Below are 144179 nucleotides of genomic sequence, written 5' to 3'. Positions count from 1 at the left end.
TGGTCACCAGGTTGCAATGGGGTTGCTAGAGCATGCTGGTTGAAGGTTCTCTCCTGTCTTCCTCTAGCTTGTTGGAGACTTTTCTCTACGCACTCTTGTACTTGGCGATACTGCTGCTGACGTAGGGTATCCCAATTGGATTCTTGAACTTCCGCATCTGGCTTCAGAATTCCCATATCTAAATCAATTGGCAGTTTACCGGGCCTTGCACGCATGAGGTAAGCGGGGGTGCAGTTTGTAGAACTCACCGGGACATGATTGTACAAGTCCACCAAGTCTGGCAGTTTCTCTGGCCATTGATTTCTTTCTGACTCTGGTAAGGTCTTCAACAGGTCAATCACAATATGGTTCATCTTCTCACATAAGCCATTTGTTTGGGGATGGTATGCTGTTGTGCGGATCTTTTTACAGCCATACATGTTGCAGAATTCTTGGAAGATCTGTGATTCGAAAGCTGGACCTTGATCTGCAAGGACTTGTTCTGGGTAACCATGGGGTCTGCAAAAGTACATCTGGAATGCTTTAGCTGCTGTTCTAGCTGTAAGGTCTTTCACGGGTACCACCACTAAGAAGCGTGAGTAATGGTCCACGATGGTTAAGGCATAGACATAGCCGGACCGGCTTGGTGACAACTTGACGTGGTCTAATGCGACTAGCTCGAGTGGTTGCTTGGTTACTATGGACTGGAGTGGAGCTTTCTGGTTCTGTTGATCCTTTCTTCTGAGGTTGCACGGTCCGCATTTTCTACACCAATCTTCAATTGATTTTCTCATGCCAACCCAGTAGAATCTTTCTCTTAAGAGCACTTCCAACTTTTTCCAACCAAAATGACCAGCACCGTCGTGGTAAGCTTCCAGAACCATCTTGACGTCTCTCTTGGGCACGATGATCTGCCAGACCAACTCATGTGTTTTTGGATTGGTGTGCCTTCTACAGAGCTTCCCTTGGTACAGGAACAATTTACCTCTCTCTTTCCAGAGATGTTGTGTCTCAGCTGGGGCATTCTGATTAGGGTATGCACCTTGTTGTGTAAGCAGTTCTTTCACTAGCTTCACAGCTGGATCGCTGTCTTGTGTATCAGCCCATCCGTGGTGTGCTAATGGGTTGAGAGTTGCCTGCTGTTGTTTTTGGTAGACACTCGGTTGATACTGTCCCACCTTAGGACGGTGAAAGGCCGGCAGCTCAATTTCTTCCAGTCCCTCCGGTTCCTCTTCCACGTTCCCCGAGTGTGGCATCCGGGATAAGGCATCTGCATTCCCATTCTTGTGGCCTGCCCTGTACTTGATGACAAAGTTGTAGTTTGACAGTCGGGCTATCCATCGCTGTTCCAGTGCACCTAATTTTGCAGAGTCCAGGTGGGTCAACGGATTGTTGTCAGTAAAGATGGTAAATTCTGCAGCTGCCAGGTAGTGTTTGAAACGCTCTGTTACAGCCCAAACTACTGCCAGTAGTTCTAACTTAAAGGAGCTGTAATTCTCTGGGTTTCTTTCTGTAGGCCGGAGCTTCCTGCTTGCAAAGGCAATAACTTTCTCCTTGCCTTCCTGCTTTTGAGACAATACTGCTCCCAGTCCTACGTTGCTGGCATCCGTGTACAAAATGAAGGGTTGATGGTAATCTGGATATGCCAGGATCTCTTCTCCTGTCAGTGCCCACTTCAACTTCTTAAAGGACTCTTCTCTCTCATCACTCCACTGGAAAGGAGGATTTCGGGCTGCAGACTTCTTTGACTGTCCTACCAGGATGTCCTGAAGGGGAGCTGCTAGCTTCGTGAACCCTTTTATAAATCTTCTATAGTAGCCCACCAGTCCCAGGAATTGCCTCACCTCTTTCACGCTGGTGGGTCTCGGCCAATCTCTGATCACGGTAACTTTTTCAGGATCTGGTGCTACCCCTTCTGAGCTCACGACATGTCCCAGGTACTGTACCCTTGGCTTTAGAAGGTGACACTTGGATGGCTTGATTTTCATGCCGTATCCGGATAAGGCTTCAAACACTTCTGCCAGGTCTTGTAGATGCTGTTCATAGGTCTTGGAGTAGACTATGACGTCATCCAGGTACAGGAGGACAGTTTCAAAGTTCTTATGTCCTAGGCAGCACTCCATCAGTCGCTGGAAGGTTCCAGGTGCGTTGCAGAGTCCAAACGGCATACAATTGAACTCACAGAGGCCCATCGGCGTGGTGAATGCTGTCTTCTCCTTATCAGCCTCTGCCACAGGAACTTGCCAATACCCACTAGTCAGATCTAGGGTGGAAAAGTAAGTAGCGGATTTTAATGCAGCCAATGACTCTTCTATCCTAGGTAATGGGTATGCATCCTTGTGTGTAATGCGGTTGATCCGTCTGTAGTCTACGCACATCCTCATGGTCCCATCTTTTTTCTTAACTAGCACTAGTGGGGCTGCCCAGGGGCTACAACTGTCTCTTATTACCCCTGCTTCTTTCATTTCTTTGAGCATGTCTTTGGCGCATTGGTAGTGAGCCGGTGGTACTGGTCTATACCTCTCCTTTATGGGTGGATGGTGACCTGTGGGTATAGTGTGCTCTACCCCTTTGATCTGCCCAAAGTCTAATGGGTGTTTGCTGAATATTTGTTCATATTCTTTCACTACCCTGTATACTCCATGCTTTTGATGGGAGGGTGTAGAATCGGTACCTACATGTAGCTTTTGGCACCAATCCTCCAGCTTTCCCTCTGAGCCATTGTCCTCCGCCTGATTTGACGGCTTCAAGGGCTCAACGGTGGTGATGGCGTTGTTATCAACCGTATATAGCTTAGCCATGGTAGCATACTTTGGTAGGGTGACCTCATCTTCCCCACAATTTAGAAGGCGTATTGGCACTCTCCCCCTGTGTACCTCAACTATTCCTCTGGCTGTCAGTACAGTGGGCCTACTGTCTGAGTACACGGGTTCTACCAGGGCCTGATAGTCTCGCCCTCTGATGCCTATTGCGGCTCTACACCAGACCAGCATTTCTGTTTTGGGAGGAATTACAATAGGTATTGGGTCACTTACCCTTGCACTGCCAATTTCACCTCCTGACATTTCTACCTGCTGCTTCAGCATCAAGGCTTTAATTTCCTTCTGCAGGAGTCTCTGTTGCCCAGGTTTGGCAGTCTCGACGATCTGCTGCAAGACAGTAATTACCTCTGCAAAACAATTTTCAATTACATTCATTCCTAGCAGCATAGTTGGTTCACGTTCTCGTCGGTCAACATCAACAATGATAATACCCTGATTCTGCAATTCTACTCTCCCAATCTTAATGGTCATTTCTCTGAAACCAACCTGTGGTACTAATTCACCATTGCTAGCCCATATATTCAATGCAACATTAGATGGACCACTGCTAATGTCTGAATCAGCCCAGTACCTCTTATAAAGGACATGCGGAATTGATGTTATTTGGGAACCAGTGTCCAGCAAGGCGTTGAGCGGAATGCCATCCAGCACGATGGGGATGACTGGACGTCCTCCCACATACTTGTCGTGCCAGGGTGAAGGACCTTGAGAGTTCATTCCTGAGGAGCGGCCCGCCTCCCCAGGGGATCCCCATTTAAAGCACATTCACGGGCAAAGTGACCTGGCTCCTTGCAACGGCGGCAAATGGGCTGTCCATCCGGCTGGTAGCGGTCGCTGGGTCGTCCTCTCGTCGCTTGGTATCTCCTAGGCCTCATCCATGGGACATCCTCCTTGCTGGTCGCCAGCTCAATCTTGGGTGCAGACTTGGATCCACGCAGCTCCTGGACGATTCTAGCCATGGAAGCAACAGTGTCTGTCAGGGCATCAAGCCTTTGATGGAGAGCCTCATTAGTGATCGGCTCCAGGTGGTTAGCAGCAGCCGCTGACATGGCCGATGTCACTGGCACTACTGGCTGCTGGGGTGCCACTGTAAGGTGTTGAACAGAGTCTATATCCTGCGGCTCCTCCACCTGCTGGAGGCGGATGGCTCTATCCTTTAGCTGGGCAAATGTTAGTCCTGGATCCTGGATCACCATCATGCTCAGTTGTCCCCGGTGGGAAGGGGATGAGAGTCCATCCAGGAATTGGTCTATCAGCAGCTTATCTGCTCCGGGGGCTAAGGCAGGTTCTGCTAATTTAAGTGCTCTGAGCGCCTCCTGCAAGTTTAAGGCAAAGTCTCTTGCGCTCTCTCTAGGTTTTTGCTTGCATCCAAAGAACCTCATTTTAGCCCGGCTGCCAGCAGTGGATTCAAAAGCCGCTTTTAGTCCAGCTATTATATGCTCTACAGTGTCCTTTGCATCGTCCGGCCAGGATGTAGCCTCCCGCTGGGCATTGCCAGTTAACTGTCCCATAAGCATACCAACACGCTGGACTTCTGTCAGGGGGTACATGCTGTAGTAGATTTTTAGCCTTCCGATAAAGTCATTAAGTGTGTTGGGCTCACCTGAGTACTGCGGCAGCCACACTGCACCCGGGGTGTACGGCATCAGGAACGGCATGATAGGTGCCGCTGCACCGCCGGGTACAACAGCGTCTCCCTGCTGCGACATCTCTGCGCCCCCTTAGTTAATTTCACCAGTCTTCTTGACAGCAAGCCTGGGACACTATTCTGCGTTTTCGTTCGGGTCGCAGCACCGAGCGCACCTCCTCCGCAAGCGGTAGGCGGAGTCTTAGTTTAGGCGCAATGTTTTCCCGCGCATAGCAGGTAATGGCGTGATTAAAGATGGCGCCTGGAAAATTTTACCAATGATGTTTTTGGATTTTTCCAGGTATCTTTACAAAGTTTAAAGTCCGTTCCTTGTTGCAACAATTCACAGTGCAAGTCTTTTATGCGATGCAATAAGTCTTTACAGGCACACGTCACCCGGGTTGCAGCCGGGTCCAGTCCGCATCCTGTTCGTGACGCCAAAGTTGTGTCGCCAGGGGTTAAGGGGATACCCAGAACCGGGCCAAGGGGTCGCTTCTGGAAAGGGGATCACGGTGTCGTGACCCGGTCTGTGCTCCCTGGTTCCACAATAAAAAGGGGGGTTATGTTCGTGACGCCACCCGTGGAATGTGATCAGAGATGACCACCGCTGCTGCAGAACCTCCGGGGTGATGGAAGGCAGCTTGAGATGGGACGGCTCCCCACGGGTAGAGCCTTTTCCCCGGGGCAGTGTGTTAGTAGTCTATGGGGGGAGTGCAGGACACGAGCACAATAAACAGGCAGACTCACAGTTTTGCAGTTTCTTTGTCCTTTACTGATGATGGTATTCAGCAGAGTACTGTCCACGGAGTCTGTGAGGGGTTCAGGGTTTCTCCCACCCAGCCGGGCCGTTTTGGCTTCCTTGTCTGCACTGTGTGTCTGTGGCCTGCTGCTGTGAACTATGCAGCCGGCTCTGCTGTGCTCTGCTCCTAGGTACCGACCTGACAGGCAACTCGAGTCCTTCCTAGTATGTTCCTGAACTCTCCTATGTTGCTTGTGTCTGTGGTACAGGTGAAAGATCTGGAATCTTCACTTCTCTGGTGGTAACTATGCAGTATGTAACCTGCAGTCTCGGATCCAGCATCCGTTCTTGTGCTCCACTGGGATGAGCTCAGCAATGCTCTGCCTCCCAGGAATGTTCTCTGTGTAATCTGTCTCCTTTCCTCAGACCCTCAGCTAGGCCTGGAATTGGTCAGTGGATCCTGAGGTGAGCTAAAGCCAGCTTCCAACCTGCAGATCCTGTCTCCTCAGTGCTCTGCACTGAACTTCCAAACTGAAACTACTCCTGACCATTTCCTCCCCCCCACCAGAATATACAGGGAAGCAGCTTGGTCTCCCCCTTCTGGCCAGGAGGTCTTGGTGTTGTGTGTGGGGAGTTAACCCTTTGTGTGGCAACCCTGGGGTGCCACATGAGCACATAGCGAGCGTGCCCACTGCACAAGGCCATGTAGGCCGTGATGGTGTTTTAAAAATTGCTGGCGAATTCGGTTCAATACGTGAGCCCTAAAAGGCACGTGTGTCACATTGCCCTGAGGATGGCCCGCAGCCAGGTTTGCATCATTGCCGCACACGGCTGTTAAGTCACCAACGGAGTCCGCTCCGTCAATTTGTACTCCGGTCGCCAGGTGACAACGTGTTCCTTTCATGAATAGTGCTGATGATGGGAGAGTAGTCGATGCCAGCGGCGCAGGTGGACGCAGGTTATGCTCACCCACTGGGCTGCATTACCTTGACAGATGCAGAATCTCTGGCTGAATGTAGCTGGTGGGTATCTCACAGATGAAATACCATCATTCAGCTACAACCAATGGGAAGACACCACACCCTTTTTTATGCCCATCCTGTCTGCAGACCACTGCCAGACATAGCTATGAACCTCTGGTTAATTTTACCCCCAGTTCAGTTTTATGATTTTGTGTGCTTGTTACCTGACTACTTTTCCTGCTTGCTGTTTATGTACCTTGTTGGCCGATACGCATTTCACCTCTGCTTGTTTTCTGATTCTTTCCTGGCCGTCCCATTCTGTTCCTGTTCCTCAATTAATGTTTTGACCCTGCCTGACTACTATTCTCTGTAATAGTGGTGTGACTCACATTTCCCATACATTTCAAAGTAAAACTTTGACCGCCTGATGGCATTGAGCTCTGCTGCCAGCATAGTAAGGAGGTGTGTGGTAGTCCTTGTGCGCAGTTGCAAGGAAGGGTGGCCTGACCACACAGGGTTTGCGCCAAGGTAGAGGACCCACACGAGGTTGAAGAGGCAGAAGCAGTGTATTAACTTCTACATACAGAACAAGGATTGAAACAACTCGTGGGGACGGCAAGACTTGTACAGCAGACCCTTCTCCATCTCTCACCATAGTTTGCCAGTGCCCAGTCAGTGACATGTAATGACCCTGTCTATGCTTACTGGTCCAAGTATCTGTGTTGAAATGCACCCTGTCGCACACAGATTTTCTCAAGGAAGTGGTGATGTTGTGTGCGACATGCTGGTGTAGCGCGGGCATGCTTTTCTTGGAGAAGCAGTGGTGATTGGGCATCTGCTACTGGGGCACAGCGACAGACATAAGGTCTGTAAAATCCTGTGTGTCCACTACGCGTAAAGGCAGCATTTCGGTAGCCAACAGCTTACAGAGGGATAGAGTCAACCACTTAGCTTTGTCATGGGTCGCAGTAAGTGGCCTTTTATTTGACCACATCTGAGGGACAGAGATCTGGCTGCTGTCTGTAGACGGTGTTGAGTAGGGTGTCCCTGGAAAAATGCAGGTTTGTGAGAAAAGTGCAGGCGGAGACATGATGTTGCCTTCATCTTGCCTTCAGATCTGTTCATCTTGTATCATTTTTAAAAAACACAGCAAGCAAGGGTTACTCCAAGCGGAGTCTACCTTTTTTCCCCAAATTGGGCACACAGACACCCCATCAGTGGCAGGACTTGTGCCCTAGTTGCAAACAGGATGTTTTGATTTGCATCAAGCACATTCCAAATCCACAAGCATTTACTCTCCCCAGGATGACACAGGGGTAGTAAATTCCTTCTGGATCCATGACTTGTTCATTTTGATGAACGTCAGTCTGTCCACATTGTCACTGGACAGACGCGTGCGCTTATCTGTCAGCACACACCCAGCAGCACTGAAGACACGTTCAGAGACAACGCTGGCAGCTGGACACGACAAAATCTTCAAGGCGTAACTGGAGAGCTCTTGACATTTTTCTAGATTTGAAGCACAAAAGGAGCAAGGCTCCATTTGCAAAGTCATTGCATCGATGTTCATTTGGAGATACTCCTGTATCATCCTCTCCATCCGTTGACTATGTGACACACTTGATGTCTCTGGTGGCCTTGCAAAGGAGGGTCTAAAAAAATTATGAAAAGATTCCATAAAATTGCTGTTACCAGCACCAGATACGGTCCTACTGGTACGGGTAGACTGTTGAAGATGACGAGGCCGTCCCATGTTTGTCAAGTTACAACTGGGAGAATCACTCCCTTCACCTGCACGGTTGTTTGGTGGAAAAGCCGAGCTAAGATCGAGTAACAGCTTCTGCTGATACTCCTGCATACTTGCGTCCCTTTCTATGGCTGGAATTATGTCACAAAATTTGGACTTGTCCCGGGGATCTAATAGTGTGGCAAGCCAGTAGTCATCATCACTTCTAATTTTGACAATACGAGGGTCATGTTGGAGGTAGTGCAACAAGAAGGCACTCATGTGTCTTGCGCAGCCATGCGGACCAAGTCCACGCTGTGTTTGTGGCATAGAGGTGCTAACCGTTCTTTCTTCCTCTGTCATCTCCCCCCAACCTCTTTCAACTTAAATTTGACCAAGGTCCCCCTCATCAGCTGAGTCTTCCATGTCCATGGACAGTTCGTCCTCCATATCTTCATGTCCTCCTGCACCTTCCTCAACATCTCGCCTGCTACCATGCGCCCTTGTTGATCCCTGTCCCCCATGGTCCCATGCCTGCCGCGTTGGTGATGATGAACGTCTGGACCTTGGTGATGTTGTTGTGTCTTGCGCATATGAATCCTCCTGTAGTTCCTCCCCTTCCTGTTGTCCCACCCCCTGACTCCGAATAGTGTTTAGCGTGTGCTCCAGCATGTAAATGACTGTAATCGTCATGCTGATAATGGCATTGTCAGCGCTAAACATATTCGTCGCCATGTCGAAACTGTGCAGAAGGGTGCATAGGTCCGTGATCTGAGATCACTCCATCAGGGTGATCTGCCCCACCTCTGCATCTCGTTGGCCCAGGCTATACGTCATGACGTATTGCACCAGGGCTCTGCGGTGCTGCCACAGTCGCTGTAACATGTGGAGAGTTGAATTCCAGCGTGTCGCCACATCGCATTTCAGGCGATGAACCGGCAGGCCGAAAGACTTCTGGAGCGATGCAAGTCGCTCAGCTGCGGCGCTTGAACGGCGGAAGTGAGCACTGCAGACAGTTTCCGTGCCCTGGTCAGAAGGCCATCTAGGCCGGGATAGTGTGTTAAAAATTGCTGGACAACAAGGTTCAACACGTGAGCCATACAAGGCACGTGTGTCACCTTGCCCAGGCGAAGGGCCGCACCCAGGTTTGCAGCATTGTCGCACACGGCCTTACCAGGCTGCAGGTTGAGTGGAGACAACCATTTATTAAACTCGGACCGCAGAGCTGACCACAACTCCTCAGCTGTGTGACTCTTATTCCCAAGACATGTCAAGCTAAAGACCGCCTGATGCCGTTGCGCTCTGCTGCCAGCATAGTAATGAGGGGTGCGTGATTCCTTCTGCGCAGTGAGAACGCTGGTGGCCTGACCAGGCAGGCTTGGGGCGGAGGTGGAGGACCCAGATGAGGTGGAGGATGCAGAAGCAGTGGCGGAACTTGGACAGACAGAGGATTGACACACAAGTCGTGGGGACGGCAAGACTTGTGCAGCAGACCCTTCACCATCTATCACCATAGTTACCCAGTGCCCAGTCAGCGACATGTAACGTCCCTGTCCATGCTTACTGGTCCAAGTATCGGTGCTGAAATTCACCCGTTCACACACAGAGTTTCTCAAGGAAGCGGTGATATTGTGTGCGACATGCTGGTGTAGCGCGGGCACACCTTTCTTAGAGAAGTAGTGGCGACTAGGCATCTGGTACTGGGGCACAGCGACAGATAAAAGGTCTCTAAAATCCTGTGTGTCCACTAGGCGGAAAGGCAGCATTTCTGTAGCCAACAGCTTACAGAGGGATAGAGTCAACCTCTTCGCTTTGTCATGGGTCGAAGGAAGTGGCCTTTTATTTGACCACATCTGAGGGACAGAGATCTGGCTGCTGTGTGTAGACGGTGTTGAGTAGGGTGTCCCTGGAAAAATGCAGCTTTGGGAGGAAAGTGCAGGCGGAGACATGATGTTGCCTTCATCCAAAGTTGGTGCTATCGATGTCTGAGAGAGCTGTACACACTCACTTGTTTCCCCTTCCAAACCAACTGACGACCTACCAAGCAAACTGCCTGTTGCGGTTACAGTGGTGGAAGTTGTGGGTGGAAAAACAGGTGTGACAGCTGTCCCCACAGTCCTAGAAGATGACGAGCGCGCGGATGCCCTGGAAGGGGCAGGCGGTGGATGGTTGGCTCCACTAGGCCGCATTGCAGCACGGTGAGCTTCCCACCAGGCCATATGATATTTATTCATGTGACGATTCATGGAAGAAGTTGTCAAACTGCTGAGGTTTTGACCTCTACTAAGATAACCATGGCAAATGTTACAGATCACATAATTTGGCCGATCTTTTTTTATGTCAAAAAAGGACCAGGCTAGGCAAGGCTTAGAGGCCATGCGACCTGTTGATCCACCCCGAATAATGCTCAGAGGCAGAGTGGTGGCTGAGGATGCAGTTGTAGACGTGCTACCAGTGCTCCGACTGTGTCCAGGAAGGCGCCAGGTTACTTCGACGTCGGTTGCATCCTCCTCCACCGCCTCTATTGACCTCCTCGAGTGTCTGACTGTGGGTTGACAGTAGGTGGGATCTAGAACTTCATCATCAATTGTTGTGTTTGCACTCCCCTCCCCCTCAGACCGAGTTTCTTCTTGCCCTGACCGAATATTTAAGTTGTCATCCCAATCGGGTATCTGCGTCTCATCTTCATCAGTATGTTCCTCATTGCCTATAACCACAGTTGTTGGAAAGGCAGCATTTTGGTAGCCAACAGTTTGCATTTTATGAAAGTCAACCTCCAAGCCATGTCATGCCCTTCTAAAAGCATGTATAACACAGCGAGGGGACTCCAACCACAGTCTCCCTCGTTGCCACTCACTGGGCCACACACACCCCACTTGACTGGCATCGGTTGAGCCCCCTTTTGAAAAAGAAAAAGATGCTTTGCATGAAGCACTCTCAAAAATACGCGTGCCTTTCCCGTCCCCTGGCTGACCCCGGGGAAGAAAAGTCCTCTGAGAGCCATGACTTGTTCATCTTGGTTCTTTTAGAAACACAGCGAGGGGACTCCAACCACAGTCTCCCTCGTTGCCACTCACTGGGCCACACACACCCCACTTGACTGGCATCGGTTGAGCCCCCTTTTGAAAAAGAAAAAGATGCTTTGCATGAAGCACTCTCAAAAATACGCGTGCCTTTCCCGTCCCCTGGCTGACCCCGGGGAAGAAAAGTCCTCTGAGAGCCATGACTTGTTCATCTTGGTTCTTTTAGAAACACAGCGAGGGGACTCCAACCACAGTCTCCCTCGTTGCCACTCACTGGGCCACACACACCCCACTTGACTGGCATCGGTTGAGCCCCCTTTTGAAAAAGAAAAAGATGCTTTGCATGAAGCACTCTCAAAAATACGCGTGCCTTTCCCGTCCCCTGGCTGACCCCGGGGAAGAAAAGTCCTCTGAGAGCCATGTCCACATTGTCAGTGGACAGACACGTGTGCTTATCTGCCAGCAGACCCACAGCAGCACTGAAGACAGGTTCAGAGAGAACGCTGGCTGCAGGACATGACAAGATCCCCAAGACGTACGTGGCGAGCTCAGGCAATTTATCAAGATTGGAAGCCAAGAATGAGCAGGGCTCAAGTTGCACAATAATGGCATGTTTCCTTGCATATACTCATATATCTGTGTGTCCTCCTCTTTTTCCTTGTCCAGCTCTTTTGTTTTCGCATGAGTATATGTCCTTGTCACTTTCCCATGTGTTGTGAGTTGTTTGTGACCTTTTGGACACCTTTGAGGGTGTTTTCTAGGTGTTTTTCTGTGTTTGTGATTGCCTGCCATTGTTTCCTATGCAGTTCGAGTTCGGTTCGTCGAACGTTCGACGAACCGAACTCGAACGGGAGGTCCGTTCGGCGAACCAACCTCGAGCCGAACCGCGACCGGTTCGCTCATCTCTAGTCTGCAGTCATAGAGTGACACATAGACAGACTGCAGACTTGTCATTCTAGACCGGACAACCCCTTTTAAGCTAAACTGTGTGATTTTTGTAGGGGAATCGTCCCTTATATAAATGTTCATTTATGTAAATGGAAAAACATTTCACATTTTGCTTGTGTGTCGGGTGATCTGACAGCCAGTTTAGATAGCTTATTTAATCGGTTTCTGATTATTGGCAACGTTGTAAATGCACCACAGAGTAACTAAACTTTTGGGAGAATTTTTTGTTTTAATTAATAATGTTTTAATAATTTTGAGCAGATTAGTGAGGAATCTGGTCCGGAGACCCCCAACCACAGCTGAAAAGCTCTTTTAGAAGAGCGCACACAGCACAGAGCGGATGCAGTAGAAAGTCATAGTCCTGTCTCCTGAGCTGTGCACTTCTAAGGGGTCTTTTGAGCAATTTACGGGGGTCTCCAGACCCAGACCTACATCAATGTGCTCAGAATTAATGGACCTAAAACATAGAAGATATCTCCAAAAAATTAAGGTATTTTTTAAATGTTTAATAGTACTACTACCTGCACTTCATCAGTACTATGGTTCCTGTATGGTCCACAGTCTGATGATGGATGGTAACAGCTCCTGTATCTCCTTACCATTGTTTAAGACATACTAGGAGCTGCAGTTTCATGCCAGACGATTTTATGTTGGGCTGGCTTTAGTACTGGTGATGTAGTAGTGATTTGAGCTTGGTTCTGGTGATGCAGTCACATACCAATGGTGGTTCTGGTGATGTAGCAGTGTGCAGATGGTGGTTCTGGTGAGGTAGCAGTGTGCAGATGGTGGTTCTGGTGATGTAGCCGTGTGCAGATGGTGGTTCTGGTGATGTAGCCGTGTGCAGATGGTGGTTCTGGGGATGTAGCCGTGTGCAGATGGTGGTTCTGGGGATGTAGCCGTGTGCAGATGGTGGTTCTGGGGATGTAGCCGTGTGCAGATGGTGGTTCTGGGGATGTAGCCGTGTGCAGATGGTGGTTCTGGGTATGTAGTCGTGTGCAGATGGTGGTTCTGGTGATGTAGCAGTGTGCAGATGGTGGTTCTGGTGATGTAGCCGTGTGCAGATGGTGGTCCTGGTGATGTTGCAGTGTGCAGATGGTGGTTCTGGAGATGTTGCATTGTGCAGATGGTGGTTCTGGTGATGTAGTAGTGATTTGAGGTTGGTTCTGGTGATGTATTCATGTAGATGTAGCAATATTTAATTTATTAGATTTGATAGATCATTATTGCGTCACAGCTGTCTCCCTGAGCGCTTACTTTGTTGAGGGCTCTTGTGTTCTCTATGAGACAGACACTACTACACATCTCTGGCGGTGGCTCACCTCTTAGAGAAAAAAGGACTATCTAAAGGGTATGTGAACAATTAGGGTGTGTGCACACCATGGCCTTTATACATCTGTGAATCTTTTGAGTTTTTCAGGCGGAGGACAGGTTAGGAAAAACTGGCATCTTTTTTAAATTGAAATTGTATTAAGTGCTAGTCAGCAACTTCTTGGTGGCAGCAGCAGGAAAAATGGTTCAGTTACCTGTTTTAACCACTTAATGTCTTTGAAAACCTGAAGCTGTTAAAAGAAGCTAAATATAACTGAAGGAGTTTTACGTTGTCAGTAAGGGGTGCGACCACTTAAAGTGCCTAGGGCAGCACGAAGGCCAAATACAGCCCTTTTTACAGTACAACTTGCTGTTAGGATGGGGTTATTTTGTTCTCATCTTTTGTGGCCATAAACTGTAGATAGCTTACATTCCAACACCCTCTTCCTAGACATGAATGCTCAATAGGTGATCTTAAAAGTGTTGTCCACCCCAGTGACATTTTTGGTAAGAGTTGCAGATTCTGGTTCCAGTGTTTGTCATGTGACTGCAAGTATGTGATCTGCATACTTGTGATTACGTTCCCATTACAGTCTCTGCTGCATTTTGTAATGGTCTATTGAGAGATGAGACTGAAACTCCAATGGGTATATGACTGTAAGTATGCAAATCACATACTTGCTTCTCACTTGATGACATCTGAAACTGAAAATCGGTGCCGAATTCTAATGGTTTCTGCATTATACACCATTTGGATTTGGCAAATTACAGTGCTTCCTAAAGATTTCACCAGGGTTGGGCAACACCAACATTATAAAGAGGGGAATAAGCTGCTATGGCTAATTCTCTGTTTTGAAGGGATTCTCTAAGAATGAGATAAAATGGAGACCCTGATATAATTTAAACTGCAGCCTATCCTATTTATGTGTCATTACAGACTGTAGACTGAAGACCTACAGCTCACACGTCCTGAGTTTCAACTGACAAATGCTGTATCACAAATACCTCAGTTCATTGGTAGGAGCAAGGCTCTGACGTGTGAAGAAATATGTTTTAACCCACGTTGTGCTGGATGAGGAGATCTCCAGCTTCATCCTCCTTCCTCAGTGCAACAGCTCTATAGCAGTGCACGGAGACTGCACACAACTGGAAAATAATTAAACATTGAGGCAGATGAACCATGAGATACTCCGCCACCTTGCCATCATGCTCAGCAAGAAATTGATATATGTGAGTTGAAACATAGGTTTTGGGAAGTGTATACAGTATATTTAGTCTACAGACCGTGCTGACACGTGACTAGGACAGTACGCAGTTTAAATTTTATTAAGGATGCCATTTTATCTCATACACGATGAATCCCTTTAAGATATGAGGATCAGACATGTTGAAATCCAGCAAACTGCATAGATAAGCATTATGGGAAAATTAGGACTAATGGAACATGGTTTCCTGTCTTAGTGTCTTTGTTGTTGTATTTCTGACTGGCTCTACATTAGTAAAAGCAAAATGTTACATTTTCACCTGGATCTTTCCCAGCAATGGCTGCTTGTGTCACGAGATGCTACTATATTCATTCTACAGCCAGCACTGGTGTTGGTCAAGTTGTGGCCAATACTAACCAAAGATACTGGTGCGGATGAGAGCTGTGGTGTTGCTAACAGGCAGATTGGCTGTTGGTGCTGTCCTTCTGAGTCCAATGAGGCAACACCACACCTTACTTAACACCTTAAGGCTAAGACCGCACTTTGGGTTCACCTACTTGCAGTTATAAACGCACGTTTTGGGCTTAATTGATTTGACCAAAGTTGCCTTTTTCAGAACTTTAGCGCTGAAAATGCATGCGTATTTACCGCGTTTAAGATGCGTTTTCAGCGCTTTTTACATGCTTTTCCCCTTGCATTTTGACATATGCGTTTTGAACATCAAGACACTGCTAAATAAAGATTAAACAGTCAAACAGAATGAAAAGAGAGAAAAAAATAAGAAACAGATATAATTTATAAATTAACAATGAAATTTGTTAAATTTCTTGAAAATATTGCGTATTAATAAAATTTATTGCAAAAATAGGAATAAAAACAAAATTTTCACTAATTTAATGGTCGGACTATGTGTGTGTGTAAAGGGACATATTATTCCATTATTTTAATGTGTGAAAAGCATGCGTTTTTTAAGTTAAAAACGCAGTGTTTCTGCACCTAAAAAGCATGTAAAATGCTGGAATTTTGATGTTTGCTGCTTTTTGACACTTCTCATTGACTTCAATGTTAGCAAAACGCTGCAGAAATGGCAAAAACGACTGACATGCTGCTTCTTTGAATGCATGGTTTTTGCCACAAAATATGCAAATTAAACGCAGCATTTAGAAACGCAAAGTGCGGTCTGAAAATCAACATTTACCATTGACTTTGCTGTAAAATCAAAACGCATGCCTTTTGGCATGAAAAAGGTGCAGTTCAAAACGGACCTAAAAAGCAGCTGAAACGCAGGTGGAAACGCAAAGTGTGGTCTTATCATAAAGGGTGATTTTTTCAATTTTACTCTTTAGTTTTTTTTCTCATCGTCTTCCAAGCTATAAAGTTTTTATATTTTTCAGCCAACATTGTTGGGCTTTATTTTTTGCATGACGAGTTGTAGTTTTGAAAGACTCCATTAAATTTACTAAGAAATGTGCTACAAAAAGGGGAAATAAATACAATTGCGGTAAAACTGCAAAATAAAAAATGATATTCCATTATTGTTTTTTAGGTTTTGTTTTTACCAAGTGACATGATTGTCCAGCAAACTTTTTTTATCGATTGGCAAGAAAAAATCAGGAAGTTCACAATTCATAAATTTGCTTGCATTGCTTTTCTACAAGAAGAGTAATGTGTTAATTATTTAGTCGATTGATCTGTGCAAGGCTTTGTCTTTTTGCCCTGAGCTGACATTTTTATTGGTGCCATTTTGAATATGTGTTGATCCCTTTTTTTGGCAGAGTTGCAGTAGTTGAAAAACCACAAGTCTAATGTTTCAATTCAATTCAGAGCCACTGGTTGGCGGGAAAAGCAGTGAATAGAGATGAGCCAGCCTCTAGAGGCTCGAGTTCGGTTCGGTTCGTCGAACGGAGGCAGCGTTCGAGTTCGGTTCGGCGAGCCGTTCGACGAACCTCTCGAGCCCCATTGAAACCAATGGCAGGCAAACACAAACACATTATTAATGTACACATAGAGTTAATAAACATTGCCATAACACTTACCTGTCCCCACGATGCGTCCTGCACTCTTTCTCCCGCCGCTTTTCCTTCCGATAATCGCTGCGTCCTCCCGGTAATCAGCACTGATGATAGGACCTATCGTGACGTCAAAATTGCATGTGACCAGTCACGTGTCTATTATCTCATTAGCTACAGACCGGTCACATGGCTAGATGTGTGCTAGGTCCTGTCATTGCATCTCTCTGGTATGCGGTGCACGTTTGTGTACCTCCGTGTACCGGCAACATGCTCTGGCACACGGTCGACTCCCCGTTCTGCTTCCCCGTTCCGTTATTGACCGGCTGCCACAGCCGGTCAATAACGGAGATCACCATTGCTATAGCAACACGCCTGTCAGCGGTGACGTCACCGCTTACAGCCAGCAGCTTCTGGTCACTCACGGAGTGAAAAGACTGCACAGGGAACAGCAGCGTCTTCCTCCCATGCAGCGCTGCTGATGTAGCAGAGCTGCTGATGTAGCAGAGCTGCATGGGTTGAAGGAGAAAGATGACAGAAGACCATGGATCGTGGAGGGATAAGAGGGAGTAATAAACATGGAGTCTCTAAGTGTGTCTGTGTATTTATTTCTATTAAAGTATTATTTCTCTGTGTGGTGTCTTTTTTTTAACCCTTTATTGGAGATTCTTAATGGCCGGGTCAAACTTGCCTGACATTAAGAATCTCTGGCTTAATACTAGCTAGTAAAACAAAGCTAGTATTAACTCATTATTACCCAGCAAGCCACCGTTACCAGGGCAGCTGGAAGAGTTGGATACAGCGCCAGATGATGGCACTTCTATGAAAGCGCCATTTTCTGGGGCGGCTGTGGATTGCAATTCGCAGCAGAGGGACCCAGAAAGCTCGGGCTAACCTGTGCTGTGGATTCCAATCCCCAGCTGCCTAGTTGTACCTGGCTGGACACATAAATATGGCGAAGCCCATGTCATTTGTTTTTTAATTATTTCCTGAAATTCGTGAAATAATTTAAAAAAACGGGCTTCCCTATATTTTTGGTTCCCAGCCGGGTACAAATAGACAGCTGGGGGTTGGGGGCAGCCCATAGGTGCCTGCTGTACCTGGCTAGCATACAAAAATATGGTGAAGCCCACATAATTTTTTTGGTGGGCAAAAAACTCCTGCATACAGTCCTGGATGGAGTATGCTGAGCCTTGTAGTTCTGCAGCTGCTGTCTGCTCTCCTGCATACACTAGTGAATGGAGCATGCTGAGCCTTGTTGTTCTGCAGCTGTCTGCTCTCCTCCATACAGACAGACAGCAGCTTCTACACTTCTGTGTAGACTCCTGTCCGACAGCATCAGCTGATAGTTTAGCCGGCCGGTAAAAAGCCGGCCTCACCGCTCGACTTATAGTGTCAGCTGATTCCGTCAGGTGACCGCATCAGCTGATCATTGCCAGGCCTGAGAGAGAGAGAGAAAGAAGAGAGAGAAGAGAGAGAAAAGAGAGAGAGAAAAGAGAGAGAAAAGAGAAGAGAGGGAGAGAGAGAGAGAAGGGAGAGAGAGAAGAGAGAGAAAAGAGAGAGGAGAGAGAGAGAAGAGAGAGGAGAGATATAGAGAAAAGAGAGAGAGGAGAGAGAAGAGAGAGAGAAAAGAGAGAGAGGAAGGAGAGAAAGAGAGGAGAGAGAGAGAGAAGGAGAGAGAGCGAGAGAAAGAGAAAAAGAGAGACTGAGAAAAAGAAAGAGAAAGAGAGAGGAGAGAGAGGAGAGAGAGAGAGAGAAAGACAAAGAGAAAGAGACAAAGAGAGACAAAGAGAGAGAGAGAGAAAGAGAGAGAGAAAAAGAGAGAGAGGGAGAAAGAGAGAGAGAAGAGAGAGAGGAGAGAAAAGAGAGAGAGGATAGAGTAGAGAGAGAGGAGAGATATAGAGAAAAGAGAGAGAGGAGAGAGAAGAGAGAGAGAAAAGAGAGAGAGGAAGGAGAGAGAGGAGAGAGAGAGAAGGAGAGAGCGAGAGAAAGAGAAAAAGAGAGACTGAGAAAAAGAGAGAGAGAGGAGAGAGAGAGAAAGAGAGACAAAGAGAAAGAGACAAAGAGAAAGAGAGACAAAGAGAGAGAGAGAGAAAGAGAGAGAGAAAGAGAGAGAGAGAAAAAGAGAGAAAGGGAGGGAGAAAGAGAGAAGAGAGAGAGGAGAGAGCAATGCAGCCCCATTCATTAAAATGAAAAAAAAAAAGTTCTTTACCGGGACTAGAACTCGCGACCTAATGCTTCTTAGGCGAGCACTCTATCCACTCAGCTACTGACTCTATTGATAAAGATAGGCAGATTTGGAAATCTTGAAGTCTGCAGTGCTGAATTCACGGCTGACCGTGCGATTCACTTCATTGCTACGTGGAGCTGATCAGAGCACTCGTGTTCTGTAGCGGAGCTGACAGTGTCGTGTGGCTTACGTCGGACCTGGAGGGGTATTTGTGGATTTTAATAGATGGTGAAACAGGGTTGTTTTTTGTCTTTTATTCCAAATAAAGGATTTTTCGGTGTGTGTATTTACTTTGACTTTCAGTTTAATCATGGAAGGCATCTCGGGGAGATGCCTGGCATGATTAACGCTTTATTACCTCGATTGCCACCGCACCAGGGCAATTCGGGATGAGCCGGGTAGAGTCCCCCGGGACTGTCACATCTAATGGATGCGGCTATTCCGGGCGGCTGCTGGGTGATATTGTTAGGGTGGTGGGCTCCCGATAACGTGGTTCTCTCCATCCTGACAATACCAGCCTCCAGCCGTGCAGCTTTATCCTGGCTGGTATCAAATATGGGGGAACCGCATTTTTTTTTTTTATTATTATTATTTATTTATATATTTTACTGCACGATATAGACCCGCCCGCCGGCGGATGTGATTGGTTGCAGTGACACAGCTGTCACTAAGCTTGGGGACGTGTCTGACTGCAACCAATAATAGGCGCCGGTGGGCGGGGAAAGCACGGAATAACTAATTGACTAATGAAGCGGCAGCCATTTTCTAAAGAGGAAAAACCGCCGCAGATTTGTGACAGATGTGGAGCGAGATGCCCGTGATCGGTGAGTAGGAAAGGGAGAGGGATTGTGCTGGGGACGCAGGACACATGCAGATAGCAACATGTGCACATAGCCTTACTGTGAAAAGCCACGTTTATGGTGATCGAACCTAACTCACACTGTCGAGTACCCCCCAAAATCACTCGAACATCAAATTGGCGAACCTCAAACCTCGAACATCGCTCAACTCTAGCAGTGAATATGTATGAGGACTGATTAGTGGACCCGGAAGTAGCGTTACAGCCGCGCAAGAGGCTCGGTAAATATATTCTCCTGCTTTAACTCTTTTATTTTGCAGGTAATGTTCGGGTCCCTATAGATTTATATGGGTTCGGCGTCCAGGCAGATATTCAGGTTCAAGTCCGGTCCCGAACTGGCCTTTTTTTTTTTAAGTTCGGCCTGACCCATCGAACACGAACATCTGCAGGTTCGCTTATCTCTACTCATCAGTTTTCCCAGCTAGCTATCTTCTGTGCAAACTCCTGTGGCTTCTACAACCTGCATCTACTTCTACACTTACTCAGGGCTTTGGTGTTTGTTGCTGGGGTCTGCTGATAATACTGGGTGCGGAAAGAAGGTAGGCCACACAAGGGATTGCAGTGTAACTGGTTCTTTTTCCTCACAGCGTTGTTGTTGCTGGCAACCCGATCGAGGCTTGTCCTCCACACTGGTCCCCTTAGTTCCACTGCTACACTCTCCCGTCAGTACCGTTACGTCCGTCTCCTTGCACTTCCACATACTGACTCTCTGACCCCACCTCCCTGGTTGTCCTCTAGTGGACTGGATTGGTTCCACCCCCAAGTGGCCATCCATTGGGTCCAACCCTAGCCTGTCACCAGTTCTGGAGGGGGGAAACAGGGATTGTATGAATGTTTTGGTGTTACCGCCACTGGTCTTCTGGGTTCCTTGGGGTAGGTCCTGCATCTTTAACAGGATGCAGTTCCTTGTAGCTCTTGATGGCTCAAGGGCGCTACATTAGCATAGAGCTTCTCTCCTGATGTCCTGTAGCTAAGTGCATTTTGTTTTTAAACAACTTTGTCTATCCAAGTATAGACCATGATTAGGATTATATATTAAAATACTGAAGTATAGCAGTATCTAGAACAAGCAATAGCAGGTTGAAGTCCCCCATGGGGCCAAATAAAAGTGAACTTTTAGCTGAGTCATCTGTGGATAAGTAGTTCATGCATTTCCACCTATATGCCCTCCTTGTGTCTTCTCTAGTGTTTAGTGGGGTTGACAAAAAGCTCATCCCACCCGTTACCTATGTAGGATCCAGCACTAGGGATACCTAGGGTCAGTTATCCGTCTTGGTGCATAGGTGCGGAACCTATATAGGGTGATGAGGGACCCGAGGGACCAGTGGTAGGTTTGGTCAGGTGTCACCATCTCTCTGTTCCTTAGACCCAGGATTTCCCTTGCCTTTTGCCGTTCGCTTGGTACTTCCCCGTACCTACCGTGAGAGTTATAGAGCAAGGGGGAGCGGAGGAGATTTATATATAGATTTGTAGGAAAAGATTCAGTAACATTTGTATTTTATTAATTTGAATCTCTACTCTTTCTGGTATTTGTGGTTCAGTGGGCAGTCCTATAAATGAATGTTCATAAAGAGATAGCGGTCAATATGTGTGCATACAGAGATAGCTGTCAATCACTTCTAGGATCGTTCACTGGACTGTTCTGAATTTAAACCACATTTAAACCAACCAAAAAGCAGGGGTTTAAATGATGAAAACACAGGTTATCTTATGTCTTTTACTACAAAACTGTATATAAATCTGCTCAGTTCTCCCTGCTCTAAAACATGGTGTTTGCAAATTGGCTGCAATTTTATGGTGACAAGTTCCCTTTAGAGAATGTCCCCACGATCAGGACTCACTGTACCCTGGACGCAGCGGGTCCTGACCTGCGGGGCCACGAGTCTGCTCCGCAAGAGAATGCAGTTGCATGTACCGCGATCAGGGTTCAGTGCGCTGCGGTCTTTCGCTTGTGTTCTCCCTACAGAGGATGCATGCGAATCCGCAGCAAACCATTGACATGCTGCAGCTTATAAAGCCGCACCGCAGGTCAGTGTTTGTTGAAGAAAAAACAAGCACAGTGGGCACGGGATTTCTAGAAATCTCATCCACTATGCTTGTACTGTACAATACAGCGTTTTGGACACAGCAAAAACACGCTACATCCTAAACGCTGCAAACATTGATCGTGGGCATGCACCCTTAAAGTACAACTACAGCATTTTTTTCACAGCCGGAGTGGTATCACTAATGCATGTTACTTGTGTAGTGTCCCTGAACCCATCAGGGTGCTACAAGGTTCTGCATCCCCACCAGGATGCAGGGCCTACCCCCTTAGGGACCCAGAACCCCATTGCCGGTAACACCAAAAACCCAGGTAATCCCAGTTTTCCCCAACAATCCCCCATACAATGGTACCCAGCTAGGGTGGGACCATGGATGGCCACCTAGAGGTGGAGCCACTCCAGTCCACTAGTTAATCAGGTGGGAGGCGTAGACTGTGGAGAGTAGTCAGTTGAGTAGTGACTGTAGAGGTGTGAAGGTGTAAGTGAAGTGATACCCTGACTCAGGTTACTCAGAGTACTCCGGGAACTACACATCGACGGGGCACAGGACCCTAGGACAGGAAAGAGCTTCAAGCCGACCTGTTAACACCTGCACAGCAAAGGGGACCATCAAGGACCTTGCTGACCCTAAAGAATCCGAAGACTCAGTAGCAAAGGGAGAACCGGGGACAGAACCAGAGACTCCAACCCCGTAGGGTTCATGCTACCGTCAGGCGGACAGAAGTGGACAAAACTCAGAACGGGGCCCCCCAGTGTTCCATACCATGGGGACCCACTTACCAGAGACAGGTGCAGGGGAAGAAAGTACCAGAGAAACCAGACTGGCACTGGGACGAAGGGAACCTGGAGGCGAAACCAGACAGCCTCGGGCCCCCAGTTACCAACTCAAAACATGTGAGTAAACTAGTTGCATTGAATACCTGCGTGGACTCCCTTCTTCTGACGCCCACTGCATAATACAGCCGCTGGGGCAAATCCCTACTTGCGGAGGGACCACCATACTAGCTGCCAATACCACTGGCCTCAGTAGAGGCATTCTGCAGCAGCGGCTCCCTACACTTAGCCGCAACATCGCAAGTGGCGTCACATATAGGACTTTATTCAACAATCAATCCCCTGTAAATATCCCCATTACAAAAAGGGCCCAGGGCATGTAAACGGGTAACGGCCACCACCGTGACATTCCCAAGAGAGACACTGCCCGGAACCGAGTACCCCATATCCTTGGGTGCTACACTTGCCCCTTGTAAAGTACTTACCAACCACCATCTTCTTCTGTTCTCAGCACCGCTCTGGTTACTTTCTACTAGGTGTGACCTGCTCCAGTGTTTGCTGGGTGAGCTGGAGGTCACTTCTCTTTGTAAGTTTATGAGAGTTTGAATGAGGCTCCCATAGACTTACATTGAAAGCTTGTGACTGTTAGATTTGACTTCTGTCTAGTGAGAAGCTACAGTTACAAGATAGTGGAATGAAACTGGAGTGGCGAAGGGAAGATCAGATTCTGGTCACTGGTATTTTACTCTGGGGCAGGGAACAGTCATTAGTGATTACACTTCATCTGTGAAATAAAAATAACGCCAGAGTGGTGCTTTAAAGGGGTATTTTCATCCATGACATCTCTGGCATATTGAAGCATATTCCTAAACATCTGATATGGGTTTCCAGGAATCAGAACTAATTGCAAGCATATGGCTTTTAACTTTGAACTTTATGGGTATTGCTTTAATAGTCTAACATTTTACATTACCTTCCACTTTCTGGAGAGTCCATTATCCCAAATTGCTGCTGTGTAAGGCCTCACTCAGATGTCAAATGTGGAAAAAATGAATGGATTTTTATTGGTGTTTTAAATCCGAATTTCAAGCCTGTTTGGTCAGCCCTAGAGTTGAGCGAGTACCTAACTATTCGCACTCGCTATACTCATAATGAGTACTGTCTAATACTCGCATATTTCTTCTGAATAGCGTGTGCAATGCAAGTCAGTGGTGAAAAGCTCACAATGTAACAAGTAACCTGAATGCCGCAGTATTCGTGCGAATAGCTAATAGTGCGGAATTCATTGCACACGCTATTCGGGATGAATACGCGAGTATTAGACAGTACTCATTATCAGTATAGCGAGTACAATTAGTTATGTACTCGCTCAACTCTAGTCAGTGTGTCAGTTATTACCATCTGAGTTTCATCAGTGATTCTTTCCTATGCAATATTAAAACTGGACAGTACGAAGATTGCACATTGCATTTGTTTGATGTCTATGGACAAATAGACTTGTATGGGAGATTTTGATCTGTGACTTGGTTCATAAATGGACGGCTCCAGAATTTCTTTTTCTTTTCATGTAGTCAACAAAAAAAAGACATGTGAAAGTACCATAGACTATAATGGGAACATGTTCTATCTGTAAAAAACACTTAGGGCGGCGTTACACGCTACAATATATCTGGCGATATGTCGTCGGGGTCACGGATTCCTTAACGCACATCCGGCATCATTAGAGATATCGTAGCGTGTGACAGCTACGAACGACTGTTAACGAGCAAAAATACTCACCTTATCGTTGCTCGTTGACACGTCGCTCAGTTTCATAAAGTCGTTCCTCCTTCTGTGCGCCGGTTGTTCATCGTTCCTGAGGCAGCTCACATCGTTCCGTATGACACCCCGGGAACGACGAACACAGCTTACCTGCATCCCGCCGGCAATGCGTAAGGAAGGAGGTGGGTGGGGTGTTCCGGCCGCTCATCTCCGCCCCTCCGCTTCTTTTGGGCGGCCGATGTGTGATGTCGCTGTGAAGCCGAACGTCCCTCCCCCTTCAGGAAGAGGATGTTCGCCGCCCACAGCGAGGTCGTTCGGGAGGTAAGTACGTGTGACAGGGGTAAATGACTCTGTGCGCCACGGGCAACAAATTGCCCGTGATGCACAAACGACGGGGGCGGGTGCGATAGCTCATGCGATCTAACGATAAATCGTACCGTGTAACGCAGCCCTTACAGTGCTCCATAGCTCGAGGGAAAAGCATTTTAAACAACTTAGCTTGATGGTCATACAGCTTGCATTACTAGGAAGAACGGTTTAGAGAGTCGTGATGACACGCGTAAGGTTTTTATCTCTTCTCTTTGTCATATCTCAGCCTATTTAAATATTCTAGAAATGTGTTTATCGCAAACTAAATGTCAGCAGATAAAACTTGCTGTGGAGAGCTGGTGTCACATTTTTCGACTTGTGTATAGTCTATTTCAGGAGCACTGTAGCTGTTTTTACTACTCAAGCTATACAGTGTGTCTACCCATATCCTGTCCACCGTCATTAACTTGAGAACGGCGGCAGCTATAGGAAAAGAAGTGGTGTCTAGGTATAGTAAAGTAGCCATGCGCTATGCAATGAAACCACCTATAACACCACCTGGTGGAAAGCAACAGAGTTAGCATTTTTATCTCGAAAACGGAACGAGATAGAGAAAAAAAGTGAATTAAAAATTGTAGGGCATCATCAATTCCATACGAATCGACACCTTGTATGCAGTCACAATTTCCCTCAGTGGACCATGAAGCCGGTCCACCCTTCAGCAGAACCCCAGTTGAAAACCATCAGCACTCCATAACAATGTTGCAGCCAATGGGTGCCCACAACGAAACCTCTGGAAAGATCACTTGGTTTAACCTTTCACATCAAGGCCATTGTTCATGTTTGCACTTTTGTTTTTTCCTCCCCGTCTTTAAGAGCCATAACTGTTATATTTCTATCAATAGCCGTTTGAGGGCTTGCTTTTTGCAAGACGAGTTGTACTTTTGGAATGATATCATTAATTTTACCATATACTGGAAAACGAGGAAAAAAATTCCAAGTATGGTAAAATTGCAAAAGAAGTGCAATTCCACAATTGTCTTTGTGTCTTTATGGTAAAGCCTGCTTTACACGGAACGACCGATCGTGCGATTTCACGATCGATTGTACCCGCCCCTGTCATTTGTGCGTCACGGGCAAATCCCTGCCCGTGTCGCACAAAGTCGTGAAACCCCCGTCACGCCTACTTACCTGCTGAGCGATCTCGCTGTGGGCGGCGAACATCCACTTCCTGAATGGGGAGGGACGTTCGGCGTCACAGCGACGTCACACAGCCGCCGGCCAATAGAAGCGGAGGGGTGGAGATGAGCGGGATGTAAACATCCTGCCCACCTCTTTCCTTCCGCATAGCCGGCGGGAGCCGTGGGACACAGGTAAGCAAAGTTCATCGCTCCCGTGGTGTCACACGGAGCGACGTGTGCTGCCACGGGAACGATGAACAACCAGCACAAGTAAAAATAAACGATATTATGAAACTGAGCGACGAGTACATGACTCACGATTTGTGAGCGATACTGCGTCGCTCAGAGGTTTCACACGAGACGACGTTGTGTATGATGCCGGATGTGTGTCACAAAAACCGTGACCCCGACGATGCATCGCACGATCCGTCGTCTCGTGTAAAGCACCCTTTAAGCTAACCTTGCAGTATAATTCCCCAATTCATTATGACTATGGAAATATAAAATATGCATAGTTTAAGGTTTTTTTAAATTTAAGTGGTGAAAAAAATTTCAAAAGCTTGTAAGAGAAAAAAAAAAGAAATTCGTTTTTGGAACCATTTTACCAGATAAGTTGTTGTGCTGCCCCTGCTGCGGCCGAACCGCTCGGGTCCGGGATGGTTGCTCGTGGCTCGAGGGTCTCCAGACCCGGGGGCCGGGGACCACACTCAAAGGAAGAAGGGGCTATTTACAGGGGAGATATAGTTCGAGACGCCACCCGTGGTGTGCGGTAACGGAGAGTACCGCCGCTGCCGATGGGAGTACCGGGCTTGATGGAATGGGGGTAGCTAGATGACGTTTTACCTCCACGGGTAGTGAAGGCCCTGTGACTCTGGATGGTGGGGTGCAGGGGAGCGTAGGGTTAGATGGTAGCAGGGGATGACCGTGTACTCACTCAGGTCGGTAATCGTGGTGCTGGATGATGTTTTGTAAAGTCATTACACACACATGCTGCAGGTGAACCAAAAGTCCCAGTGCACCGCAGCCGCTTGGGAAGAGGAGCATGTCCAGGTATCTGCTCCCAATACTCCTCAGCCCCTCACACTCTGGGGGGCACTACTTCACTTCTCCTGGGGGCTCCAACCCCTGATTCCCTCTCCCTCTGGAGAGTTTCTACTTCAATTCCTCTCCCTTTGCTCCCCTGGAGCCGACTGACTTGTCACCTCCCACCAGTCTGCTTAACCCTTCGGTTGGTGGCCCTTTTCTCTCTAGACCTACCAACTGGCTTGTACTAGTGTGAGTGTGGATTGGGAGTTTTAATGCGGTTGGTAGCAATTAGAGATGAGCGAACCAGCCGCGGTTCGGCTCGAGTTCGGTTCGCCGAACGGAGGTCTCGTTCGAGTTCAGTTCGGCGAACGTTCGACGAACCGAACTCGAACCACATAGGAAACAATGGCAGGTAATCACAAACACATAAAAACACCTAGGAAACACCCTCAAAGGTGTCCAAAAGGTGACAAACAACTCACAACACAACACAAACACATGGGAAAGTGACAAGGACATATACTCATGCGAAAACAAAAGAGCTGGACAAGGAAAAAGAGGAGGAGACACAGATATAGGCATGGCACGCCCTTCTAAAATCATGTAAAACACCACAAGGTGACTCCAAGCGGAGTTCTCCCTTTTTTCCAAAAATTGGGCCACACACACACCCACCCCTTCAGTGGCAGCACTTGTGCCCCAGTTGTACACTTCACAGCTAGATTTGCATCAAGCACATTCAAAAATACGCCATACTTAACCGTCCCCAGGATGACACTGGGGTAGGTAGCAAAGTCTTTCCTGATCCCAGCGCTGTGCATCTTGGATCATTTTTAAAAACAATGTAAGCAAGGGTTACTCCAAGCGGAGTCTCCCTTTTTTCCAAAAATTAGGCCACACACACACCCACCCCTTCAGTGGCAGCACTTGTGCCCCAGTTGTACACTTCACAGCTAGATTTGCATCAAGCACATTCAAAAATACGCCATACTTAACCGTCCCCAGGATAACACCGGGGTAGGTAGCAAAGTCTTTCTTGATCCCAGCGCTGTGCATCTTGGATCATTTTTAAAAACAATGTAAGCAAGGGTTACTCCAAGCGGAGTCTCCCTTTTTTCCACAAATTGGGCCACACAGACACCCCATCAGTGGCAGCACTTGTGCCCCAGTTGTACACTTCACAGCTAGATTTGCATCAAGCACATTCAAAAATACGCCATTCTTATCCGTCCCCAGGATGACACTGGGGTAGGTAGCAAAGTCTTTCCTGATCCCAGCGCTGTGCATCTTGGATCATTTTTAAAAACAATGTAAGCAAGGGTTACTCCAAGCGGAGTCTCCCTTTTTTTAAAAAAATTTGGCCACACACACACACCCACCCCTTCAGTGGCAGCACTTGTGACCCAGTTGTACACTTCACAGCTAGATTTGCATCAAGCACATTAAAAAATACGCCATACTTAACCATCCCCAGGATGACACCGGGGTAGTTAGCTAAGTCTTTGCTGAACCATGAGTTGTTCATCTTGGCTCCTTTTAAAAAACACAGCAAGCAAGGGTTACTCCAAGCGGAGTCTCCTTTTTTTCCAAAAATTGGGCCCCACACACACCCACCCCATCAGTGGCAGCACTTGTGCCCCAGTTGTACACTTCACAGGTAGATTTGCATCAAGCACATTCAAAAATACGCCATACTTAACCGTCCCCAGGAGGACACCAGGGTAGGTAGCTAAGTCTTTCCTGATCCCAGCTCTGTTCATCTTGATTCCTTTTAAAAAACACAGCAAGCAAGGGTTACTCCAAGCGGAGTCTCCCTTTTTTCCAAAAATTGGGCCACACACACACCCACCCCTTCAGTGGCAGCACTTGTGCCCCAGTTGTACACTTCACAGCTAGATTTGCATCAAGCACATTCAAAAATACGCCACACTTAACCGTCCCCAGGATGACACCGGGGTAGGTAGCAAAGTCTTTCCTGATCCCAGCGCTGTGCATCTTGGATCATTTTTAAAAACAATGTAAGCAAGGGTTACTCCAAGCGGAGTCTCCCTTTTTTCCAAAAATTGGGCCCCACACACACCCACCCCTTCAGTGGCAGCACTTGTGCCCCAGTTGTACACTTCACAGGTAGATTTGCATCAAGCACATTCAAAAATACGCCATACTTAACCGTCCCCAGGATGACCCTGGGGTAGGTAGCAAAGTCTTTGCTGAACCATGACTTGTTCATCTTGGCTCCTTTTAAAAAACACAGCAAGCAAGGGTTACTCCAAGTGGAGTCTCCCTTTTTTTCGAAAAATTGGGCCACACAGACACCCCATCAGTGGCAGCACTTGTGCCCTAGTTACAAACAGGATGTTTTGATTTGCATCAAGCACATTCCAAATCCACAAGCATTTACTCTCCCCAGGATGACACAGGGGTAGTAAATTCCTTGTGGATCCATGACTTGTTCATTTTGATGAACGTTAGTCTGTCCACATTGTCACTGGACAGACGCGTGCGCTTATCTGTCAGCACACACCCAGCAGCACTGAAGACACGTTCAGAGACAACGCTGGCAGCTGGACACGACAAAATCTCCAAGGCGTAAGTTAAGAGCTCTGGCCATTTTTCAAGATTTGAAGCCCAAAATGAGCAAGGCTCCATTTGCAAAGTCATGGCATCGATGTTCATTTGGAGATACTCCTGTATCATCCTCTCCAGCCGTTGACTATGTGTCAGACTTGTTGTCTCTGGTGGCCTTGCAAAGGACGGTCTAAAAAAAATTATGAAAAGATTCAATAAAATTGCTGTTACCAGCACCAGATACGGTGCTACTGGTACGGGTAGACTGTTGAAGATGACGAGACCGTCCCATGTTTGTCAAGTTACAACTGGGAGATTCACTCCCTGCACCTGCACGGTTGTTTGGTGGAAAAGCCGAGCTAAGATCGAGTAACAGCTTCTGCTGATACTCCTGCATACGTGCGTCCCTTTCTATGGCTGGAATTATGTCACAAAATTTGGACTTGTACCGGGGATCTAATAGTGTGGCAAGCCAGTAGTCATCATCTATTCTAATTTTGACAATACGAGGGTCATGTTGGAGGTAGTACAGCAAGAAGGCGCTCATGTGTCTTGCGCAGCCATGCGGACCAAGTCCACGCTGTGTTTGTGGCATAGAGGTGCTAACCGTTCTTTCTTCCTCTGACATCTCCCCCCAACCTCTTTCAACTGAAATTTGACCAAGGTCTCCCTCATCCGCTGAGTCTTCCATGTCCATGGACAGTTCGTTCTCCATTTCTTCATGTTCTCCTGCACCTTCCTAAACATTTCGCCTGCTACCATGCGCCCTTGTTGATCCCTGTCCCCCATAGTCCCATGCCTGCCGCGTTTGTGATGATGAACGTCTGGACCTTGGTGATGTTGTTGTGTCTTGCGCATATGAATCCTCCTGTAGTTCCTCCCCTTCCTGTTGTCCCACCCCCTGACTCCGAATAGTGTTTAGCGTGTGCTCCAGCATGTAAATGACTGGAATTGTCATGCTGATAATGGCATTGTCAGCGCTAAACATATTCGTCGCCATGTCGAAACTGTGCAGAAGGGTGCATAGGTCCTTGATCTGAGATCACTCCATCAGGGTGATTTGCCCCACCTCTGCATCTCGTTGGCCCAGGCTATACGTCATGACGTATTGCACCAGGGCTCGGCGGTGCTGCCACAGTCGCTGTAACATGTGGAGAGTCGAATTCCAGTGTGTCGGCACATCGCATTTCAGGCGATGAACCGGCAGGCCGAAAGACTTCTGGAGTGATGCAAGTCGCTCAGCTGCGGTGGTTGAACGGCGGAAGTGAGCAGACAGTTTTTGTGCCCTGTTCAGAAGGCCATCTAGGCCGGGATAGTGTGTTAAAAATTTCTGGACAACAAGGTTCAACACGTGAGCCATACAAGGCACGTGTGTCACCTTGCCCAGGCGAAGGGCCGCACCCAGGTTTGCAGCATTGTCGCACACGGCCTTACCAGGCTGCAGGTTGAGTGGAGACAACCATTTACCAAACTCAGTCTCCAGAGCTGCCCACAACTCAGCCGCTGTGTGACTCTTATTTCCAAGACATTTCAAGCTAAAGACCGCCTGATGCCGTTGCGCTCTGCTGCCAGCATAGTAATGAGGGGTGCGTGATTCGTTCTGCGCAGTTAGAACGTTGGAGGCCTGACCAGGCAGGCTTGGGGCGGAGGTGGAGGACCCAGACGAGGTGAAGGAGGCAGAAGCAGTGGAGGAACTTGGACAGACAGAGGATTGACACACAAGTCGTGGGGATGGCAAGACTTGTGCAGCAGACCCTTCACCATCTATAACCATAGTTACCCAGTGCCCAGTCAGCGACATGTAACGTCCCTGTCCATGCATTTCGGTAGCCAAGAGCTTACAGAGGGATAAAGTCAACCTCTTAGCTTTGTCATAGGTTGCAGGAAATGGCCTTTTATTTGTCCACATCTGAGGGACAGAGATCTGGCTGCTGTGTGTCGACGGTGTTGAGTAGGCTGTCCCTGGAAAAATGCAGCTTTGTGAGGAAAGTGCAGGCGTAGACATGATGTTGCCTTCATCCAACGTTGGTGCTATCGATGTCTGAGAGAGCTGTACACACATACTTGTTTCCCCTTCCAAACCAACTGACGACCTACCAAGCAAACCGCCTGTTGCGGTTACAGTGGTGGAAGTTGTGCGTGGAAAACCAGGTGTGACAGCTGTCCCCACAGTCCTAGATTATGAAGAGCGCGCGGATGCACTGGAAGGGGCAGGCGTTGGATGGTTCGCTTCGCTAGGCCGCATTGCAGCACGGTGAGCTTCCCACCGGGACATATGATATTTATTCATGTGACGATTCATGGAAGAAGTTGTCAAACTGCTGAGGTTTTGCCCTCTACTAACAGAATCACGACAAATTTTACAGATCACATAATTTGGCCGATCTTTTGCTATGTCAAAAAAGGACCAGGCTAGGCAAGGCTTAGAGGGCATGCGACCTGCTGAGCCCCCCCGACTAGTGCTCAGAGGCAGAGTGGTGGCTGAGGATGCAGTTGTAGACGTGCTACCAGTGCTCCGACTCTGTCCAGGAGGGCGCAAGGTAACTTCGTCGTCGGTTGCATCCTCCTCCACCGCTTCTGTTGACCTCCCCTTTCCACCAGCATCTGTCATTTTGCCACTCATTTTGATTGCGACAAGATTGTGCACTTAAAATGTGGTAGTAAAAATTGAGAGGTGGTGTAGATTTCAGCGGTGGTCTAGCTTTATTAACAGCAGAATAAACAACAATAATTATCCCTGACAATGCAACTATGGCCCTTAAACTGGCAGCATAGTTTGCTAGTACAATAGATTAGTAACAATGAGTTTGAGTGTGCAATGCAGGCAGACGTGCTGCAAATATCTTTGCACTAGTGGGACAATACAGAAGTCCAACAGCCACGTTTAGGATGCCACTAAGTTTCCTCAGTGTTTGCTAGTATAATGGCTTAGTAACAATGAGTTTGAGTGTGCAATGCAGGCAGACGTGCTGCAAATATCTTTGCACTAGTGGGACAATACAGAAGTCCAACAGCCACTTTTAGGATGCCAGTAAGTTTCCTCAGTGTTTGCTAGTATAATGGCTTAGTAACAATGAGTTTGAGTGTGCAATGCAGGCAGACGTGCTGCAAATATCTTTGCACTAGTGGGACAATACAGAAGTACAACAGCCACGTTTAGGATGCCACTAAGTTTCCTCAGTGTTTGCTAGTATAATGGCTTAGTAACAATGAGTTTGAGTGTGCAAAGGGCAGGAGGGTACAGTGGCAGGGTTGTGGGTCTGGGTAGAGGAAAGGAAGCCTGCCTTTCTATCCCTCCTAATGGGGAAATGCAGCGAGGAAATCACTGACCTTAGCTACACAGACGCTGTCATCTTGTGTAGCTGTTAAAATCTGTTTTCACGGCCCTGACTGTCACCTATGGCTCTGACCCTGCCGGTATTAGCCCTTACAAGGGCTGAAAGAAACTTCTATCCCTATTCTGTATAGCGCTGTGTATAGAGCGTACACAGCAGTATCGGAGACAGGAGCTACGCCAGCGGTGACTGACACCAAGACGCAGAAGGCAGATAAGGGCGTGCTGGAGGAAAATGTCCGTTTTTATAATGCAGGGACATGTGACATGGACATCCTATCACACATGCCGTTGCTTCTCTGGCTAAAAGTCCATTTAGCTGTGTGTGTGTCTGGGATTGGCTGACATGCGCTTAGGGAAGGAAGACAAGGAAAAAAAAAAAATGGCGGTTGCCATTATCCATACAGCAGTGATCTGAATGCGCTGTTCCTGCACACTATACGCTGAAATTTCATAATAGTGTGAGTCACAGAGTGACTTACACTATTACAGCGGAAAGCCAGCTAGTAATTAGCTTGTCTTTTTGCTGCTAGAACCGTTCTCGAACGTATCTAGAACTATTGAGCTTTAGCAAAAAGCTCGAGTTCTAGTTCAATCTAGAACAGCCCCCAAAATCACTCGAGCCGCGAACTGGAGAACCTCGAACCGCGAACCGCGCTCAACTCTAGTAGCAATACCACTGGGTGGAAGCTGGAACCAAGGAGGGTGTGTTCTGCACTATAAGGACAGGAGTGCAGTTCCCTGTGACACCCTGACTAGTGCAGGGGCATCACATTGTTTTTTTTCAGTATCTGAGATACTGTGTGGTGGCTTATTTTTTGCTCCCCAAATAGTTATAGTCAGACCCGGACTGTAAAAGTCCAACCTCTGTGGGTTCAAAGGTACCTGAGTACTGGGCCCAGGGGTGGAATTCTCAGGGAAGGAATTCCAGGTGTTTATCCAGATCCGGCACTCAGGTAATACAAAAAAATAAAGGAAAAATAAAGGAAAAAATAATAACACAAGCAGGCTATACTTACCAAGTCTCTGGTGCGGCTGTAACTGCTCCCACAGCCTCTCATTCACTTCCAGCGCCGCTCATTACCTTCACTGCATATTCACTACTTCCCCCGCCCATTGACGTCTGTGATTGGATATAGTCAGATGTTCCCCCACGCTGAATGACAGTATGTCTGATGCTTACATTCACAGACCCTGTCTGCGGATCACTAACGTACAGTAAAATAAATTTTAAAAAAATTGGCGTAGGGTCCCCTATATTATGATGCCAGTGTAGCGCCCCTGAACCTCTCAGGGCACTACTTGGTACTGCATCCTCACCAGGATGCAGGGCCTACCCCCAGGGACTTGGAACACCAGTGCCAGTGACATCTGCACACACCAAAATCTCAGTTTCCACTCAACACCAGGGATAATTGGCTAGTCAGACACCAAAGGGATTGCCACCTAGAGGGCCGAGCCAGTCCAGGGGGTTAGACAGCCTGGTGGGAGGCGACTGAGAGCAGTCTAGAGTAGAGAGTGAAGCAGAGAGACGTGCCTAGAGCTGGGCCGTGTAACGGTGACTCGGGGGCACAGGAGAGTGGTCGCCAGGGTAGGTACACCCAAGTACCACTGGGACCAGGACACTGACGGGGCACAGGACCCTAGGTCAGGTGTCAGCTTCACGCGGTCTGGTAATTACCTGCACAGTGAGGGGACCCTTATAGACCTCACTGACCCACAGATACAGGGGCACCAGCAGTAAAGAGAGGATCAGAGTTCGGGACACAGACCGGCCCTACAGGGTCCACACTGCCCGCCATACGGACAAGGAGACTGCCAAAAGGACAGTCGGGCCCCAAATCAGCTCCAAGCTACGGTGACCCAACCACACTGAGGGTGCTGGGGACAGAACAACCGAGTCATCAAACTGGCCCCGGAAATACAGGGACCTGAACCAGCCGTCCAAGGGCCCAACTGTGAGTAAAGAACTGTTAAACTTCAACCCCCGGTGTTGCCTCCCTTCTTCGACGAAAGTCTCCACCATACATCTCCCTGGGCTCAGCCTTACCTGCAGAGGGCCTACCACCACAGCTGCCATTACCACCAGCCCTAGGAATAATAATAATTTCCTCAGCAGCGGTGATCCATCTTAACCGCAAGCCGCAAGTGGCGTCACACCAATGACTATAATCTCCCCTGTAAATATTCTCCATTAAAAAGTGTCCCCAGGGTCACGGAACCGGGCAACGGCCAGCATTCACCCGTGACACAGCATCCCCGAAAATATACGGCCCAGGACTGTGTACCCCATATCCCTGGGTGACACACCAGCACAGATAAAGCCTACGGCTACAGGCTGCAGCCAGCTGTACGCTTATCTTGGCTGTGTATCAAAATAAGAGCAACCACATGCAGCTTTTTTTTTTTAATCATTATTATTCTAAAAAATTATTAGTGATGAGCGGACTTGGAATGTAAAAGTCTGGACCCACATGAATTCAAAGATACCCAAGTGCCGGGCCGGAATTCTCAGTGAATTCCGTGTATTAATCTAGATCCGGCACTTGGGTAATGCAAAAAAGTAAAGGAAAAATAAAGAAAAAAATAATAATGCAATCGAGCTATACTTAACGAGTCTCCGGCATGGCTATAACTTCTGTCGCGGCCACTCATTTATTTCCGAGGCTGCTTATTACCTTCACTGCATATGCACTGCTTTCCCTACCCACTGGCGTTTGTGATTGGTTGCAGTCAGACGCGCCCTCACGCTAAGTGATACCATGTCTGACACTTCCAGTCAAAGGCCCTGTCTCCGGGTAACTATCGTACAGTAAAAATAAATAAATAAAAAAATTGGCGTATGGTCCCCTTACATTATGATACCCAGCAAACACAGATAAAGCCTATGGCTATAGGCTGCGATCTCCAGCCTTGCGCTTATCTTGGCTGTGTATCAAAATAAGAGGAACCGTATTTGACTTTTTAAAAAAAAAATTAAAAAGATAATTTAAAAAAAAAACAGAGTTCAATTTTGATATCCAGCCATGATAAAGCCCGACAACTGGGGGCTGGTATTCTCAGGCTAGGGAGATCCAGGGTTAATTGGCCCCCCAGCCTAAAAATAGCAACCTGCAGCCACCCAGAAGTGTCACATCCATTAGATGCGACAATCCCATCACTTTACCAGGCTCTTCCCAATTGCCCTGGTGCGGTGGCAATCGGGGTAATAAGGGGTTAATCGCAGCTCACAACTGCCATTAAGCCCTAGATAAGTAATGGGAGGCGTCTATGAGACCCCCTATTACTAATCTGTAAGTGAAAGTAAATAAACACGAACACCGAAAATTCCTGTATTTGAAATAAAAGACAAAAAACACCCTGTTTCACCACTCTAATAACCCCCAAAACACCCAGGTCTAACATGATCCACATGAGGCCCCACGATAATTCCAGCTCTGCTACATTACTGAAGGCACAATGCATGATCATGGTACATGACCACCCGCTGCGGACTGAGCAGCAATCAGCAGTGTTGTCACTCAGGTACGTTGCAGCCACAGCTGGAGGTTCCCATGGTGCACCACCTGTGATAGCAGGTCATTTGACCTCAGGCAGGTGACTTCGTTAAACTCAGTGACTTTACCTAAGGTGGGGTCACCGAGTTAATTGAGGTCCCCTGCTGGTAAAATGAGGTCACTTGTGGGGGGGTCTGCTGTTTAAGTGCCTTAGGGGCCCTGCAAAGGCGACATGGTGCCCGTAATCTATGTCAGCCAAATTTGCTTTCCAAAATTCAAATTGTGCACCTCCCAGCTGTTTTTCAAAACAGAGGTTTATTACTGTATGTGGGAAAGTGCACAAAAGAAACTAGGTAAATTTTTGGGTCCTTTTTGTCATGCAATTTTTTGTAAGAGTGAATAAATTGGGGCTAAAGCAACATCTAATATATAAAGCTCAGTGTAAGTGTGTGTGTATGTGTGTGTGTATGTGTGTGTGTATGTCCGCGTGTATGTCCGCTAAAGGAATCCGCACCGTCGCATGTACAATCACGAAATTTTGCACAGACACTCCATGTGACTCAGGGAACGTCATAGACTATGTTTGGGCTGGAAAATTTAACCCCGTCCTTTCCAGTTACTCTACAAAAATCCTGCCTCCATTAATCTGAATGAAGCTGGGAGCTCCAGGCTATAAATAGCAACTGTCAGTGGTTGGTATAGGAACAAAATAAACTGTTAGTATACGAAGCTTATGTGTGAGGTAAAAAGATGTCGGTGGTGAGACGGATAGAGAAAGACAGAGACAGACGGGGAAAGAGACAGACGCCCAAATAGACAGACGCCCAAAGAGACAGACCTGGAAAGAGACAGAGCGGGAAATAGACAGAACAGGAAAGAGACAGCCGGGCAAAGAGACAGACCTGGAGAGAGACAGACCTGGAGAGAGACAGACCTGGAGAGAGACAGCCCTGGAGAGAGACAGCCCTGGAAAGAAACAGACCTGGAAAGAGACAGACCTGGAGAGAGACAGACCTGGAGAGAGACAGACCTGGAAAGAGACAGACCTGGAGAGAGACAGACCTGGAGAGAGACAGCCCTGGAAAGAGACAGCCCTGGAAAGAGACAGCCCTGGAAAGAGACAGACGGGGAAAGAGACAGACGGGGAAAGAGACAGACAGGGAAAGAGACAGCCCTGGAAAGAGACAGATGGGCAAAGAGACAGACGGTCAAAGAGACAGACCTGGAAAGAGACAGAGCGGGAAAGAGACAGATCTGGAAAGAGACAGAGCTGGAAAGAGACAGAGCGGGAAAGAGACAGAGCAGGAAAGAGACAGCTGGGCAAAGAGACAGCCGGGCAAAGAGACAGCTGGGCAAAGAGACAGACCTGGAGAGAGACAGACCTGGAGAGAGACAGACCTGGAGAGAGACAGACCTGGAGAGAGACAGACCTGGAGAGAGACAGCCCTGGAAAGAGACAGACCTGGAAAGAGACAGACAGGGAAAGAGACAGCCCTGGAAAGAAACAGACGGGCAAAGAGACAGACCTGGAAAGAGACAGACCTGGAAAGAGACAGACGGGGAAAGAGACAGACGGGGAAAGAGACAGCCCTGGAAAGAGACAGCCCTGGAAAGAGACAGACGGGGAAAGAGACAGACGGGGAAAGAGACAGACAGGGAAAGAGACAGCCCTGGAAAGAGACAGATGGGCAAAGAGACAGACGGTCAAAGAGACAGACCTGGAAAGAGACAGAGCGGGAAAGAGACAGATCTGGAAAGAGACAGAGCTGGAAAGAGACAGAGCGGGAAAGAGACAGAGCAGGAAAGAGACAGCCGGGCAAAGAGACAGCCGGGCAAAGAGACAGCTGGGCAAAGAGACAGACCTGGAGAGAGACAGACCTGGAGAGAGACAGACCTGGAGAGAGACAGACCTGGAGAGAGACAGACCTGGAGAGAGACAGCCCTGGAAAGAGACAGACCTGGAAAGAGACAGACAGGGAAAGAGACAGCCCTGGAAAGAAACAGACGGGCAAAGAGACAGACCTGGAAAGAGACAGACCTGGAAAGAGACAGACGGTGAAAGAAACAGACGGGGAAAGAGACAGCCCTGGAAAGAGACAGACCTGGAAAGAGACAGACGGGGAAAGAGACAGCCCTGAAAAGAGACAGACGGGCAAAGAGACAGACCTGGAAAGAGACAGACCTGGAAAGAGACAGACGGGGAAAGAGACAGACGGGGAAAGAGACAGCCCTGGAAAGAGACAGCCCTGGAAAGAGACAGCCGGGCAAAGAGACAGACCTGGAAAGAGACAGACCTGGAGAGAGACAGACCTGGAGAGAGACAGCCCTGGAAAGAGACAGACCTGGAAAGAGACAGACGGGGAAAGAGACAGACGGGCAAAGAGACAGACCTGGAAAGAGACAGACCTGGAAAGAGACAGACCTGGAAAGAGACAGACGGGGAAAGAGACAGACGGGGAAAGAAACAGCCCTGGAAAGAGACAGATGGGCAAAGAGACAGCCCTGGAAAGAGACAGACCTGGAAAGAGACAGACTGGGAAAGAGACAGACCGGGAAAGAGAGCGGGAAAGAGACAGAGCGGGAAAGAGACAGAGTGGGAAAGAGACAGCCCTCGAAAGACAGCCCTGGAAAGAGACAGACGGGCAAAAAGACAGACGAGCAAAGAGACAGCCCGGTAAAGAGACAGCCCAGCAAAGAGACAGCCCTGGAAAAAGACAGACCGGGAAAGAGACAGACCGGGTATGAGACAGACCGGGAAAGAGACAGACCTGGAAAAAGACAGACCGGGAAAGAGACAGACGGGCAAAGAGACAGCCCGGCAAAGAGATAGCCCAGCAAAGAGACAGCTCGGTAAAGAGACAACCCGGCAAAGAGACAGCCCTGGAAAGAGACAGCCCTGGAAAGAGACAGCCCTGGAAAGAGACAGCCCTGGAAAGAGACAGACTGGGAAAGAGACAGACTGGGAAAGAGACAGACCTGGAAAGAGACAGACCGGGAAAGAGACAGACCGGGAAAGAGACAGACTGGGAAAGAGACAGACTGGGAAAGAGACAGCCCTGGAAAGAGACAGCCCTGGAAAGAGACAGACCGGGAAAGAGAGCGGGAAAGAGACAGAGCGGGAAAGAGACAGACCTGGAAAGAGACAGACCGGGAAAGAGACAGACCGGGAAAGAGACAGACTGGGAAAGAGACAGACTGGGAAAGAGACAGCCCTGGAAAGAGACAGCCCTGGAAAGAGACAGACCGGGAAAGAGAGCGGGAAAGAGACAGAGCGGGAAAGAGACAGAGTGGGAAAGAGACAGCCCTCGAAAGACAGCCCTGGAAAGAGACAGACGGGCAAAAAGACAGACGAGCAAAGAGACAGCCCGGTAAAGAGACAGCCCAGCAAAGAGACAGCCCTGGAAAAAGACAGACCGGGAAAGAGACAGACCGGGTATGAGACAGACCGGGAAAGAGACAGACCTGGAAAAAGACAGACCGGGAAAGAGACAGACGGGCAAAGAGACAGCCCGGCAAAGAGATAGCCCAGCAAAGAGACAGCTCGGTAAAGAGACAACCCGGCAAAGAGACAGCCCTGGAAAGAGACAGCCCTGGAAAGAGACAGCCCTGGAAAGAGACAGCCCTGGAAAGAGACAGACTGGGAAAGAGACAGACTGGGAAAGAGACAGACTGGGAAAGAGACAGACTGGGAAAGAGACAGACCGGGAAAGAGACAGACCTGGAAAGAGACAGACCTGGAAAGAGACAGACCGGGAAAGAGACAGACCTGGAAAGAGACAGACCGGGAAAGAGACAGACCGGGAAAGAGACAGACGGGCAAAGAGACAGCCCAGCAAAGAGACAGCCCGGTAAAGAGACAACCCGGCAAAGAGACAGCCCTGGAAAGAGACAGCCCTGGAAAGAGACAGACCTGGAAAGAGACAGACCAGGAATGAGACAGACCAGGAAAGAGACAGACCAGGAAAGAGACAGACCTAGAAAGAGATAGATGGGCAAAGAGACAGACCTGCAAAGAGACAGAGCAGGAAAGAGACAGAGCAGGAAAGAGACAGACGGAGAAAGAGACAGCTCTGGAAAGAGACAGCCCTGGAAAGAGACAGACCGGGAAAGAGAGCGGGAAAGAGACAGAGCGGGAAAGAGACAGAGTGGGAAAGAGACAGCCCTCGAAAGACAGCCCTGGAAAGAGACAGACGGGCAAAAAGACAGACGAGCAAAGAGACAGCCCGGTAAAGAGACAGCCCGGCAAAGAGACAGCCCTGGAAAAAGACAGACCGGGAAAGAGACAGACCGGGAAAGAGACAGACCTGGAAAGAGACAGACCGGGAAAGAGACAGACCTGGAAAGAGACAGACCGGGAAAGAGACAGACCGGGAAAGAGACAGACTGGGAAAGAGACAGACTGGGAAAGAGACAGACCTGGAAAGAGACAGACCAGGAAAGAGACAGACCGGGAAAGAGACAGACCGGGAAAGAGACAGACCGGGAAAGAGACAGACCTGGAAAGAGACAGACCGGGAAAGAGACAGACCTGGAAAGAGACAGACCGGGAAAGAGACAGACCGGGAAAGAGACAGACTGGGAAAGAGACAGACTGGGAAAGAGACAGCCCTGGAAAGAGACAGCCCTGGAAAGAGACAGACCGGGAAAGAGAGCGGGAAAGAGACAGAGCGGGAAAGAGACAGAGTGGGAAAGAGACAGCCCTCGAAAGACAGCCCTGGAAAGAGACAGACGGGCAAAAAGACAGACGAGCAAAGAGACAGCCCGGTAAAGAGACAGCCCAGCAAAGAGACAGCCCTGGAAAAAGACAGACCGGGAAAGAGACAGACCGGGTATGAGACAGACCGGGAAAGAGACAGACCTGGAAAAAGACAGACCGGGAAAGAGACAGACGGGCAAAGAGACAGCCCGGCAAAGAGATAGCCCAGCAAAGAGACAGCTCGGTAAAGAGACAACCCGGCAAAGAGACAGCCCTGGAAAGAGACAGCCCTGGAAAGAGACAGCCCTGGAAAGAGACAGCCCTGGAAAGAGACAGCCCTGGAAAGAGACAGCCCTGGAAAGAGACAGACTGGGAAAGAGACAGACTGGGAAAGAGACAGACTGGGAAAGAGACAGACTGGGAAAGAGACAGACCTGGAAAGAGACAGACTGGGAAAGAGACAGACCTGGAAAGAGACAGACCGGGAAAGAGACAGACCGGGAAAGAGACAGACCAGGAAAGAGACAGACCTAGAAAGAGACAGACGGGCAAAGAGACAGCCCGGCAAAGAGATAGCCCAGCAAAGAGACAGCCCGGTAAAGAGACAACCCGGCAAAGAGACAGCCCTGGAAAGAGACAGCCCTGGAAAGAGACAGCCCTGGAAAGAGACAGACCTGGAAAGAGACAGACCTGGAAAGAGACAGACTTGGAAAGAGACAGACTGGGAAAGAGACAGACTGGGAAAGAGACAGACCTGGAAAGAGACAGACCTGGAAAGACAGACCGGGAAAGAGACAGACCTAGAAACAGACAGCCGGGCAAAGAGACAGCCGGACAAAGAGACAGACGGGCAAAGAGACAGATGGGCAAAGAGACAAAGAGAGAGAGAGACAGACAGATACAGAGATTGAGACGGATAGACTGATGCAGACAGAGAGATAGAAACAGACAGACAAGGAAAGAGACAGACAGCGAGACAGACAGACAGCGACACACAGACAGAGACTGGGAGAGAGACAGAGAGACAGTTACTATCCCGGGCAACGCCCGGGTACTACAGCTAGTTGTTGGATAAAATGCAATTTTTTTTTCATTCCTTGCTTTCATTCCTGCGAAGCACCTGAAAAGGTTAATAAACTTCTTGGATGTGGTTTTGAGTACTTTGAGGGGTGCAGTTTTTAGAATAGTGTTGCTTTTGGGTATTTTATGTCACCTAGTCCTCCGAAAGTTATTTGAAATGTGATGTGGTCCCTAAAAAAATGGTTTTGTATATTTTGTTGGAAAAATGAGAAATTGCTGATAAACTTTGAACCCTTCTAACTTCCTAAAAATTATGGTGATGTAAAGTAGACATGTGGGAAATGTTATTTAATAGCTATTTTGTGTGACATAACTCTCTTGTTTAAGGCCATAAAAATTCAAAGTTTGAAAATTGCAACAATTTCAACATTTTCGCCCTTTTTTTTTTTTTTTTCACAAATAAACAAAAAAATCGTCCTAAATTTGCCACTATCATGAAGTACAATATGTCACAAAAAAAACCATTCTCAGAATCACCGGGATCTGTAGAAGCGTTCCAGAGTTACTAACTAATAAAGTCACACTTGTCAGAATTTTAAAATTTGGCCTGAGCAATAAGGTCAAAATTACAGTAGCTCTGTCATTAAGGGATTAAGTATGGCCTAAAATCATATATTTCAGTTAGATTAATCCCATTTCAAATTCTCTGTTTAAATGTATTGATATTAAAAGTCATTCTTAGATTTGATACCAGTTTTGAAGTTTTATTGACAAAGGCTTAATTATTTCATTCCATTGTCACATTAATTAGCTAACATTATCATGCTGACATCCTACACCAGGGGTGGGGAACCTCCGGCCGCGGGCCGTATGCGGCCTGCCATGACCTTCTCTGCGGCCCCTGGGCAGATTCCCAAGGGCGGCAGTGTTCGAGCCACCACCGCGGTCTTGTAGGCCGCTGGTTATTTAAATCCCCACATGCACTTTTCCGCTGGCCAGTGCCAGTATGCTCAGGACTTACTTTGTGGGCGGGTTAGGCGCTCTGCGCTTCCGTCCCACAGCAGCTTCACATCTTTCAGCGGTGTGTGCCTGCCCTCTGCTCTCCGAAGCCGTGTGCCTGCCCTCCGATGCTGTGTGTCCAGTGCCTGCTCTATTGTGCTGTGAGTCTGGCGCTGCTGTGTGTCCAGCACCCTCTCTCTGCTGCTGTGTGTCCCATCCAGTGCTTTATGGGCCTCCCCAGTTCTGTGTACCACCCCCTCCCCGATTTGCATGCAACCCTCAGTGCTGTGTGTAACGGGGTGCCAGGGGTGCCTCCGGCCTTGTAGTCGTGGCCCTTGCTGACAGGCTTACCCCTGGTTCCACCGTCACTTTGGGGACAGGAGATGTCGTGGTGGGGCAGAGTGTGGTGGTGCAGGTGTTGTCCGGCGCACAAACACTCTTCAGGCATGGATCGATGCAAATAACAAACATGTTTTATTCTTCGCAAGTCTCCACACGTGGCAGTAACAAAACACAGTGCTGTGGCGCTTCCTTTGGCTGAGGGAAAGCCTGCCCTAGCGTCCCCTCAAGTGGGTGACTTGCCTGACTACTCCTCTTCGCCCGGCTCCCACTTCTGGCTACCCACAGCCCGGACCCACACCGGACTGCTTCACCCTACGAGGTTCTGCCCGCTCCTGTTCTCTCCGGCTTCCCTGAGCTTCAGCTGCCACACTCTGCCCCTGGCTGTTCCTTCTCCTTTCCTGTCCCAGAGACAACTGCCTGTGTCACACACTTTCTTCCCTCCTAAACTGCCGGCTCCTCCTTCCCAATGTGGTGACAGCCGTCCCACCCGGCCACTAGGGGGTACCCTAACTCAACATACATACATACAATATAAGACATTTTTATTAATAACATTTCCGGGTTAACTAGGCTTCTTTGTGAGGGGTCTGCCCACCCCTTACACACCTCCCCTCTTTAAGCCTGAGCCTCCCGGCAAGGCTCCAATCTAAAATTACAACTTTTAAAACCACACAAAACATGTTCAATCAACTGCGAACCTGTCCAGCGCCCGGAGGCTTAGCAGCGCTCCCGGTCTTTGGTGTGCCCGGAGGCTTAGCAGCTCTCCCGGTCTTTGGTGTGCCCGGAGGCTTAGTAGCACTCCCGGTCTTTGGTGGTCAACGCAGGAACACGGAACTTCTCTTTTTCAATGACGCGGAGGAGCCCCTGGCTCAGTCCAGCAAGCAGGCTCTCTCCGGAATCAGCAACTTGAACGTAAAACTTTCTCCGGCTTAAACACGCCGGCATCAAACAAAACAGGCCTGCCATCTTCCGGTCTTGATGCTTATTCCGGGTGGTAGGCCCGTTGCCACTCAGCTCTCTGAGCTTGGATATATTCCGACAGGGACTGCCCGGGTAATCGGCGCAGCCTCCGGAAAGGCTCATGACTGATGAGCTGCTCCGCTGTTTCAGCCTCCGGCTTGGGCTCCTCAGCCTCCGACGGAGGTGAGGGGGTCGCTGCGCGGGACGGTGGCGGGCTGCCCATAACAATCATCGGATGGGTAGTAATGTTCTGGTTAATCGCCAGCACCGGCGAGGTTCCCTTCTCCGGGTCGGTACTCTGCACGGGCATGACTGCCGGAGCTACAGCTACGGTATGTCGGGGTCGGGAGGCTTCAGCCAGCACCGGTCTTCGTTGCGCTTGTCGCCGGGCCTGGTGTTCTTCCCATTTTACCTCCTGCTGCCATTGGGCAGCCTCCTGTTCGGTGGGCGTACGATGCACCCCCACCGCAAACAAGCCCCGGCAGCCCACTTCCCTCAGGAATCGTACCTTTTCCCCTGGGTACAGGGTATGTAACCGCTGCGGGAGGCCTTCTGTATCCAGGTTGACGCGATTGTAAAAATAATCGTCACCGGTTTCTCCATCTCGGATAAAGCCATATCCCTCTCTCTGATTGAATTTGACGACCACTCCGGTGGTATACTGGCCCTCAAACTCTTCGCCGCGGGGACCCGCCATGATCTCCCGGGTGACGGTTTCAGCGAGCAGCCGCTCTTGCACTGGGTCCGGCTCAGGTGACGGGGATCTTCTGGTCGGTATGGGAGACGGCAGCACCGGATCCCAGTAGAACCCCCAGTCGTCTCTCTCCAATTTCCGAGCATATATTTCCGCCAGAGCCCGAGTTTGACTAGGTGTTTCAGACCCCACCGCGGCTGGCGGGGGTCCCTCTGGGCAGGGATATGGGGCTCCCAGCATCCGGCTCCCCAACAGTAGTTGGGCGGCGTAGGTCGCCCGGACCTCTGTTGTGGTCGCACCGGTCTCCGCGTCCCACGTCGTGAGCCAAGTCACCCTTGTGGCTCGTCCCGGTCCTCCGGGTACAGCCGGCAAGTAGGCAGGGAATCCCTCCGCGGACACCATCTGCTTCTGACGGCTCTCGTCCAGATTCTCCATTTTTTCTTCAGCGCAAGTCCTCAGTAAGGGCGTCAGGGTCAGTGGCGAGACTAGAGGAAGTGGAGGCGGGCTCACTTTTCCCGCTCTTGAGGATACTCCACCCTTAGTCTCACACCACAGATCGACCCCTCCGCGGCGGCACTTCTTTCTTCTTCCAACACCGCCCACTGTACATGTCTTTGTTCGTGCCCTGGGACCGGCACCTCCCCTCTTTGGGCGGAGTACTCCGAACTTCTTTTTCGGCACCGGCCAGCCCCAGGCTCTTCTTTTGGCGCCAATTTTTCGCGCGCTTTCTGTTTCTTCACAGACGACGGCCACCTTGCCGCCATATTGTGCCCAGTCTAACGCCTCAGGCACTGTTTCTTCTTCCCACCATGGGACTGGAAATCTTCGCTGAAAGTCCGGATCAGGGGCCCTTGGCACCACTTGGTCTCCATCTTCTTGGAGCGGGTCCCCTTGCATATGATCCGGATCCTGCCAACTACGCCACATGTAACGGGGTGCCAGGGGTGCCTCCGGCCTTGTAGTCGTGGCCCTTGCTGACAGGCTTACCCCTGGTTCCACCGTCACTTTGGGGACAGGAGATGTCCTGGTGGGGCAGAGTGTGGTGGTGCAGGTGTTGTCCGGCGCACAAACACTCTTCAGGCATGGTTCGATGCAAATAACAAACATGTTTTATTCTTCGCAAGTCTCCACACGTGGCAGTAACAAAACACAGTGCTGTGGCGCTTCCTTTAGCTGAGGGAAAGCCTGCCCTAGCGTCCCCTCAAGTGGGTGACTTGCCTGACTACTCCTCTTCGCCCGGCTCCCACTTCTGGCTACCCACAGCCCGGACCCACACCGGACTGCTTCACCCTACGAGGTTCTGCCCGCTCCTGTTCTCTCCGGCTTCCCTGAGCTTCAGCTGCCACACTCTGCCCCTGGCTGTTCCTTCTCCTTTCCTGTCCCAGAGACAACTGCCTGTGTCACACACTTTCTTCCCTCCTAAACTGCCGGCTCCTCCTTCCCAATGTGGTGACAGCCGTCCCACCCGGCCACTAGGGGGTACCCTAACTCAACATACATACATACAATATAAGACATTTTTATTAATAACATTTCCGGGTTAACTAGGCTTCTTTGTGAGGGGTCTGCCCACCCCTTACACTGTGTACCCCCCAATGCTGTGTATCACCCAAGGTTTGTGTGCCCCCCCAGTGATGTCAGGTCTCCACAAGTGCTGTGTGCCCCCTAATGATGTCTGTGCCCCCTCAGTGATGGCTGTGCCTCCCCCAATGATGGCTGTGCTCCCCCCAGTGATGGTTGTACTCCCCCCAGTGATGGCTGTACCTCCCCGCAGTGATGGCTGTGCTCCCCCCAGTGATGGCTGTGCCCAACCCCTTGTGATGTTTGTGCCCCAGCCCCCCTTGTGATGTCTGTGCCCCAGCCCCTCTTGTGATAGCTGTGCCCCAGCCCCTCCTGTGATGTCTGTGCCCCAGCCCCTCGTGATGTCTGTGCCCCAGCCCTTCTTATGAAGTCTGTGCCCCAGCCCTTCTTATGAAGTCTGTGCCCCAGCCCCTCTTGTGATGTCTGTGTCCCAGCTCTTCTTGTGATATCTGTGCCCCAGCCTCTCTTGTGATGTCTGTGCCCCAGCCACTCTTCTGTTGTCAGTGCCACAGCCCCTCTTATGATGTCTGTGCCCCAGCGACTCTTGTGTTGTGTATGCCCCCAGCGTCTCTTGTGTTGTGTATGCCCCCAGTGTCTCTTGTGTTGTGTATGCCCCCAGCATCTCTTGTGTTGTGCATGTCCCCAGCGTCTCCTGTGATGTGCATGCCCTCAGCATCTCCTGTGATGTGCAAGCCCCCAGCGTCTCCTGTGATGTGCATGTCCCCAGCGTCTCCTGTGATGTATATGCCCCCAGTGTCTCCTTGGATGTGAATGCCTCTAGTGTCTCCTGTGACTTATATATCACATTGCAGATGCTGGGGGCATTTACATCACAGGAGGGGCTGGGGGCATATACATGTTCAGCAGTCCCAGTGTCTCCTATGTGATGTATATGCCCCCAGCTCTCCAGTGATGTATGTGCCCCCAGTGTCTCCTGTGAGGTTGTATATACAGCAGTCCCAGTGTCTCCTATATGATATATGTGCCTCTAGCATCTCCTGTGATGTATATACAGTATCTCTTATGTGATGTATATGATTTACCAATCTTATTATCACAAAAAGTTGACTGTGCTCCAGACTGAGACAAACTTGAAAAAGCAGCTGTGAGAAGAAACGTGATTAGTATCACCAAACATCATAGCCACAACAAAGACAAGCAGCTCCGGCCGCCACATTAGGGGTGAGCTAATTAATTGTTTAACCAAATATAGCAGGGTCATTTTCACATTGATAATTTTATGCGGCCCCCGAAGGTTAGTAGAAGTTTCCAAATGGCCCCAGCAGAAAAAAGGTTCCCCACCACTATCCTATATCATGGAATAGTAGTGTAGTATCAATAGCATCAGCAATCAAATTGACAACTTAAAAATACAGATTGTAGACTTAAAGGGGTACTTTACACGCTGCAACATCGCTAGCATCGGCTAGCGATGCCGAGCGCGATAGTACCCGCCCCCGTCGCACATGCGATATGTGGTGATTGCTGCCGTAGCGAACATTATCGCTACGGCAGATTCATACGCACATACCTGCTCGGCGACTTTGCTGTGACTGCCGAACAAACCCTCCTTCAAGGGGGAGGTGCGTTCGGCGTCACAGCGACGTCACTAATCGGCCGGCCAATAGAAGCGGAGAGGCAGAGATGAGCAGGACATAACATACCGCCCACCTTCTCCCTTCCGCATTACCATCGGGACGCAGGTAAGGAGAGGTTTGTTGCTCCTGCAGGTTTATACACAGCGATGTGTGCTGCCACAGGAGCGACAAACAACATCGTACCTGCGGTCGACACGACATTATGAAAATGACCGACGCTACACAGATCACCAATTTTCAACGCTTTTGCGATCGGTTATCGGCGCATCTAGGTCAGGCAGGTCAGGGGTCAGAATAAAGGTAACAGGTAGCAGGGAAATGGAGCAGAGTACTTCTCACAGGAGTAGTATAATATCAATAGTGGCGTCCAGGAGACAGCAGCACCAAGATATAGCAGCGAGACCCCCAGAATGAGGCCAGAGCAATTAGGCCCCTCCCGGAGACAGTATACATGCAGCTGCTCAGGGATGGCAGAGCCGTGTATGAATCATTAAAGAGGGGTAATCAACCACTCTGGCTGGCAATTCAGCTGCTCCCTGTCAACAGAGCAATTCTTCTTCTGATATACCATTTCAACTGGGTGTGACTGCCGGTGTCATTCTTATTGACAGCTGGTATCCCCCAGTTAGGCAGCGGGTAGACGGCTGTCAATCAGCATGATGTTGGCAGTCACGGCCCATTAATACAGAAGTGTGAAAAAGAAGCCATAGCTCCATCAATGCAATGTCAGCGGAAGACATTGAATCACCGACCTTAGCTGTCTGTGACCGTTTTGTGCCAGTGGAGAATGACATTGGGCACAACAGGTAGGTAGTTATCAACTACCTGCCTGTCACTGCTCAAGCAAACTATAAAGAAAAATAGTACCGGTTATCACCTTCAATATGCATTATGGAGGAATTTTAACAAGATGAAAGGTAAAAGGTGAGATACTTATAGGTAAATATAAGTCATCTGGAGAAAATAAAAATTACATTATCATTTCATTTACATCTAAGGGAGTGGTGGCTTTTGGAACCGGCATACATCAATATCAATCCAAGCTCATAATACAGCTGACAACATAATAAGTTAATTTAGTATTAGATGGAAGTTAACCTTGTTATAGAGCTCTGGTTTTGTGGTGATGTTCCTTCTGCAGGCAATATGCTTAAGCTTGACATTTATAGTTTCCATATGTTTGTAAGCAGTTACTGTAAACACTCATTCATGTTTTGGGGTCCTACTACCAAACCAGGGAGAATTCTACGAACAGTAGTACAAAGTAGGGGTAACTGAGGCAGACTTTATGTCATCTTCTTTGTGACTATTGGTGAACACATTGATGTCAGTTGATTCAGCCTCTTCAGCCCTTCAGCCCTTCAGCCCCGACCGATTTTACGTTTTTCGTTTGTTTTTTTGTTGCTCTCCTGCTTCTGAGAGCTGTACTTTTTTTTCTTTTTCTTTCAATCTTGCCACATGATTGCTTTTTTTTTTGCGGGACGAGTTGGACTTTTAACTGAAACTATAAGTTTTACCATATAGTGTACTGGAAAACGCAAAAAAAATCCAAGTGGGGAAAAAAATTGCAAAAATAAGTGTGATTGCATGATTGTTTTTGGGATATTTTATTCACCATGTTCATTATATGGTAAAACTGATGTGTTGGTGTGATGCCTCAGGTCCGTACGAGTTTGTAGACACCAAACAGGTATAGGTTTACTTTTATCTAAGGGGTTAAAAAAATCAGAAGTTTGACCAAAAAAAGTGGTGCACTTTTTGCGCTTTTTTCCACGACCCGTAGCGTTCTTATTTTTTGGGATCTATGGCTCAGTGATGGCTTATTTTTTGGATCTCGAGCTAAAATTTTTAATGGTACAATTTTTGCGCAGATTCTACTCTTTGATCGCTTGTTATTGCATTTTACTCAAAATTTACAGTGACCAAAAACGTAATTTTGGTATTTGGAATTTTTTTGCCGCTATGCTGTTTACCGAACAGATTAATTGATTTTATATTTTGATAGACTGGGCATTTCTGAACTCGGCGATACCAAATGTGTGTATGTTTTTTTAACTTTTTAATTTGCAATGGGGTGAAAGTGGGGTGATTTGAACTTTCAGATTTTTTATTTATTTATTTTTTTAATTTTTTAAAACTTTTTTTATTTTAGCAGTTTCTCTAGGGGACTATAAGGATCAGCAGTCTGATCGCTCATTCGTTTCTGTTGACCACAGCTATACAGCTGAGATCTGCAGAAATGCTCACCTGTTACAGGAAATGAGTCATGTAAGCTACAGGAGTCATCACATGACCCTGTGTTACCAAGGCAACCATGGGCTAAAAGTGATCAAATTGGTAGAGACCAGCACCAGCCGGGTTGCAGCTTTACAGAACCAGTGAGTAAAGAACGAGTTAAACCACAGCCCCTGTGTTGTCTGAATTTTTCCTACACCTCTGCATTACCAACTTTCACCATACTACAACCACCATAATTCTCCCCTGGAACTTAGCTCTACTTGCGGAGGGCCATAACATCCAAGTTGCTTAATACCACCAGTCCCAGCAGTGAGAGACATTGCAGCGGCGGCTTTCCCCACATATCCCCATACCGCAAGTGGCGTCATAAAAACATTTTATTCATTCTTATTTCCCTTTCTATTTTTCCCCCTTTTTTAAGCGACCCCCAGGGTTACAGAGCCGGGTACCGGCTACCCCCATGACACGTCCCTGCGACTCAAGGCCTGGGACCAAGTACCCCAAGGCCCTGGGGTGCGTCATTTACCATAGAGGGAGTAAATACCATAGAAGACTTTTCGTTTGCACCAAGACAGGTATGCACCATATAAGTATGATGCATTGAATTAGGCCAGAATTATCATTATGATGTACTTGGTCATCTATCATCACTTCTCTGCCATCATCTAATAATCATGTCTATTTTCCCATGAACTGAATTGATCTCCCTTTTCTCTGCTACTTGTGCTAATATCTGGTATGTTAAATCTGCCACCCTACTTTCTATGCTGCATCTGGTTTCTTTGATGTAGTGACCAAGAGGTTCTTGCTGCACCCTACCCCTTCACAGCTGATTGCACTTGTATAATTATATATTGGGGCACCTAAAAGTCTGCACAAGACAAGTATGCACCATATAAGTATGATGCATTGAATTAGACTAGAATTGGGCTGCAAGTGACCAGAAGGTAACTGGATACATAGACACTGTAAACAATGTTTGTGTTTCTTCTCACTTTCAATCCTATAATACTTCACTTTCTACTGCCCCCTCTGATCCCTAAACCCAGTAATGAACTATTCATCTCTCCCACCATCATCCCCACCCATCTCACCCTCTCCTCAGATATTTTCCTCCATATTACACCCAGTGACACACATGACCACATCATGGCCTCTCCTCCTCCCACCTACTAACACTCTCACTGCTTCTCCTCACTGCTGGAGATATCTCTCCTAATCCTGGTCTTCCTCACCACATCCCTATTGTCACTTCAAATCCTCATCCGCAATCTATAACAAATTTTCGCAACCCTTCTAACCTCATACCCATTCACCCAGCCCCCGCTCCCCCAGTCCCTCTAACAGGAGCCCTATGGAACGCTCGCTCTGTCTACAACAAACTTTCCTACATCCATGATCTTTTCATCACTAATAAACTTTCCTTCCTCGCCATCACAGACCTGGCTCACCCCTCCGACACAGCCTCTCCTGCTGCACTTTCTTATGGTGGTCTCCATCTGTCTCACACCCCCCGCCCCAGTAACAAGCATTGTGGAGGAGTTGGTTTGCTCCTGTCCAACCAATGCTCCTTTACACCTTTACACCAATTCAATTGCCACCCACTGTTACTCTCCCCTCTTTTGAGGTGTACTCTGTCCGCATCTACTCCCCCTCCAACTGGCTGTCATTTACCACCTTCCAGGGCCAGCCACTGCCTTTTTTGATCATTTCACCACCTGGCTACTACACTTTCTTTCCACCAACATCCCCACCATCATCATGGGCGATTTCAACATCCCCATTGACACTTCCCACTCATCTGTCTTTAAACCTCTAATACTCACTTCCTCCTGCAGCCTCACCCAATGGTCTTGTGCAGCTAGTTACAAAGAGGGCCACACGCTGGATCTCATCTTCACTCGCCTCTGTTCCCTATCTAACTCCTCTAACTCACCTCTCCCCTTGTCTGACCACAACCTACTCACATTCTCTTCCCTCTCTTCCCCAAGTATGCAACCACCCCTCCACAAACTTTCACACCCTCGCAGAAATATCAAACACCTTGATTTACATTCACTCTCTGAGTCCCTTCTCCCTCTCGCAGACATTGCTTCTTTACACGATGCATATGCTGCTGCCACTTTATACAACACCACCATCTCTGCAGCTCTCGAATCAGCTTCCCCCCTCACACACACCAAAACCCGCACAATCAACAGGCAACCCTGGCACACAAGTCAAACTAAAGAACTGAGACGGGCTTCCAGAATTGCTGAGCACAGATGGAAGAGGTGTCATTGCACTGAGCACTTCATTGCATATAAAGAGTACCTCACCACTTTCAAGTCCGCACTCACTTCTGCAAAACAAACCTACTTCTCATCCCTCATATCCTCTCTCTCTCACAACCCTAAACAGGTATTCAATACTTTCAATTCTCTCCTCCATCCTCCAGCACCACCTCCCTCTCCTCTCATCTCAACTGAAGACTTTGCTTCTTTCTTCAAGCAGAAGATTGAGAACATCAGAACAAGCTTTGGCCCACAATCACCATAGCCCCTCATCATAGATACTCATCCCTCTTCCTCCAAATCCAGCTTCTCCACCATGACAGAAGATCATCTTTCCACTCTACTCTCAAGATCACATCTAACCACCTGTACACTTGACCCGCTCCCGTTGCACCTCATCCCCAACATCACTGCAGTCCTCATCCTGACCCTAACCAATCTCTTCAACCTATCACTAACAACTGCTGTATTCCCTTCATGCTATGAACATGCTTCGATCACACCCATCCTCAAAAAGCCTTCCCTTGACCCATCTTCTGTGTCTAGCTACCGTCCCATATCACTTCTCCCCTATGCCTCAAAACTACTGGAACAGCATGTCCATCTTGAATTGTCCTCATACCTCTCCTCCTGCTCCCTCTTTGACCGGTTACAATAGGGCTTCCGACCGCATCACTCTACTGTAACTGCCCTAACCAAAGTCACCAATGACTTACTAACCGCCAAAGCCAAGCGACACTACTCTGTCCCCCTCCTCCTGGACCTGTCCATTGCCTTCGACACATTAGACCACTCCTTCCTACTACAGATTCTCTCCTCTCTGGTCATCACAGACTTGGCCCTATCTTGGATCTCTTCATACCTAACTGGCCAAACTTTCAGCGTCTCCCATTCTATGCCCCCTATCTGTCGGTGTCCCCCAAGGTTCAGTTCTTGGACCCCTGCTGTTCTCCATCTACACCTTCGGCGTGGGACTCATAGAGTCCCACGGCTTTCAGTATCATTTCTATGCTGATTATACACAGATCTACCTCTCTGGACCTGACATTACCTCCTTACTAACCAAAATTCCACAGTGTCTGTCTGCTATTTCGTCCTTCTTCTCTGTGCAATTCCTAAAGCTTAATATGGACAAAACAGAATTCATTGTCTTTCCTCCTCCTCACTCAACTCCTCCAACAAACCTATCCATCAAAGTTGATGACTGCTCACTATCCCCAGTCTCACAAGCTCATTGCCATGGAGTAACCCTCGACTCTGCTCTATCCTTCAAGCCACACATCCAAGCCATCTTCGACTCATGCAGACTACAACTCAAAAATATCTCCCGGATCCGTGCTTTCCTTAACCAAGAATCAGCAAAAACATTAGTGCATGCCCTCATCACCTCCCACCTCAACTACTGCAACCTCTTGCTCTGTGGCTTCCCTTCCAACACTCTTGCACCCCTCCAATCTATCATAAACTCTGCGGCCCGCTTAATCCACCTCTCCCCTTGCTATTCCCCAGCCTCGCCACTATGCCAATCCCTTTACTGGCTTCACATTGCCCAAAAATTCCAGTTCAAAACCTTAACCATGACATACAAAGCCACCTACAACCTGTCTCCTCCTTACATCTGTGACCTAGTCTCCCGGTACCTACCTGCACGCAACCTCAGATCCTCACAAGATCTCCTTCTCGCTTATATCCTCTTCCCACAATCGCATACCAGATTTCTCCCGTGCCTCCCCCAAACTCTGGAATGCTCTACCTCAGCATATCAGACTCTCCCCTACCATGGAAATCTTTTTAGAGGAACCTCAAGACCCATTTCTTCCAACAAGCCTACAACCTACAATAATCCTCATTCCAGTATACCACTGCGCAACCAGCTCTGCCCTAACCTATTGTACCCCCACCCATTTCCTGTAGACTGTGAGCCCTCGCGGGCAGGGTCCTCTCTCCTCCTATACTAGTCTGTTTTGTATTGTTAATGATTGTTGTACGTATACCCTCTTTCACTTGTAAAGCGCCATGGATTAAATGGTGCTATAATAATAAATAATATAAATAATAATAATAATAATCCAATGAATCAAAGCTGCTTCTCAATATGGAAAATATTTTTATTGGTCCTAGCATACACCGAAGAAAAATACAAAAACAAGCAACGTTTCGGCTAAGGGTGCTTCACACACAGCGAGATCGCTGCTGAGATCGCTGCTGAGTCACGGTTTTTGTGACGCAGCAGTGACCTCATTAGCGATCTCGCTGTGTGTGACACTGAGCAGCAATCTGGCCCCTGCTGTGAGATCGCTGCTCGTTACACACAGCCCTGGTTCGTTTTTTATTGTTGCTCTCCCGCTGTGACGTACAGATCGCTGTGTGTGACAGCGAGAGAGCGACGAAATTAAGCGAGCAGGGATCAGGAGCCGGCATCTGGCAGCTGTGGTAAGCTGTAACCAGGGTAAACATCGGGTAATCAAGGTGGTTACCCGATATTTACCTTCGTTACCAGCCTCCGCCGCTCTCACGCTGCCTCTGCTGCTGGCTCCTGCTCTCTGCACATGTAGCTGCAGTACCCATCGGGTTAATTCACCCGATGTGTACTGTAGCTAGGAGTGCAGGGAGCCAGCGCTAAGCAGTGTGCGCGACTCCCTGCTCACTGCACATGTAGCTGCAGTACACATCGGGTAATTAACCCGATGTGTACTGTAGCTAGGAGAGCAGGGAGCCAGCGCTAAGCAGTGTGCGCGGCTCCCTGCTCACTGCACATGTAGCGACGTTATGATCTTACAAGGTCGCTGTTACGTCACAGAAAATGGTGACGTAACCGCGACGTCGTTGTCGCTGTCGCTATGTGTGAACCCACCCTAACACAGGACCTTTATCAAGCCATTAAAAGGTGTACAATGGATTGATAAAGGCTCTGCGTTGGCCAAAATGTTGCATGTTTTTGCATTTTTCTTCGGTGTATGGTGGGATTACTAAAGATATTTTCTGTATAGAGATTCTATGGTATTTGCTGCAGATTTGCAGCCAATGGAGGACTGTACCAAGTAGCACGAATAGTGGAGTGGTGCATGGAATAGAGCTGCTTATATGTACGTTTCTTTACCATGGGGGCATTGCTCACAGGATTCTTTGGGGGCTTGTCTTTAGGCTGCTTTGTGTTATTATCCTGGGCGATACGCCCACTTGGCCAGAAAATAAAATTACCACTAATTAAAAAGATCCTTATCTCTGGAACGAAATCGAAGATTAAAAAGATAATTCTGATCAGAAGATTAGCAGGAATACAATAAGCTTATTGTGAGTCTGCTTTCATTTATCTTCTCTTTCTCAAACAGGCTAAGGTCCAATAGTTTTTTCTGCTGACTCTAGCTTCTGGGCCTCAATACTCTACCCATAGGGTGTGTGATTGAAATCAGAATGCAATAGTACGTGGATACTTACTATGTAATAATAGTAAGTGGAACTAGCACTTGATTTCACTATTTTTGATACCTGGATATTGCTCTCACAGAAATGTGGTATCATGATTAGGAATCAGGGGAAGGATCTTAGCGATCCGGCCAATAGTAGACATATTGAATTGTCTCCATTTAGGGCTCATTCACATGACCGTTCCGTTTGTCATGGTCAGTTCCTATTTTTTTGTGGACCCATGGACAGGACCATCTTTTCAATGTCTTTTGTGTAGGATCAGATGGCACACGAAAGCACCTCCGTGTGCATCTGTGGCGCCCTGGACAAGCCAGGTCGTCACAGAACTACACCAACACACCCCACACCCCGGCTAGGCACACCGAAGTCAAACACAAAAATCCTTGTTGCCTTCCTCCAGGGGCTGATGTCCACACCAGGGGGTGGGCCAGGCGGTTGGTCCCGCCCACCGAGGAGTTCACAGTCCTGGAGGCGGGAAAAGCAGATCAGATTAGTTTTGAAGTGGAGGAGTGAGGTAGCAGTAGAGGAGACTGACCGCGTCCGGGTGTGTGGCCCGGACGGAACAGCAAGGTTGGCAGACGGTGGTGACCGTCTGCAGGAGAGGCTGATTGGAGCGAACCGTAAGGACCGTGGACGGGCGGTGGCCCGGCGGTACCGGATCGGAGAGCAAAGAGAAGCCAGCACCATCCGGCAGGGCTTACGGACCCCGACCAGGCTAGGAGTTGCCATAAAACCGGTCAAATCCGTTAGCGAAGGGAACCTCCGGGGTTTCCCAGCAGTCAAGACCCGATTGAAGGCAACAGCTTACACCGTAAAGGGAAACACAGTCACTGCCAAGGCTACAGTTCCCAGGGCCAGAGCCTGCGGGCAAAAGGGGCTCCTTCAGCACCCATCCAAGCTGGGGAGCGGGTTACCGGTGGGAAGCCATTGGAACCGTAAACACAACACAGGTGCAGGGAAAGGCAGTCACCATCAACCTACCGGGAGGAGAACAACCGCAGCCGTCTGTGGGACCCGTCCATCCAGCCGTTTGTTTGACCAGAGACTCCGTGTGAATTACTGGCTGAGTGAGTACCACCGTGCCGTGTGGCACAGCGCTGCCCCCGCGACCCTGCACCTCACCAGGCCCCGTAACCCGCCTGCCATACATCCCTACCCCTTACCGGGGCCCTGGGACAACCAACCCCCCTACCCACGGAGGGGAGAAAACAACATCTAAGCTGCTCCTTGTCACCGCTCCCGGGATCCCCGTCCAGAGCAGTGGTGGTGTCACAACCTCACCACAACCGTGGGTGGCGTCACGGACAGTATCCCTAAACCCAAACCACCCCCTTTCACTCACGGGCAAGGAACGCCGCTCAAGTCCCCGGGATCCGGCCCACCGCTCAAGCCACCGACCGAGCAGCAGCAGCAGCCGGACCCGAGCAGTGAGTCAGCGCAGCGTCCCCTCCTCCGCCCGCGACAACTTGGTGTCACGAACAGGATCTTACCGCTCTGCCGTCTGGTAGAGGTGCGCCTTGTGACAGCCAGAGGTGTCCGGCTGAAAATTTGGAGAAGCCGCCATTTTGGGCGCGAAAAGTCCCCGCTCAAGCGTCTTCCCGAGTAGTGGAGGCGCGAAAGCCGAAAACCCGCCCCTGGAGAGGAGGAGCTGGAAAAAGACTAAGGGGGACGCGGATGGAGAGATGGCGGCGTCCTCGAATTGGAGCACGGGAGTACCCGCCACCGGGGCAGCCAAGCTCTGGGGGAACCGAGGAGGAGTAGCCTTTGAAGACTGCGACCCGGGTGAGCTCCCCGCTGGGAGCGCCGCATGGCTGGAGCGGGAGCTGGGCCGGTTCTGCTTGAAGGTGAGGGCGCAGAGCCTGCAGCAGCTGATGGATTGGAAGGCAGAGATGCGCAGAATGGTTGCCGTAGTGGGGGCCCGTGAGCAAGGGGTCGCTGCAGCCGTGCCGCGTCACGATCAGTCCACCCAAACTCCAGAACCAACCCTGATTCCGTGAGAGCCGGGGGCCAGCACCGCCGCCGAAGGTCCAGAAAGAATGCCGCTGATGGAAGAGGGGGTCCCAAGTATGCTGCCTCCGCCGCCGTTCCTAACGGCCGTTAGTGGTTCTGGACTGAACTGCCTATGGAAGGAGAACCCCATGTACCGACCGGTCCCCGAGTGGGCCGATCCCCTGAGGTGGTAGCTGCCTCAAAGTCAGCGGAGCCCCGCTGCAAGTTGTCCCCGTTGGGACCACCAGTTTAAAAGTTTTTGAATGATAAGTGAATCACCTGAAGGAGTAACCAGATTGGCACATTGATTGAACCGGCCGTTGCCGGCAACTGTTGTCCCCGTAGGGACTGTCTGCAATCCTTGCGTAAGGAATTGCTTACAGACAAGCCCGACAACTTGCAGGGCAACCACAAACTTAGTGGAATGTAAATAAAAATGTTGTTGGCTTGAAACCGTTACCGCCTCCGGAGAGGCTGATTTGGGAGGATGGGCCTGGAGGAAAGTGATGGCCCAGGCCCGCCACTACCGTAACCGGTGGCGATCCTCCGGGGGTTCAGGGGTTCCCCATGGACGTGGGTCCCCTGAAAGAGACAGAACCCACTCGGGCAACTTGATTCTGGACTGGGGTCAAGGGGTGCTGCCCACTTCTTAGGGGCAGCATCAGGGCCAGGTTGTTTGGGTGGGTGAAGAGCGGAAGCCGTTACCGTTTGCAACATTTAAGTGCCGTACCTCCCGTTATGGGAAGATTCATGAAAATGCTTATGTTCCGATGTTTTATATGTTTTACCTGTTTTTACCCTTTTCTACAGAAACAAAAATAAAACCGGTGATGGACGGGCAGCCCGCGGATGGTCTGCATTTTACTAAGGGGGAATGTGGCGCCCTGGACAAGCCAGGTCGTCACAGAACTACACCAACACACCCTACACCCCGGCTAGGCACACCGAAGTCAAACACAAAAATCGTTGTTGCCTTCCTCCAGGGGCTGATGTCCACACCAGGGGGTGGGCCAGGCGGTTGGTCCCGCCCACCGAGGAGTTCACAGTCCTGGAGGCGGGAAAAGCAGATCAGATTAGCTTTGAAGTGGAGGAGTGAGGTAGCAGTAGAGGAGACTGACCGCATCCAGGTGTGTGGCCCGGACGGAACAGCAAGGTTGGCAGACGGTGGTGACCGTCTGCAGGAGAGGCTGATTGGAGCGAACCGTAAGGACCGTGGACGGGCGGTGGCCCGGCGGTACCGGATCGGAGAGCAAAGAGAAGCCAGCACCATCCGGCAGGGCTTACGGACCCCGACCAGGCTAGGAGTTGCCATAAAACCGGTCAAATCCGTTAGTGAAGGGAACCTCCGGGGTTTCCCAGCAGTCAAGACCCGATTGAAGGCAACAGCTTACACCGTAAAGGGAAACACAGTCACTGCCAAGGCTACAGTTCCCAGGGCCAGAGCCTGCGGGCAAAAGGGGCTCCTTCAGCACCCATCCAAGCTGGGGAGCGGGTTACCGGTGGGAAGCCATTGGAACCGTAAACACAACACAGGTGCAGGGAAAGGCAGTCACCATCAACCTACCGGGAGGAGAACAACCGCAGCCGTCTGTGGGACCCGTCCATCCAGCCGTTTGTTTGACCAGAGACTCCGTGTGAATTACTGGCTGAGTGAGTACCACCGTGCCGTGCGGCACAGCGCTGCCCCCGCGACCCTGCACCTCAACAGGCCCCGTAACCCGCCTGCCATACATCCCTACCCCTTACCGGGGCCCTGGGACAACCAACCCCCCTACCCACGGAGGGGAGAAAACAACATCTAAGCTGCTCCTTGTCACCGCTCCCGGGATCCCCGTCCAGAGCAGTGGTGGTGTCACAACCTCACCACAACCGTGGGTGGCGTCACGGACAGTATCCCTAAACCCAAACCACCCCCTTTCACTCACGGGCAAGGAACGCCGCTCAAGTCCCCGGGATCCGGCCCACCGCTCGAGCCACCGACCGAGCAGCAGAAGCAGCAGCCGGACCCGAGCAGTGGGTGAGCGCAGCGTCCCCTCCTCCGCCCGCGACACATCTGATCCTACAAAAAAAAACACATCGGATGCCATATGTCCGTTCCGTTATTATGGAACATGTCCTATTCTGTTCCGTAATAACGGACCGTGACTCAATACAAGTCAATGGGCCCGCAAAATCCCTGGAAGCCGCACAGAAGCACTTCCGTGTGACCTCCGTTGGGTGCTCTTGCAGTCTGTGTCCCGCTCCCTGCCAGCCCCGCAGCTGCCTGCACTGCAATGTGTCAGTGTCTGCCCGCACTGCAGTATCAGCAGCTTCTCACACTGCAGTGCGGGCAACCGCGGAGATGACGAGCGCTGCTGTCAGGAGGGTAGATGAGATCATTACTGCCTTCTATGCCCGCCTCATTCTCACATCACATTTGGAGGGCGGCACGAGACTGTCTCTAGTGGTGACATTACAGGCTCCCGCGATTCTTCGCTGTGAACGCGGCGGGTAATGGAAGGCAGTGACAGCGCTGACATCAGGAGTGCAAGAGATTGTCACAACAGGTAATGATCTCATCTAACCTCCTCATGGCAGCGCTCGTCATCCCCTGCAGTGACCTGGGCTGACCAATATATATTAGCTCAGGTCACTGCACTACTCTCCCAGCCAATGGGGAACATTCTGTTCTTCATTGACTGGGACAGTGACTATTGAATGGATCGTTGTGGGACCCCCTTATTGTGAGGAGAGGAGAAGAGAGAGGAAGTCCCCTTATTATTACGCCGAACCCGGATTTGATTGTTCTTTTCAATAAATTGGTGAAAGAGGGAATGTTTTGGGGAGTGTTTTTTCAAATAAAACTTTTTTTGTTTTCTATTTTTTTTTTTATTATTCACTGGGTTGGTTATGTCGGGTGTCTGATTGACGCTTGACATCACTAACCCCAGGGCCTGATGCCAGGTGACATTACACATCTGGCATCAACACCATATATTACCCCATTTACCACTGCATCAGGGCAACGGGATGAGTTGGGGCGAAGCATCAGGATTGGCACATCCAATGGATGCGCCACTTCTGGGGCGGCTGTGGCCTGCTATTTTAAGGCTGGGGAGTGTCCAATATCATTCTGAGAATACCAGACCACAGCTGTCCGCTTTACCTTGGCTGGGGATCCAATTTGGGGGGGACCCCGTGTTTTTTGTTTTAAATTATTTATTTAATTTAAAATGACAACGCTGGGTGTCCTCTGTTTTGGATTAGCAGCCAAGGTGAAGCTGCCAGCTGTGGTTTGCAGGCTGCAGCCATTTGCTTTACCCTAGCTGACTACAAAAAAATAGGTGGGACTCCACGTCTTTTTTTTTTTTAAATTATTTATTTTTTGGCTAAATACAAGGCTAAGCACCCTTTAGTGCCACATGAAAGTCACTAAAGGGTGCCAGCTTACAATATGCAGGGGGGTAGGACATTATATATGTCTTTCTCATCTATCTATCTATCTATCCCTCTATTCATTCATTCCTCTATTTCTCTGTCTCTATATCTATCTATCTATCCATCTCTATATCTTCTCATCTATTTATCTTTCTTGCTGCTTTCGTTTTTTGCGGTCCGCAAAAAAACGGAAGGCACACGCATGACACATGGATGCCACACGGATGCATCCGTGAAAAAAAGGACTGTTTTTTGCGGACCGGAAAAACTGAACGGTGATGTGAATGTAGCCTTAGATTGTAACCACACTCACTAGGAGAGCTAAAGGGTCATGGAAGCTGGATGGAAAAACCTGAGGGCAGCTCCCTCTACATAAATGGATGCTAGAGAAAAGCCTCTTTGAAGGGATTGGATCCAGAAGAATGTACAGTATGTATGCAATTTGTGCTACAATGTTGTCACTGCTATTGAATTTTCATTGAATCCATTCTTCCCTCTACCTGTGAAATGTTCCCCGTGCCATTAGCTACAACACAACCCCAAAGCATGATTGATCCACCACCATGCTTAAAATGAATCTGTTACCAGGTTACTGCTCCCCCATCTGAGAGCAGCGTAATGTAGAGACAGAGACCCTAATTTCAGCGATATGTCACTTACTGAGCTGTTTGCTGTCATGTTGATAAAATCAATGTTTCCTCTGCTGCAGATCTAGCAGTTATACAGAGCTCATGAATATGCTGAACTACCTGGCAGCAGGGCAAATAGTCCTCTAATGATAATCTACTGCTGATTAATCAGTGATTTTATGAAAAGTATAGAAAGCAGCCCAGTAAGTAACCCACTGCTGGAATCAGGATCTCTGTTCCTACGTTATGCTGCTCTCAGATTAGGTGGCAAAAACCTGGTGACAGATTCCCTTTAATGGTTGGCAAGATGTCCTTTTCCTGAAATTCTGTGCCCTTTTTTTCTCCACATATACCTTTGATCATTGTGGCCAAGGAGTTCTCTCATCATTTCACAGGACTTGTTTCCAAATGCATCAGGCTCTGACTGAGCACTCCGCCCTATAAACCAGGTTTTGTTCATAACCTTTATAGCAGGAGTCTAGCTGCCCATACATGGAGGTTAGTCCAAATAGTGGCATTTCAAGTTAGATTTTTTAGTCTAGCTGCCCAGACACAGATGTTTTAAACCTCGATAGTGGCATTTAAGTTAGGTACCCAGATTATAGAAATTACCTTGCGGTTGGTTTCCGGGCTTACATGTATTGGCCAATACATAAACTAAAAATCTCATTTTTTCATATAGCAGTAATGCAGTACCAGAGTTCCCTTATACATTGTTGGATTTTTAGTGTGCAGCTGTATGCATCTTATTTTTGCTGTTTTTTCAGCTAGCACCTATTCAAACTTTTGCATGCCGCTGTATTGTTTCCGCCACAGATCCTTTCATTGGTTATAGGCTGCAACAATGACATCACGTCAACAGAGCTGTAGCTCAGGCCGTCTACTGCTGAACCCAGTGACTGGCTGCAGCACTGTTCACATGTCACTGCTGCAGCATACAGATAATCAATGAGCAGCGGCACAGATGCAACGCTAAACCCATGGAGTGTGAGTAGCTTCTGAATTATTATAACATGGCCACAACAAATTTGTCAAAAATAGCTAAAAGGGGAAAAACCCTAAACATAGGGTTAATGACACACTGGAAAACCCATAATTGGACTATTAATCCCAAGAAACTATAATCGGAAGAAATGAAGTCCAAAAACTATTGGACTCTAGCCTATATGTGAAAGCCGAGATAAATAAAAGCAGACACATAGTAAGATGTCAGATGTTTTGTCTTGCACTGAAGCCCAAACACATTATATTTTGGAGCATTTAACCAATTTAGCGCCAGGCCACTTAATTTCATTCCTGACAAGGCACATTTTCAGTTTTTGTTTTTTTCCATACATGTGCTTTTAATGGCTCTATAAAATGTTCTTGTTTGAATATTTAAATAATTTTTGCATCTTTTTTGTGATTATTTTTTGTTTAAATTGTATCAGTTTTAGTGATATATAGGACTTAATTTTATGTCATTTTTATATATTTTTTCTTTTGGGAAAAATATAAAGGAAAATATGAAATGTGTATTTTTAATTTTTTTCCACACTGTACCACTAATAGGGTCTTAAAAGACTTTTAAGGGGCATTTCTACATATTAATATATTATTTTAAATGCTGATTTTGCCTGGAGCTGGGGCTCATATCCTTGTCTCTGTAAGGGTTATACATAAAAATCATGGGGCCCCATAGCAGAAGTTCCAAATGCCCACTCACCCCCCCACAATAAAAATAATAAATAAAATAATAATAATAATAATAATAATAATAATAATGGGTCATATAAGATCATATTGCATAACTTTACAAAGTCATATTCCTTTTATTGAAGTCCCTAGATTCCCCTTTCATTGCAAATGATTTGACATACACTAGTGTATAAATTCAACCATTTCCCTCTTTCTGTCCATGGTGCCCTGAGGAAGTCATCACGAAATACGTATTGGGACTTTTCCCCTTGTGCGTCTGCATGTGAGTGCTATAATTGGTGGATTCTCCACTGGGCTATCTGCTTGGGTAATGTGCCTATGATTATTTACTAAGTATTATCCTGTCATTTACTGTGAACCTGTTTATTGTAAAGGCACTTACACTGGCCCTGCTGGGAGTATACCCCTGTCCACCGGACTATGTGTTTGGGTAATGTGCCTATGGTTATTTACTAAAGTGTTATCCTGTCATTTACTGTGAACCTGTTTTTTGTAAAGGCACTTACACTGGCCCTGCTGGGAGTATACCCCTGTCCACCGGACTATGTGTTTGGGTAATGTGCCTATGGTTCTTGACTAAGTTTTATTCTGTCATTTACTGTGAACCTGTTTATTGTAAAGGCACTTACACTGGCCCTGCTGGGAGTATACCCTTGCGTGTACCTTATTTGATCCATGCAGCCCCACATGGGGTTCTTTGTTCGCTCTTATGTGTCATTTAACCTCTTCACTTGTTACAATGTTTTATATCCCATGTAATATTTATATGCCTGACCCAACCAATTAAAGTTTTTCTATGTGCAATCTGCTTCGGTGTTGGTGGTTCCTGGGCCATGGGATATGATGTAATATAAGGCAAATTCAAAGACTTCTTTTTTCTGCTGTTTTAATTCTGGCAAATGCTAGATGGGCCGGTCCCTGTAGTGGGCCAGTGCCTGTAGTGGGCCGCTCTCTGCTGTCACCACCTCTCTGCTCAGCAGTGTGCACTGCCGTATGCACACTAGCTGCAGCAGGACCAGGAGACAGCGCGCCGTGCTGTGCCAGCCCTGCTGTGTGATAGTGTGCCCGGCATGCACACACTGCTGAGGAGCGTGACGGTGGCGATGCCGGTGACCGCAGCTTCCTCCTTCCTATTCAAATGTATTTGCGTCTTTCAGACGTAAATACATTTGAACAGTGAGCCGTGACTGGGCCCCGCCCCCGACGTGCAGCAACGTGATGAGATCAGCACCTTGCTGACGTCATGACAGTGCTGCGAGCGCCACACTGGACGCATCAGGCAGCGGTAAATGCTCCATGGAAGAGCTGAAGATATTAATGGGGATGAGTGGGGAGGGGCTGAGGACACATAACGGGGAACATTTGTGAAGGAACACAGCTTTTTGACAGGCAGAGGGGGAGTACTGTATTCCAAGGGAAGGGGGCAGGCAGGAGTGTGTCGTGATGGTAGTGTAATTTGTGTGTGTAGGGGGTGATGGAGGGTGCATTGTAATATGTCTGGGGAGGGGGTAATGGAGGGTGCACTGTATTGTGTGTGGGGGAGGGGGTAATTGAGGGTGCATTGTATTGTGTGTGTGTGAGGGGGGGGGTAATGGGGGTGCATTGTATTTGTGTGTGTGTGTCTTGCTAAATTCTACTAAAAAGGGGGCTGAAAGCCCGTACTTACGAAGCGCTCGCTGATATCCTAATCAGGCACGAATACTAATATTCTTTATAGCAAGATACTATTTATTTTAATAGCACATGAATAGTTAATGGTACATAGGCATTTAGAACTATAGTCATAGAATCTTATACAATAACAGAAATATGCATCAACATTACCGTTTGTTGTAGCAATCCTTTCACATCGGAGGGAACTCGATTTAATGATAAAGGAAACAACATGGCATCTTGCATCACAGGAGCAGTGCGTACACTTCAATGTCCTGGAAGGTTTCCCCTAACATTAAGCGAGTCCGGTGTAATTTTATAGGAAAACCTTGTAGGTTGTGTTTAAATGGTCACCAGCATGTGACAGCTGAGTCATGTTCATGTAACTTGACCACAAACTGCTGTGGGCATCAGCAGCTTCCTGCACATTTACTTGTACATCCTGCCAGTTGACAACTGACCGACCACAGTTGACCATAGTGTTAGTGAAATATTGCAATGAGCCGTAAATTTCATATGCAAGCTTCCTTACACCTGTCTTTAAGCCAACCACAAGTTTCCGGTAAGTGGAACTGTAAATTTTACTTCCTCATTATCTTATTCTTTGGTCATAGTGAAATTGGTTATCCAAAGGACATCTCTTTGATACTGAATTATTGATAGGTCAAATAATATCTGGGATCACTCCTATCTTTTGATTATGATCCCTATCTAATCACACATTCTTCAGTCATATCACATTGGTATCACAATCGGTCCTTGATCCCAGGGAATATTTTCCATCATCAGTATTCCACTAGAAGAAGATCACTCGGAATATACCATACCATGACCAAGAAATATTGTTTGCCACAAATTTTGTTTTCTTGGTTTGTTTAGATAAACGTTGAATCACAAATATAATCACTTTCACTACTTTTGTACAGTATATTAAAACTAAAAGCAATATTATCTGAAAAGCTCCCTTGAATATCATGTGTTTTGGCATTTGCTCGATATTCAAAGGAATCATTACACAATACATTTCCTGATATGTTACTACAAGTTTCACTAGTCCCATTTATGAACATATTGGCATAAGGCCATAACATATCATGAATTGTCCTTTCCACTAAGCTGGGTTTAAAAGCATCTACAGTATTTATAGCTGTCCCAAAACTTATTTTTATATTCTCTATAGGGATGAATCCCAGGTTGGTCAGTCCAGTCTTATTTCTTGGTACGCAAATTCCTCCCTTAAAAGCCAGATATTGCAAATTGGTGACTGTTGCATTCAAATTGCCTTGCCACCATGGAAGATTGATCCATCCCACTATGGAAATGGGTACTGTAGTATTCTATAGACGAACACTTCGAGTGTCTTTATCAGCAAGATGATCAGAACAACTTTTCTACTTTACGATTTCCTCCATTGATACCGGTGTTGAGGATAAAGAATTGAGTATCCAAAAATACTTAATTCAGCCATTTCATAGACTCAGTTATATAGTTCAGTAGATGTGAACTAACACACACATTTGTGAATGCTTTTGTTTCTTACTAACATGTATATATGTATATTGCATATTCAGTGTATTTTCCTTAGACTCAGTATATACTAGGATATATATATATATATGTATAGCTTGAAGATGGCTGCTATTTCCTGTTCTACACCCAAGACAGATGGACAAAGGAAAATTCCTGGAGTCTGGACCGACCAATCCAAGGAGGATGTGTAGATCTCTCTACGTCATGAAGCCCTGCCCTGCGATATTTGATTGGACTAAAACTTTTGTTTACACCCCCTTACTGCTCAGTTTAGAGTTTCTTTCAAACAATAAAAAAACACACTTGGTCAAGAGCCAGTCATGGAGATAGATGTAACTGACTTGCTGTCCAGTTATTTTTCATTCTCGTGTGCACACATGACATTTTTAATTAGAAACAGCAGCCGGATATCGAGAGATCCTTTGAGTCTCATCATCATCGTCATTCTGACCGTGACAGTTGGCGCGCCAAGTGTGGGGCCACCGAGAAGGGTGAGTCAGAGCTTCCATTTTCCGGACGTCTGGGGGCTACTCCACAAGTATCCAGGTGTCGCTCGATAGGCTTGATCACCCTTCATTTCGCGGTAACCATCATATACATTGTGTGTGCTGTTTTACCTGTGGTTCGAGAGACACCTGGCGAAAGGGGGTGGTCACTAGTCCGGAGAATGGTAGTGCACCGGAGACCTAACGGTGTGACTGTCACTCGCCGGTGAGCTAGGACCCAGCTTCTATAGGGGCTAGGTGTAGGTTTTAAAGTATCCGGCTGTCTGTATGGTTAATTAGGCTTGTGATTTCTCTGTTTGATTCTCGGAGAGTTAATTGTCTGTTATTGTTCACGGAGGGGACAGAGAGCGGGAGTTGTATTACGCGCTGTGCCTGCAGTCTCTTACACAAAGAAAGCAGGGGGGGAAGTTAATCACCCACTGCCTGCAGTTTTTTTCTTCTTCACTGAGAGCGAAGAGGCAGACTGCGGGGGTCTGGTAGAGCTCAGGGACATCCATGACAGTCTTTCTATTGAGAACAAAGAATGCGAGAGGGGGGAGCAGAAGCCCACAGAAGCAGCTACATCCTTACATTCTTACACTCAGAGGAAGCAAAAAGGTGGGGGCCATATGTCCACCAGCTGCTTGAGACAGAGCGGAGATCAAATTGCACAGCTACGTCTCTGCTGTCTTTTATCTGAGAAGCAAGGGGGGGTTCAAGGAGTGACCAGGCAGAGACAAGACAGCGCAGCTCTTTGGAGTGAGGAGAGAGGAGGGGTCAGTGGGCTAATATACAGGAGATGGCGGCAGCCTTTGTATAGTACAGCAAACAGAGTTGTAATGATTTGAAAGAAAAACAAGTGTTATTTCAGTTTGGATTAGAGAGAAATTAACGGGTTCATGCATTTTTCAGTCTTTTCAAATTGTTTGTTTTTGAACAGAAGTATGAGAACTAGCGATTCCCCTGTGTTGCGGATAACACAGCCACTGTTTGTTAGATATTAGATATTAAATATTGAATATTAAATATTAAATGTTGAATGTTGAATGTTGGATAGATAATAGACGAGGCGGGAAGGGTTCTGTTAACTTAAAGTGGATTTAGCGTATTCCCCTGCGGTTCAGGCGCATGTCACTGTCTGCGTGGCAGACAAGGCGGGAAAGGAACTCACTTTAGTTAAGTTAAGGGTGCTGGAGTTAGCGGATTCTCCTGCGTATTAGACGCGAGTCACTGTCAGCGCGTTACAAACGTGGACGAGGCGAGAAAGGACTCCGTTGGAACGGCCGGTCCAATTAAGCACTGTATACTCTGTTCAAAAGATAAATATGTTGTTTTTAGTAGGAGCTGAGAACGCTGTCGCCCTAGTTACAAAAAACGGAAAAAATATAAAAGATTGCAAAAAGTTGTGTAAAATCGTTGGACTACCACTAGATGGCAGGCTGCAATCCATGTATTGAAGTTCAGATTAATCTCCAGTGAGAGTATACTGGAGGACAAAGACCCTATTCACTGTATGTTGCTGTTTGTAGAATCACTAAATGTTTTTCTCTAGCTGTGCCTCATGGTTTTCCTTTAGAAGTCATCATATCTGGTGCTAATCAAATCTCTCCTTTGTATGCTGGAATGCAAATTTACAGGCACTAAAAGTATCCCTGGTTTACTACGTAGTTCCAGCCACTCTGTTACGGTTGCTGCGAGCACTGGAGACTATGTCCAGATTTCTTGCTACTGCACATGTGCGAGCGCTGGAGACTAAGTCCAGATTTCTTGCTACTGCACATGTGCGAGCGCTGGAGACTAAGTCCAGATTTCTTGCTACTGCACATGTGCGAGCGCTGGAGACTAAGTCCAGATTTCTTGGTACTGCACATGTGCGAGCGCCAGAGACTAAGTCCAATCTTGGAGCTATTGCACATGTGCGGGTGACATTATCGCTGACACGAGGTCACATGTCTCTGACACCTTCTATGCCGATTGGTCGCTGGTCATGTGCTTGTGACGTCTTGCTCGGTGATAGGCCAGCATGACGTCACTCCTGTCGTTCTGGCAGCGGATTGGCTCTGGTGTCCTCCATCTTGGATGAGGCACAGAGTCTATATAAGACCCTGACACACGCCGCATGGTGCTCAGTCCTCTTGGTTCATGCATATGAGTAGACGCTCTGTGCGCGTTCCTCTAGGCATTCCTCTGTCTATGCTAGGTGAGCGCTACCGGCAGGGTAGCGTTCTTATACCTTACAGCTTCGGCTGCTGTCCGTATCCTTACCTCTTAGGGGAGCGGACATAGGCAGGTGCCTGAGGCACATGGTCTGGCTGGGCCTTGTGATTCTACTCGTAGGTGGACGTTGCCGCTAGGGTAACGTTCCTTATACTGCGTCTGGCAGTTGTTCGTATCCTCGCACACTAGGGGAGCGAACAGAGGTAGGAGCTTTGTGCGGCTTACGCTGCTGTTCGTCTCTTTTGCACCACTAGAAGAGCGGACCTAGGCAGGTGCCATATCTAGTGGTTCGTGTCCTCGCACACTAGTGGAGCGAACGCAGGTAGGAGCTTTGTGCGGCTTACGCTGCTGTTCGTCTCTTTTGCACCACTAGAAGAGCGGACCTAGGTAGGTGCCATTTCGCACACATTGCCTTTGTCTCTGTGATTATTAACAGAGATCATTCCACACACCCTCCAAGTAAGGGAGGAATTGCTTTACTTACTTATTATATCCTTCTGTGAGTTAACAGAGGTATTGCACTCTGCCATAGTCTGCAGCAAAGTCTTTGCACGGTGGACCCTGACTGTCTGATACTCCTTTCGGTTATTATCAGACAGCCCCCCGTAACACACTCCCAGTACACCCAGGGAGTCACAACATGGATGCTGCACCCGGAAGTCAGGTGCCTGGAACTTCCTGTGGCAGCCGTCTTGCTACACCCACTGATGGCAGTACACCTCATAAGCCACACCCCTCGCAATGGCTCTTTGTTCAAAGCTCTCCACCCATCCCCCGGTGGGAGGTGTTCTGTGGTATAAATGACTAACACATTTGAATAAGTATAAATAGTATATTTGTTTACTCAGCTATCCCATAAACGCAAGTCAAAGATAAGTAAGTAAAACTTTTACAAAATTGATGAGTGGAAAGATATCTGTTTACATAAAATCAATTGGTATTTTAGAAGTCCTGCAGCATTATATCATAAAATAAAATAGAGGAAGGTAAATATATATATCTTTGTACTGTGTTAGTTAATTTAAAACAAAAATTGTAAACGACTTACCCATACTGATGTCAAAATGTATCAAATCCATTTGTAAAAAGGAATTAGGAAAAATGTATAATGCATCCAATGTAGATATGGGAAATGGATGTGTTCACTGCTACGTCTTTGTTATAACAAAGGATGAGGTTTTTTTCTTCTTCCTCTCTCGCTTTTAAGAGATAAGGATGGAATGTGTCTTGATGGAATGTGTCTTTCCCCAATAGTGACGTAAGTTTGGTTTAACCCTTGGAGTTCAGGATTTCCCATTTTTAGTTTGCTGTTTATACCTGAATAGGGAATATTAAATTTCATGGGATGTGCGATATAATTTGTGTTGTTTTGTTTTTAATGGCGATTTATTTGAACAATATATTTTTATTTTGTGACTATCACCTTCTCTGTTTTTATGATTATTTCTAAATAATTTATATATTTTTGCAGGTTAGTCGCGCAGTCACAGCTGTCATTTAATCATGTTTCAGTTATTTCTACTATGAAAGGTTTTTCTTTTCGTTATGGATACAGTGTTGTTTATCGTTAGGTTTTAAAATTTCCCAGTAATGTATATTGTTGTGAGATATACGTTATTTTCAGTGTTTGTTCTTTTTAGGTTTTAGTATGTGGCTAATTTATTACCTGCTGTTTTATCTTTTCTTTTAGGGAATACCAGTATAAAAACGCTGAATTTTGCCATATTGGTAAATAAACAATTAAACAAGGGGGGAATAAGGTATTAATTATATTCTCCAGTTTCTTCGAGGGTGCAGTAGGCATATTAGATAGGTTTTGAAGCTGACCTTTTTCCCACAGGCTATGTTTATTAGATTACTATGAGGTATATCTGTTAACTGAAATAGGAAAGTCTTGTCTTATATGTTTATTTGTTTATTTATTAAGTATTCTCAGTCATGTGAAGTATAGATGACCACTAACTGTATTATGATCAGAGATGAAGTTATAAGAATGATCTAATGTATATTTTTTAGTTTTTGTTTTTATAGATGAAACCAGATGGTGGTCGATTCTGCACTGGATATGCTGCTGTTTACACCACATGAGGTAGTCTAAATTCGACCACTCCCTCCAATCCTATTGATACAGGAGACAGTGATGCATTAATGCCTCTCTTGATGGGTAGAACAGGAGTGGGTAAGAGTCTTTAGAGGTGTATGTAGGTTGTAGATTTTTTTCCTGTTGTCAAATGAATTAGGTATGCCGAAAAGAAAGTCTAGATCTGAGCTGATGGATTTGGATGGAGATCCTCGCACAGGTGCAGCTGACCAAGAAGCAGTGAACGGGCCTAGAGTTGAGAGTCTTTCACCAATACCGACCATGCCTTGGTGACACCGGTCACGTCAGTGACTTCTGTCACTCCTTGTGTTCTTAAATCCCTACAGGAACAAGCGATACAACAAGGAATGGAGTGTGACATGAAGGGAGCCAGCTGACTGAGGAAGGTCTGTGGACAAAGGGTGGTAAGCTTTCTCTGCCATGAGAGCTCTTCTTAATGATGGCCCAGGTAACATCTGTGAGAGACAATTGTCAGTGTGTGCTTTGGTGACGCCAGGGTTCAGTACCCAGGTGGGTTGACTCACCCAGTCTTGTAAGACAAGTGCCTAGAACGAAGTGAGAAAAAAACTGTAAAGAGTCCGTAGAAACACCCTGCACCTACTCTACCCATTCTTAGAGACTGCAAACTGATTATAGATGTATATTATGAGCACGTTGTATGCAAGTCTGTGCGTGTTGTGTAAATTTCTTTCCAGGTTTGGTCAGAGGCATTTCAGGGCAGAATACGACATTATTGTTGAGAAGCACATGAAGGTGGTATGTAAAGAAAAATGTGTTTACAAAAAGTGTATATTTTATAGAAAAGTGGAAACTAGTAAATCGTGTATAAAATGTATATGTTTTGTTTTCTTTTCGTAATAAACAGGTTTTTATGTAAGATGTTTTTGGTTTAGCACAGACATGTATATTTTTATATAATTGACTGAATAGTGTGCTAAACAGGTGTATTCTCCAATTCCAGATCTTAAATCAGAGCTAATAACATATGGTCTCCAGTCAGGAGACTGATTGATCCTAAAGGACAAGCGAGAAAGAGCTATGAGTCAACACTAGAGGAGCTGATCCAACCACAGAAACATCTATGGATCCACACCTCGCATTGTAGAAGGGTTAATCAACCAGAGCTGCACTGAGCGTCCTGCTCATACTTATCCTTTTCAGAAAACCCTGTACAGTCTTAGACCAGCATTGCCAGAACAGTTAGAAGAGAGGACTTAGAGAACCTTGAGACATGGGAAAGTCCAACTACAAAGGGTGAGGACTCGCCTAGGAGTCCTTGGTCTCAAACCGGTGAAGAAAACCCCTTTCCCCTTTCCGCCCATGCCTCAACGTTCAGTTAGGCAGGTTTTTCAACAGATCTTTCTACCTCTCTTCCTAAGGGAACACAGTACCCTTAGAATTTAGAAATGGCAGAAGTAAGTCTTTAGGGGGGACTGTTGAGGATAAAGAATTGAGTATCCAAAAATACTTAATTCAGCCATTTCATAGACTCAGTTATATAGTTCAGTAGATGTGAACTAACACACACATTTGTGAATGCTTTTGTTTCTTACTAACATGTATATATGTATATTGCATATTCAGTGTATTTTCCTTAGACTCAGTATATACTAGGATATATATATATATATATATGTATAGCTTGAAGATGGCTGCTATTTCCTGTTCTACACCCAAGACAGATGGACAAAGGAAAATTCCTGGAGTCTGGACCGACCAATCCAAGGAGCATGTGTAGATCTCTCTACGTCATGAAGCCCTGCCCTGTGATATTTGATTGGACTAAAACTTTTGTTTACACCACCTTACTGCTCGGTTTAGAGTTTCTTTCAAACAATAAAAAAACACACTTGGTCAAGAGCCAGTCATGGAGATAGATGTAACTGACTTGCTGTCCAGTTATTTTTCATTCTCGTGTGCACACATGACATTTTTAATTAGAAACAGCAGCCGGATATCGAGAGATCCTTTGAGTCTCATCATCATCGTCATTCTGACCGTGACACCGGGACATCCAGATAAGGGATACTGGTGGCTGTAAGCGAAGAATGTGTACAGATCCAGCAATCTGTGTGTTGAAAATGTGATGGTGCATCAGAAATTCATTCGCCACAGGTTCCTCCTGATGTAGACTTGTCCATCCAACGACCAGAGAGGCAAACATCAAACACAGGAATTTCTCCATCTCCTCACTATCGAGCTCTTCCCAGTAACCGATACCATGGATTCCGCTTATTTACAACACCATCTGCAAATAAAGATACACTATTATTCTCGTAAATAACATTTTTCTTGTGGGACATATTCCCACTTCTCCACTCCTGGTCTCGTTATCAGGAGAGTAAGATCTTTTCCGACTGATATTACCTCTGTCTCTGAGGGCGGTCCTTGGAGGTTTTGAATCCATATTTTTGCTCCTACATTTGTAATATTAGAGTATCCAAAACCTTTAGTACATCGTATTGTTAATTCTGCCGGGGCAGTTCCTTCTCTTATTTCAGACAAGTTTATTGGAATTATTAACATCTGAGCCACCTTCTGGTGTTTCATCAATATCAAAGGTTCATTTCCCAAATTTAGCATCAGTACCTTGATTTCTCCCTGATAATCTGCATCTATTACCCCTCCCACCACTATGGCTCCTTTTAACACTAAACTAGGAGTGGCTATTTGACCATAATGATCCTTTGGTATCTGGCAACTCAATCCTGTTGAAATTGGTTTTACCTTACCTGGGGGTACCACGACAGTTTCCAATGTACTGAGGTCTAAACCTGCTGAATAAGGTGTCGCTCTTTCTGGTGTGCCCAAACAGCTGTACCTTGCCTTGTCAACTGTTGGACTGATTTGTCTGATGGCTGCTGCTTTATCTGCTTCTGAATTAAACAAACGTTCAAGTGAGTTAGTAGGGACATGAGCATCGAAATGAAATACAGTGGTCTTGGTAGATTGAATAATCCCTTCAATGTCTTGCCACACTTCCCTGACCATCTCAAACACATTTTGCTGTTCCTCTCCCCAGTGGAAGTCATATTTTTTCCTCGTTACTTTGTACAAATGAGCCAACATTTGTCCCAAATGAGGGATATGTTGTCTCCAAAAATCAAACAATCCAATATAAGACTGAGTCTCCTATTTGGATTTAGGGACCAGAAAATTAATAATTTTCTGTCTGGCATTGGGCAAGATCTCTCTGTGCCCCTTGTTCCAAAGAATCCCTAGACATGTTACCACCTGAGACGGTCCTTGAACCTAGGCATCATTGATTTCCCATCCTTTACTCCTCATATGAGCAACCAGTTTTGTCAATTGATCTTTCACACTTTGCTCATCTTGTCCTTGTATCATTCCCTGTAGACTGTGAGCCCTCGCGGGCAGGGTCCTCTCTCCTCCTATACCAGTCTGTCTTGTACTGTTAATGATTGTTGTACGTATACCCTCTTTCACTTGTAAAGCGCCATGGAATAAATGGCGCTATAATAATAAATAATAATAATAATAATAATTATATCATTGATATAATGTGAGATCTGCATTATCTTATGACAAGACATAACCCCAAAGGAGAATTTTCCTTTGGTTAGATTAAGAGTCATCCATTTTAAGATATCAATTCCCAAAATATATTCTGGTATAGGTACTACCAGTACCGTATACTCCTTGATAGGTAAATTACCTATCTTCAAAGCTACCTGTGTCTGAACCCCGGTGATCACTTGACCACCTAGTCCAGCAATTTTTACTCGAGGTCCTTTTATTTTTTCTGGGTTTCCATGAATTAAAGTAGCCTCCGCCCCCGTGTCAATCAAAGCTGGGACTCTTTGAACATTTCCCCCTTTCCAATGTATGCTAAGATTGACGTAGGGACGTTCGTCCCTTTTTATCAATAGTGGGCTTGGCTGGCTACCTATGGTAAATCACTTCCTTCTGAACTTTCATTTACACAGACTTCAGTCTGTGTATTAGCCCTTCCTTCCGTGACCTTTGTGGCCACGGGTGCAGCCAGTTCTTCCCATGGATAAACTGACTGAAAATCTTCCCAAGACACATTCTTTGGGGTTTTTTCCCCTTTTCCCTCTGATTTCTTTACCTTGGGGGTTTTTGAACCCCCTTCCACATTTGTAGTGGTCACTTTCTTTGTGGATAGAACTTTCTGTTTTTACAACTTCCATAATTCTCCTGTCTCCTTTCCATCAATCCTTTCCTTATTGATCCCGGCTTTAAGCAAAGCCTGGAACATGTCTTTGCGAGACACTCGTGGGGCCTCCCCTACTGATTTCTTTTCCCAATCAGGATTGTTTAGCTTACTGTTACCAACATGGCCTCCAGGGGATGATTTATCCCACTGTCCCATATCCTGTAACTCCCTCATCCTCCCTAGAACTACACCGATTGATTCTCCAGTCAGCGCTACAGTTAAGGTTAAAATAACTGTTTTGTATGCTGGAGGAGCATGTTTAACCAGCCTATTTCTTATGCTGGCTTTCAATGGGTACTGGAGATAATCATCATCCATTCCCAAAAGAGGAAGAGCATTCCTCATTGCTTCTTCCTTCAGCCTTTCCATACCATCTTTTAAGGTATACCAAGGTTTATCATTGATAGGAAAGTCTGCTTCTGATGGATATTTGTCCAGAAAAGCATGGGCTAAGATCATGATTAAGTTTTGAGTACCATGCTCATTATGATCAACAAAATAATTTTTTATTGAGCTCTGAATTTCTGGGTCACGAGACATGGTGACAAATTTTGCCACGTCTCCGGCGTCAAAGTGCACTCCACCTCCTCCGAGATCGTGCACCCTAACCAACCAGGGAATTTCTCCTTCTCCTGGTTTTTGTCTAAACTGTGTTAAAATGCTATCAACTTCTCCTTGAGAGTAATCTTCAATGGTTACTCGATTTTTTACATGAGGAATCGTTCTCTCATTTATGATGGCATTACCATCTTCGTCATATTGCAGATTCCCCTGACCATCCCGGACATGTTCCCGGATGATCTCATTCTCTGCCCTCTCTAGGCGCCTCCTCACGGGATTAGCCTGAATCTTCCCTTTATGGTAATCCTCCTCATCAGATGATGAAGATGAATCCCACACATCCCCATCCCAAGTATCGGGATCCCAGTTTATAGAAGCTGGGACGATACTTTTAGGTACTTTGGTTTTATTTACTTTTCCTCTTCTTTTCTTGTACTTATTTTGAGCAATTTGGATTTTATTTACCTTCCCTCTTCTTTTCTTGTACTTATTTTGAGCAATTTTTATGGCAGCTTTTTCTGCCACATTCTGATAATGTTCCAATTTATCCTTCAACAGTCTGGTATTACATTCCATAACTGTTTTCAGGCCACCTAATTCTATCATCTTTTGTTCCATCTGGGAACTTTTCTTCTGCATCTTTAGATTATGCTCATGCATTACACTATATGCACTTGCCAAAATCCAGATGCGCCGTCCTAAAGACACTACATCACCTGCTTTCACAGGGACACTACCGAATACATTCACAACATCAGTAGCTTCACTACCCTTAAGCTTATCCTGCCATTGTTCTGCCAATCCACAAGACACTACATAACCTGTTTTCACAGGGGCACTACTGAGTACATTCACAACATCAGTAGCTTCAATACCCTTAAGCTTGTCCTGCCATTGTTCTGCCAATCCACAAGACACTACATCACCTGTTTTCACAGGGGCACCACTGAGTACATTCACAACATCAGTAGGTACACAACCCTTAAGCTTATTCTGCCATTGTTCTGCCAATCCACAATTGACCAATTCATGTGCTATAAGATTGTAGGGAGCCTCAGTCCAGCTGGGGATCTCCACAACAACCTCCTTAACATTATCCTTACGTTTTCTGAACATTTTGACACTATGCAAAAAGATTAAAAAAAATATCTGGAAATTTGCCAAATATATGTTTTTAATTTCTAAATTACAAAAATTAGTTTAATTACTTCTTATAGAAGTAATCCTGCCGACTACGCCAATTTATGTCTTGCTAAATTCTACTAAAAAGGAGGCTGAAAGCCCGTACTTACGAAGCGCTCACTGATATCCTAATCAGGCACGAATACTAGTGATGAGCGAGTACTAAAAAGCTCGGGTGCTCGAAGCTCGGGCCGAGCCTCCCAAGATACTCGTGTACTCGGGCCGAGCAACGAGCCCAATGTTATCCTATGGGAGACCCGAGTATTTTTGTGAAATGACCCCCCGGCAGCATGGAGAAACCCTAAAAAAGTCAAAAAAGTCTCAGAAGAGTGCTCAAATGACATGGCAACAGCATGGGGAAGACCCCTTGAAGCATTTATCACTCAAAAGTCACAGCTGTGAACAATTTTGTCCGCGTTTCACGCCATTTTTACGGACTCACCAGAAAACCTTCCAAAATGACCCCAAAATGATTTTTCATGGCGGAAATGTTAAGGGCACATACCCAATAGTGAGATAGAGCTGGTGTATGTTACTTTTTGAGATTAATACATGAAAGATTTTACGTGAAAACATTGTGTGGCACTCCGATGTCCCTGAGAAGAGACGTACATGAAGGCCTCTTGAGTCTAATGTGCCCATTTTGAGGAAGTGAGTCTTTGTAGTATTTTCCTTTGCCAGGGCAGTCCAAAATTGTGAGGTTCACCAATGCCCCTGCATACAGACGTGCATGAGGGCCTGTAAACCTGAAGTGCCCATTGTAAGGAAGTGGGTCTATTGTAGTATAGCCCTTAGGCAGGGCAGCCAAAAATTGGGAGGCTCCACGTTGTCCCTGGATAGAGACGTGCATGAGGGCCTCAAAACATTAAGTGTCCATTGTCAGGAAGTGGGTGTATTATATAGTATAGCCCTTAGGCAGGGCAGCCAAAAATTGGGAGGCTCCACATTGTCCCTGGATAGAGACGTGCATGATGGCCTGTAAACCTGAAGTGCCCATTGTAAGGAAGTGGGTCTATTTCAGTATAGCCCTTTGCCAGGGCAGCCAAAAATTGGGAGGCTCCACATTGTCCCTGGATAGAGACGTGCATGATGGCCTGTAAACCAGAAGTGCCCATTGTAAGGAAGTGGGTCTATTTCAGTATAGCCCTTTGCCAGGGCAGCCAAAAATTGGGAGGCTCCACATTGTCCCTGGATAGAGACGTGCATGATGGCCTGTAAACCTGAAGTGCCCATTGTAAGGAAGTGGGTCTATTTCAGTATAGCCCTTTGCCAGGGCAGCCAAAAATTGGGAGGCTCCACATTGTCCCTGGATAGAGACGTGCATGATGGCCTGTAAACCAGAAGTGCCCATTGTAAGGAAGTGGGTCTATTTCAGTATAGCCCTTTGCCAGGGCAGCCAAAAATTGGGAGGCTCCACATTGTCCCTGGATAGAGACGTGCATGATGGCCTGTAAACCTGAAGTGCCCATTGTAAGGAAGTGGGTCTATTTCAGTATAGCCCTTTGCCAGGGCAGCCAAAAATTGGGAGGCTCCACATTGTCCCTGGATAGAGACGTGCATGATGGCCTATAAACCAGAAGTGCCCATTGTAAGGAAGTGGGTCTATTTCAGTATAGCCCTTTGCCAGGGCAGCCAAAAATTGGGAGGCTCCACATTGTCCCTGGATAGAGACGTGCATGATGGCCTGTAAACCTGAAGTGCCCATTGTAAGGAAGTGGGTCTATTTCAGTATAGCCCTTTGCCAGGGCAGCCAAAAATTGGGAGGCTCCACATTGTCCCTGGATAGAGACGTGCATGATGGCCTGTAAACCTGAAGTGCCCATTGTAAGGAAGTGGGTCTATTTCAGTATAGCCCTTTGCCAGGGCAGCCAAAAATTGGGAGGCTCCACATTGTCCCTGGATAGAGACGTGCATGAGGGCCTCAAAACATTAAGTGTCCATTTTAAGGAAGTGGGTGTATTATAGTATAGCCCTTAGGCAGGGCAGCCAAAAATTGGGAGGCTCCACGTTGTCCCTGGGTAGAGACGTGCATGAGGGCCTCAAAACATTAAGTGTCCATTTTAAGGAAGTGGGTGTATTATAGTATAGCCCTTAGGCAGGGCAGCCAAAAATTGGGAGGCTCCACGTTGTCCCTGGGTAGAGACGTGCATGAGGGCCTCAAAACATTAAGTGTCCATTTTAAGGAAGTGGGTGTATTATAGTATAGCCCTTAGGCAGGGCAGCCAAAAATTGGGAGGCTCCACGTTGTCCCTGGGTAGAGACGTGCATGAGGGCCTCAAAACATTAAGTGTCCATTTTAAGGAAGTGGGTGTATTATAGTATAGCCCTTAGGCAGGGCAGCCAAAAATTGGGAGGCTCCACGTTGTCCCTGGGTAGAGACGTGCATGAGGGCCTCAAAACATTAAGTGTCCATTTTAAGGAAGTGGGTGTATTATAGTATAGCCCTTAGGCAGGGCAGCCAAAAATTGGGAGGCTCCACGTTGTCCCTGGGTAGAGACATGCATGAGGGCCTCAAAACATTAAGTGTCCATTTTAAGGAAGTGGGTGTATTATAGTATAGCCCTTAGGCAGGGCAGCCAAAAATTGGGAGGCTCCACGTTGTCCCTGGGTAGAGACGTGCATGAGGGCCTCAAAACATTGTTCCCATTGCAAAGGAGCGGGTCTCCTGTCGTTGTAATGTCCATTCTGCAAAGAATGGGCGAAAAAATTTACCACTGGGGGTATACCTGAAACAAAGGCCTAAGTATTGCAATTTGTAACGGTCATCATCATGGTGGCGCATGAGGAGAAGGAGGAGCAGTCCAGCGATTATCCAAAGTCCAGAAGTGTGTACCCATGGGTGAGTGGAGGTACATGGCAAACTTTAAATTCCGCTCTCATTTGCTGGTGGTGTGGTGAAGTCTGGCCCAATCCAACCCTTGTTCATCTTGATCAGAGTCAGCCTGTCAGCATTTTCAGTTGACAGGCGGGTGCGTTTATCTGTAATGATTCCACCTGCGGCACTAAAAAAACGCTCTGACAAAACGCTAGCAGCAGGGCAGGCCAGGACTTCCAAGGCGTAGAGAGCCAATTCATGCCACGTGTCCAGCTTGGATACCCAATAATTGTAAGGCACAGAGGAATGTCGGAGTACAGTTGTTCGATCTGCAAGGTACTCCTTCAGCATCTGGGCAAACTTAGGATTTCTTGTGGCACTACCCCGCACCTCAGGGGCTGTGGTACGTGAGGGGCTGAGAAAACTGTCCCACATCTTAAAGACTGTTCCCCTACCTCTGGCGGATTGGACTTGTGCCTCTCTCGGCTGTACGCCTCGGTTGTCCACTGATTCCTGACCTATGCCGCTAGCGTTTTGTGAGGGGAATGCTTTGCCTACTTCCGTGAGTATGGCCTTCCGGAACTGCTGCATTTTGGTTGACCTCTCCTCCACGGGAATAAGAGACAAAAAGTTCTCCTTGTAGCGTGGGTCTAACAGTGTTACCAACCAGTAATGATTGTCGGCCAAGATGTTCTTAACGCGAGGGTCACGAGACAGGCAGCTTACCATAAAGTCAGCCATGTGCGCCAGACTCTTAACAGCCAGGACTTCAGTAGCCTGACCAACAAGATGACTGAACATGCTGTCCTCCTCCTCCTCCTCCTCCTCCTCCTCCTCATCTACCCTGTCCTCTGGCCAGCCACGCTGAACCGAGGATATGACTGGTGTGCATGTCATATCCTCAATTTGGCCGGAGAGTTGCTCCATGTCTTCATCCTCCTCCTCGTCATAGTCCTCCACTGCACGTTGTGATGAGACGAGGCTGGGCTGTGTGTTATCACCCACACCCACTACTGTTTCTTGCTGCAACTCATCGCGCTCCGCCTGCAATGCATCATGTTTGTTTTTCAGCAGAGACCGTTTTAGAAGGCAGAGTAGCGGTATGGTGACGCTAATAATGGCGTCATCACCACTCACCATCTTGGTGGAGTCCTCAAAGTTTTGGAGGATGGTACATAGGTCTGACATCCATCTCCACTCCTCAGGTGTTATGTGTGGAGTTTGACCCATTTCCCGACGGCTTAGGTGATGCAGGTACTCAACAACTGCCCTCTTCTGCTCACATATCCTGACCAACATGTGCAGAGTTGAATTCCAACGCGTGGGGACATCACACACCAGTCTGTGAGCCGGAAGATGCAAACGGCGCTGAAAGCCGGCAAGGCCGGCTGAAGCAGTAGGTGACTTTCGAAAATGTGCAGACAGGCGGCGAACTTTTACCAGCAGATCAGACAGCTCTGGGTATGACTTTATAAACCGCTGAACCACGAGGTTGAGCACATGGGCCACGCATGGAACATGTGTCAGCTGGCCTCGCCTCAAAGCCGCCACCAGGTTCCGGCCATTGTCACACACGACCTTTCCTGGCTTTAGGTTCAGAGGTGTGAGCCAGTGATCTGCCTGCTGTTTCAGAGCTGTCCACAGCTCTTCTGCATTGTGGGGTTTGTCACCTATGCAGATTAGCTTCAGCACAGCCTGTTGCCGCTTCGCCGAGGCAGTGCTGCAGTGCTTCCAGCTTGTGACTGGTGTGGAGGGCACAGTGGATGAGGATGCGCAGGAGGAGGAGGAGGCTGAAGAGCATGACACTCCGGAGCTGTAGAGTGTGGGTGAAACACTGACTGAGGTAGGGTCTGCAAACCTTGGTGTGGGAAGGACGTGTTCCGTCCCTCGCTCAGACTGGGTCCCAGCTTCCACAATATTAACCCAGTGTGCCGTCAACGAGATGTAGCGGCCTTGCCCACAAGCACTTGTCCACGTGTCTGTGGTTAGGTGGACCTTGGGTGAAACAGCGTTGTTCAGGGCACGTGTGATGTTTTGTGACACGTGGTTATGCAACGCGGGGACGGCACACCGGGAGAAATAGTGGCGGCTGGGGACCGAGTAACGTGGGACAGCTGCCGCCATCAGGTCACGGAATGCTTCTGTCTCCACCAGCCTAAAAGGCAACATTTCCAGCGCAAGCAGTCGCGAAATGTTAGCATTTAGAACTGTGGCATGTGGGGTGTTGGCAGTGTATTTGCGCCTGCGTTCAAAGGTTTGCTGAATGGATAACTGAACGCTGCGCTGGGACAAGGACGTGCTTGATGATGGTGTTCTTTCTGCGTAGGCAACTGCAGGTGCAGGAGTGGAGGAGGCTTGTTCGCAGGCAGCATGGACAGAGGATTGGCTCGCATGCACAACCAGCGAAGACGTAGCAGTGACATCAGCAAGCACTGCTCCTCGACTCTGTTGTACTTCCCACAAAGTCGGGTGCTTGGCTGACATGTGCCTGATCATGCTGGTGGTGTCAGGCTGCTAGTTTTGGTACCCCTGCTGATGCTGGCACGGCAGGTGTTGCAAATGGCCTTTTTTGAATCATCTGGATCCAACTTAAAAAACTGCCAGACTCGGGAAGACCTAACATTTGTACAGGCACCTTGTGTCGTCGTGTTGTTCCGGGGAACGGTTGCCTGACTTCTGCCTGGGGCCACCACCCTGCTTCTTACTGCCTGTTGTGATGCTACGCCTCCCTCCCCCTGTGCACTGCTGTCCTCGCTCTGCATATCCTCCTGCCAGGTTGGGTCGGTTACTGGATCATCCACCACGTCGTCTTCCTCTTCCGCACCCTGCTCCTCCTCCTGACTTGCTGACAATTGTGTCTCATCATCGTCCACCACTTGTTGAGACACGTTGCCAACTTCGTGAGAACGTGGCTGCTCAAATATTTGGCCATCTGTACAGACGATCTCCTCATGACCCACTTCAATATGAGCTGGCGAGAGGCCAGAATGTGTGAATGGAAACGTGAACAGCTCTTCCGAGTGTCCAAGTGTGGGATCATTAATGTCCGAGGAGGACGTGTACTCAGCCTGGTGGTAGGAAGGAGGATCAGGTTCAGAAATGTGCGGTGCAGTATCACAGCTACTGACACTTGACCGTGTGGAAGACAGAGTGTTTGTGGTGGTGCCAATCTGACTGGAAGCATTATCTGCTATCCAACTAACAACCTGTTGACACTGGTCTTGGTTCAAGAGCGGTGTACTGCTGCGGTCCCCAAGAATTTGGGACAGGACGTGCGAGCGACTAGATGTGGCCCTTTGTTGTGGCGAAATTAGAGCTTGCCCACGACCTCGGCCTCTGCCTGCACCACCATCACGTCCACTTCCTTGTTCCTTGCCAATGCCCTTGCGCATTTTGCAATGCTGTGCACTGCTGACGTGTATATTCACTACTTGTGCGTTATATAAAAGTTTCTGGAAATTGCACACAAGTGCACCTGTACGCTGCCACCAACAGGCACACACGTGCGGTTTTAAAAACCAAGCACGGACGCAATAAGAATCTAACAGGTTTTTTTGGGGAGCGACAATTACAGACAAGTCAGACACTATCTGGACTGTTTTACACTGTGTACACCAGCCCCAGATATGATGAAGGCTGGTATACGGTCACCACTACCCTGCCTGCCTGCCTGCCTGTATACTGGTACAATAGTCCTGACAAGGACTCTTTTGGTCACTAGCCTGTATTCAGACCTGGCTATACCCTGCCTGTATATAGCAACAATAGTCCTGAGAAGGACTCTGCTACTGTACTCCGACCTGGCTATACCCTGCCTGCCTGTATACAACTAGAATAGTCCTGAGAAGGACTTTTGGTCACACTGTTTGCAGCCCTGCAACTGAAAAAGCTATAAAGGGCCGCAAAGCTTTCCCTGAATCAGCGACACTCTCCCTGCACTCACTGTCTGGATAGCTGTGAGCAGAGCACAGCGCGCCGGCCGATATAAAGGCTCGGTCACGCTGTGCAGGCCGGCCAATCACTGCAATTCCACAACTAACAGGGCTGTGGCATTGCAGTGGTCTGCCAGCCAATCCCTGCATGAGGGCTGGCTCTCAAAAGAGCGCCAACATGCAGAAATGAAGACCACGAGTACAGCACGAGTATCGCGAGATTACTCGGTCCCCGCCGAGCAGCCCGAGTACAGCGATACTCGTGCGAGTACCGAGTAGTGACAAGCATGCTCGCTCATCACTAACGAATACTAATATTCTTTATAGCAAGATACTATTTATTTTAATAGCACATGAATAGTTAATGGTACATAGGCATTTAGAACTATAGTCATAGAATCTTATACAATAACAGAAATATGCATCAACATTACCGTTTGTTGTAGCAATCCTTTCACATCGGAGGGAACTCGATTTAATGATAAAGGGAACAACATGGCATCTTGCATCACAGGAGCAGTGCGTACACTTCAATGTCCTGGAAGGTTTCCCCTAACAATAAGCGAGTCCGGTGTAATTTTATATGAAAACTTTGTAGGTTGTGTTTAAATGGTCACCAGCATGTGACAGCTGAGTCATGTTCATGTAACTTGACCACAAACTGCTGTGGGCACCAGCAGCTTCCTGCACATTTACTTGTACATCCTGCCAGTTGACAACTGACCGACCACAGTTGACCATAGTGTTAGTGAAATATTGCAATGAGCCGTAAATTTCATATGCAAGCTTCCTTACACCTGTCTTTAAGCCAACCACAAGTTTCCGGTAAGTGGAACTGTAAATGTTACTTCCTCATTATCTTATTCTTTGGTCATAGTGAAATTGGTTATCCAAAGGACATCTCTTTGATACTGAATTATTGATAGGTCAAATAATATCTGGGATCACTCCTATCTTTTGATTATGATCCCTATCTAATCACACATTCTTCAGTCATATCACATTGGTATCACAGTGTGTGTAGGGGGTGCATTGTATTGTGTGTGTGTGTCGAGGGAGGGGTAATGGAGGGTGCATTGTATTGTGTGGGGGGAGGGGTAATGGAGGGTGCATTGTATCTTGTGTGTGTGTGTGTGTGTGTGTGTGTGATGGGGTGCATTGTATTGTGTGTGTGGGGGTGGGTGATAGGAGTGCATTGTATTGTGTGTGTGTGTAGAGATAATGGGGGTGCATTGTATTGTGTCAGGGGGAGGGGTAATGGAGGGTGCATTGTATTGTGTGTGTGTGTGTGTGTAATTGGGGTGCATTGTATTGTGTGTGTGGGGGGGAGGGGTAATGGAGGGTGCATTATATTGTGTGTGTGTGTGTGTGTGTGTGTGTAGGGGTGATGGGGTGCATTGTATTGTGTGTGGGGGGGATTACAAAAGAGCAGTTTGGGGGAATATATAAATAAATAATACTAATAATAAAGGGGCAATTTGGGGGGACATTATGGAGAGAGGCAGTGTGGGGGTATATTACAAAGAGAGCAGTGTGGAGGGGACATTATGGAGATAAGCTGTGTATGGGGACATTATGGAAAGAGGCAACGTGGGAGTATATTAAAGGAGAGAGGCAGTGTGGGAGGTATTTTGGATAAGGGCAGTGTGGGGGGATATTTTTTGAAGGAAGTCCAGCAATTATTTATTCAGGGGCACAGTATGGGAGATATTTTTGGGGCAGTATAATGATATTTTTATTTTTAAAGGTGCTGTGTGGGGAAGAGCTGCTGAAGAATAAAGAGAGAGGGCTTCAGAGACGAGCAGTGGGCACGAAACCTCATCATGGTGTCTGTACTGCGTGGAGACAAAAAGGATGGGAACGAAGATGTCACCTATAAAGGTACCTGGATGTAAATGATTATTTGTGATACTGCCTGCGTCTTATCAGTATTGTGGTTCCTGTATGGTTCGCAGTCTGATAGCAACAACTCCCAGCATCTCCTTACCATTGTTAAGGACAAGCTGGGAGTTGTAGATTCCGGCATCTTCCGAGCCTTCCCATTGATCTGCATTGTAAAATACAGAACGTTTTCCGAGTGGAAAACACCAGAAGAATGGAACGGTCACTTCTTTTAATCACTTGGTGGTTTTAAAAACCTGAAGTGGGTAATAAATGTTCAAAATCCTGAACCTGTGCACAGCGAGTAGATGCATATGGTCATTCATGACCAGTATTTTTTATAGTAGTTTCCATGGTGGGATCTGCCCCCAAAAATGTCATTGCATAGTGCCTAAGTGGTATGTGTCCAAAATTATCACCAGTGACAACAATAGCTTCCTGATCACCTATCTATAGAATAGGTCATCAATATTAGTTCAGGGGGATCTGATTTTGTATCCCTGCCCATCAGCTATATGACTGCAGCATTATGTGGAGAGCAGCATCCTCTTCATTATCTGCGAGACCCAGCTCTGTAGGAAAATAACGGCTTCACCAGGTACTGCTACTAAGAGCAATAAATAGGCCTGAGTTGTAATACTGGATGCAGCCGTGACTACATGCTATATGGTCATGTTACACAACCTACAAGTGCACAAAGATATTACACATTCACCACGTGAAAAGTGGACCTGTGCACCCCCAAATGCCAGGGCTGAATTTTAGTCCTAGTCCGGCCCTGTCATCTGTGCATGCGCCACCTCCGGGTGCCATTTTCCTTAAGTCCGCTTCTGGGACATTCAATGGGCCAGCTGCAGCACGTGCGCAGATGAGAGTTGAGCTGAGAGCTCCATCTGCGCATGCGCCGACTCTGTGTGCCATTATTTGAAGCCCTTACCACCGACATCTTCAGAATCACCCGTGCCTTACCGCCCGCCGGACAGAGCCTCACTGCCCACCGCACAGAGCCTCACTGCTCACCGCACAGAGCCACATAGAGCAGAACTGCACAGAGCAGAGCCACCCACCACACAGAGCAGCGTCCACAGCCCCAGCACAGAGCAACGCCCTCAGCACAGCGCACAGCATCACCTCTGCCTCCTGTGACCCCTCTTAACCACCCCCCGTAAGCTACATTTGGATTTTAAGACGCACCCCTCGTTTTGCTCCCAAATTTTTGGGAGGAAAAGTGCGTCTTATAATCCAAAAAATATAGTAATTGAAGGATTTATATCCTGGAAAACTCAACTGTTTACAAATGATCTTTAATGAAAATCAATTTAGGCTGAAACGTATTTGCATAATAACAATTTCTACTGTGTAGACATTCCATAGAACTATAAAGTGACTAAATCTTTAGAAAATTGCTTTACATAAATACTTCAACCTTCATATTAGATTTGCTCAAGATTTATTTTTTATGGTTTATGATTAAAACATTGTTGAAAGTGATCATTGCTGTAAAAGAAGAGACGGCTTCTGATGATCTCCAAGATGTAATAGGAGCATATCAGCATTCGCCTTTCGATTTGACTCGAACTTTCAGCCCATTGTCTCTGCGGAGAAAACAAAAAGATTTCACAATATTATCCATTCAGTGCCAGTATCATATTGACTTGTCATTACGCACTCCGCATATCATAAATAATAACATTGTTACCAAGCATTGCCAAGACTGGAAACGCTGCCCACTTGAATGCAATCCATTACTACCTACATACCACTAAGTAATTGCTTGGGTACTTGTCAAGTCAATATTATGTTGTAGTACATTTTGTTTTCATCTTTGTTGCTGAGCTGATTTATGATAGAGTAAATTTGAGGTTCTGCTTTAAACTACGGCGGGCTTTGCACGTTGCGACATCGCAAGCCGATGCTGCGATGTCGCACACGATAGTCCCCGCCCTCGTCGCAGGTACAATATCTTGTGAAAGCTGGCGTAGCGAAAATTATCGCTACGCCGGCTTCACATGCACTCACCTGCCCTGCGACCGTCGCTCTGGCCGGCAACCCGCCTCCTTATTAAGGGGGCGGGTCGTGCGGCGTCACTGCGACGTCACACGGCAGGCGGCCAATCGGAGCGGAGGGGCGGAGATGAGTGGGATGTAAACATCCCGCCCACCTCCTTCCTTCCACATATTCTACGGAAGCCGCGGTGACGCCGGTAGGAGATGTTCCTCGCTCCTGCGGCTTCACACACAGCGATGTGTGATGCCGCAGGAGCGAGGAACAACATCGGACCGTCGCGTCAGCGTAATTATGGATTACGCCGACGCTGCACCGATGATACGATTATGACGCTTTTGCGCTCGTTAATCGTATCATCGAGCCTTTACACACTATGATGTCGCATGCGATGCCGGAAGTACGTCATTTTCAATTTGACCCCACCGACATCACACCTGCGATGTCGTAGTGTGCAAAGCCCGCCTACAAGCAAACAACTTGTGATAAGAAGAGCATCTAAAATAAAAAGTTAGATCATACAGATACACATACAAATATAACACACAGTGCTCAGCAAAAATGAGTACACCCTCTTTGAAAAGTAAGATTTGAATCAGTAACGAAATACAAGAACCTTTACCAAAATTTTGTCAAGACTGAGTTGCATGGAACTTTTTTTTACCCCATAACATGAAAGGTTAATAATATACCTTTCATTACAAAAGCTTCAGTTTAAGTCAAATTAGTTGATGCAAATATGAATACACCCCACAACAAGAACTATTAAATCTAGTATTTTATATGACCTCTATGGTTTTAAATGACAGTACTAAGTCTTCTAGGCATCAAATGAACAAGTTGACAACAAACCGTGTCCCCCCTGAAAATAAGACCTACCCCGAAAATAAGCCCTAGCAGGGTTTTTATGGTCTTTATGGAGTATGCCTATAAGACCTATTCCAAAATGAAGCTCTAGTTATGTACAATACTATAATAGTGCAACCCTTGTGCTTGTGCAACCCTTTCAGGATATGTGGACAGAATAAGTAAATGCGATCTGAAAGAAGCGCTGCTGTGGATAGAAATCTGCAAACTAAAGGTGATAAAGGTATTTCAGGGATGATCTATTTCCTTCATCAGATTAAGCAGAGTGGTGAGCGGGATTATGAGTGGGGGAAGGGGTGAATATTCATTTTCCATTAGCACAAGTTCCAATTACTGACACCAATAAAAAATGTAAGACACCCCCTGAAAATAATCCCTAGCACATCTTTTGGAACCAAAAATAATATAAGACCCTGTCTTATTTTTGGGGAAACATGGCATTACAACATGTATCGTTTTCTATTCTTCAAGAACGACTTCTTTTGGAGCCTGGATGCTGGATGGAGAGTGATGACAACTTGTCTCTTCAGAATTCCCCATAGGTGTTTCATTTGGATTCAGTTCAGGAAACATACTTGGCCACTTGTGATGGCTTATCGCTGCATGATTTTGTTTCACAATTACACAGTAATTGGCCAGTCTCGCAGAGTAGTGGAGCTGCGGTCAAATTGCAGCCACAACTTAGCCTCCGTTGCTATCCTTACTTTACAAATCAGCCCTACCACTCAGATACAATGTAGCAATTGTATATAAAAAAGTGGGAATTACTTATTACTACTGCCTTGTTTTAATAGATACTTGGAGCAGCAAAGCCTTCACTGTAGCTAATATAGTTGGACATACGATATTTAAATATGCCAAACAGACTTGAACCTACGTAGGTCCGTTATGCACTGCCAATGTATATATGAAGATGTGAAACATTAAAAACACATAACCAAACAAAGACATTTTCCAGTAATTCTGGTCGTACATGTAACACTTTGAGGGGCCAAAATGCGCCCAATCAACCAACAAAGGCAAATCATGCAATATACTTGTATTTTCAGCCAAAATTCCAAACATGTTTTTTAGTCTGCCAATGTGCTGTGAATTCTAATTTGCGTATGATTTTCACATAAGAAATGACATGTCAGTCATGTTGGCAGACTTGTATGGCCAGCTTCTCATTGCAATGATTGATTGGGTATTCAAATAAAGTCAAATAGACCAAAAAATGGAGAAATTACAAAAATGTCCACTAATTTTTACTTTTACATTGTTCAAATTGCAGTAAAAAGCAGAAAGGTCCGTGTACCGGCACCCAACATTCAGTGTATACACAGAATTGGGGTAACGCACAAAATGATCGATCCTTTATGGAAAAGTCTAAATATCTTATACAGCAATATAATTTTGTTCTTTGCAGAAATAAAATAATGAGTAGTGATGAGTGAGCTGTACCATACTTGGGTGCTCATAAAGACTAATGATGAATGAGCACTACCATGCTCGGATGCTCAGTACAAGAAACGTATAGTGATGATTGAGTACTACTATGCTGGGGTGCTTGATACTCGTAAGAGTTGTGATGAGTAAGCACTACCATGCTTGGGTGCTCAGTACTCATAGGAGTAGTAATGAGCGAGCACTACTAAGCTCATTACTCATAACATGTTTTGATGAGCGAGCACTACCATGCTAGGGTACTCGGTACTCGTCATGAGTAGAGATGAGCGGTTCCGTCGAGGCTTGGTTAGCCGGCAGCAAATGAGCCTAACTCCAGAGGCTTGAGCTTGACCTAAAGCCTGGATCCAGTCACTGATTGACAGTTTGAGTCTCTGTCCACATACAGCCAGCCATAAGCAGATCACTTCTGGGGGAGAGGGGTGGGCAGGCTTTTTCAAACTTTTTTTTTTGCACATTACATCCGAGCACGCTGTTGTTACCCCAAGTGTGCGCCGTTCAAACACTGCAAGCAGCTTGCGCAGCAATGGGCACCAAGCGTACCTGAGCACGGCATTGCTTGCACGAGTTTTATTCACACGTAAACCATCCGATCCCTGAACCCGAACCTTGATTTTTAAATTTGGGGTTTGGTTCGAAAACCGAACCTCAGGTATGCTTATCTATAGTCAGGAGTAGTAATGAGAGAGCACTACCATGCCCAGGTGCTCGGTACTCATAACAAATTATTGTAAATGCTTTTACTGCATTTTCTTCTATTCTATATAAATTAGCCCAGCATCTACAGCAGTTTGAATAGCATAAACCAGCTGACAAGTCGGCTTTAATACATAAGAATAATTAGCAATAATTAGCAATTACCTGTTTGAGGAGCACAGCATACACTCATTAGCATACGTATTTCCATCTGTTCCACAGACAGGGTTAAACTCTCTGGTGCACCCTGGCATCTGTTCATATAGGTAACACTTTGGCTAGAATCAAATTACAAAGAGTAAATACATTTACTGAAAGGTTTTCTCAGCAGCTACCTATTGATATTTGTAGAGTAATTATGAATGGTAACAGGTATGGGTCGGGAATCTCTAAATTCAGTATACATCTCAATATATTTGGCACACATTATGACCTTAAGCGGGCTTTACACGCTACGAGATCGCTACAGTGATCTCGTTGGGGTCACGGAATTGGTGACGCACATCCGGTCGCTTTAGCGATGCCGTTGCGTGTGACACCTATGAGCGATTTTGCTTCGTCGCAAAAACGTGCAAAATCGTTCATCGGCGACATGGAGGTCCATTCTCAAATATCGTTACTGCAGCAGTAACGAAGTTGTTCCTCGTTCCTGCGGCAGCACACAACGCTCCGTGTGACCCCGCAGGAACGAGGAACCTCACCTTACCTGCCTCCTGGCCACAATGCGAAAGGAAAGAGGTGGGCGGGATGTTCGTCCCGCTCATCTCCGCCCTCCGCTTCTATTGGGCGGCAGTTCAGTGACACTTAGAAAGGAGGCGGTTCGCAGGTCACAGCGATGTCGCAGGGAAGGTAAGTACTGTGACGGGTCCGGGCGATGTTGTGCGACACGGGCAGAGATATGCCCGTGTCGCACAACCAATGGGGGCGGGTACCCACACTAGCGATATCGGTACCGATATCACAGCGTGTAAAGCGGCCTTTAGTCTAAGCTTTCGCAGTCAAAAAATCACAGTATGGATTACTCTGCCCCTTATTCTTAGGGTTCAGGCGAGGGTAAGAATACTCCGCAATTTTTCATCTGTAGAGTGTTCCATATTTATACATTTTACACACCCGTATGTCATCCTTATTGGCTTTTTTGATATCCTTATGACATGTTTTTTATATCCGCATGTAGTGCAATGTAACTATTAAAATCTTATGCCATATCGATGGTGTCAGTATGGCATCCTTTTTTTATGTGCTCATTGAGTTAAGTTTGTTAAGTCTCATCAGAATGATGGAAGAATAATAAATGCTTTATCCTGTGCGGGTGATAAAATGCTCATCTGAACTAGTGACTAACTTATATTAGTAGGTATATGGTATCAATAGGTATCAATTTGGCACATGGAACATGGCCCAATAATACTTGTGTTTAAACTTCACCTTAGGATGCATTTTTTGGATCAAAATTGCAAATAAAATCAAAAGATTTTTACATTTATGAAAATAGGAAATGTATATGGCCTTGTACCGTTTTTTAATTGTTGATGTGTAAAATTAATGACATTACAAAAGTCAAAAACGGATATATGGATGAAAAATGTCCACACCTTTCAGATACCTACAACAATTGCCCTAAGCTGTGGAAGAAATGGGCTTGTAATTTATCAAAGCACAAGTTTGCATTATGCATGCAACTGCATAGGCCAAAAACAGAGACTAGCATAAAGCTCATTGTCACCATCTGCTGGGCAAATTGATGTACTGCACTTTGTGTCCAAAGTGAAAATTTATCGATGGGCCACCAACTAAGGCTACTTTCACACATCCGATTTTTGCTCTGCGGCACAATACGGCGCTCTGCAGAAAAACCGCAACCGTTTTTTTTGCCGCCGGTTGCGTTTTTTTTGCATAGACTTACATTAGTGTCGTATTGTGCCGCATGGGCTTGTGTTCGGTCCGGTTTTAGCCGCATGCGGCAGATTTAGCCGATGCCGTGGCCGGATGGAACGTTGCCTGCAACGTTTTTTGCAAAAAAAACCGCATCGCGCCGCATCCGGCTGCTGCGGCGCATTTTTCAATGCATGCCTATGGACGCCGGATGCGGCGCGATGCGGAAAAAAACGCATCCGGCCGCCGCATGCGGTTTCTTCCACTGCGCATGCTCAGTAGCGTGCCGCAACCGGAAAAAAACGGACCGGCCGCATGTAAAAACTTATGCAAAGGATGCGGTGGTTTTGCCGCATCCGTTGCATAGGTTTCACAGCCCGGATGTGTGAAAGTAGCCTAAATTTGTTCCGTCTTTGACTTAATGCTTAAAAGTAAAAAATATATATGTTTTTGTCAGCTATATAAGAAATTTATTGGACTATTATCTGAGTAATAGTAATACATAGTTATTGTTTCCAATCTTAAATTCAAAGAAAAAGGATACCCAGTGTGGATTATTAAAGGCATATTGAAAAACGTGATGGAGGACTATGGGCTTATGTATGTATAAGGCCAGGTTCACATGCTGTAGATTTATTTTTTTCTTTACAAATTCAGTACTAAACATATCACATAGATGTGAATAGATTATTTTTTTTATATCCCACAATATTCAGTATAGTTGTAGTCAACAATATGCTCTGTGCATGGCCATTTTTCCCGTAATCATGGAAATCTGCATCTGAATCCACATATGGAGTGACAGTGAGGATATCCTGCAGATGTCTGGTGTGTTTGAATGTAGCCTAGTGCGTGTTATGCAGATGTCTTGTGAACAATGGTCAGAAGTCAGCAGGCAGTAGTTTTGTAGGATCAGTTGTATATTGCAGCATATACCATGATATAGTAAACTATAATGTAATAACATAGTAATAAACGTTGACGGAAATAGATTGCATGTGCATTAGACATAATCCAATGAAACAAACACAAAGTGAGAGCGAGGCTCTGGGTGCACCCCATAAGACTGACCGAATATACAAAAAAACATACATACATCCATAAGAGGAGATCTCCCCACATGGTCCACCCAAAAATATATGTAGTGTCGCGGGCGGGGAGGAGGGTGTCAGCACACCGCGCTCACCCCTTCTGCTCGGGTCCGGCAGCTGCTCCTGGTGGCTCGAGCTGTGGGCCGGATCCCGGGGTTTCTCGAGCGACACTCCTCGCCCGTGAGTGAAAGGGGGTGTTTGTTGGGTGTGGGGATTGTGATAGTTCGTGACGCCACCCACGGTTGTGGTGATTGCACCACCGCTGCTCAGTATGGGGGTCCCGGGGATGGTGATGCGGAGCAGCCAGGTGTTGTGTTGCCCCTCCATGGGTAGGGGTTGGTGATCCCGGGGCCCGGTGATGAGATGTAAAGTGTAGGGCCTGGAGGGCGCAGGGACGCGGGGGCAGCGCTGTGCCTTGCGGCACTATGGTACTCACTCAGCCTGACACACGGACACAGTTTGTACGGTAAACCAACGGCTGGTAGGACGGTCCCACAGACGGCTGCACCTGCACTCCCGGTAGGTGACGGTGATGTCCCTCTTCCTTGCACCTGTGTTGACTGATGGTAGCGGTGGATTCCCTCCGGTTACCCGCTCCCCGACTGCAATCTGGGCCGGAGGAGCTCTACACTTTGCCCGCAGGCGCTGGCCCTGAGAAACTGGTGCCGTGGCGGTGGCGGTGTCTCTCCAATATGGGTTGGGCTGTTGCCTTCAATCGGGACTTGGTTGTTGGGGGATCTGCGTCCCCGTCACTGATGGATTTGGCAAATCTGGCGACTCCTAGCCTTGCCGGGGTCCGAGAGGCCCCTGCCCTGGTGCTGACTGTCCTTCGGAACACTGCTCCAGACCACCGGGCACACAGCCAACGGGGTCCTTCCAGGAACTTCCAAACGGTCCCCCTCCAGACAGTCACCGCCGTTGCTGACCTTGCTGTTCTGGCCCTCACAAAGCTGGACCCTTCAGGCTGTCTTTCTCTTCTGTCACTTTACTTGCTTTTCCTCCTTTACTACTTTCACTTTCACTTCCTTAACTCCTCCACTTTAGCTCCTCACTCCTGCTCCTCCCTGAGCTATCTGCTGTTCACTCAAGCTCGTCCCTGAGCTGACTGCCTGGTTACTTCCTGCCTCCAGAGTTGTGAGCTCCTCGGTGGGCGGAGCCAACCGCCTGGCCCACCCCCTGGTGTGCATCATCAACCTCTGGAGGAAGGCAACAAGGATTTGTGGTTAGCTGTGATGTGCCTACCTGGAGTGTGGGGTGTGGTGGTGTTGTGACCTGTGTCCCCTGGCTTGCCCAGGGCGACACATGTAGCACTTACGTCCTAAAAATGGCTAAACAAACCTAATGTTAAAGTGTAACTATTATTTTGAAAAACTTCAGTGCCAAAAGTGGGTGGGAATATGGGCTTCGGGAGCAGTGAATATTCATTTTATTTAATAATCACACAGGTGAGCACACGTGTTCACCTCTGAAGCGACAGCCCTGCTTCTGTCTCCTGTAACCCACTCCTTAATTTATTAAATATTCATCACCATTTATATTATAAATGCTGGCTGACATTACATCTTGTCAGTGCAGAAGAGTCCATCTTCTCTTTCCAGCTTTCAACATGTTGCCCCATAAAATTTAGTTGAATAGTGACTCCTTGGGGTCAATTCTATTGGCAGCCCTGTGCAACTCAGTCTGATTCAAAACCATGATAGATTTAAGACAAAGTGCTAAAACAAAACTATAGCTCCTAAAGTCTATTAAAGGGAATCTGTCACCAGGTGTTTGCTATTTAATCAGAGAGCAGAATAATATAGAGACAGAGACCCTGATTCCCATGATGTGTCACTTACTGGGCTGTGTATTGTGTTTCAATAATAGCAATGTTTTACCAGCAGGAGATTATTACTATAGGACTAATTGCTCTATATAATGCTGTCCAAACCACGGATTAGCAGCTTTCTGCCAATTCATACTGCTCTCAGATTACTTAGAAAATACGTTGTGACAGATTCTCTTTAATACTACCCATCAGCGTTACTAGCATCCTGAACCTCTTGCCTGGAGCTCCGAATGTCCTGCAACCAACATATTAAACTTTGTCAGGGTCAAGGTGACATCAATACAGTTCAAGCCCATGACAGAGCAGCGAGCCACAAGCTCCCTGCTCCATCTCTGTTCGTCTTCTAAGTTGCAGACCAGTGTAGGCGTGCAGCTTAAGAGACGTCAGTTTACCCATCAAGGTGGCGTGAAGATGTCATTGCATTTGTTGTGGGGATATCATACTTTATATAGAGGAGTTGTGGGGAAACTCATTATATATATATATATATATATATATATATATATATATATATATATATATATATATATATACATAAAAAGGGGGCTATGGAGCAAATATATTATATATATATAGGGACTGTGGGAAAATAATAGTGTATAAAGGCAGGGGTGTACATAGAGATCATGGGGCCTCATAGCAGAAAATCTAATTGAGCCCCCCCTTCCCCCCAAGAAAGGAAAAACCAAACAATATTTGTCTAGGTCACATAAGAACATATCTCACAATTTCACAGCCATTACAAAATACTTTGTTGAGGAGAGCCATTAGATCAAATACTTAATTAACCTCTATATGCAGAGGATTGTGAGAAGTGTGTTCAATGAAATCGATTCTCTGTACATAAGCCAGGTTTTCAGATATAACTAAGATGGCCACCTATGACGTCACAAACCCTACCATCAGCATGGATCCACCAGATGACGACAGACCCTCCCATCAGCATCACCATGGATCCATCCAATGACGTCATAGAGCCGCCTATGACGACGCCCACCAATCAGCTCATGGACTAACACCTTGTTCAACCCACTGACCAATGAACACATCCAGACATGCCCCTTTCCAAGGTTATATCAGGGCATGCTTCAGTTGAAATAAAGGAGTCTGGGCCGACTTTTGTCGAGGAAAGATGAATATCCGACAGTGTGTCTGATCTCATTTTTCAAGCATGCACTCGATCCACACTAATTAGAATCAGGCAGTAGGCAACTTGTGGAACTTTGTAAGAGTTCACCTTAACAACTTTTCCTTTTTGAAGCCCTTAGATTTCCCATTGCACCCATAAAGTATGATGCCAACAAAAGTGCCCCACAAACACTGAATGATCCCCCACAGTGAATTCCTCTACAGTACCCTCAAACACACAGTATAATGTCCCAACTCCCTACTGACCCCCCTCAACTACCCCAGCATATTATGGTGACCCCCCAACACAGTATGATCCCCAACTATGACCCTCACACAGCTTTCCATGCAGTATAATGGGCCACATACAGTACAATAGCCCCCACACCTCTTCACACTGTATAATGACCTCCAACAAACAACCCTCAAATATCCCTCCATAAAGTAAAAAAGCTCTCTCATAGCCCTCCAAATATTATCGAGGCCTGCAGATAGCCTTCCAAATAGTATAAGGCCGCCATAGAGTCCTCTTATATTATCATGGCCCCCACATAGAATTTCATATAATATGATTGGCCCCACATAGTCCTTTATATAGTATTATGCACCCCCATAATCCTTCATTTAGTAAAATGGGCCCCACAGTACATTGCCTTTCATATAGTATAATGCACCCCCATTGTACTCTAAATAGTACTACATAGCCCTCCATATATTATAATGCAGATCTCATAGTCTTCTATGAATTATAATGCACCCCCTATAGTCCTCCATAAAAAATGCAGCATCCATAGCCGTCCATATATTATAATGCACCCCATAGTTCTCCATATATTTTAATGCACCATTCATAGTCCTCCATATATTATAATGCACCCCACATAGTCCTAAAAAGAGTATAATGAGCCTCCCAATAGACCTGCATATAGAATAATACACCCACGTAATCCTTCAAATGGTATAATGCACCCCCCATAGTCCTAATTAAAATATAATGCAGCCCCCATAGTGCTCCATATAATAATGTACCTTGATCGTGATCCATATATTATATTTCTCCCCCATAGTCCTTCATATATTATAATGCACCAATCATAATCATCCATATAGTATAATGCACCCCACAGTCCTCCATAAAGCATAATGTACCCCATAATTCTCCAAATATTATATTGCATATCCATAGACCTTCATATATTAAAATGCATCCCACATAGACCTTCATATATTTTAATGCACTCTACATAATCACATAATCATCATTATAGTATAATGCACCCCATAGTCCTCCATATATTATCTTGCACCCCCATAGGCCCTCATATATTATAATGCATCCCATGGTCCTCCATATAGTATAATGTACCTTCATGGTTCTCGAATATTATAATACTCCCCACATAGTCCATATATTATACTGCACCCCCACAGTTCTTCACATGCAACTCCCATAATCCTGCATATATTATGATGTATCGCATAGTCCTCCATACAGAATAATTCAGCTGTATAGTCCTCCAAATGGTATAATGACCTACCCCCCGCCCCAATAGTCTTCCACGAGTATATTCACTAACTAAAAAAAAAACAAAAAAAAAAAACATTAAAAAATACTCACCTCTTCTCTTTCCCCCATTGCTCTGGTCTCCTTAGAGTATGTTCTGCCCACTCTGCACATCTAGGCACTGTGGGCTTGCAGTAGTGACTCCATCGCACCCAGGTGTGCTGAGATGTTAGAGCGCAGACACAGCGGTGGAATGATGGAGGATGTAATGTTAGCATAACGCTCCCTTTTTCATTGTTTTCAACTGTATTGGCATCTGCGATTCCGACACAGTTGAAAGTGCGAAGTGAAAGTTGAAATGCCACCGGGCCCCTTTGACTCACAGGCCTCATAACAGCCTCGTGGTTTGCCGCAATTGATGGTACCACTGTATTTAGGAAATATAAAGGAGCTGCGGGATGAAAGTACTATACATTATATAGGTGGCTGAGTGGAGCCAGCACGATCTGAAAATGGCATGCATCATATAAAAGGTGCAAATTCACAGATTTATTCCAACTGTACTGTAATATAAATGAGATTTTTAGCAAATAATTGATCAATTTTACAGGTATGTGTGCTCCATTATGGTTCTGCTTTTAACTTTATCTAGGAGGCCACATGGCACATGAAATACAGAATATAGAGTAGGACCCCCCTATTGAGATTTGCCGTGACGTTGGCAGGGGTGGCTCAAAGAATTGATCAATTATTTGCTAAAAATCTCATTTATATTACAGTACAGTTGGAATAAATCTGTGAATTTGCACCTTTTATATGATGCATGCCAATTTCAGATCGGGCTGGCTCCTTTTTTCTCCATTATATAGGTGGCTGTGGAGACATCATAGTACATTATATATGGGGAACTCTGGTATTATCATACTACATCGTGCGCAGAATTATTAGGAAAGTGAGCATTTTGATCACATTATACTTTTTATACATGTTGTCCTACTCCAAGCTGTATAGGCTTGAGAGCCAACTACCAATTAAGTAAATCAGGTGATGTGCATCTCTGTAATGAGGAGGGGTGTGGTGCAATCACTTCAACACCCTATATAAGATGTGCTTAATTATTAGGCAACTTCCTTTCCTTTGGCAAAATGGGTCAGAAGAGAGATTTGACAGGCTCTGAAAAGTCCAAAATTGTGAGATGTCTTGCAGAGGGATGCAGCAGTCTTGAAATTGCCAAGCTTTTGAAGCTTTGAAGCGTGATCACTGAACAATCAAGTGTTTCATGGCAAATAGCCAACAGGGTATAAAGAAGCATGTTGGGAAAAAAAGCGCAAAATAACTGCTCATGAAATGAGGAAAATCAAGCGTGAAGCTGCCAAGATGCCATTTGCTACCAGATTGGCCATATTTCAGAGCTGCAACGTTACTGGAGTATCAAAAAGCACAAGGTGTGCCATACTCAGGGACATGGCCAAGGTAAGGAAGGCTGAAAAACGACCACCTTTGAACAAGAAACATAAGATAAAACGTCAAGACTGGGCCAAGAAATATCTTAAGACTGATTTTTCAAAGGTTTTCTGGACTGATGAAATGAGAGTGACGGGCGAGATGGATGGGCCAGAGGCTGGATCAGTAAAGGGCAGAGAGCTCCACTCCGACTCAGACACCAGCAAGGTGGAGGTGGGGTACTGGTATGGGCTGGTATCAAATACAGTTAGGTCCAGAAATATTTGGACAGTGACACAATTTTCGCGAGTTGGGCTCTGCATGCCACCACATTGGATTTGAAATGAAACCTCTACAACAGAATTCAAGTGCAGATTGTAACGTTTAATTTGAAGGTTTGAACAAAAATATCTGATAGAAATTGAAGGAATTGTACACATTTCTTTACAAACACTCCACCTTTTAGGAGGTCAAAAGTAATTGGACAAATAAACCAAACCCCAAAAAAATATTTTTATTTTCAATATTTTGTTGCGAATCCTTTGGAGGCAATCACTGCCTTAAGTCTGGAACCCATGGACATCACCAAACGCTGGGTTTCCTCCTTCTTAATGCTTTGCCAGGCCTTTACAGCCGCAGCCTTCAGGTCTTGCTTGTTTGTGGGTCTTTCCGTCTTAAGTCTGGATTTGAGCAAGTGAAATGCATGCTCAATTGGGTTAAGATCTGGTGATTGACTTGGCCATTGCAGAATGTTCCACTTTTTTGCACTCATGAACTCCTGGGTAGCTTTGGCTGTATGCTTGGGGTCATTGTCCATCTGTACTATGAAGCGCCGTCCGATCAACTTTGCGGCATTTGGCTGAATCTGGGCTGAAAGTATATCCCGGTACACTTCAGAATTCATCCGGCTACTCTTGTCTGCTGTTATGTCATCAATAAACACAAGTGACCCAGTGCCATTGAAAGCCATGCATGCCCATGCCATCATGTTGCCTCCACCATGTTTTACAGAGGATGTGGTGTGCCTTGGATCATGTGCCGTTCCCTTTCTTCTCCAAACTTTTTTCTTCCCATCATTCTGGTACAGGTTGATCTTTGTCTCATCTGTCCATAGAATACTTTTCCAGAACTGAGCTGGCTTCATGAGGTGTTTTTCAGCAAATTTAACTCTGGCCTGTCTATTTTTGGAATTGATGAATGGGTTGCATCTAGATATGAACCCTTTGTATTTATTTTCATGGAGTCTTCTCTTTACTGTTGACTTAGAGACAGATACACCTACTTCACTGAGAGTGTTCTGGACTTCAGTTGATGTTGTGAACGGGTTCTTCTTCACCAAAGAAAGTATGCGTCGATCATCCACCACTGTACGCCCTGGACGCCCAGGCCTTTTTGAGTTCCCAAGCTCACCAGTCAATTCCTTTTTTCTCAGAATGTACCCGACTGTTGATTTTGCTACTCCAAGCATGTCTGCTATCTATCTGATGGATTTTTTCTTTTTTTTCAGCCTCAGGATGTTCTGCTTCACCTCAATTGAGAGTTCCTTAGACCGCATGTTGTCTGGTCACAGCAACAGCTTCCAAATGCAAAACCACACACCTGTAATCAACCCCAGACCTTTTAACTACTTCATTGATTACAGGTTAACAAGGGAGACGCCTTCAGAGTTAATTGCAGCCCTTAGAGTCCCTTGTCCAATTACTTTTGGTCCCTTGAAAAAGAGGAGGCTATGCATTACAGAGCTATGATTCCTAAACCCTTTCTCCGATTTGGATGTGAAAACTCTCATATTGCAGCTGGGAGTGTGCACTTTCAGCCCATATTATATATATAATTGTATTTCTGAACATGTTTTTGTAAACAGCTAAAATAACAAAACTTGTGTCACTGTCCAAATATTTCTGGACCTAACTGTATGAACTTGTCAGACCTTTTTGGGTTGATGATGGAGTGAAGCTCAACTCCCAGACCTACTTCCAGTTTCTGGAAGACAATTTCTTCAAGCAGTGGTACAGGAAGAAGTCGGTATCGTTTAAGAAAAACATGATTTTCATGCAGGACAATGCTCCATCTTCATGCAGGACAATGCTCCATCACATGCATCCAACTACTCCACAGCGTGGCTGGCCAGTAAAGGTCTAAAAGATGAAAAAATAGTGACATGGCCCCCTTGTTTGCCTGATCTGAACCCCATAGAGAACCTATGGTCCCTCATAAAATGTGAGATCTACAGGGAGGGAAAACAGTACACCTCTCGGAACAGTGTCTGGGAGGCTGTGGTGGCTGCTGCATGCAATGTTGATCGTAAGCAGATCAAGCAATGACAGAATCTATGGATGGTAGGCTGTTGAGTGTCATCATAAAGAAAGGTGGCTATATTGGTCACAATTTGTTTGGGGTTTTGTTTTTGCATGTCAGAAATGTTTATTTCTAAATTTTGTGCAGTTATATTGATTTACCTGGTGAAAATAAACAAGTGAGATGGGAATATATTTGGTTTTTATTAAGTTGCCTAATAATTCTGCACAGTAATAGTTACCTGCACAAACAGATATCCTCCTAAAATAGCCAAATCTAAAAAAAAACACTCCAACTTCCAAAAATATTAAGCTTTGATATTTATGAGTCTTTTGAGCTGATTGAGAACATAGTTGTTGATCAATAATAAAAAAAATCTCTAAAATACAACTTGCCTAATAATTCTGCACATGGTGTATATATAGAGGAACTGTGGGAACCTTCATAACATGATACTATATATAAGTGGGCTGTGGGACCATCATACTAAATATATAGAATAATGTGAGGATATCTTGCTATATATAGAGGGGCTGTGGGGACATCATACTATTTATAGTGGGGCCATCATATATCTATGGAGTGGTGGGGCCATCATACTATAAATGGAGCTGTGGGAACCATAATATTATATATATATATATATATATATATATACTGTATATATAGGAGTAGCGGGATTACATAATACAGTATATAGGGAGCTGTGGGCTATAATACCATATATAAGCCGCTGTAGGGCCATTATACTATACTGTATAATGGGGGGGGGTGGGACCATATTAATATATATGCAGGGTCTGTAAGGACTTCATACTATATATAAGTTGCTATGGGACTATTCTACTATATATAGGGAGCTGTGCAGGCCATCATACTATATATAGAGGGGCTCTGGGGTCATAATACTATATATAGGGAACTATGGGGTTATAACAATGTATATAGGGAACTATGGGGATTTAACAATGTATATAAGGAGCTATGGGGCCATCATATACTAAATAGGGGGACTATGGAAACATCATACTGTATATAGGAAGCTGTGGATAACATAATCTATATAGCGGCTATGAGACCATTATAGTGTATATAGGGGGTTTGTGGGGCTATTATACTATATAGGGGACAGTGAGGCCATCATACTTTACATATTGAACGACTGTAGAGACAAAATACTATATATAGCGAGCTTATTATATTTTTTTGGGGGGTGGGAGCAACTGCCTGGTGGGATATTACACCGTGTCACCTTGTGCAATAGCCTGGTATGTTTTCTACATCAGAGATAACCATTTGCAGCACTGGAATTGTGAGGTACTTTCAGTTAGCGCCAATGATGTTCATTTATTGCAATTTATAGAAATACTAGCTGTAGTACCCGGGCGTTGCCCGGGATAGTAACTGTCTCTCTGTCTCTCTCCCAGTCTCTGTCTGTGTGTCGTAGTCTGTCTGTCTCGCTGTCTGTCTCTTTCCTTGTCTGTCTGTTTCTATCTCTCTGTATTTGCATCAGTCTGTCTGTCTCAATCTCTGTGTCTGTCTGTCTCTCTCTCTTTTTGCCCGTCTGTCTCTTTGCCCGTCTGTCTCTTTGCCCGTCTGTCTCTTTGCCTGGCTGTCTGTTTCTAGGTCTGTCTCTTTCCCCGTCTGTCTCTTTCCCCGTCTGTCTCTTTCCCCGTCTGTCTCTTTCCAGGTCTGTCTCTTTTCAGGTCTGTCTCTTTTCAGGTCTGTCTCTTTTCAGGTCTGTCTCTTTCCCCGTCTGTCTCTTTCCCCATCTGTCTCTTTCCAGGGCTGTCTCTTTCCAGGGCTGTCTCTTTCCAGGGCTGTCTCTTTCCCGCTCTGTCTCTTTGCCCATCTGTCTCTTTCCAGGTCTATCTCTTTCCAGTATATTTAAATATCAATTGTCCTTGTTAAACACACACACTTCAAACTAGTCAGAAACAACAACCCAACCAGGATAATGATTAGGTATGAAGTGAAAGCGTATACATATGTTTTTTATAAAAGTAGAAACTATATTAATAATAATTCAAAACAGTAAAAACAGGAAGAACCCACAAAGTAGAGCACATGATCCCAGGATAATATCCACAACAATCATACGTAATATCCGTTACAACTATCTATAGATTTATTAGCCTCAGGATAAATATCACATATATATCCCATATGGTTAACAAAGCCACATGCAAATGCCTATGTGCTATGTGTGACACCGCAGGAACGAGGAACCTCACCTTACCTGCGGTCGCCGGCAATGCAGAAGGAAGGAGGTGGGCGGGATGTCACGTCCCGCTCATCTGCGCCCCTCCGCTTCTATTGGGCGCTCGCTTAGTGACGTCGCTGTAACGCTGAACGAACCGCCCCCTTAGAAAGGAGGCGGTTCGCTTGTCACAGCGACGTTGCTAGGCAGGTAAGTAGTGTGACGGGTCTGAGCGATGTTGTGCGCCACAGGCAGCGATTTGCCTGTGTCACATAACCGATGGGGGCGGGTACGCACGCTAGTGTGGCGCCCTGGACTAGCCAGGTCGTCACAGATAACATACAAACACCCCACCCCCATTAGACAGGGAAACCAGCCAAACACAAAACCCTTGTTGCCTCCCTCCAGAGTCTGATGTCCACACCAGGTGGGGCGGAGCCAAGTGGTTGGCCCCACCCACCGAGGAGTTCACAGGCCTGGAGGTGGGAAAAGTGACAGTGAAGTGTTGGAGTTTGAAGTGAGAGGAGCAAGCACTTGGGTGTCTGGGTTTGTGGCCCAGGCACTGACAGCAAGGTTGGCAGACGGTGGTGGCCGTCTGCAGGAGTGGTGGAGCAACGCAGAACCGTAGGACCGGGGTTGGGCGTTGGCCCGCCGGTACCGACCGGGGAGCAAAGTGAAGCCACCACACACAGGCAGGGCCATCGGGCCCCGACCAGGCTTGGAGCCGCTTACAATAGTCAAATCCGAATGTGACCGGTACCCCAGGAGTTTCCTAACAACAAAAGTCCCGATTGAAGGCAACCGCCCACACCGTGAGGGTATACAGCTACCGCCTAAGGCTAGAGACCCAAGGGCCAGCGCCTGCGGGCAAACGGGCTCCTCCGGTACCCATACACTGGGGAGCGGACTACTGTTGGGGATCCATATTAGTCAACTGAGAACATCAAGGTGCAGGGAAAGACAGCCGCCATCACCTGTCCGGGGAGAGACACAGCAGCCGGCTGCGGGACCCGTGCATCCAGCCGTTTGGTTTACCGAGGACTTTGTACATTTCTTACTGAGTGAGTACACCCGTACCATCCGGCACCGCGCCGCGCTGTCCCTGCAACCCTGCACCTCACCAACCCAGCCTCCCCGTCACATTATCGGGCCCCGGGACCACCGACCCCTACCCACGGAGGGGGAAAACAACATCTCAGCTGCTCCCTACCATCGCTCCCGGGATCCCCGTCACCAGCAGCAGTGGTGCCCATCTTCATCACGACCCGTGGGTGGCGTCACGGACTAAATTCCCCAAACCAACCACCCCTTTCACTCACGGGCGAGGAGCGCCGCTCGAGTCCCCAGATCCGGCCCACCGCTCGAGCCACCGAGCAGCAGCCGCAGCAGCGCCAGTCCCGAGCGTTAGCGAGAGCGCAGCAGCGGCAGCGTCCTCCCCACCCGCGACACTAGCGATATCGGTAACGATATCGCAGCGTGTAAAGCAGCCTTTAGCCATAGTGGGGAGCGGGACCCAGCAAGTTTCACACTACCAGGACCATCAGAGAAGTAAACTTAGTACCAGGAGGCAGTTCATGGATCACCAGGCAGCACCATTGAGGATGGGACCCAAACTAAGCTCCCCTCAGCGGCAGCGATGTCCAGAACTTTGGTTTATCCAGTTGTCGGTGTCAGCTTAATGGACTGAGTACGCAAGTGACCCCTTTACATCCAATGGCACTCCCCTTCAATCACTGAGTCCCCTGGTATTTCCCCCTAACCGTGGAGGGTCATAACACCTGGCTGCCCCACTCCATCATCCCCGGGTACTCCCAACTGCAGCGGTGGTACTCAAATTACCACATACCACGGGTGGCGTCACAAACTCTATAAAAATCCCTTGTAAATACCCCCAGCCATTTGAGTGGCCCCACGACCCTCGGGTCCGGAGACCCTCGAGCCACTGAAAACCCGAATCCGAGCAGATCGGCTGCTGGCACAGGGGCGGCACACCCTCAAGTTCCTGGCGTCACAAACAAGATACAAGCAGGACCCACTTACCTGGTTGACGTGCGTCTTAGAAGTCGAAACTGCAAGTCAAAAGTCCCGTTTCCCGCCATTTCCGCCAAAACGCCGTCTTCTCAACAAAAGCACGCAAAGCCGAAGCCCCGCCCTTCGTCCTGACAGTCAGCCCGGAACCGGAAGTTCCCAGAGGGCTACAGCACCGAAGTGAGTGGTGGGCGAAAACCAAGGGGGAAGGTAAAGAATGTCCGCGCCAGAGATGGAAGTATTGCAGCGTTACCCCCACCAGACCAGGGTAATGCGCGTGCAGCGGGCGCTGTTCCAGTCGCAGAGGCGGAGGCACTGGAGGCCGAGGCGGTCGCACCCATCATGCCGATCACCTTGCCCTACGTGCCTGGCGCCGCCTGGCTCCCGGAGAATGATGGCCGACCAGATGCACTGCAGGGGTTCAAGAGAAAAATCTGTAACGTCCTCGACATGTACGCCCTGACCGTCCGGCAGTGGGCATCTGTAGTACTCGGGCAGCTGACCAGTGCTGCTGAATTAGAAGTAGAGACATGGACTGAGGAGGATCGGGTCTCGGTACCCACGATCTTTAAGAGACTGGGAGCTGCATTTGAGACCCGCACTGAAGCTGAGCTGAGGATGAGGTTCTATAGCTGCAAACAGCGCCCCCAGGACAGCATTAGGGATTATGTTCTAAAACTACAAGCGGCGCTACGGACCAACAACATCGGTGAGCCGGAGGGGAACAGGATGCTTGTGGAGCAGTTCCTCCAGGGCCTGGGATCAGTGGAGGACCGTAAGCAGCTCCAGCTGTGGGCCCTGGAACATCCTACCTTGGACTTTACTACCCTGAAGGAGCGGGCAATCAAATGATTCTCCACTTCCATCCTGGCAAGCCAGCACCTCTCTGTTGCATGTAAAGCCCCCAGCCTTAGCGCTGCCAGAGCCGACCCCTCCAATAGTACCCGGGAGTGGAGCAAGTGATTTGTCTGCCCAAGTACAGCAACTGAGTAGCGACGTCGCAAGAATCTTGGAGGCAATACAACTCTAGTCAAATACCACCCCTTTGAGGGAAATCCAACTGGCCAACTGCCCGGAAGACGTCCCATGGATGAGGAAGAGGACCGCGGTGTATAAAGGACGGAACAGTGACCGGTATGGACAACCTGTTTGATATAAGTGTAACAAGACTGGCCATTACGCACGGAGCTGTCCTTTAAACGGACAACCCCTGGGGCCAAGGGCCAATCCTCAGGAATAATCTCCAAAGGCCCAGCAGACTGGCGAGACCGGTATGTAGGGGGACGGCCCATCGTTTCCATCACCCTAGCTGGGATCCCGACCTTTGCACCTCTTGATACCGGCTCCCAGGTAACAACTATTCCCTATGTACTGTATAAGAAATTTTGGCCTGATGATGAACTCACCCAGCCAGATGACAGCATTAGCATCTACGCCATCAACGGGCTACCAGTGACTCAGGTCGGGTTCAAGGAGGTAACCATTAAGGTGGGCCGGGTAGAATTGACGAGGCAAGGCCTCACAGTCGTACAGACCCTAGTGATCGGAACCCTAAGATCATTTTAGGCACAAATGTCATTGAAAACTGTATGGAAGAAGTGTTGTTTTTGCTTCAACAGCTGTCTGAGACTGCAGGGGCAGCGTGGCAGAGAGTCCTGCAACGTGAAATCCAAGTCCTCCTGCAGCGGCAACAGGTAAATCTCTCCGGAGGTGAGATAGGTGGTGTGCGGGTAATGGATGTGGTCCCTCTTATAGTGCCCCCGCGAAGTGAGATAATGATATGGTGCAGGGCAGCTGTAGGCTTCCATGGACAGGATTACCAGGCAATGGTAGAGCCCCTGCTCTCAGAGCATTGGCCCACAGTGTTAACGGCCAGAGGGGTAGTTGATGTCCGGAAGGGGAGGGTGCTCGTGCGAGTGTTGAACTGTGGGGGAGAGGAGATCACACTACCCAGGTATGCCACTAATGCCAAGCTGTTTGCCAAGCAGATGCCATCCACGCAGCGGGTTCCCCAAGCCAGTCCAATCAGTTCCCCAGTGACAGTCTCCAAGGACCATTAGAGAAGTGGTGTCAGGAGTTACACGTGAGCAGCGACTCTACACCTGCACATCATAAACAAAGGGTCTACAGGGTTGTCCAGGAGTATGAGCAGGTCTTTAGTAAACATCCACTGGATTTTGGGCGGATAAAGGGGGTACAACATCACATACCCACAGGTACTCACGCACCTATTAAGGAGAGGTATAGGCCCATACCACCTGCCCATTACCAGTGTGCTAAAGATACAGTGCCTACAAGTAGTATTCAACCCCCTTCAGATTTAGCTGGTTTACACATTCAGAATTAACTTGGCATTGTGACATTTGGACTGTAGATCAGCCTGGAAGTGTGAAATGCACTGCAGCAAAAAAGAATGTTATTTCTTTTTTTATTTTTTTTTTTAAATTGTGAAAAGTTTATTCAGAGGGTCATTTATTATTCAACCCCTCAAATCACAAGAATTCTGTTTGGTTCCCCTAAAGTATTAAGAAGTATTTCAGGCACAAAGAACAATGAGCTTCACATGTTTGGATTAATTATCTCTTTTTCCAGCCTTTTCTGACTAATTAAGACCCTCCCCAAACTTGTGAACAGCACTCATACTTGGTCCACATGGGAAAGACAAAGGAGCATTCCAAGGCCATCAGAGACAAGATCGTGGAGGGTCACAAGGCTGGCAAGGGGTACAAAACCCTTTCCAAGGAGTTGGGCTTACCTGTCTCCACTGTTGGGAGCATCATCCGGAAGTAGAAGGCTTATGGAACTACTGTTAGCCTTCCACGGCCTGGACAGCCTTTGAAAGTTTCCACCCGTGCCGAGGCCAGGCTTGTCCGAAGAGTCAAGGCTAACTCAAGGACAACAAGGAAGGAGCTCCGGGAAGATCTCATGGCAGTGGGGACATTGGTTTCAGTCAATACCATAAGTAACGTACTCCACCGCAATGGTCTCCGTTCCAGACGAGCCCGTAAGGTACCTTTACTTTCAAAGCGTCATGTCAAGGCTCATCTACAGTTTTCTCATGATCACTTGGAGGACTCTGAGACAGACTGGTTCAAGGTTCTCTGGTCTGATGAGACCAAGATCGAGATCTTTGGTGCCAACCACACACGTGACGTTTGGAGACTGGATGGCACTGCATACAACCCCAAGAATACCATCCCTACAGTCAAGCATGGTGGTGGCAGCATCATGCTGTGGGGCTGTTTCTCAGCCAAGGGGCCTGGCCATCTGGTCCGCATCCATGGGAAGATGGATAGCACGGCCTACCTGGAGATTTTGGCCAAGAACCTGCGCTCCTCCATCAAGGATCTTAAGATGGGTCGTCATTTCATCTTCCAACAAGACAACGACCCAAAGCACACAGCCAAGAAAACCAAGGCCTGGTTCAAGAGGGAAAAAATCAAGGTGTTGCAGTGGCCTAGTCAGTCTCCTGACCTTAACCCAATTGAAAACTTGTGGAAGGAGCTCAAGATTAAAGTCCACATGAGACACCCAAAGAACCTAGATAACTTGGAGAAGATCTGCATGGAGGAGTGGGCCAAGATAACTCCAGAGACCTGTGCCGGCCTGATCAGGTCTTATAAAAGACGATTATTAGCTGTAATTGCAAACAAGGGTTATTCCACAAAATATTAAACCTAGGGGTTGAATAATAATTGACCCACACTTTTATGTTGAAAATTTATTAAAATTTAACTGAGCAACATAACTTGTTGGTTTGTAAGATTTATGCATCTGTTAATAAATCCTGCTCTTGTTTGAAGTTTGCAGGCTCTAACTTATTTGCATCTTATCAAACCTGCTAAATCTGCAGGGGGTTGAATACTACTTGTAGGCACTGTATGCTCAGGAGTATGAAGGAAGCTGAAGTAATCCATGACAGTTGCAGGCCCTGGGCTACCCCACTGGTACTGGTGAAGAAGGATGCCACTATGAGACTACCGGTGTGGACTACCGACAAATCAATAAAATCACGCACAAAGATGCCTACCCCTTGCCCCGCATTGAGGAATCGTTGGCTGAAATCTGCTACTTACTTTTCTAACCTTGATCTCACTAGCAAATACTGGCAGGTGGCTGTTGCTAAAGAGGACCGTGAGAAAACCGCGTTTGCTACCCAATGGGACTATGTGAATTCAATAGCATGCCATTCGGGCTGTGCAATGCACCAGGGACATTCCAGAGGCTCATGGAGTGCTGCTTGGGCCACTGCAATTTTGAGACGGTCTTGCTGTATCTAGACGACGTCATTGTATACTCTAAAGGCTGCTTTACACGCTGCGACATCGCTAGCGATGATGCTAGCGATCGCTCCCGTCCCCGTCGTTTGTGCGTCATGGGCAAATCGCTGCCCGTGGCGAACAATATCGTTAGGACGCGTTAAACGGACTTACCATCCTAACGACATCGCTGTGGCCGGCAAACAACCTCTTTTTTAAGGGGGAGGTTCGTGCGGCGTCACAGCGACGTCACACAGCGGCCCACCAATAGAAGCGGAGGGGCGGAGAGCAGCCGCATTGACGACATGCCCACCTCGTTGCCGGAGGACACAGGAACGCTGTTGTTCGTTGTTCCCGGGGTGTCACACGTAGCGATGTGTGCTGCCTCAGGAACGACGAACAACCTGCGTCCAGCACGAGCAACGACATTTGGAAAATGAATGATGTGTCAACGATCAACGATTTGGTGAGTATTTCTGATCTTTAGCGGTCGCTCATAGATGTCACACGCAACGACGTCACTAACGAGGCCGGATGTGTGTCACAAATTCCGTGACCCTGACGACATATCGTTAGATACGTCGTTGTGTGTAAAGCAGCCTTAAGACGTACGAGGCGCACTTGGCGGAGGTATTTGAGGCACTGTCCAAGTATGGGATGAAGCTCAAGCCATCCAAGTGCCACCTGCTGAAGCCAAAGGTACAGTACCTGCGACATGTGGTCAGTGCTGAAGGTGTGGCACCGGATCCAGAGAAAATCGCAGCCATCCAGAACTGGCCAAGGTCCAACACAGTCAGGGAGGTGCGGCAGTTCCTGGGTCTGATGGGGTACTATCGGAGGTTTGTCAAGGAGTATACGCAGATGGCGGCCCCCTTGCAGGACCTTCTGGTGGGACAACCCATGCATGGCAAGTCCTCTGGCCCTCCGTTCAAATGGGGCAAGGAACAAGAAGATTCCTTTGAGCAGATGAAGTCTGTCCTGACAGGGGATGAAATTCTGGCGTATCCCGACTACGGTCTCCCGTTTATACTGTATATGGATGCCAGTAATGTAGGGCTGGGAGCTATCCTGTCCCAGGTGCATAAGGGTATAGAGAAGGTGATAGCCTTCGCTAGCCGGAAGCTAAGGCCCATGGATAGAAACCCAGATAACTATAGTTCTTTCAAGCTGGAAACTTGTATGCGCTGTGACGGAAAGGTTTAAGCACTACCTTGCTGAAGTTTACTGTGTACACGGACTAAATAACCCATTGACCTACCTGGACACGGCAAAGCTGGAAGCATTGGAGCAACGCTGGGTCGCAAGGTTGGCAATTATGATTTTGTCATGAAGTACAGGCTTGGCCGCAAGAATACTAACGCTGATGCACTGTCTAGGATGCCCCATCTGGTTGACGATGTGAGGGATGAAGATGATTTGGAAGAGATTGAATTGCCTGCATTTCATCGACCCTCTCATGTGAAACGGTCTCGACCATGCACCCATCAGCAAGAGGTGACCTGTGATCCATTGCCCCATCACGGTTGGCAAGAGGTCCAGGAGAGAGACCCTGCAATCAGATTAGTTATAGCATTGCTGGCCAGAGCTGGTGCCCGTCTTGAGCCGGGTGCCCCAGAGGAAGCCAGAAGACTGTGGCAGGACAGGAGTCGTCTTTATTTTCACCAAGGCAAACTGTGCAGAAGCCTAACCAACCCCAAGACACATGAGAGGATCTGCCAGATCGTGATACCTTGGGCGTATGTCCCGGTGGTGTTGGAAGCGTACCATGATGGAGCCGGGCACTTTGGATGGAAGAAGTTGGAGATGTTGCTGAGAAGTCGCTTCTATTGGATAGGGATGAGAGACTCCATAGAGGACTGGTGCAGGAACTTGAGAAGGTAGGATGACACCAATCAGCAAGCACCACTTCAACCAATAGTCACCAAGCAACCCCTAGAGATTGTGGCCTTGGAACACGTCAAGTTAACTCCCAGCCGGAGTGAGTACACGTATGCACTCACGATGGTAGACCACTACTCTCGGTTCCTGGTGGTGGTACCTGTTAAAGATTTGACTGCCAGCACAGCGGCAAAGGCGTTCCAAGCGCACTTTTGTAGGCCGCATGGATATCCCAATCGAGTCCTTACTGACCAAGGTCCGGCATTTGAGGCTGAAATCTTCCAAGGGTTCTGTAGCATGTACGGGTGCAAGAAGATACGCACCACACCCTATCATGCACAGACGAATGGGATGTGCGAGAAGATGAACCATCTAGTGATCAATCTGCTGAAGACTCTTCCCCTTGAAGAGCGGAGCCAGTGGCCTGAAAAGCTACCAGACCTTATGGATATCTATAACAACATTCCTGTGGGATCCACCAAATGCACCCCAGCTTACCTGATGAGAGCCAGGCCTGGAAGACTCTCAGTGGACTTGTAGATGGAGATCGAGTTGCCTGAAACCTACCGTATTTTACGGACTATAAGACGCACTTTTTTCCCCCCCAAATGTTGGGGGAAAGTGGGGGGTGCGCCTTATAGTCTAAATGTAGGGCTGCGGGGAATGAGGGTGTTGCGGTTGAGCGGCTCATCGGGGGCATGAGCAGGCTGCAGCAGCGCCTGCGGTAACCACGTGGACCCGCTCATTACATATGCATGCCCATCATCCCGCCCATCTCTCAGCGCTGAAGCCGGCGCTGATAGGTGGGCGGGGTGATGGCCGGGGGGTGCACGCATACTAAACAGCCAGCCCGCATGATCACCCCTGGCAACTACAGCCTGGAGTGATCATCTGCAGCTGTATTCACTACATCATCATCAGCGCGGGGGGCAGTGAATCAGTACACTCACCGTTCCCCTGCAGCACGGCAATCTCCTCCTGTCTGCCGGCTGCGCTGTGTGGAGACTAGCGGTGCTCACAGCGATGACGTCATCGCTGTGCGCGCGTGTCCACACAGCCGCGCCGGCACAGACAGGAGGACATCGCGATGCTCCAGGGATCGTGGCCGGCTCCACACAGCACTGCCGGCACAGACGGAGGAGTAGCGACGCTGCGTGGAGCGAGGAAAGGTGAATATAAATGTTTTGGGGTTTTTTTCTGTGTGTGTCACAGGATGCAGGACATATAGCATGATGGGGGTATATGAGCAGGATCGGGGTATATGAGCAGGATGATGGCATTTGAGCAGGGTGATGGCATATGAGTGTAACGCCCTGGCCAGGCCAGGTAGTCACAAATAGGCCCCTGCACTACACCGTTCCCTCATAGGCAACATCAGCCAACCTTTAAAACCCTAGTCACCCCCCTCAGGGCTGGATGGACACATCAGGGGGCGGAACCAGGCGGTTGGAAGACGCCCACCAAGGAGTCTAGACAGCCCAGGGCGGGAAAGTAAACAGACTCTGTTAGAGTTCAAGTTGGAGAGGAGTGTGGGCTGGAGCTGTGTGCAGCTCCAGCAGAGGCGAATACCCCAAATTGAACGGCACCCGTGTTGGAGCCCTGCTGCCTTTGGCTAGGAGGCAGACGGCGGTCTCCGTCTGCAGGAGGCGGGAAGATGGCTCGGTGGAACCAAGGTGGGCCGGGACAGGGTAGTGGCCTGTCTGTACCGACCTGGGGAACCGACTCGGAAACCAGAACACAGGGGGTTACTCGGACCCTGAAGCCAAGTCCAGAAGCTACTGGAATTGGTTAATTTACCAATTAAGGCGAGGACTGGGCTCAGAGATCCCACGGGTCACCGTCTGTGGGCAAGGGCTCCTTAGGCCACATCCACCCAAGAGTGGACTCCTGAAGTTGCAAGCACAGGCAGTCCACCATTACACAAAGGTGCAGGAGAAAGACAGAGACCACAAGCCAGGTGGGGGACCAGAACGCAGCTGGCTGCGGGCACCGACCACCATCACCTTGGTTTACCAAAGACTCGTGTGTTTCCTTCAATAGTGAGTACACCAGCACTCTGCGGTCGCCCATCTCCCTGCACCAATCCCCAACGGGCCCCGGGGCCACCATCCCTGCCTACGGACGGGTTTACAACTGCTGCATAACATCTCCCCCGGGTGCCCCATCACTGCCGCGGTGGTGTCCAACCTCACCACATACCGTGGGTGGCATCACAAACTTAATATGGCTCAGCCCGTACATATACGTCCTACAAACCCCCTTTTTGATCGAAGTGACCGCGAGACCCCCGGGTCCGGAGACCCTCGAGCCACCCACAGAAAGTCCGGATCCGAGGAGCTCGGCTGCTGCAAGCGGGGCAGCACATGAGCAGGATGATGGCATATGAGCAGGATGATGGCATATGAGCAGGATGATGGCATATGAGCAGGATGATGCTATATGAGCAGAATGATAGCATATGAGCAGGATGATGGCGTATATAGCTGGATGATGGCGCATATAGCTGAATGATGGCATATAGCAGGATGATGGCATATAGCAGGATGATGGCATATAGCAGGATGATGGCATATTGCAGGATGATGGCATATTGCAGGATGATGACATATTGCAGGATGATGGCATATATAGCAGGATGATGGCGTATATACGGGCGGCACGGTGGCTGAGTGGTTAGTACTGCAGTCTTGCAGTACTGGGGTCCTGGGTTCAAATCCCACCAAGGACACCATCTGCAGGGAGTTTGTATGTTCTCCCCGTGTTTCCTTGGGTTTCCTCCGGGTACTCCGGTTTCCTCCCTCATTCCAAAGATATACAGATAGGGACTCTAGATTGTGAGCCCCAATGGGGACAGTGTTGCCAATGTATGTAAAGCGCTGTGGAATTAATAGCGCTATATAAATGAATAAAATTATTATTATTATTATATAGCAGGATGATGGCGTATATAGCAGGATGATGGTGTATATAGCAGGATGGGAGCACATACCAGGATGCGGCCATATGCCAGGATGGGGTATATAGCAGGACAGGATGCAGCCATATGCCAGGATGGGGTATATAGCATGATGCGGCCATATACCAGGATGAGGTATATAGCAGGATGGTAGTACATTCCAGGATGGCAGTATATAGCAAGATGGGGCTATACCAGGACGAGGGACATATATACATACAAGGCAGGAGGATGATTACGAGGATGGGGTACCTTAGTAGAGAATTTGGGGACATTACCCCCATAATAGTGTCAGCAGCAGATCCTCGCCCCATAACAGTGTGTCATGACCACATTTTTTGGTTAAATTTTTTTTTCCTATTTTCCTTCTATAAAAACAGGGTGCATCTTATGGTCCGGTGCGTCTTATAGTCTGAAAAAGACGGTACTTGCCCGGGGCGGATTGGGACTCACATCGCCAGATCCAGTATAAACAGATTCAAAAGTGTGTTGAAGAGAGTTTGAATCAAAACAGAGAACGGCAAGAGAGGAACTTTAACAAGCAGGCAAAAGCAACCCCTTTCTCACCAGGCGAGATTGTGCTAAAGAAGAAGAGAAAGCTACACAAATTGGATGATCAATGGGAAAAGGAGCCGTACGTGGTGCAACCATCCAACTTCGACAGCCAAAAGACTTGCCTAATCAGCAAGGATCAGAGAAGAACCATGGCTACTGTCTCCGAGACCATCTGAAAAAATGTCCAAAGCCCTTAAGAGTAGCAGATGGACCTCAACCCCAACCTCAAGCGGTGGAAGGGAAAAAGAGAATGATCCGTACCATTCTAGGTCACTTTCCAAAAGATTGGCCTATGCAGAATGGAGCAGTAATAGTCCCTGTGTTAACATTCCCACAAAACGTGGATGAACCAGAACAGGAAGGGCTTACTGACACTGCACCCACTTCAGCATCTAGAGTAGCACCTGTACCCTTACCACGCACACGTAGAGTCTTACCAGCTACACCTATCACTGAGAGCGAGGAACCTGTAGAAAGTATTGCCATGTCACAAGTGGGGGAAGAGGGTCGAGAGTTAAGAAGCTCGACCCGGGTTAACTTTAGTCAGCCCCCACGGAGATATAGGGAAGAATGTTGATGGTACCTGTAATGTGAAAAGTATACACTGTTAGGTATCTGTGTTTTCTTTTATTATTTTACAAAGTTTATTATTTTTCATATAGAGTAATGTTATGAAACAACAGAGTTTTAATCAACCAGGTTTAAATCAATTGAGAAAGTCACCTGATTACGAAGAAGTTGATATAGTGTGTGCAGCAGGTGCATTGACTTCTTTATAGTTATGCATCTGTAGCCTAGTAGTAAAAATGGACCATGGCCATGGCCAACACAGACTTGTGTATTGTAAATAGTTACACCTCTTGTGCCCACCAGAGTCGTCTTTGCAACACCCGGGACCTTAACCTGGTCACGGACCCACAAGTAGGAATGCAGCGGGTCAGGTTGTTTGGGTGGCGGGTTAATACGATCCGGGATGTTGGGACTGGACTGTCACAGGAAGAGGCTGCAACGGAGCAGGTTGAGCCTCCGCTACTAATGTAACTAGTAGCGTTCCATTGTTGAAATGATGAACTCTAAAGTTAACATACTGTTTAAGCAAAAAGCCTCCCTAATGTTCGAAGAAACCTGTAAATAAAAAATGTTGAATGCGACGCCCCTGGACTATCGGGTCGTCACAGGGTATTTGCACAATCTGCCCTCCCATGCAGTATCCAACTCCTTCTTGGTTTAGGGTCCCTAACTACATTGTGTTGCCTACATCAGCTAATCAAATCCTAGATCTACCCTGCACCACACCCACCAAACATACCAGTGGACGGCTTGAGTGGAATAGAGTCGCCCACCTGGGAGCTAAGGGAGGGGAGGTGAGGAGTGAGTAGTCAGTAAAGACTTGGAGTGAGGAGCTTAGAGGAGGTCGGGAGTGGGGCTCCTGGAAAACTGTCTAGGTTGCAGACGGTGGTCTGGGCCTAGAGGAGTTGGATTCCCGGTCGCAGGGGATCGTGGCAAGGGGTACGAATCTGTCGAGGAGGACAGCCGGCGGCCTTGCACCATCACCGGGCTGGGACCAAGGCACGACGGGGTACGTGGACCCTAGGTCGGGGAGTAGCGTCAGGCAACCCGATAATTTACCCGTGGAGAACGGAGCCTTCAAGATTCGTTCCCAACCGCTCCAAAATCGGAGTACTAGCGCAACGAGGGGGATAGGACTTTCCACTCAAAACGGTCCAGAAAATCCCAAGCGTGAACCCTGAGAGCAGGCTCCCACACTTAGCCATAGTGGGAAGCGGGACCAGGCAAGTTTCACACTACCGGGACCATCAGAGAAGTGAACTTAGGGCCAGGAGGCAGGTCACGGATCACCAGGCAGCACCATTGGGGACAGGACTCAAACTAAGCTCCCCTCAGTGGCAGCGGTGTCCAGAACTTTGGTTTATCCAGTTGTCGGTGTCAGCTTAATGGACTGAGTGAGTACGCAAGTGACCCTTTACATCCAACGGCACTCCCCCTCAATCAATGAGTCCCAGGGTATTTCCCCCTACCCGTGGAGGGTCATAACACCTGGCTGCCCCACTCCATCATCCCCGGGTGCTCCCAACTGTAGCGGTGGTACTCCTAATTACCACATACTACAGGTGGCATCACAAACTCTATAAAAATCCCTTTTAAATACCCCCCTTCATTTGAGTGGCCGCACGACCCCCGGGTCCGGAGACCCTCGAGCCACTGAAAACCCGGATCCGAGCAGCTCGGATGCTGGCACGGGGGTGGCACAATTCCATACTAAATCTTTAATTTTGATAGATTTTCTGGTTTTATGCAATACAAATATAAAAATGCACTACATTAGTACTCCCTAGATTAAATGACTGCCTAAATCAAACCATGACACATGCCATGTATCCAGCTAGGAGTTTGGAGAATGCCACCTCTGCAGGGATTACAAATTGGAAGTACACTTGCAACCTAATAGATGTGAAAGCAGCCGGTGCTCTCAGATAGCGGCCGAACAATAGTCACAGGGGCCAGAGAATAGGTGAGCACAGTGTGGGAATGAGGTGCACCCCTGCCTTAACAAAGGAAACTAATACCCATAATTGAGTAAAGCAGAGAATATAGTACTGAAGGCATGAAAGAACATTTCTTTTTAGATTTCTGTCTTTAAACTTATGACCTTTACCATAATATAGAAAACATGTAGCTGAAAACGTGTTATTATGGACCTCATTGTTAAACTATATTGGGCCTGTCACTAATATTACAAAGAGAAGTTCATTTTACCTACTGACAATCCAAAGTAATTCAAATTAATAATAATAATAATAATAATAATAATAGTTATGGGATATATATGGTATACTCTGCTACACTTTCATTTCCATAAGGGCCAAATTTATTAAAAATAAATAATATTAAAAGAAGACCCTTCTCATTTAGTTGTACTAATGTAAGTGGGTGGTCTGTAAAACAAGCTCCTGCCCCAATACACCAACAGCGCTAGTTATGTTAATATCTTGCAAAGAGTGATAAGACTAAAGAGCATAAGAATGTATGTACTAATGTAGCAGAGGCAGTAATATTTGTATAGAAACATAAGGGAGTATGTTATTTAGGCCATAGTGTGAGATAAGACTTTACATTGTTTGACAAGCTAATATCACCCTCCAGTGGTCGGTTATTTTATTTAGGGTATTCTTATAGGTTGACAAATAGTTAATGTGTGTGGAGCCATGGCAGAGCCTACAGACAGCAGCCATCTTAGAAAGTTAGTTAGCGTGTGGAGTCAGTGAAGAGAAGATGCAGAGACAGGCTTTTCGGTCTGGGAAGGAGTAAAAGATGAAACTGGCTTGTCAGGCCAGGTGTGTCTGCTTCTGACTGGCAGGTCCCCGAATATCCCGGGTGTGGAAACTTTTGGACATCTGGAGCTTAAAGGGAAACTGTCAGGTCCCACATGTATTCTGACCTACAAGCAGGGTGATGTGTGGCCTAGAAACCCTTCCCTATGTTGTATTATTGTGTAATATGAATGTATAAAAAAAAGTTTTATAACTTATGTGTTCCCTATGTAAATTATCAGAGGGTCTAGCCCCCTGGGCGTCGCATCGCTCCGTGGGCATTTGCATGCTTCCCATGGTATCACGCCCCTGTGGGCGTGATACTATGGATTTACATGAGCGACGTCACCGTCAGCTCCTTGAGATCCTGCGCGTGCGTGCTTGCCATTCCCGCAGTGCTTGCTTGCCAGCTTTAGATGCGCACTACTCATGTTCGGAACCGCAGGAGTCTTCTGAGCATGCACAGTGCGCATCTGAAGCCGACAAACAAGCACCCAGATAACAAGGCCTGTGGGGATGTCAAGCGCGTACGCGCGGGATCTCAAGGAGCTGACGGTGACGTCGCTCATGTAAATCCATGGTATCACGCCCATGACTCGCCCACCCCAGGGCCTTAGGTGACTCGGTGTCTGGCCTGACTAGTCCGTGGTAGTCAGCGGTGGCGGGGCCCGACTCCGTGACCCTGGTGGAGTCAGGTAATGGTGGCGATATTGGGGGTGATGGTGATAATAAAGTTTATGAAAGATTCGTGACGCCACCTGTGGTAAATTGTAGCTCTTTAGGGCCGCAGCTGCTGGAAGGGACCTCCGGGGCTGATGTTATAGCAGCTGAGATGTAGCTTCCTCTCCACAGGTAGAGCGGGTACCCCAGGGCAACCTTTGGTACATTGTAGGTTCTATGGTGTTTGTGGGCGAGATGTAGAATGAATCAGATGACACAGGGCTTGCAGTTAAGATGTTTTACTCACTGTTCAGTCTCAGTACTGCAGTTGACCGGTTACCCATGGTATTCCAGGATCCGCTGTCAGGGGCCGCCGCCGATCCCGGAATTGTCAAGGGTCAGTTCCAGTGTACTCCTTTTGTGTGTGTCCTTTTCTGACTGGCTTCCTAGCCTTTGACTGCTTTAGCTGGTCTCGGGCCCCCACCACAGGGCCTGTACAAAGGGGGCTGACCGCAGTCGTATCTTGCCCTCTTCACCGGGGGTCTGTGGCGGGATGTGGCCCTGGGCGCTTGCAACGATCTCCCAGGCCTTCGGTTTTACTTTTGAGTAATTGTCTTTCATTCCTCTGTCTAGGGACCGTCCCTGAATGCAGCCAGATTCCTCCACCCGATCTTTCAGTGGAACAGGCCACGAGTCAATATGCCCTTCCGTGGCCCTGGGATCCTTTCTTTCTTTAGGTGTCACCTGGGCCTAACTAGACCCCAGGATCTCCACCAGGAATTTCCTTCTGTCACTTTCCTGAGGTAACTACCTCCCTCTCGTTCTCCTTCTCTCTCACTCCACTTCTCTAACTGACCTTGAACTTCCTGGTTTCCTTGTCTACTCTCTCTTTCTGACTCCTCCCACACACCCACTGACTAGGCCCCACCCACACTATTGGGACCAGAAATGGGACTTACGGCCCCATGAATACATCTATGGGGGTTGCTGCCACTATCCCTGACCCAGTGTATGCCTACCAATTGGTGTGTGCAAGTTTAGTCTGTGGAATGGTAGATGACCCCATTCTTACCCAGGATGGGATATCACACCTCTGGCTGAGGTGCAATATCTCTGTGGCGACGGAAGCCTCAGGGGTGCCACACCCACAGGGGCGTGATACCACAGAAAGCATGCAAACGCCCACGGGGCGATGCGACACTCTAGGGATTAGCCTCTCTGATCATTTACATAGGGAACATGTAAGTAATAAAACTTTTTTTTATAAATTCATATTACACAATATTACAACACAGGGATGGGTAGGAAGGAGTTACTAGGCCACACATCCCCCTGCTTGTAGGTCAGAACGCATGTGGGACCTGACAGGTTCCCTTTAAGGCTCGGGGCTAGTGTTAGACTAGCACCTGAAATACCCCTTGTGTACAGGGGAAGAGAAACCAGAAGTTGCCTGGTAGGAGAGTCATGGGCTGCAGAGAGACTGGGCTGGGAATTCCTCAGGCAGGAAGCAGGAATAGTCCAGGTAGTAAGCAGGAACAATATGAACATACACTGTGCCATGAACATTGTTGCTGGAAGATGTTATGCTTCATATACTGTGAAGATACAGTACAGACCACAAGTTTGTACACACCTTCTCATTCAAAGAGTTTTCTTAATTTTCATGACTCTGAAAATTGTAGATTCACATTGAAGGCATCAAAACTATAAATTAACACATGTGAAATGAAATACTTAACAAAAAAGTGTGAAACAACTGAAAATATGTCTTCTATTCTAGGTTCTTTAAAGTAGCCACCTTTCGCTTTGATTACTGCTTTGCACACTCTTGGCATTCTCTTGACGAGCTTCAAGAGGTAGTCACCGGAAATAGTCTTCCAACAGTCTTGAAGGAGTTCCCAGAGATGCTTAGCACTTGTTGGCCCTTTTGCCTTCACTCTGAGGTCCAGCTCATCCCTAACCATCTCGATTGGGTTCAGGTCTGGTGACTGTGGAGGCCAGGTCATCTGGTGTAGCATCCCATCACTCTTCTTCTTAGTCAAATAGCCCTTACACAGCCTGGAGTTGTGTTTGGGGTCATTGTCCTGTTGAAAAATAAATGATGGTCTAACTAAACGCAAACCGGATGGAATAGCATGCCTCTGCAAGATGCTGTAGTAGCCATGCTGGTTCAGTATGCCTTCAATTTTGAATAAATCCCCAACAGTGTCACCAGCAAGCACCCCCACACCATCACACCTTCTCCTCCATGCTTCACGGTGGGAACCAGGCATGTAGAGTCCATCCGTTCAACTTTTCTGCATCGCACAAAGACGTGGTGTTTTAGATCTAAAGATCTCAAATTTGGACTCATTATACCAAAGCACAGATGTCCACTGGTCTAATGTCCATTCCTTGTGTTCTTTAGCCCAAACAAGTCTCTTCTGCTTGTTGCCTGTCCTTAGCAGTGGTTTCCTAGCAGCTATTTTACCAGAAGGCCTTCTGCACAAAGTCTCCTCTTAACAGTTGTTCTAGAGATATGTATGCTGCTAGAACTCTGTATGGCATTGACCTGGTCTCTAATCTGAGCTGCTGTTAACCTGCAATTTCTGAGGCTGGTGAATCGGATAAACTTATCCTCCGCAGCAGAGGTGACTCTTGGTCTTCCTTTCCTGGGGCGGTCCTCATGTGAGCCAGTTTCTTTATAGCGTTTGATGGTTTATGCCACTGCACTTGGGGACACTTTTAAAGTTTTACCAATTTTTCGGACTGACTGACCTTCATTTCTTAAAGTAATGATGGCCACTCATTTTTCTTTACTTAGCTGCTTTTTTCTTGCCATAATACAAATTCTAAGTCTATTCATTAGGATTATCAGCTGTGTATCCACCAGACTTCTGCACAACACAACTGATGGTCTCAAACCCATTTATAAGGCAAGAAATCCCACTTATTAAACCTGACAGGGCACACCTGTGAAGTGAAAACCATTTCCGGTGACTACCTCTTGAAGCTCATCAAGAGAATGCCAAGAGTGTGCAAAGCAGTAATCAAAGCAAAAGGTGGCTACTTTGAAGAACCTAGAATATAAGACATATTTTCAGTTGTTTCACACTTTTTAGTTAAGTATTTCATTCCACATGTGTTAATTCATAGCTTTGATGCCTTCAATGTGAATCTATAATTTTCTGAGTTCTGAAAATAAAGAAAACTCTTTGAATGAGATGCTGTGTCCAAACGTTTGGTCTGTACTGTATATGATAAAACAGGAATGTTTAGTAAAGTTCTAGTTGAGAAGTGTTTGGTGTCTGCTGAATTTTGTGCGACAGCTACCGAAGCTGAGGAATGGAAGCCAGCTGCAGCCGGCAGCTTAGAAGTGGCTAAGGAGATGGAGACAGCAGGGGCTTCTGGCCTACGTGTGAGTACCATGCACCACACGTCCCCAAAACTGATCCCTTGTACTGTGGAGGTGGCCAGGGCAGGGACTAGATACTGAAGGGCTGCTCAGCAGCCAGGGTTCGCCCTTGCCCGTGACTACAACAGTCCATTCCACCCCCGCAACACCAACAAGGATTATTGCTGTGTGATTAGGGCACAAGTATATGATTGGGCACTGAGAGCACATCACATAAAAGGGACCGCTCTGCCCTAGGGAAACGCCCTTTGATTTCAATTCATAACACATCAGCACTCAATTTTACTTCTCTCTTTGAAATGATAGTGGACATCAGTATATGAAAAGAGATGCCGTTTAAACTATAATTTGCTGACAATTCTTTGCCTAATAGCCCACCAGCTGCTGTATATTTGAGTCAAAATTAAGGATGGGAGGTCAGCTTGAAACATGAAATTTAATATTTGCACTTTCACTTGTACCCATCTTGGTGAATACAAACATTATAATGCCGTTTCCAAATATTATGTTATGGGTAGTTTTGTTCAAAGGACAAGAATACATTGGAGTTCTTTGTCTGTTTAACATATAAATTAAATCATGCTTACCACATTTGAAGCTTCTGCTTCAGGAACTGGCCACAAAGCTGTAAAAGAAAATAAACATTTTATATTATGAAGTCTCCTATAGAATGTATGTAAAGAGTTCATTTAAATGGGAGTTGACCTTAAGGACCCTAAAACTGCCATTACAGTCTTCAGCATTTTTTTGCTAAATACACTATATACTTCCAGCGGCTGTGGTACTAGCTTTCCGGGTGCCATGGGTTGAACACCCACCTATCTGATATAGATGACCTATCCTGAGAAAAGGTCATCAATAGTTAATTCGCAGACAACTACATTAGACGAGAGTTGATGAAAGTAGATGATTCTAAGCATAACAAATGTTCATAAGATAAAATATAACAGATGCTTTACCTAAATTATGACACACTCATATGAAAAGAAGCTGGTTGTGTTCAGAATTTTCATCTGATTGTTGGACATTGTTGCAAAAGGTCAACAAGAAATCCTTTTATTGGAAGAAAGTTCACAGAAGAATCTTTAGCTCAATGTCATTGAACATTTCCAACTAGGCTGACCTCAAGTAATGGCATATATTGATTGTATTACTGCATGGAGGAAGCAATCATTTGCAGACAATCTTTCACCAGACAACCTACAACTCCATTTCAGAAAAAAAATGAGAAACTGTGTAAAATCAAAATGAAAGAAGAATGCAATGATTTTGACATCTCTTTTAGCCTTATTTTGTTCATAGTAGCACATAGAACACAGATTAGAAGTTGAACATTAGACAAAAAGAAATCTCATATAGAAACTGATGGCAACAACACATCTTCTCAATAAGGTTGGGACAAAGTTAACAAAAGGCTGGAATAGTAAGTAGTACAGATGAAAAACAGATGGAGGGTCAACAGTTAAATAACTGTGTATAAAAAGGGGCCTGATAGAGAGGCAGAGTCTCTCAAACACAAAGATGGTCAGAGGTTCATCAATCTCTGATCAACTGTGTAAAAAAACCTTATGGAACAATTCCAGACAAATGTACCTAAATGTAAAATTGTAAATATGTTCATTATTCCATCATCTATAATACATAATATCATCGAAAGATTTAAAGATTCTGTAGAAATCCAGGTGTACAAGGGACTAGGCCAAAGGTCAGTATTAGGTGATTGTGACCTACAGGTGCTCAGGCAGCACCGCATTAAAAACAGGCATGAATTGGTCATTCAAATCACTGTATGGGGTCAGGAATATTACAGAAATTAATGTCTGTGAACATTATTCACATTGCAATCCACAAATACAAATTAAAACCATCATGCAAAGAAGAAGGTACATATCAAAGCTATCCAGAAATGCTGCAATCTTCTCTGAGGCCTCTGCCACACTCACATGGAAATCACGCATGTGCAAAGAGACACGTATTTTCCCTGCGTATTGCGTGTGGTAAGTATGTGTCTCTGGTACGTGCAGTCCACGTGTGTTCTCCGTGTGCTATCCACAATAACACACGGAGAACCGGTAATTTGCATACTCACGTGGTCGTTGCTGCTGTCCAGGGTTCTGATCTTCGGCTCCAGCCCTGCCCACTCCCCACTGATGCTGCTTCCGGCCGAGCGGAGGGGCGGAGATTAGAGTCCATGACATCACGCCCACCTCCATAACACGCTCATAATGAGCGGCGGCCGGCAGCAACTGTTTGCAGCGGAAGATTCTGCAGGGCTGCTGGAAGTGAGTATGTTTTTTTTTTATTTTATAATAATGACACGTGTTTCTCTGGCGCGTGTCACACGGGACCGCATCCACACTACATCCGTGTGGTACGGGTGCGGGCAGTGTGATACCCGTGCTGCCGGAGAAAATGTGGACATGTCGGCGTGAGGAACACACGGACACACGTAAGTACGGAACGGACACATGTTCCGTTCCAAAATACTTACGGGTGTCCAAACCATTATGAAATCATATGTCCACGTGTGTACGTGCCTCCGGTACGTGAAAAAACTGCCAAAGACGTACCGGAGGCACGAACGTGTGACAGAGGCCTGACCCAAAGGGCATTTAAAATGGACTAAATGGGAAACTGTTCTGTGGGCAGAAGAATCAAAATGTGAAATTCTTTTTGGAAACCACAGAGCCATGTCCTGCAGACTCAATAGGGGAGGGACCATCCAGCTTATTATAAGCGCACAGTTCAAAAGCCTGCATCTGTAATGGAATCTATCAATGCTGAGCAATAAATAGTTTTCAGAACAACATATGCTACCATCCAGACAACATCTATTTCAGGGAAGGCCTTGTATATTTCAGCAAGACAATGCTAAACCACACACTACATCCTTCAGAACAGCATGGCTTCACAGAAGAAGAGTTCGGGTGATGAAGTGCAGTCCAGATCTTACACCAAAAATATTCCTCACATTATGAAACAAAAAATACAGCAAAGACCCAGGACTGTTCAGGAGCTAGAATGTTACATCAGACAAGAATGGGCCATCAATCCTCCCCCACAACTCTATCAATTGTACTTCTCACATCATAGACATTTACAGACTGTGGTAAAAGGAAGAGGGAAGATATACTACACAATGGCAGATATGGCCCTGTCCAAACATTTTTGAGATGCGTTCCTGCAATCAGATTTTTTTTTTCAAATGAAATGGAAAAATGTCTTTCACCCTCTGATCTGTGTTCCATGTTTTTCCATATGTTTATGAGATTTCTAAATCTTTTCACTATTGATTTCATTACATTTTTCACAGCATCCCAGCTTTTTTTGGAATTAGTTGTACATCTATTCTATATGTGTATGGTCACCTCTAAACATTTTAAACACATTATTTGTAAAAATGTTTAGGGTATGGATAAAATAGGATTTCATTTTACATAACAGTTCCTTAGAAGTAAATGTTATGGGACAACTAAAACTACACAAAAATAAGATTAATTATATTGTAAGCTTGAGCAGTTTCCACTCAGGGGGTCAGCTCAAACACCACAGAGTTAAAATAAATGGCTAAATACTCAAAACTGCATTACCAACAATTAAGTCAGGATTGACAAACAGAAATTCATACCAAGTGGATGTGTAAAATTGCATTCACCAAATAGTATTGAAAAATGGCTCCTGGGACACTTTGAAGAAATGGTCGTACTACTGGCTCCACCACAAACTCAATCTAACACTGAGTTATTACATGTACATGTAATAAAGGCTAAAGAGGTCCCATTACTGTACATTATGCCAGCCCACACCATGATCTGAGTAGGACCGGTATGATGTTTCCTCATGAAAGTCTCTTCATGGCATTGCCCTCGTGATCTCCAGACCAATCTCTGGCTATCATTATTGTTTCCAAGACAAGAGCAGGAATCATTGCTGAAAAGGATAGACCACCATTTCAGCCTCTATTGCTGTCTTACTTGCACCTTGGTAGCCTTTGGGAGTGGTGGCATGAGGTCAATGGAGCACCTGGGATTATGGTGTAGGGTGGTCTAATATATAGTAGGTGAACTGGTCTAGTCTTCATTTAAGGTACACTAACATTACATTAATTTGGTTGTGAAACCAGCGGTACGGCCTTTTCTCAAAATTGACCCAGGAGCCCTTTATTAACCTGACAACACATGGCCACATGTTGTTCGTGTTACTGTGAGCATCCTATGTGGACCTAAATATATTACCAGGATAAACGTGCAAGAAAGAAAAGCAGTCCAGCTCACCACACTGCCTTGCTGGTATGATCCAATCCTGCGCACGGAAGTGGTTTGGCCACCAATCAATGTAGAAAAGAAGAGAGGTTTCCAGCGCCAGGGAGGAGAATTTAAAAGTCCATTTTATTGAAGAATTATATCAATCATTAAAAATCCAGCAAGTAAGGCATGAGTGTCGGATAGCCAGCAGAACAACGCGTTTCGACGTTATGTCTTAATCATGTTCTCTAACATGATTAAGACATAACGTTGAAACGCGTTGTTCTGCTGGCTATCCGACACTCATGCCTTACTTGCTAGATTTTTAATGATTGATATAATTCTTCAATAAAATGGACTGTTAAATTCTCCTCCCTGGCGCTGGAAACTGCTCTTCTTTTCTAAATATACTACCAGGTGGCTTGCAGCATCTCTAGACTTCCCTTCCATCGAGAACATCTGATGTCATTAATCAGCAATTACAAAGTGAGCTGTCAGTGTACCGCCCCGGTGTTGGTCGGGCTGCTTGGATCCGGGATCATGGCTCGAGTGGGGTCGTCTGGACCCGGCTTGGCAGACACTTTGACCTTTAAAAGGGGGTATTTCCAGGGGAGAAGTTCATGATGCCACCTGCGGGTTGCTGTAATGGGAGTACCGCCGCTGCTGGAGGGAGTACCGGGGCAGATGGTGTGGGGCAGCGAGGTGTCAGTCCCTCCGCTGGTAGGGAAGGCCCTGGACTCAGGGTTTTTGATAGTTGTTTTGGAGGACAGGGTGCAGGGACCAGGGTACTCACTGTGGTAGTCGTGGTGGTGGATGAGGATTATAAAGCAGACGCACACTGTGGTAAACCAAAGTCTCTGTGTACCACTGCCACTGCGGGGAGCCCATCCAGGTATCTGCTCCCACCGGTGTCACTTGGTAATCTGGACCCTGCCTCCTTGCACAATTTAGTTGTCTGTTTGTGGCCCCTTGGCTTGAAGCTGTCAGGGCTCCGCTACCTATGTGAAGTGTAGCTGTGCTCTTGATGGCTGGCACATGGGATTTCAGTGGGTTGCTTTATCTGGAAAAGCCTACCCCCCGCGTTGTGCTGATGCCTTCAATCTCTGAGCTCTTAGTTAAGTTCATGAAGATACTCTCCCTACCAGGTTAATTATCAGGACGTTGAATCGGTTCCTGATCTAGAGTCCTGTACCCCGTGTTGCTTGGCACTGGTCCGGTTATTGGGCCTTCTGGTGCCGACAGTCCTCCAAGACTATGTCCGTTGCACCTTTTTCCAATGTCACTGCTACTGGTCCCCAACTCCTGTGGTCCCGGACCACCGTCTGCAACCCAACCTTGGTCTCGCTCCCCGGGAGCTACTACTCCCAGTTTCTCACTGTTTGAGGACTCTCACTCGACTCTGTCTTGGTCCCCTCACACCAGTCTGCCTGACCCCCATGTGGGTGGCCCTATTCCACCTTGACCAACCCACTGGTGTGTCTGACAGGTTTGATGTGAGGTGTGGTTGGGATTTGTAGTGCTGAGGGTAGTGACACTGATTTTCGGGAACCTGGAACCATGGGGGGTAGGTCCTGCCCCCCAGAGAGAGGCTGCAGTTCCCTGTAGCACCCTGATATAGTCAGGGGCACTACACCAGCAGCAGATCTTGATGGTTTGCGTGCCTAACAGCGTTCAACATTGCAGAACATTTATTATATAACTATTAATAATTATCTCACTGATAGTATGCCAAGGCATGTGAATGTGTGTATTTCCACAAGTGGCGCCCATACTCGATACTTAAGAAATCGAGATGTTTTGAAAATCTTGTATCCATTTTTTTCATCATTTTCATATCATTAACATGTCTAACCATCCTGTGTTTTTCATAATTATACTACTTTTCCTTCTTGGTGTTGCTATTTCAATACTGAACAGTGTATTTTTATGTACTGTGGAGTATACAGTACTGCAGTATTGGGACATGACATAGACAGTTTGTGAAGGGTGGCAGCTGACTGCTAATCTCAATAACCAAGTTTGACCTTTTTCTGTAAAAACACAGGAGGTAATCTTACCTATAGAAATTAGCAGTCATTACCACAGGACTGGAAGCGAGGCAGCCAGTGACAGGGAATATAGGGGCTAGCAAAGAAACAGGGCACTTGGGCTAATAGGACTGTATTAGTGAGTAAAAGAAACTAAGTTAGTAAGGTTAAGAGAAACTAAGAAATAGGCTGAGGAATATCAAATCAGCAAGTGGACAGAGATTGTAGAAATGCTGGAAAGAAAGATCTTAATCTAATTGTGGTCTTCCCCTTTAAATTCACACATTCAAGAGAAATCATAGATGTATTATATTTATCATTAACAGATTTGCTCTAATGAATATAAAGTGCATTTTTGTATTATCATATATGAAAGCCTGAAATCACTTACATTTGTACATATATTGTATGGAGAAAAGTAAAATATTACTATAGGCATCCTGAAAACAGGTGAATCCATGCAAGTCATATATACGTAAATGAATTGGTAAAAGTAAATGTATTCTACGTGGGTTCCTACATTTATTAAATATGGACAAATCTATAGTAACTCTGAGTAAGTAGAAGCCACATACAAAATGCATGCAATAAATCCCTACAATCATATATTATGATAATGTGAATATCTGTTGTTGGGGAGAACAATACCTGCTGTTAATATGTAGAAAAGCAAGGCGGAGAAGATCAGAGTCTTCATGGTTTCTTCTGTTGACTGACTAGCCGTGACTAGCTGTTTGCTCAGGACAGCCGTGTTCCAGAATAGAACTCCCCAGTGCCTGCCTTTGGCAGCTACATTCAACAAAGCTGTGATGTCACAAAACATGCACAGCCTATAGCATGTCCAACAATTCACTAAGCAAGTGTTCTTTCCATATCTAATTCACATAGCAAGGAAAATGGCTCTATTAAATTGCTTAGGTAAAGTATATCATTGTACAGTGTTAGCCAGTAGATAGAAAAAAAGATTTTTACATCCATTAATAGGCTTTCCAGCACCTGGGGCAAGAATTCAGTTTGGCAACCCCACCCCACCAGGCAGTTTGGGTGGTCTTCATGTGACCACTCACTCATAGGTGATTTGCATACTTACAGTCATGTGATGACAAGCTTCTCTTAATAATTCTCTCAATGTTCAATGAGAAATGTAGGAAGAAAAGCTAATTGTCACATTCAAGTATGAAAATCACATTTGAGTGGAGCAGCCATGTGGTGACTGCTGGAACCAGCGAGCAGAGCTGAATTGTGACAGTGGGTATGACACACCCGCTCCGGGGCTGTGGGGCACTCATTACTGGGCCGGCTCTGTTCTGCTCGGAGGATATCACGGCGACAGGGCCCGGTTCCGGCGGTGTCAGTTCCAATGAAGAGATTATTTACAGGGGAGTGATAGTTATTCGTGACACCACCTGTCGTACTCGGCCATAGATAGCCGACGCTGTGGGATAGGGAGCACTGGGGAAGATGGTGATGCAGCTGAGTTGGAATAGCTCTCAACAGACATAGCTGTGCCCCAGGGCTGTTGGGGGTTGTAGTCTGTAATGGCGGGGGTGCAGGGCTGGAGGCACAGGCAATAATGGAGCGACACAGGGATGCAGTCAAAGTTCTTTACTCACTCAGGTGTCTATTCCAGGTTGTCACCACATGTCAGTGGCCACCCTCGGAGTGCTGAGCTTTGCTGTGATGGGCTCCAGTCGATCCCGGGTGGTTCGGAGGGCTAGACCGGTGCACCCTGGTCGTCTTCCTGCACTGACTTCTCGCCCGCCTGTCCCGCACCTACGCACACAGTGCCCTGAGTCGGTGTCGCAGACCCTGTGGGGTGGCCTGTCCCCTGGCCCTCTATGGTCACCTTCCAGCAGATTCGTGGGCGGGTTTGGCCTCAGTACTTCTTGGCGCCTGGTTTTACTAGCGGAGCCCGTAGGTACTTCTCCTTTAGTCTAGGGACCTGTCCACATTTTGCGGCCAAGTCCCCCCACTCCAATATGCTGTATGTGGAATGAGTCCACGGGGGTGTAGCCACTTCCTGTGGGCCATAGGACCCCTTCTCTCTAGTGCCTGGGTCGAACTACACCAGCTCCAGACCACAGGTCTTCACTTGTTCACTGCTACTCCTCGACAGACTAAATTTCCACAGACTCCTCGCACCAACTAGACTCCAAACCCCGACCGGTTAAAGGGTGCCACTACCCACAGAATATAGTAAAAAAAAAAATCCAGCTCACCACTATTTTGTATTCCGTGGAACACCTGTGAACCGGCATTTTATATGATTTAATAAAAGTAAGTTTTATACATTACCCATCCTGGATCCGCTGGAAATTTGTTGTTCCTCAGAATATAGTGCACCATGCCCCAACCATGCCCAGTGTGAATTGCTAAATGAAAGTGTTATGTTTGTGTGTGCACCGGTGGACGACCTCTTCCTTACCCAGGGATGGGATACCACACCTCTGGCTTAGATGTAGTACCTCTGTGGCGACTGAAGCCTCAGGGGCGCCACAGGTATATTACACACTGTTAGAACTGAGGATACTACACTGCTTAATTTTGTAATTAAAGGGGTTGTCCAGATTAGAGATGAAAGTCTGCAGTGACTCTATTTGTGACTTCAGGCTTCTTAAATCTTTAAATGCATGCTCTGCACACTTTTAGGATTCTCCGGTGCCAGTGACGAGAGTGGACGATCATGTGAGCACAAGTATGCAATTTGTATACTTCTGGCCACATTCTGATTTGATGTGTCCGGCCTCAGTTAATTAATTTTCGTTGAGCGAGGCCATGCATGTCTGTTCAGCACGTGACCACATCTATGTAAATCGCATACTTGCAGCTTCATAACCTCCCACTCTCACTGCTGGCACCAGAGAATCCTGACAGTGTGCACTGTGCACACTGTGGGAATTCAGAAGTCTGCAGTCACATATCGTGACACATAGAGTGACTGCAGGCTCATCACAAACTTGCACAATCCCTTTAATGCTTCTAACAACATACAGTCATATGAAAAACTTTGGGCACCCCTATTAATATCCATTTTGTATGAATCAGCTCACCGTATAAAAGCTCAATCCCGATTCCGTCCTGGAGCACGGACAGGCACTGCCACAGCCCAATGAATTGCAGAAAAAAAGAAGATGTCCAGCTCTTCAGGCAAAGAATCACATCTTTATTTCATCATGCAGACACAGAGAATGACATGACCAGCACTACGCGTTTCAGGTGAAAACACTCACCCTTAATCATGATTAAGGGTGAGTGTTTTCACCTGAAATGCGTAGTGCTGGTCATGTCATTCTCTGTGTCTGCATGATGAAATAAAGATGTGATTCTTTGCCTGAAGAGCTGGACATCTTTTTTTCTGCACCCCTATTAATGCTAACCTTTTTTCTTTATAACAATTTGGGTTTTTGCAACAGCTATTTCAGTTTCATATATCTAATAACTGATGGACTGAGTAATATTTCTGGATTGAAATGAGGTTTATTGTACTAACAGAAAATGTGCAATCTGCATTTAAAGAAAATTTGACCAGTGCAAAAGTATGGGCACTTCAACATAAAAGTGACATTAATATTTTGTAGATCCTCCTTTTGCAAAAATCACAGTCTCTAGTCGCTTCCTGTAGCTTTTAATGAGTTCCTGGATCCTGGATGAAGGTATATTTGACCATTCCTGTTTACAAAACAATTCCAGTTCAGTTAAGTTTGATGGCTGCCGAGCATGGACAGCCCGCTTCAAATCATCCCACAGATTTTCAATGATATTCAGGTCTGGGGACTGGGATGGCCATTCCAGAACATTGTAATTGTTCCTCTGCATGAATGCCTGAGTAGCTTTGGAGTGGAGTTTTGGATCATTGTCTTTCTGAAATATCCATCCCCTGAGTAACTTCAACTTCGTCACTGATTCTTGCACATTATTGTCAAGAATCTGCTGATACTGAGTTGAATCCATGCGACCCTCAACTTTAACAAAATTCCCGTTGCCGGCATTGGCCAGACAGCCACAAAGCATGATGGAACCTCTCTCCAAATTTTACTGTGGGTAGCAAGTGCTTTTCTTGGAATGCCGTGTATTTTTGCCTCCATGCATTACGCCTTTTTGTATGACCAAACAACTCAATCTTTGTTTCATCAGTCCACAGGACCTTCTTCCAAAATGTAACTGGCTTGTCCAAATCTGCTTTTGCATACCTCAGGCGACTCTGTTTGTGGCGTGCTTGCAGAAATGGCATCTTTCGCATCACTCTCCCATACAGCTTCTCCTTGTGCAACGTGCGCTGTATTGTTCACCGATGCACATTGACAACATCTGCAGCAAGATGATGCTGCAGGTCTTTGGAGGTGGTCTGTGGATTGTCCTTGACTGTTCTCACCATTCTTCTTCTCTGCCTTTCTGATATTTTTCTTGGCCTGCCACTTCTGGGCTTGACAAGAACTGTACCTGTGTTCTTCCATTTCTTAACTATGTTCCACACAGTGGAAACTGACAGTTTAAATCTCTGAGACAACTTTTTGTGTCCTTCCCCTGAACAACTATGTTGAATAATCTTTGTTTTCAGATCATTTGAGAGTTGTTTTGAGGAGCCCATGATGCCACTCCTCATAGGAGATTCAAATAGGAGAACAACTTGCAAGTGGCCACCTTAAATACCTTTTCTCATGATTGGATACACCTGCCTATGAAGTTCAAAGCTCAATGAGGTTACAAAACCAATTTAGTGCTTTAGTAAGTCAGTAAAAAGTAGTTAGGAGTGTTCAAATCAAGAAATTGATAAGGGTGCCCATACTTTTGCACCGGTCAAATTTTGTTTAAATGCGGATTGATCATTTTCTGTTAGTACAATAATCCTCATTTCAATCCAGAAGTATTACTCAGTCCATCAGTTATTAGATATATGAAACTGAAATAGCTGTTGCAAAAACCCAAATTGTTATAAAGAAAAAAGGTTAACATTAATAGGGGTGCCCAAACTTTTTCATATGACTGTAAATAAAAAACATAGTAACCCTTAACTTGTCAGCACAAGACTTTATTAAAGAGATTGTCCACTACTTTCCTTAGGATAGGTCATCAATGTCTGATTCGTCGGGATCCAGCACCTGGCACCCCGCCAATCACCTGTTCTAGGTGCCGTTGCGGAGGTGGCAGGTGATCGGAAGTGCACAAATCTGGATCTGCTCCGTCTTCTGATAGTGGCAGCAGCCTCATATTAAAATCAATGATGCGGATGTGCAGTAACCAGCTGTGGACACTATCAGAGGACAGAGCAGATCCAGAAATAAGCATCACCAAGAACAGCTGATCAACGGGGGTCCCATTGCGCTCACATCAGAAGCAATGCGTAAATGGAACCGAGGCCTAATGATGGTACATAGTCAGTATCACAAATAAACATTTAAGTCCAGGTACCTTATAGATGAAGTTGTCTAAAGGCCCTGTCACACACAGAGATAAATCTGCGGCAGATTTGTGGTTGCAGTGAAATTGTGGACAATCAGTGCCAGGTTTGTGGCTGTGTACAAATGGAACAATATGTGCATTTTTTCACTGCAACCACAGATCTGCCAAAGATTTATATTTGTGTGTGACGGGGCCTTTAGTCATTTCTTTCTATTCTTCATCTTGTCCTGACGCCATGGTGACTTTCCACATTCACATCTTGTCTCTGCAGACAGCCATCCTCGTTGCTCTTCTACAGTGCCCTAAAAATAGCAGAATGATTATAATACTTCTATTTAAAAATATCTGCCCTACACTGTGCCCCAGAATAAATAATAGTCCCTCACTGTGTTCTCTGCACAAAATGTAATCCACACTGTCCCTCTTATGGTACATGCTCCCCACACTGCCCTCTCGTTTCCATACTAAACCTACTGTTCACACTGTTCTTTACACTGTGTCCCCTTATACTGCCCCAGTCTTTATACAGTGCTCTCTCATCACACATCCTTCCTCGCTATGGCCTCACACTGTCCCTATACTGCCCCTTCCACTACCCAGTCTCTATTCTGTGCCCCCTCACATTTTGCTCATCCCTTATTGTCTCCTCACTACCTCCTGTGTGTCGATATGCTTTTACCCCCTAACTCCCCATCCTGCCAACTTGCTCCTCATACCAGTCACACTTTATTCTCCGTCCTCAAATTTTCACATTTACATTCGCCCAATCGCTCCACATACTATGTCTGTATACATTCCCCTTTCACCCTCGCTCCCTATACTATGTCTGTATACATCACCCCTCATCCTCTCTCTCCCATCCTTCACCCCTCATCCTCTCTCTCCCCATCCATCACTCCTCATCCTCTCTCTCCCCATACATCACCCCTCATCCTCTCTCTCCCCATACATCACCTCTTATCCTCTCTCTCCCCATACATCACTACTCATCCTCTCTCTCCCCATACATCACGCCTCATCCTCCTCCTCCTCTCTTCCCACCATACTGTGTCCACAGATAGTTCCCTCTCCCCACCCTCTGTCCACCCCCATTCTGTGTCCATAGCCAACTCCCCCTCACCCCATACTAGTCCTCTTCAGTGTCATTGTCTTCAGCTCCACAGGAGCACTTATCACCGCTCTCTGCCGCCTCTGTGCTGGGGTCCTGACTTCCATGTCAGCAGTGTGACCAGCTGACCTGAGCTGACCCGGAAGCCAGCACCAGCAGTCACCGCTTAAATTGTCCTTGCGTCTGAAAGTTACAAGGACAATTAATCTGTGGGAGACATGCGCTGCAGTTTCTATGAGTGCGGCTATCAGAGGTCAATAAAACTTTCACATTCCTTATCTATGATCTATATATCTACCTATATTTACTGCCACAACTCTTTGTCCCCTTACCATACTGATAGTTCTGATTCACATAACTTGTCATATTTATTGCTCTATTCCTTGTCCTGTTGTGTATAAATGTTACTCTTCAGATATTGTGATAAACTGAGCCTGATGAAGAGACCTGAGTAGTTTTGAAAGCTTGCTATTATTACCATCTTTTCAGTTAGCCACTAAAAGTTATCAACCACTGAGGACTCTGTTCTTTTAAACATTTTTTTTTAAATAGCTTATACAGCTAATAACACGTAAAAATATAGAAAGTAACAAATTCTCTCTCATATCTGTCAGTCTTAGGGCCGCTTTACACGCAACGACATCGCTAACGAGATATCGCTGGGGTCACAGAATTCGTGACGCACATCCGGCCTTGTTAGTGTCATCGTTGCATGTGACACCTTCAAGCAACCGCTAACGATCCGAAAATGGCAAAAAACATTGATTGTTGACACGTCGTTCCTTTCCCAAATATCGTTGCTCATTTTAGACGCAGGTTGTTCGTTGTTCCTGAGACAGCACACATCGCTACGTGTAACACCCCAGGAATGACGAACAACAGCCTTCCTGCGTCCTACGGCAACGAGGTTGGAGTGACGTTAATGCGGCTGCTCTCCGCCCCTCCGCTTCTATTGGTGGCCCGCTGAGTGACGTCGCTGTGACGCCACACGAACTTCCCCCTTAAAAAAGAGTTTGTTCGCCGGTCACAGTGACGTTGTTAGAAAGGTATGTGCATGTGACGCGTACTAGCGATATTGTTCGCCACGGAGAGCGATTTGCAAGTGACGCACGCACGACGGGGGCGGGTGCAATCGCTAGCGACATCGCTAGCGATGTCGCAGCGTGTAAAGCGGCCTTTAGTCTTACAGAAATAAATGAGTTGAATAGTCAATAGCTCTCATGCTGTAGCCAAACTACAAGCATACTCTGACGGACAGTCATGGAATGCAGATCCCTGATTTTTTTTTTTTTTTTTCAAATAGTTTTTATTAATTGATTTTTAAACATAACATATTATTCTCAGACAAATATACATGTCACCAGATGATAACCCAATAGTGAGTAACCAAAACATAACAACCCCCACCTCCACTCCTCCTATTCAAATATTATAATGCTGCAAGCAAAAAAAACAAACACAGTAAAAGTCATATGTCATTTTGAGCACAGATATGTATACATCTATTCCTCCTCCGGAACATGAGTGACACATCCACATCTAATGCTCTTCAACTTCATCACGTACATCAGCACCTTAGCTGTATAACCAATGGAACCAGATCTTGTCCACATACTCTTATCTACCTGATTCCTGATATATTGTCCGTTCAATATGAATCAAGTTGGTTATTTGTGTTACATACTCTCTACGGGAGGTTTTTCCTTTATCCAGTATTTTGCTATTAGCTTCTGTGAAGCAAACAGCAATCGCACAACTGCAAGCTTCCCCGTTTCTTCTAATAGCACATCTTCCATACAGCCCAGAACACATACTATTGGGTCTTTCGGAACTCTACAACCATAAGACCTTTCAATCATGTTAACAACACAGTCCAGAAACTAAACAACTGCGGGCAAGACCATAACATATGTAAGATTCCAGTGCCTTCAGTTTTGCATCCCCGACAGTTAGGCCTAAGACACATGGCATGAAAATCGGACCGAGTGGAATGCGATGAAACATCGCATTCCACTCGGACCAATATTAGCCTATGTATCAGCACCCATACGCGATTATTTTCTCGGGCCCAATTGGACCGAGAAAACAATTGCAGCATGCTGCGATTGTAATGCGAGACTCTTTCTCTCACACCCATTCAAGTCTATGAGGCAAGAGAAAGATCGCACTGCACTCGTGGTACATCGGTGTACCGCGAGTGCAGTGCGAGAATGGCAATAGCCGACTACGGAGGAGAGAGGGAGATAAATCCCTCCCTTTCCTCCTCCGTGCCGGCCTACCCCTCCTCAGCACTGGCCCGTCCCCCGCAGCTGAGGTCCGATCGTATGATCGGATCTCAGTCGCAGTGAAACTCGCATGACACTCGGCTCCTGCTTGCTGCCAGCGCAAGTCAGAGTCAGATCTCAACCCTGCTTTCAACATCATACATGGAGATTTATATGCTCTATGTATGATCATCAATTGTGATTGCTTTGACCCACAAAATGATAATTTAGGAATATATTCCAGTATAGCCTGCCATTAAACTTCCGATATGGGCCCTAGCTCATGTGTCCATTTCTCCTTAGCCGTTATGGGGAACCCATCCAGGACCATGAATAGCAGGTTGCTGTACAGACTCGAGCTCCCTGATAAACTGTCTTATGTAATCAGTAAACCAACCAAAGAAAAAAGAGGCAAACAACTGTCCACTGAAGTGGTTATGCCTCGACTTCATCTTCATCGAAATGGCTTTTCATATATTATGTTGAGAAGTATTGCATAATATATTGAGGAATAAGATATAATTATGTATGTAGTTTCGATTATTTGATGTGAAGATATTCTTTGCTATTGTTCCATAAGTATGTACATTATTGGTGTTACGGTTGCTGTGGCACTGGAGACTATGTTCAGATTTCTTGCTACTGCACATGTGCAAGCGCTGGAGACTAAGTCCTATCTTGGAGCCATTGCACATGTGCGGGTGACATCATCGCTGACACAAGGTCACATGTCTCTGACACCTTCTAAGCTGATTGGCCGCTGGTCATGTGCTTGTGACACGTGGTCACATGTCTCTGACACCTTCTATGCCGATTGATCGCTGGTCATGTGCTTGTGACGCTTTGCTCGGTGATAGGCCAGCGTGACGTCATTCCTGTCATTCTGGCAGCGGATTGGCTCTGGTGTCATCCATCTTGGATGAGGCACAAAGTCTATATAAGACCCTGACGCACGCCGCCCGGCGCTCAGTCCTCTTGGTTCATGCATGAGAGTAGACGCTCTGTGCACGTCCCTCTAGGCATCTCTACGGCTATGCTAGGTGAGCGCTACTGGCAGGGTAGCGTTCTTATACCTTACAGCTTCGGCTACGGTCCGTATCCTTACATCTTAGTGGAGCGGACATAGGCAGGTGCCTGAGGCACATGGTCCAGCTGGCCCTTGTGATTCTACTCGTAGGTGGACGTTGCCGCTAGGGTAACGTTCCGTTTACTGCGTCTGGCAGTTGTTCGTATCCTCGCACACTAGGGGAGTGAACAGAGGTAGGAGCTTTGTGCGGCTTATGCTGCTGTCCGTCTCTTTTGCACCACTAGTGGAGCGGACCCAGGCAGGTGCCATATCTAGTGGTTCGTATCCTCGTACACTAGTAGAGCGAACACAGGTAGGAGTTTTGTGCGGCTTACGCTGCTGTCCATCTCCTGGCACCGCTAGAGGAATGGACCTAGGTAGGTGCCATTTCACACTCACTGCTTTTGTCTCTGTGACCATTAACAGAGACCATACCACACACCCTCCAAGTAAGGAAGGAATTGCTTTATTTCCTAATTATATTCCTCTGTGAGTTTAACAGAGGTATTGCACTCTGCACTTGGGCTATTACTATTTACAGTGGCACACTTATATACCCCTTATCCTCTGCCATAGTCTGCAGCAGAGTCTTTGCACGGTGGACCCTGACTGTCTGATATTCCTTTGGGTTTTATTATCAGACAGCCCCCGTAACATTAGGACTGAGCCAAGGGTCTGGCAGTTATGGCAGAATATCAGCAGTTACACCGTTACATACAAATACTTGAGTCGCGGCTCAAGACTATTGAGGATAAACCTCAGACCATGGTGACATCTGCACATGATCCTCGACTTGCTCTGCCAAACAGGTATTCTGGCGATGCCAGATCATGTCGTGGTTTCATTAGTCAGTGTCAGATACACCTAGAGGTCAACTCTTCTCGCTTCTCTACGGAGAGGTCCAGAGTAGGCTTTATCATATCCTTACTTCAGGACAAAGCCTTAGAATGGGCAACTCCCATATGGGAGCGCTCTGATGTGGTTACTCTGAGACATCAAGACTTTCTTGAAGCTCTTAAAGCAGTATTCATGGGTCCGCAGGTTACCCATGATGCAGCCCTGAGACTGTTAGATCTATCTCAGGGTTCATTATCCACTAATTCGTATGCCATTGCTTTTAGAACGCTGGTGGCAGAACTAGATTGGCCAGAAAAGGTGTTGATTCCTATCTTCTGGAGAGGGTTGGCAGGCTATGTCAAGGATGCCCTTGCTACTCGTGAGGTCCCTGCTTCTCTGGAGGACTTGATCACAGTAGCAACAAGGATCGACGTACGCCATAAGGAACGTAGACTCGAGGTCTCTTCCTCATGCCCTAAGCATCGGGCTATTCCAGTTATTGAGGGTCCACTGTTACATCTCGTGGCTCTCCTCTTGCAAGGAATGAGGTGGTCCCCGATTCCTTGTCTGCCGCGAGCCCTCTTGCTCAGCAGCGCCAAAGGCCTGGGAGACTGCAGGAGTTTCCTCCTCCTAGATGCAGCAGAAGGGTGACACCTAGTGGTTTACTCCTTGTAAGGAATGGAGTGGTCTCCCATCCCTTGCCTGCCACGTGTCCTCCTGCTCAGCATCGCAGAGGGTCGGAGTGGTTGCACAGTGTGCAAAGGATAGATGCTCAGGGAAGCAGCAAGACTTCCCTTAGCTCTGCACATTGTGAAACCGAAGATCCCGCCTTTATGACCCAGAGGCAGGAGGTTGAGCATGTGCCCCACGTGACGTCTTCTGATTCGCTCACTGGTATCACACGGCCAGATAACGAGGCTGGTGATGTGCTGAATCCTGACTGGCCGGGCCAGGACGTCACAGATCATGATTGGGTCACATCCGTCTCGCGCCCGCCCTTGGCTGGAGCTACATCTCCATAAAAACCCCTCCTGCCATCATGGCGGCGCGCGACCGTCCGTCTATGTTTGGATGTCTGGCAGCGTGCTGCCATGCCACTGTACAGACGTCATTGTCTTTTGTGGGCTTTGCCCTTGCTGCTCAGGCAGCACCTGATTTGCAGGCCGTGTTCCTGCCTTGCTGCTCCGGCAGTATCTCCTTCAACAGGCCGTGTTCCTGTCCCAGGTGAGCTCCTCGAGTCTCCACCGGACTCACCTGGTTATTGAAAGCATACGTGCGTGGGCACCTCTGTGCTACCCTCGTGCCATATCCTGTGACTCCCGCTGGCACACGTGCGTAGGCACCTCTGTGCGTCCCCGTGCAACAGGTACACCGTACGAGAAGCCCCGAGCCATACAACCCTCACGGGTTAGGGCGTACCGGTGTACATAGATCGTCTGTGATGTTCCAGACGATCACTAGTAGCAACCCGCTCACTCTTTCCTGACCATAGCAGCGGTCCCTTACACCGCACAGTGGACCTTGACCGGCGGAAGCTGTCCATTTCCCATCTTGGCACGCTTCCCCGGGTCCCCCTCGTAACATTACGGTCGCGCCAAAGGTCTGGCTATGGCAGAAGAGCAGCAGCAGTTGCTGCGTTATGTGCAGCAGTTGGAATCACGATTGGCAGCTGTGGAGCGGTCTTCCCCCGATAAGGCTGCTCTAGCGACAATTGCCACCCAAGCGGCTACTCAGGCTGTGGAATTGAGCGGAAAGTCGCCTCGCCTTGCGCTCCCAGAGCGCTTCAACGGGGACAGCTCTGAGTGCCGTGGTTTCATAAACCGGGTTACCACCTACTTGGAGATGTCCGCCACTCTTTATGCTACTGAGAAGGCGAAAGTAGCATTCGTCCAGTCCCTGCTCACAGGGAGAGCGCTAAAATGGTCCACGCCGTTGTGGGAGCGCGGAGATCGGGTGATGAATCACCTTCCAGTTTATCTTGAGGCCATGAGAAAGGTGTTCCTCGGGCCTCAAGTCACCCACGACTCCGCGCTGCGACTCCTACGCCTTCGGCAAAAGTCCACTTCAGTCGGGGACTTTGCGGTGCAGTTCAGGACACTCGCCGCAGAGCTGGACTGGCCAGATAAAGTCCTTGTCCCTGTGTTCTGGGAGGGTCTGGCAGGGTTCGTCAAAGACGCACTGGCCACGCGTGATGTGCCGACCACCTTAGAGGCCTTGATACGGCTTGCTTCTCGCATAGACATCCGCCACGCGGAGCGGAGGCTCGAGGTCTCTTCAGCACCCACGTCTACCTGGCCTACAGAGCCTCTGACTCTCCTTCCCCACCAGACCAGTCTCCCAGCCAGTTCTGTTGATGACTCTGTGGAGCCCATGGAAGTCTCCAAGGTGGTCTCCTCTACCACAGGCTCTCGGCCGCCGGTCGTTTGCTTTGCCTGTGGGCAGAGGGGACATGTAGCTACCCGATGTTCAAAACCATCGGAAAAGAGACAAAGTCTGGTTTCCATCAGAGGAGGAGCCCTAGACGCTGCCTCTCCTTCTAAATTAACCCTCAGCGCCCAGTTGCAGTTCGGCACCACTGTCTTCCCTGCCCTGGCTTGCTTAGACACTGGCGCTGACGGCAATTTCATTTCAGCCTCCCTGGCAACTAGGTACTCTGTTCCCCTGGTCCTGTTGCCTAAACCAATCAGTGTCCAGGTAGTCAACGGGTCCCTACTTGCCAAACCCATTACCCAGATCACCGTCCCTCTCAGGATGGATGTACCACCAGGCCACCATGAGCAGGTGTCCTTTCTGGTGCTTCCAGAAGGGACGGATGAGATCCTACTAGGACTCCCCTGGTTGAAACGGCATGCTCCGATACTCAACTGGACAACAGGGGAGATCTCGTCCTGGGCAGGGTCATGTAAAGAACACCTCGGGACCACCGGGTCACCCACTCCCCTAGACCTGGTGCCACCTGGCCAGACTCTCGTTCCCCCTAGGTTACGGAACGATGTACTTTCCTGGGACCATACCTCCAAGGTCGTGGGCCTCTTCAGGTCCAAAAGGACCAGAGTTCTAGAGGCCAGGCATGATTGGTGGCCGACGGCCGACTCCTCGTCCGACAACCCTGAAGTAGCGAGGTTGGTTAAAACAAAAATCGTTCAGGGCAAGAGGTACTTCCTCGTGGAGTGGGTCGGTCGTGGACCGAAGCATAGGACCTGGGAATTGGAGGATCATGTCCACGCTCCGGGTTTGGTAGCAGCCTTTGAGCACAGGCGGCGGGGGGGCCCTAGACGGGGGGGTAATGTTACATCTCGTGGCTCTCCTCTTGCAAGGAATGAGGTGGTCCCCGATTCCTTGTCTGCCGCGAGCCCTCTTGCTCAGCAGCGCCAAAGGCCTGGGAGACTGCAGGAGTTTCCTCCTCCTAGATGCAGCAGAAGGGTGACACCTAGTGGTTTACTCCTTGTAAGGAATGGAGTGGTCTCCCATCCCTTGCCTGCCACGTGTCCTCCTGCCCAGCATCGCAGAGGGTCGGAGTGGTTGCACAGTGTGCAAAGGATAGATGCTCAGGGAAGCAGCAAGACTTCCCTTAGCTCTGCACATTGTGAAACCGAAGATCCCGCCTTTATGACCCAGAGGCAGGAGGTTGAGCATGTGCCCCACGTGACGTCTTCTGATTCGCTCACTGGTATCACACGGCCAGATAACGAGGCTGGTGATGTGCTGAATCCTGACTGGCCGGGCCAGGACGTCACAGAT

General features: G+C 47.2%; 1 protein-coding gene across 2 annotated transcripts; it reads right to left on the bottom strand.

Annotated features, from left to right (window-relative positions):
* Positions 1 to 87344: 87344 nt before the first annotated feature.
* On the bottom strand, positions 87345 to 130513 carry LOC142295412 (trypsin inhibitor ClTI-1-like). Of its 2 annotated transcripts, XM_075338516.1 has the most exons (4): positions 130412 to 130513; positions 124080 to 124117; positions 91229 to 91341; positions 87364 to 87645 (listed from the first exon to the last, which is right to left on the bottom strand). In XM_075338516.1, the coding sequence occupies exons 1-4, from the start codon at positions 130458 to 130460 to the stop codon at positions 87600 to 87602; spliced, it is 246 nt and encodes an 81-aa protein (XP_075194631.1). In that variant the 5' UTR covers positions 130461 to 130513; the 3' UTR covers positions 87364 to 87599. The 2 variants fall into 2 exon arrangements, with proteins under 2 accessions (XP_075194637.1, XP_075194631.1); XM_075338522.1 differs by lacking the exon at positions 91229 to 91341 and having other exon boundaries at positions 87345 to 87645.
* Between the last annotated feature and the right edge of the window lie 13666 nt (positions 130514 to 144179).

Source organism: Anomaloglossus baeobatrachus, chromosome 1 (genome assembly GCF_048569485.1).
Source record: "Anomaloglossus baeobatrachus isolate aAnoBae1 chromosome 1, aAnoBae1.hap1, whole genome shotgun sequence".
Lineage (NCBI taxonomy): Eukaryota > Metazoa > Chordata > Amphibia > Anura > Aromobatidae > Anomaloglossus > Anomaloglossus baeobatrachus.
The sequence above is the reverse complement of the archived record's forward strand: the minus strand, read 5'-3'. Positions and strand labels throughout refer to the sequence as shown.

Excerpts from the sequence above, each read along its gene's own strand:
- LOC142295412 (XM_075338516.1), bottom strand. The coding sequence starts at position 130,460 with ATGAAGACTCTGATCTTCTCCGCCTTGCTTTTCTACATATTAACAGCA. Across the intron at positions 91,342-124,079 it reads AAGCAGAAGCTTCAAATGTG|CCAAAGTGTTACCTATATGA; the intron begins GTAAGCATGATT and ends ATTTGATTCTAG. Across the intron at positions 87,646-91,228 it reads ATGCTGTGCTCCTCAAACAG|AGACAATGGGCTGAAAGTTC; the intron begins GTAATTGCTAAT and ends TTTTCTCCGCAG.